The sequence below is a fragment of the Ahaetulla prasina genome, chromosome 2 (assembly GCF_028640845.1).
Source record: "Ahaetulla prasina isolate Xishuangbanna chromosome 2, ASM2864084v1, whole genome shotgun sequence".
NCBI lineage: Eukaryota > Metazoa > Chordata > Lepidosauria > Squamata > Colubridae > Ahaetulla > Ahaetulla prasina.
In genome coordinates this window covers 258,686,945-258,831,123 of record NC_080540.1, presented here as the reverse complement: position 1 = coordinate 258,831,123, position 144,179 = coordinate 258,686,945, and the positions used below count along the sequence as shown (strand labels likewise).

The 144,179-nt window shown below is 38.0% G+C and overlaps 2 protein-coding genes across 3 annotated transcripts; one reads left to right on the top strand and one right to left on the bottom strand.

The window, feature by feature from the left end:
* Positions 1–24,553: 24,553 nt before the first annotated feature.
* RGMB (repulsive guidance molecule BMP co-receptor b) lies at positions 24,554–54,212 on the top strand. Its single transcript, XM_058170138.1, has 4 exons — positions 24,554–24,649; positions 30,536–30,771; positions 36,943–37,451; positions 50,670–54,212. Exons 1-4 carry the CDS (start codon positions 24,642–24,644, stop codon positions 51,330–51,332), a joined length of 1,416 nt encoding a protein of 471 aa, XP_058026121.1. The 5' UTR covers positions 24,554–24,641; the 3' UTR covers positions 51,333–54,212.
* Positions 54,213–59,754: 5,542 nt separating this feature from the next.
* CHD1 (chromodomain helicase DNA binding protein 1) lies at positions 59,755–127,461 on the bottom strand. 2 transcript variants are annotated; one of them, XM_058169549.1, is made up of 37 exons: positions 127,076–127,461; positions 124,696–124,892; positions 106,011–106,212; positions 102,669–102,773; positions 102,160–102,227; positions 100,715–100,864; positions 99,350–99,618; positions 97,780–98,005; positions 94,271–94,371; positions 92,325–92,503; positions 88,209–88,336; positions 87,207–87,423; positions 85,105–85,194; positions 84,330–84,520; positions 83,238–83,426; positions 82,960–83,122; positions 80,835–80,987; positions 80,646–80,717; positions 79,019–79,168; positions 78,248–78,396; positions 76,564–76,660; positions 76,383–76,478; positions 75,172–75,348; positions 74,884–75,044; positions 74,338–74,379; positions 73,699–73,829; positions 71,296–71,434; positions 70,729–70,879; positions 69,760–69,882; positions 69,339–69,476; positions 66,935–67,189; positions 66,327–66,467; positions 64,353–64,531; positions 63,891–63,987; positions 63,608–63,665; positions 63,047–63,257; positions 59,755–60,715 (listed from the first exon to the last, which is right to left on the bottom strand). In XM_058169549.1, the coding sequence occupies exons 2-37, from the start codon at positions 124,746–124,748 to the stop codon at positions 60,370–60,372; spliced, it is 5,397 nt and encodes a 1,798-aa protein (XP_058025532.1). In that variant the 5' UTR covers positions 124,749–124,892; positions 127,076–127,461; the 3' UTR covers positions 59,755–60,369. The 2 variants fall into 2 exon arrangements, with proteins under 2 accessions (XP_058025532.1, XP_058025533.1); XM_058169550.1 differs by having other exon boundaries at positions 63,608–63,662.
* Between the last annotated feature and the right edge of the window lie 16,718 nt (positions 127,462–144,179).

Sequence of the window (144,179 nt, the reverse complement as noted above, 5' to 3'; positions counted from 1 at the left end):
TGCATTATTAGTTTCTTCTTAGTTTCATTGTTCTAGACTAAAGTCACTGTTGCGTTTCTGAGTTTGCAGAATACCGCCCCCACCCCCTCCAAAAAAATCTGGTCTTAATTCCACTGATTTACACAATAGGCTTCTCTGATTTTATTTGGAAAAAGGCCTTAAACTACAAAACTGTGGGGAAAGAATGTTTATATTCTTTGGAACTATGCTACATCATCATAATACAGGCAGAGAAATAGTCTTGATTTAAACAATCCTTCAAATTGTGGTTTCGTGATTCACAAATACATTTATGAATTTCCTAATCTTCTTCCTTTTAGTCCTTTAATATATCAAAATGTTGATTCTTTCCTCATTTCCTGCTTTTCGGTTTCAGTAAAATCCACTCTTATAAACTGCAGATTGTTTTTATAGCTATTGCAAGTGATGGGTTAAAAATTTGCACTAATAATAGTTTGTCTGTTATCAATTTTATATTATGATAAATTGTGGTTATCAAAAATAAAATGCAGCAGAAAAATCCTAGTTATTGGCCATGTAGGCTGGTAGGAGGCCCAAAACATCTGAAGATGATCAAATTTGGGGAGGGTATGTCAAATCCAGAAGCACACACAGATAATTGAATCAACTGGATTCATTAACTTCTTTATATTCATAATAACACATAAAATATATTTACAAAGCCAACAGTTGATTCTTCAGCTCAGATCAGCAGACATGTTCAGACACACAGAGTACAGCTCAGAGTTTAACACACAATGGTTTCAGATTCTCTTTACAGAATCAGAAGCTGCAGATTAAGACACGCCCTGGCTCCAGTTTGTCTCAGCTCCCAATTGGCTGATTTAGTTGCTATGCCTATTTATTGGCTGACCTTGTTACCATTTCTTCCCAGTCATGAATATTCTGAAAGGGTGTTATAATCAACTACTTCTTTGAAAAGTCTGGTGAAAGCTAAAGCCATCTTCTATAAATGACTTCTATAAATGAAATGCAAAATCTGAATTCTCTAAAACAGGGGTGCCAAACTCAAGGCCCGAGGGCTGGATCCAGCCTGTGGGGTACTTAGAACTGGCCCACAGGGCTGCCCTGGGAACAGCAAAGGACCAGCCTGCAATGCTGCCATTGAAAATGGGCTCCCGAGTTCCATTTTTGACTACCACGGCCTCCTGCAACCCTCTGCCTGTGAAAATGTTAACCGCTTTAATCTAGATTGCAGAAAATATGACTTCTGTAACAGAATCATCAGTGTTTGGAATACTTTACCTGACTGTGTGGTCTCTTCCCATAATCCCAAAAGCTTTAATCAAAAACTTTCTAATATTGACCTCACCCCATTCCTAAGAGGACCATAAGGGCGTGCATAAGAGCACAAACGTGCCTACTGTTCCTGTCCTATTGTTTTTCTTTTTCTCCTTCATATATATATATGCTTATTCCTCCTAATATTTACTCTTATATATGTTTATACACTATATAATCTTTTCTGTATGATACTTATATATATTTTTGTGACAAAATAAATAAATAAATAAATAAAATAAAATAAAATAAAATAAAATGGAGCTCAGAAGAGCTGCAAGCTAACCCTAACCCTAATCCTAACCCTAAAACCTTTTTTCCAATTTGAATTGAAATCTATGTCAGATTTACTTTTAAGCTAAGAAGTTGTTTGGGAAATTAAAGCATACTCTCAAAACTTGGTTAACCATTCTTTTGTTGAAAAGGCTCATACAACCTTTCCAGTAGTAAATATATGGTATGCTTAACTATTTGCAACTACTTAATGGTATGTCAGAAACGATTAACTTCCATGACATGTTTAAATTCCTGATTTATTCTTGTATATTATATTATTTTATTCTTTCTCATGTTACTTCTTATGCATATTTATATTTTCTTTTTAAAGTTTTCAGTTAAAAAGTGTATTTATAAACACACAAATTAGGCTAATGAAAGTATTAGAACAAGCACAGATTCAAAACAGTATCATCTTGGAATCTGATTTTAGTAGCAAATATACTTCTAGAAACTCTGAAAGCCAGGCCAATTTCTAATATCACCTTGCATCCTGATAATATTTTGTATCACTGATGGCCCACTTCATATAGTTGCACACTATATAGCTGCATCTTTAAATGATGACCTATATAATTACAGATCCATACAATCTCTTAGTTGCTGTGAGATAGCTATGGGTTGTTTCCAGGGGTGGGCTACTGGGCGTTCACAGGGGTTCAAGAGAACCTCTAGCTAAGATTCTATGCAGTTCAGAGAACCCTCAAATCCCTGGCTGGTCCCTTCCATCCAACCCCACCCCTCCCAGGAGTCCCCATGTGGCTTGTCTTGGATGTAGGTAAGTGCAGGGCATGTGCGGAGGCTTGGGGAGGGCAAAAAATGGGCCTACAGGAAGTTTGGAAAGGCTGGAAAGGGCCTCCAGAGCCTAAGGAGGCCGTTTCCACCCTCCTTGAAGCTCGAGGAACACTTCTGGAGCCCGGGAGGGCAAAAACACCTCCCCACCATGGTGCAGGAGGTCCACTGGTCACGCCCACCATGGCCACGCCCACCCAGCAACCGGGCAGAGAACCTCTTGCTAAAATTTTTGAAGCCCACCCTGGTTGTTTCTGAAACTTTCACTTTGATTGCAAATGAATTTGCCTTTGACATAAGAAACAAAATTTCATCTTCAAAAAACTGTTATTTAATGCAGGAACTTTTTCTGATTTCTATCCTAAAGAGTTATGGTAGCCTTCTTTCTCAGTGCTTCATAAGGTTTGGGATACTTTCAACTCATTTAATACGGCTATGATTTAAATTCCCCATTAAATTATATTATTCAAAACGAAAAACTTCAAAGAGCTTCTTTTAAGTAGTTGCTGGAAGGGATTTCAGAAAAGGAGAGGAAGGTTTGCTTTTCCCCTTCTAGTAATATGGTTAGCAAATGATAGCAACTGTATGTACTATATAGTTGAAGAAAAATAAACTAATTTCTTAGATACCTTAGAAACCTTTATTGTGTCACTGCATCAGGAGGCAAACTTATTCAATAAAAACAAAGCTGTCCAAATTGGAAAGTACATGTATTCTTCATATTGTTGCTATTGTTGTTATTTCTTCATCCTGCCTTTTCTGTGAAAGCTTATGAAGGGTTTCCTATAATTTTGTCTTCAGAAGAACAATCCTAAAAGATACATTTATTATTGGATTGTTTGCAAGAAACTGAAAGAAATTAAATGTAGATTTTGGGAATTGATGATTAGCAGTATATGGGATTATACAAATGATGTAGAAAATTAAAGTAAGAGTTTGGTGCATTTTTTATTCATATCTGTACCAAAGAAAGTCAAAAGTCATTTCTTTTTCTATTTTCTTTCTTTTTTCTTTTTGCACCTCTTTTTTAAAAACTTTTTTCTTTCTCAAACTTTTTCTTTCTTGTCTGTTTATTTTTTAACTGTTTTTGAAAATCAATAATTTTTTTTTAAATGTACATTAGTCTGAGAAAGAACTGGCCAAAAGTCATCCATGAGCTCAGTCATTCAAGTGGAAACTTAAATGTGAGTCTAATATACAGTAGCTAGAGGTCTCAAATAATAAGTCACCCAGTAAATTTCCATGACTGATGATGAGCTTGAACCCAAGACTCTTCAGCCTAGTCAATGTCCTGTTAAATATTGTTATGGAGAGTACATTTAGCCATGATATTTATATGTAATCTCCAGTTCAAAGACTATGTATATCATCTGCTAGGAGAAGACTAATATGTCCTATCTTTCCTTCGGGCTTCCTACAGAATGTGGAAAGTCTGAGATAAATGTCAGCATTCCGAGTAATGCAGCCGCCAAAAGCAGAACTTCATCAAAGAATGTGTTTATTGGATACATTATATTGGCAAAGCTAGTGAAAACCAACTCTAAATGTTCTTGCGGTTTTTAGCCTAATTAAAAGAACAAATGGTTCCTTCCCCAGATATCACTGGTCACATTGTCCAATATTCATAGCTGGCAGGCTGCTTGGTCACTCTTCTCTTCCTTCAACTGCCATTTTGTTATGGTTGGTTCCAACAAGAAAACTTTTTGTTTTGACTGTTAGCCCTTCTATCTACTCCCCACTTCCTTTCCTCTTTCAGAGCTTGTGGCAACTATGAGACAGCAAAAGATGGCTTCAGCCTGGTTCACTTCAGAGTTGACACAGAGTTGATGCAGCAGAATTTTCAATGTTATATTTTTGCCCCTAAGAAAGCTAAAAAAACTAACAAGTAATGCACAAAATTACAGTAAAGCAAGAAATAAAAAGAAATAATGGATCTACTAGTGAAGGATGACAAAATATCATTCAAGGACCGGATTCCACCACAGTTTGAGGTAAGAAGACACCTTTTTATTTCAACAGTGGAAGTATTATTATAAAAAGAAATATAGAATTTTAAACTCAAGTTGTCAAAATAGAAAATGGTTCATCCTCAACAGCTCTACATCTTACTTTGTAGTATATTGAATTATTGTTATTCTAGATCAACTATTTGTGCCTCTTGACTGAAGTGTCTTTTGTTTGATCAGCAGGAAAGATACCATGCTCCTTTTCTGACACAGTACTTGAAGCAAGAGCAGAAACCAAAGTGATCTTATTAAGTAGCTTGTTAAATATGGAGGAGCGTCAAGAATCAAATTAAAACGACTGAGCTACATACAATACCCCATCAGCCACGGACTGTCAATCTTTTCTTTTTATGCAGAATAGTCCTGATTTTATTCTACTGTTACCATTTTACTTTTTCATACACAAAAAAGCCTAAATAACAGATATGGTTCTATACCTGGAAAACCAGCCCACCAAGGAGACAATACTGAACTCTGTGGACAAATAAAGCTATTGGCATAAAGAGACTGAAACTCTATCCACTATTACCTGGAAGCAGGGGTGAAATTAAAAATTTTCCGCTACCAGTTCTGTGCACGTGGCTTGATGGGTATGGCAGGAGAAGGATATAGCAAAATCTCCATTCTCACCCGGGGGTGAAATCTACTTACCTTCCTTACCGGTTCAGAAATGCACATACCAAATGCATGTCACATGTGTACGCAGACCACCTGCGTATGTGGTAAAAAACACATTACTTTCTGGTTAAAACTGGGCAGGTGGACGGAGCTGCACTCCGCCATCGCTACCGGATCTCCAACCTACCAGCCATGATCGATACCGGATCGCGCGAAATGGTCCAATCCGAGAGCATTTCACCCCTGTTCTCACCCCACTCTGGAGTTAGCCAGAGGTGATATTTGCCAGTTTTCTGAACTATTCAAAATTTCCGCTACTGGTTCTCCAGCCATTATAAATATATGCTAGCTACAGAGCAGGAGTGAAATCCAGCAGGTTCTGACAGGTTCTGGAAAAAAACAGTAGTGGAATTTTTGAGCAGTTCGGAGAACCGGCAAATATCACCTCTGGCTGGCCCCAGAGTGGGGAGGGAATGTGGATTTTGAAATATCCTTCCCCCAGGAGTGGGGTGGGATTGGAGATTTTACAGTATCCTTCCCCTGCCATGCCTACCAAACCACACCCACCAAGCCACACCATGCCCACCAAGCCACGCCCACAGAACTGATAGTAAAAAAAATTGGATTTTGATCATATAGCTATAGGGATGCTGTGACAGTCATAACAAAGATCAGTTATAAGTCACTTTTTTTCAACACTATTGTAAATTGCAATGGTCATTAAACAAATGATCGTAAGTCGAGGACTACTTGTATCACAGATTTATACCACATCCCACGAAAGCCTTACATAACTTTCCCATAATTGGAAATTGGCTTTTCTCTGTTATTATTTATTTTTTTAGTGTATGGCATACATATGCATTGAATATGAAAAGGCCCCACATTCATGCCCCTGGGAACTGCAGGAAGGGATGGGAAAGAAAGCTTTCCAAAACTCTCTGTAGAGTGGTTGCTAGCATTCATGAGATTCATGCATCACAGTTTGCCTTGCTTTGTTTTAACTGGGTTTTTTTTTTAATATACTACAATGGATCCTGCAAAGGGAAAGTGTCAAATAAGGGAATTGCACTGCCTGTAGTCTGCATGGCATGAGTTGCCTTCTCCTAATCAATGCTGATAGTCTGAGGCTGAATGGGAATGAAGTGACACAAGGCAGCCTCCTATGCTGATACGTTAAAAAATACTGCACTTGTATTGAAAGGAATCCAAGTCTGAGGCTTAAGATTTGTTACCATCTTCTCTAAACAGTAATTTGTCTGTTGTTGTTTCATGACTGTTTTTTTCAAAATAAGGGAAGAGATAGGAAGATGCAAAATAATGACGACAAAACATAAAATTAGGGAAGTGGCTAGAGACTAGAAATATTAGATGATGGAAAAAGGCAAAAAGCTTATATATGCATGTATATGAAAGAAAATGAATAGTCAGAAGGATAATAGGATAGAAGATAAAACTAAATAAGAGAGAATGGGACAAAAAAAGAGTTTAATTAAATGAAAGAGGGAATATGGATGTAAACATGAGAGGAATAAGGAAACAAAGCTGATGTAAAGAAGGAACATAGCTTCTATGTTAATGTATGTTATGTCAATGTATGTTATGTATTGGTTTTTTTTGTTAAAAAATAAAAAAAAATATTAAATATAAAAAAATAATCACAACAATTATAAATTTGACGATAAAAACAAAGTTGCTTCAGGGTGAGAAATTCAGTTTCAGAGACCTGCCTACTCTTGGTCTTTCCAATTAGGGAAATCTTTTTTTTATCTTAACTCTTTTAGTCCTTCACTCAGTTTCAGATCATTCTGCCATAGGCAGACCCCAAAGACACATATCATTTTCTGTCTAAAGCTGTAGTAAGTAATTGGAGTAAGCTCTCTGCATTTAAATCAGCCTATCCTAGAGTCCCTGAACCCCAGCTGTTTTTAAAAGCAGCCATTTGAGCAATAGAAAAAAGAAAATTAGCTAACACTAACTGAAGTGAAGAAATATTTTAACCAGGTATAACATTAGATATAGTATTTCCATTGTTGTTATCAGCTCAGAAATAAATCCAGCTGTGCAGCATGAAGGAACACTGAAACAAAGCTTAAAATATAAACTGCTAAAAGTAGCATGAAAAGAGTTCTTAAAATAATCTTGTAGGATTTATATTCAGAATAAAACTATCAGTCACACTCATTTGTTTGGGCAAATGGGGATTGATTTTGTTACATGCACACAGGTAAATTTAACTTTTACCCATCATAAAGTTCTGAGGAAGCTGTTGAAGAACAATTATTATTGTCTAAGTGCAGGCTCAAGGTTGATCATAGTGTAATGTGAATGCCATTTGAATGGCTAGCCCCACAAAAATCATCAAGTATGAGCAATTCTTTGTATGTGTATAAGGAAAGTATCACTCCAGTTTTATCGGCAGTGTGTAAATTAACCACATTTCTCTTCAGTTATTGTTATTGCAGATTTTTCTGCATTTTCCAAACGGCTAAGTTTTATGATTGTTTTCATGTTTCATTACTGATTTGTGAAGCATTTGAAGAATAGCCCTGAAGCATTTACCCTATTATTCCCTAATAGGAACTTCAGTTATCTCCTGTAATTGTTTAACACCAGATTACTTATTGAGACTGCCAATCCAATATTAGAAAGGCTGCTGTATTAGCTACTTTATTTAAAAATACAATACTACTAGCATCTTGGGTTTTTTCCAAGAAGGTGTTGGTTATGTGGCAATACCTCTTCTTAATAAACAATATTTTTATGAAACTGTATGAAATCAGTCATTCCTAGCTATAACATAATGCAGATTAATGTTGAAATATCAAATTCCTTAAGCATGTTTTCCCACCCATCCTAAGTTAATGGGTGAATCAGGAATTGAACTCCGGACTTTCTAATTAATGGCTACTGATCTTAATGTTGTATGCATTTACTCATCTAACTCTTTTATAACTGTTATTAGAGCAGGAATAGGTGTATACACACACACACACACACACACACACACACACACACACACACACACACACACTATGACCCAGGACCACAGATACAAAATCATTACAAATACAATAAAATGACTAAAGATTTTAAAATTGAATTCTGCAGCAAAATTTGGCTCAAGCAATGAATCATCCTTTATATCATTCCAAAGAATTTTAGATAATATGCATGGTCTCAGACAGAAATGTTGCCACCTTATATGGATTTTGAATCAGATAAATGGAGAATGATCTAAATCATATCTGATCTATATCTGATGTACATCAGGCAATAACTTGGATGTTATTATTTATTAGTAGTATTGGAATATTACAAAAGATACAATACTATAAAATGATTCCCATTGACCTGACAGATTTCCAAGGACCATGGACGTAACTTTTCCAAATATAGACATCTGATAATCCAGAGATCCCCAATCCCTGATCCATGGATTAGCATCAGGCCACGGCATGCCAGAAATCAGGCTGTGCAACTAAGCAAAGACCCATCTGTGGGATGCAGGTAGCATATGAAATCACGCTCCCTCCAGTCCACAGAAAAACCTCTCTCCATAGAACTGGTCCCTGGTGCCCAGAGCATTGGGGGCTGCTGTGCTAATCTACCTTGGATAATTGAAGAAGGCCATGCATTTAGTTGGGCTGGGCTATTAAAAATATATGGTTCTCCTTGGAGGGAAGTCACTGAAAAAGTAGGAAACCAGGGCAGAGATGTTAATAAAGCTGTTGAAAGTGCAGCTTTGTGTTGTTCTGTTGAAATAGCCTACTTGTATCCAAAATACACAGTTTGATAGCTTCTTTGGATTTTAAGTATCTCATAGATATCATAAAAGTCTTCCAGAAAAATAAGTCGTGGGTAATGGATGTATATGAAAGCAACCATTACAATGCATTTATTGTTTGTTTATGAAGGTTATGTGAACCTTTGAAGGGGTGAGTTCGGTTCAAAGTAGATGTGATCAAAGTACCCTATCAAATCTTTGACTATCGGTTTGAGGCCTTGAATCAAACTGATGGTCCCAAGCTTTCCCCCTTCACAGATTTACAAACATTGTTTCAGCTTCTTTTCCATGAACAGACAAAACAGAACTGAGGGATCAGTTTTAGTATTGTTGCAATCCCTTCCCCCACATACACACTTATCAGAGTGCTTGGGGCGGGGAGTATATTGCACTGCTGTCTCACTATTCCTCTAGAATTGGATAGGCAATTTTATTTGGTGGGGGGAACAGAATTATCATACTGCTTGATGCATGTATCAAGCATTTGAAACATAACAAGGAGTCCCATAGATAAATTTACTTTATTTCTTCAACACTATAGAAATTTTTACAAACACTATGCTGTATCTTAAACAGAAGTGATGTAATTGTTTTCCCTGGAAATTCTCAAATGTCAAAAGGTATAAAATGGCCACCTAGTTTATAGAAAAAAACGTAAAGTAATAAATTATGACGCTGGATAGTTTTGTGACCTTGAAGTTTGAGGCTTTGCATTTGCATATAACATGAAATTCTATTTTGTATTTGTATTGAATTTCTTGTTCTATAGTGTAGTCACAAAGTCCCTAACTACAACTTTAGCATAATTTATCATAAGTCTGTCTTTCTTTCATCAAGATATTAAGAACTATAACAGTCTTCACACATACACAAACTTCCAAACAGAAAGAATAGCACAGAGTATGGCATAGAGTAAGAATTTGTCTAGTGGTCAGATGTGTGGGTGTAAATTTGAACTTAGAAATTTGATTGTACAATTTAAATAAAAATGAAATACAAAGAAAGTCATTAGGCAGTCCTATTTCATCCACTTATTTCTAGGGATATGTCCTTGGGCATTACAGTGGAGCTTCAGATAATTGTTCTAATGCAGATTTTGTATAAGACATATAGCTTGTAGGCTTTTGACGAGGCTCGCCATTTTTCCCAAAACTTATCTAGCAGAATTGAATCAAAATGAGATTTAAGGGCAATAAAATCAGGATTTAAAGTCCCACAGAGACTTGCAGCGTATTTTTCTGCCAGATGTTGGAATACTGAGTAATAGTCAATTGTTGACCTGCTAGTTCTAAAGCCAGATTGTTCATTTGCAATGGCCAATCCCAAAGTTTTAGGAAAAGGTGTCTCACATTTCGTTGCTGATTATACTCAACAACTGGATGGGTGATAGTTTTCTGGGTCTCTGTGGAACCTTTTTTATAAATAGAAGAAATAATTTCCAAAGACTGGAAGGCCAGCCTTTGGAAATTAACAAAGAAGAATCACTAACAGTAAAAAGTTTTGCAGGATTGGTGCCCAACAGAATAATACGAATTCAGTGATACACATATGTCTTTATCAGTATGATTTTCCCCCCTTTCTCTCTCTTTAGTCCATCCTCCAAATGGGGGAAAAATAGGCAGAAATTCAGATGCTAAAAAATTAGCAGCAGCATCTTGCAGATTGTAAAATATTATCTAAATTAAAAATTATATTAAAAATAAAATAAATGCCTCCATAAAAAAACTTTTTAGAACTAAAATGTAACACAGAAAATTGAAGATGATTGTTAGGATAATTAGGAATTGTTTTTCAACTGAGCAAAGACTACTGAGAGTAGCTATGGAATTGTTCCCAGTTTCTGTTTCAAGGTTACTCTTAACAGCCATCATTTTTTAAATATATAGCAATCAAAACTATTCTGCTGTAGGGGAAAGAGTAGATGACCCATAAGAGATCTCTCCCCTATCAAACAACATAATAGACTATTTGGGCTGAAATTAATGAAATGCTAACATCGTAGAATGAAAAGTTATTAATATTCATTGCTTATCTGACATTCATAAACTAGAAAGGAATGGGAAAGTATTATTTTGAGCACACTATCAGTCTTCCCATGTATCTCCAGAAATATATATATATATCTGCAGAATAATTTGAAGAGGAAAGGGAAAAAAATAAACATTGGAGATGCTGAATAGGAGTTATATAATCCATGTTTTAGTCTTCCAGGTAGGTCATCATGTAACAGTTTGTGAAATGGGTCTGATGTATTTGTCAACAGAAAACAAAATTATATGATCTTTGCAATAATCATTACCATTGTCTTCCTTGAATGTATTCGAATTACAAAGAATAGGCAAAGAGGGACTATATTTAGCAGGTGAGTTTCCAGGTAGCTATGCAGCTTGCACGTATATTCTCCTCAGACTCCAAAAGGCTACGAGTTCTACATATACTAAGAACTATTGGATTTCTAGCTATGTCCAAGTAACATGCCACACCATGCTTGAGGTTAAAATACACACATCTAGAACAGGGGTGGGCTTCAAAAATTTTAACAAGGGGTTCTTTGCCCAGTTGCTGGGGTAGGTGCGGCATGGTGGGTGTGGCCTAGTTGACCTCCTGCACCACAGCAGGGGGCCTTATTTTTGCCCTCCCTGGGCTCTGGAGGCTTTCCTTGAGCCTCCGGGAGGGCGAAAATGGCCTCTCCAGGCTCCGGAGGCCCTCTGGAGGCTGGAAATGGGCCCGTTTCTGGTCTTCCCAAACTTCCAGTAGGCCCATTTTTCACCCTCCCTGAGCCTCCACATATGCCCTGCACATATCTTACTCTACCCCCATGTAGGAATTCCTAGGAGGAGTGTGCGGGGCCAGCAAGGAGTTGGATTTGGGGGTTCTCTGAACTGCACAGCATCTTAGCTAGAGGTTCTCCCGAACCCCTGCAAACCCCCAGCAGCCCACCTCGATCTAAAGATTATCCATGTTGGAAAGTACTTGTATTGAGACTCCAACATTAGTTAGATTGCAGATGAGCTTATTTAGATGAGCAACAAAATATAGCTGTGAGTGCCAATGTCAACCATTATAACTTTCCAAAATGTCTCATTGCATTGATGTTACAGGATTCCGTAAAATATTAAAATGGAAGTTTCTCAGCCACTTCCAATTGCTTCATGTAAAACTGATTCTGGGAAATAGATCTGAATAAACACTGACATTCTCAAAGAGCCCCTAGCTGTGACTTAAGCATATTGGCTAAATCTGTAGTATCTAGTACAGTTGTTGCAGTGAAACCCCAATAGAATGGATTCTTCTTTGACATTCTGGCTGGATTCCTTATGAAAAACTTGCTTTGGTGTCATAGAATTTACAGAAAGTAGATTATATAGGTTCCAGGAATGAAGATGGATTAAATTATAGTGCTAATGAATCACTATATTTAATTAAATAGAGAAAGAAAATTCTTGAATGCAAGGACAGGTACTAATTAACTAAACTGCATATTTGATTAAAAACTGTCAGAAAACTTTAAAGAGTGGAATATGCATAAAATTGGATTGGGCAGAACTAAAAAAGGCACGCCTCCTAAAGCTACTGTTTAAAAGTAATTCAGATTTATCACTAAAATATCAAATCTTTCAAAAAAATATTTTTCTCTCTCTACTTATATGGTATCCCCAGAGTAGCTTTAATTAAACAACACAGATTTTGTCTTTTGTCAAACCTATAAAATAGTAATAACGTTCTTTGCAAGAATGATATAATTAGCATCCGTTCCAAAAACCAGTTTCAGTCTACCTTTGATTACCATCTAGTTTAGATGCATATCAAGTCAAGATGGACCTACAATTGTATGTATACTTAATTAACTTTTCAGTGCTATCCTCCCCATGAAGTTCATTAGTTTTGCAGAAAATGTATTTTCTTCTTTGAGGTGAGAGATTTAGAAATCTTTTTATAATATTGTGGTACCAGTGATGAACATTTAAGAACCTGAGCAGCAAAATCTACAGAAATTGTTAACAGGATCACTGCATTTTCATTATAAACCATAAAACTTTCTTCATGATGCAAGTCCATTTACAAGAGATTAGTGGGCTAGTCCAAGCTGTTTAACCATGCCAGGTCAAATATTCAGAAACATTCACTGAGTCAATGAAATTCACAAAGTGCTAGACTTGGTTCTCTTGTGGCAATGCAATGACTCCAAACTGTTGACATGTTTAATCCCCCCTTCCAGCTCAGCCTGCTCTTCTCAACTACATCTGTGCCCTTATAAGGAATACATTTGAACTGGGATGGGATAGAGTTGCTCTTACATGATATATTTTGCAAAGTGTTTCCTATCTTTGAAATCATCATCATCAACAACATCTTAAAGCTAAGTATGCTTGTAATCTGCTTACAATAAAGTTGAATTTTGAAGAGGTAATGTTTCTTTATTGGTACCTTCTGGAATAATCATATAAGCAGACCATGTAATATAGTCATAAAACCATCTCACACCCATTGGAGAGAGAAAAAGCTTTCCCCCCCCCCTTTTCACTATTCTAAACAAGTCTGCATTTTTAATTTTTTAATCTTTTTTTTTTTAAAAGACATTGGGTTTTCAATCACTTTGTGAAATTTGGACAATAAATGCAAGTTTGTTCATTCATGTCATGTGTGTACCTTGGTTTCATTGAAGCAGAATAACCAACCCCAGAATAACCAGGATTGATGATGGAATTTTTAAAAATGCCTACTGTCAAATGCGTTTATTGCTCTGCAACTGTAACTTTTGTCTTTTTTAAAAGTCAGGTTTCCATATAGAAGGGCACCTGAAATCTCCTATCCAATGTGTATTTTTTTTACTTGAACCTTCTAGTACTTTTTTACAGCTAAGTCTCCAGAAGTTGTCAGTACTCAATCATGGGAGGTTTTCAAGAAGAGATTAGAATAGAATAGAATAGAATAGAATAGAATAGAATAGAATAGAATAGAATAGAATAGAATAGAATAGAATAGAATAGAATTTTTATTGGCCAAGTGTGATTGGACACACAAGGAATTTGTCTTGGTGCATATGCTCTCAGTGTACATAAAAGAAAAGATACATTCATCAAGGTACAACATTTACAACACAATTGATGGTCAATATATCAATATAAATCATAAGGATTGCCAGCAACAAAGTTACAGTCATACAGTCATAAGTGGAAAGAGATTGGTGATGGAACTATGAGAAGATTAATAATAGTGCAGATTTAGTAAATAGTTTGACAGTGTTGAGGGAATTATTTGTTTAGCAGAGTGATGGCCTTCGGGAAAAAACTGTTCTTGTGTCTAGTTGTTCTGTTGTGCCGTGCTCTATAGTGTCGTTTTGAGGGTAGGAGTTGAAACAGTTTATGTCCTGGATGTGAGGGATCTGTAAATATTTTCACGGCCCTCTTCTTGATTCATGCAGTATACAGGTCCTCAATGGAAGGCAGGTTGGTAGCAATTATTTTTTCTGCAGTTCTAATTATCCTCTGAAGTCTGTGTCTTTCTTGTTGGGTTGCAGAACCGAACCAGACAGTTATAGAGGTGCAAATGACAGACTCAATAATTCCTCTGTAGAACTGAATCAGCAGCTCCTTGGGCAGTTTGAGCTTACTGAGTTGGCGCAGAAAGAACATTCTTTGTTGTCCTTTTTTGATGATGTTTTTGATGTTAGCTGTCCATTTTAGATCTTGCGATATGATAGAACCTAGAAATTTAAAGGTTTCTACTGTTGATACTGTGTTGTCTAGTATTGTGAGAGGTGGAAGTATGGAAGAGTTTCTCCTAAAGTCTACCACCATTTCTACGGTTTTGAGTGTGTTCCGTTCTAGATTATTTTGGTAGCACCACAAGGCTACTTGTTCGACCTCTCATCTATATGCGGATTTGTCATTGTCTCGAATGAGACCGATCACTGTTGTGTCATCTGCGAACTTCGGTAGCTTAACAGATGGATCCTTGGAGATGCAGTCATTGGTATACAGAGAGAAGAGAAGTGGGGAGAGCACACAGCCCTGGGGGGGCCCTGTGCTAATTGGATAACCATTTGTACAGAATGGGTGTAAGGTCTCCTGCTTGAGCAGGGAGTTGGAGTAGAAGATCATCAAGATCTCTTCCAACTCTTATTCTATGTTAGAAGCATCCCTAATATGTTTATTATCAGCCATCTTCTTAGTCTTGTTTCATTTCTGGTCATCCTAAGAAAGGTTGTTAAACTACACCCCAAGAACTCAAATCCTAGCCAACTGATCTTCATTCACATCCTCTTTCTCTTCATTGCCCTCTTATAAGGGCAATGTATACCATACATTTTATGCTATTTTATTCTACTTGTACATTGTATAAGAAAATGTTTTTGCTTTGAGAAATTTATCTGCTAATTCTTTTTTTGTTGTTGTTTACATTTATATCCCGCCCTTCTCCGAAGACTCAGGGCGGCTTACAGTGTGTAAGGCAATAGTCTCATTCTATTTGTATATTTACAAAGTCAACTTATTGCCCCCCCAACAATCTGGGTCCTCATTTTACCTAACTTATAAAGGATGGAAGGCTGAGTCAACCTTGGACCTGGTGGGGCTTGAACCTGCAGTAATTGCAGGCAGCTGTGTTTAATAACAGGCTTCTTACAGCCTGAGCCACACCGCGGCCCAACTAAATTCTCCCAGCTAACTCACTGGAATTCTAACTAATTCTCCCAACTAAATCACTGGAATATTTTGGTTTTTGTATGCTAATACTTTGTGTTCAACAACTTCCTTTTTTAACAACCTATTGTGTGGAGATGCAATACTAATCAGACAGAAGGGTCTGAACATGTTGTATTTAGATATACTGTAATTAAATTAGTGCTTAAATGAGTTCTCCCTAGCACATAGTCTGGTAAGGATAAAAAAAGGAGACCAGTTAATGATTGGATATCTACTGAAAACTAATTTACTTTTGAGAGCCACTTAGTGGTAATATATAAATTTGATTGATCAATCTATGATAAATAAGTTTATTCAAAAGCTGAATCCATGGTGGAACCATGGTAGTGCAGTGGTTGACTACATTTTTGCAGGCTGACTGTGCCCACTGCCAGGAGTTCAATCATGACAGGCTCAAGGTTGATTCAGCCTTCAATTTTTCTGAGGTCAATAAAATGAGGACCCAGATTGTTGGGGGACAATATGCTGACTCTGTTAGAGAGTGCTGTAAAGCACTATGAAGCAATGTATAATGTATAATATACATTATATATATATATATGCAGGTTTTGATATGTTCGGGTCTTTTCCCGTGTAAGATTGAAAGTATTTAGGCAACGTTTCGATGAGATCTCACTCATCATCTTCAGGCTGGAGTTTTTGGCTTTGTTCTTATGTGACAACTTAGACTGACCTGGGACTAATAGGAACTGGAGTCAAACATATCAAAAGTGCACTAATTTTAAATAAACATTTTGCCTGCTTTTAACAGATCATTGTCTGCCAAGCAACTCAAAGGAAGCCTGTTTAGCATTGTATAAAGATATGGTTAAACTTTTTTCTCCTTAAACTTTGAAGGATAGCCAAATGAGATGGACAGGTTTCTCTGCCTCTACCTTTTCAGTGCTTCCAGTTGCTGAAAGCCCAAAAGTAACCTCATAAGGGATCGTTCTTCTAAGTTATAAATCAGACAAGGATCAACTAACAAATGGCTGCCAAAGCAAAGGTCCCTTGTGATGATAATGACAACAAAGGGGGCAGCTCTGGCCTGAATTACAATGTGTTTATCTCATGTTTACTTTAATCCTAACAAGCTAAGTACTTAGGCATGCTGCTTAATCTTTCTGGAGAGAGGGACTCTACTAACCTCACTGAAATTCTCTTTCTTCCAGGCAAAAAACTCTTGACATGAGAAAGAGTCAGAAAGAGGCTGGAGCTGCATTGGTAAACAGGCTCAGAGGGGAGCTTTCTGAAATTGCTTTGAACTCTTCCTCATCATTATTTTATTATATGATCATTTTATGCTCATGGTAGTAGAGGGAGAAAGGAGGGAGAGATTGAAAGCTACAGCTTTCTTAATTGCCACTGTGAATTGTGAGAATGAAGGAGTAAAATCTCATTGTTACCTTTTCCAAGCAGTAGTCTCTCCACTCTATAAATAGATGGTGATGCTGTATGTACTGCCACTACCATTTTGTACAAGAAGCTTTTTGGGAACAGGAGTCTTTCTTACATATCTCAAAAGCCTCTAGAGAAATTGTGATTTGAAATAATTAGGCAGGAGCAGTGGTGGGCTGCTGCTGGTTTGGACCGGTTTGGGTAAACTGGTAGTTCTGACCAGGGCTGGCCCTGCCTACCCACCCTGGAGCTATCATGTCCTATTTAATTGCTGGGTTTTTGATGCTGCACGCATGCAAGTGCTCACATTTTCGATGCCTCACTTCGCTTGCACACGCTCACATTTTTGGTTCTGGGCAAACCAATTGTTACAACTGGCAGCAGCCCACCCCTGGGCAGGAGGGATGGGTATTCTGAGGTGCCACAGCTATATATGGTCCCCAAACATACATATACTTAAAATAGGATCATTGTTTTAAAAAGCAAAAAAAATATTCCCTGACTTACAACAGAAGTCATTGTTATATCTAAAGGAGCATGGTGATTCCATAAATGAATGAATGAATGAATGAATGAATATTCTAGGGGCTGCAATGAGTAAGACAAGTGACCAAGAGTGCACAACTGTCATCATGAACCATATTGTGCAAGGTCTGAATAAAGATAGTCCTTGACTTATACCATAATGGGACCAGAATTTCCATTGCTAAGCAAGGAAGTTTGTTAAGAGTTGCACACAATTTTACGATCTGTTTCGCCATGGTTGTTAAGCAAATCACTGCAGTTCTTGTGAATCTTGCAGTCGTTAAGTGAATCCAGCTTACCCCATCTTTGCTTGTCGAAAGCCAGCTGAGGTCATCACAAATGGTGAATGCATGACCCCGGGATGCTGTAACTGTTATAAATAGATGTCAAATGCCCAAATTTTGTTCATATAACTATGGGGCTGCTGCCACAGTCATGTAAGGACTGGATGTAAGTCACTTTTTTCAGTGCTGTTGTAACTTCAAACAGTTACTAAACAAATGGAAGTCAAGGACTACCTGTTGTTCTGGATTTTGAGATAAAGTTTGGATTTTGTACGCCTGCAGATTTAATTATTGTATATCAAGTCAATTTTAGAGATTACAGTACAATTTTATTGTAGGAGGAAAGCCCCATGACTCTATGGTAGCCAATAATCAGAAAAAGTATAGTAACACCTTTTCAGACTAATACTTTTTATTAAAAGGTATATGCTTGTTAATTACAACTCACTTCAGATGCATGGATTGGACTAACAGAGGCAAGATTTAAACTGGAATGAGATGCTTCACTTAAAGGAAGGAGAAAGCATAGTGAGTATGCAAAGGCAGGTTACATATGAAACAGATTATCAGCACCCTATCAATTAACAATTGTAGTGTTCTAAAAAAATCCATTGTGTTTGTTAAGAATTTCTGAAACAATCTGAAACCTTTTGATGTATCAGAGTTCAGCTGTTCTTCACTACATTGTACTGATAGTTCCTTTGTTCCAAACCAGCTATTTTGAAATCTGTTATGGAATATCCTGGCAGGCTAAACTGTTCTGGCATTTTTGTTGTTGTTGTTACTTGCGAAGTCGTGTCCGACCCATCGCAACCCCATGGACAACGTTCTGGTATTACTTTGTTCTCATTTTGAGTCATGATGTCAAACCTGTGGCCATTATTTCTTTCCTTCAAATGCAACTTGTTAATCCTAAGAAGAATCTTAGATAGGCACTGTTGGCAGAAGATGGTATAGACCAGGAGTCTTGTGACCCAGACTCGAGCAGGTAGCAACAAACGCAGTCCTTAATGAAAATAAACTTTATTCGAGCAGCTGGGAATTGACCCATTCCCAGCGTCGTGAAACTCAAAAGAAAGCAAAGGCTTCTCACACAAAACAGTCTGTCATTATTTCCAACCTGGTCCAGTTTAGATAATTGCCAAAGTCCTTTGCAGAAAAGCGTCTTGAGCAGAGAATGGAGAGCTGCCAAGGTCTTCTCAGAGAAACATCCAGAGCAGAGAATGGGACGAGCGCAGCTCCAACGTTGTTTTCCGGCAAACTGAGACACTGATGCCGGTCTCCTTTTAAACCTTATGGGAGGGGCCAATTATTTCTTGGCCCTACCCCCAATGACCTGTCTGATTGAGCTGCTCCTGCCTCTTGGCAGCTCTTCTCATTCGGGCATTAGGGACAGGCTCTCCCAGTTCCTCCTCCTCGTCGCTACTCTCGGCCTCTGGAGGCTCTGGAGTCCACACCTCACTCACTACTCTCAGGCCCTGGAGGCTCTGGAGTCCACACCCCATTTCTCGATGGCCCTGGTCTCGCCTCCGCCTCATCACTGTCCGATTCCGCCACCAGCACCATAGGCTGCTGACAGACCACAACAAGGGGTGAAATGCTCCCAGTTCGGACCGGATCGGGTGATCTGGTAGCGATGGGGGCGGGTAGTTCTGGTAGCAAAAATCCCTGCCCGCCCCTGCCCATGCCCACCCAATCGCCTGGACCCCACTTGCCTATTTGGCAGCTTCCTGCTTCTTTTGGTCTCGCTCGCTATTCCGGCCTTGCTTCAGCTGCTGCAATCAATTGCATCAGCTAGCAACTGAATCTGCCTGCCTGCAATCCATCTCATTGGTGAGCAACTCGATCTGCCTGCCTTTTCCCTTGAATTAGGTAAGTAAGGGTTGGGAGGAGCTTTAGAAAAATAGTTAATTGGGTTTTTTTTAAGGAGTTTTATATTTTTTTAGACATAGCAATTTAAAGTTAAGGAAGTTTTAAAGTTTTTAAAGTTTTAAAGTTTTTTTAAAGTTTTAAAGTTTTTAAAACTAGCCTAAATATTTATTTTAATTTAATATTTATTTTAATTTAATTTTAATTTAATTTTAATTGTACTAATCTATTTATAATTTTTAAATTCTAAGGGTTTTATATCAGTCTATGACCGTTTTAGTTTGGCCTGTTAAATATTTCATTTTAAATGTATTTTAAATTTGGGATTTGTATTGTGTATCTATGTGTTTTAAATAAGGCTGTACCCCACCCTGAGTCCTTCGGGAGAAGGGCGGTCTAGAAATCTAATAAATAAATAAATAAATAAATAAATAAATAAATAAATAAATAAAGTAAAGGAAGTTTTAAATTTAGCTGCTTTTATCTAAAAATATAAATAAAATAATAAAATAAAATATTTGTGCAGCTTTGTGAGATTTGGTGTGTTTCTGTAGTGTTTCACTCTAACTACACAAACACACAAAACCTCACAAAGCTGTATGTGGCATTTTGTGTGTGTGTGTGTGTGTGTGTCAGTTGTATTGTGTTGTGTGTATGAAGTGTGAAAGTTGGTTTTTGGGCTTTTTGTGGCTGTGTGAGGTTCCTGCTTGTTGCAGGGGCCATTTTGGGTAAAGTGCAGCTGCTTTTACATTGTGTGTGAGTCAGTTGTGTTGCGTTGTGTTGTGTGTGTGTAAAGTGTGAAAGTTGGTTTTTGGTACCTCTTATTGTTTTGTATACTTTATTATTTTTATTATTTATCGTTATTGGCCACGCCCACCCAGTCATCTGACCACCAAGCCAGTGATTTTCTGGTTTCCGGTGTGTGCATGTGTGCCAGCCACATGGTCTTCCAGAAGACCAGCTGGCTGGTCCACATGCGCGCACCAGAAACCAGAAGACTTGTCAATGAAGTGCTGCCTCCAGCCTGCCACCGAAAACAAGACAGTGCAGCCGTCCCTCCCATCACTTCTGCCAAGGGAGCACAACCACTTCCCAGCTGGCGTGCCTCTTACCCTGGAGTCCAGCCAGCAAACATTGCCCCCCTGCCCCATGCACCTAAGCCAGCCAGGAGCTCTGGACCGTGGATGCATGTCGATACCACAGGCTGGAGGGCTGGGGCCATGCAAGAAGCCCACTCCGGTGGGGAGGCAGTTGTGGAATTCAATTTTTTTTTACTACCGGTTCTGTGGGCGTGGCTTGGTGGGGGTGGTATGGCTTGGTGGGCGTGGCAGGGGAAGGATCCTGCAAAATCTCCTTTCCCATCTCACTCCAGGGGAAGGATACTGAAAAATTCCCATTCCCTCCCCACTCCTGGGGAAAGGATATTGCAAAATCTTCAATCCAACCTCTCTTTGGTGCCAGCCAGAGGTGGTATTTGCTGGTTCTCCAAACTACTCAAATTTTCCACTACCAGTTTTCCAGGACCTGTCAGAACCTGCTGAATTTCAGCCCTGAAGGGAAGCCCCAGCCTGCCCATCCTGCTCCCCTAGGAAGTGACCGCCGCAATCCCCTCTCCACATCTTTGAGCACATGAGCCGTTGCCTGTTGCTCTTCTGCATTCCGGTGTGCCGGCCAGCTGGTCTTCATGCATGCAGGAGTACCAGAAACTGGAAAAGCAGCCCAGAGAAATGGCTTTGCATGCCACTTCTGGCACGCATGCCATAGGTTCGCCATCACGGTTATAGAGTGAGAGGTACAATCTCTTGGATGCCTGGTTTAATTCCAACAAAAATCTCTGTCCAGTTGGCCAGAACTGTTATTTGGATTCACCTGTGTTCCCCTTTTGCTTGACTATCCAGGAAGTACATCCAGGAAGTTTAATAAAAAGAAGGACTAGGGGAGACATGATAGCAGTGTTCCAATATCTCAGGGGTTGCCACAAAGAAGAGGGAGTCGGGCCATTCTCCAAAGGTAGAACAAGAAGCAATGAATGGAAACTGATCAAAGAAAGAAGCAACTTAGAACTAAGGAGAAATTTCCTGACAGTTAGAACAATTAATAAGTGGAACGACTTGCCTGCAGAAGTTGTGAATGCTCCAACACTGGAAATTTTTAAGAAAATGTTGGATAACCTATCTGACTGAGGTGGTGTAGGGTTTCCTGCCTGGGCAGGGGGTTGGACTAGAAGGCCTCCAAGGTCCCTTCCAACCCTGTTGTTATATTATATTATATTATAAACACACAAGAATGACCACAGGCAAGCAAAAAGAAAAAAGAAAAAAAAAGCCAAACCAAACCAAACCTGGGAGCAGCAACAACCTGTGACTTTCTGGGGACTTCCCCATTGACTTTCCTTAATAGGAAGCCAAGGGGTACTTGAAATGATGATCATGTGGCCATGGCAACATAGCACACAACAGCACTGTGGCAGTCAAAACTTTTCCAGATTTTAATTCCATGTGAGTTATAGGTGGTGGTGGTAGATTTTGATGCATTCTGTAAGACCATTTGAGGTACGTTGGTTCAAAAATGGTGACCCTATGACCCATTTTCATCCAATTAAACCTTAAGAACATACCCAAGAGTAGTATAGAGATGCTTTTTTTTTGTTTTATAGAACCGATGAATTTTTAATTTTAAAAGATTGCTGTAATCCAGAAAGCATGCAGGTAGAAAGTACTGGGGTGGGGGTGGGGAGGAGTAAGATGAACTGCACCGTGAACTCGTGGGAAGTGAGGGCAGAGAGAAAGAAAAGAGAGCATGTTTGAAAAAGACGGCAGGGAAAAAAAACTTTTTTTCCCCCCTCCATCGGAAAGGATCACCTTTCAATGGTCCAGATGTGTGGGGTAATATTGTGGTGGTTTCGGTCGGGGAGGGGGGAAAGCGTTGGCGGGCAAGAAGGCGGAAGCGGCGGCGAGCCAGCTCGAGGTCTCCCAGCGCTCCAAAAGCAGCCCACGTGCGTTTCGCTCCCATTCCTAGTTTGCTTCCCGGAGACAGACTCGCCGAGACAACAGAGAAACCCCCCCCCCTCACAACACACACATCGCCCTCCCTCTCCTCCCCTTTTGTGTCAAAACTCAAACCAAGCGAAGAGGATCTGTCGCGCTTTGCGGCGACGGAGTCGCGGCCGTTCGCCGGCCACGCGGCGCAGGAGGCGCCCCTCCGGGCCTTGGGATCAGAGGGCGGGAGGAGGAGGCGCCATCAGCGCGGTGCGCTCCTGTTGTGGCGAGCGGCTCCGCTGGGGCGGGAAAGAGTAGAGGTGCGGGGGGGGGGGGAGAGACAACTTCGGCGAGAAACTAACGAGGCGATGCTTGCGGTGAGTGGTTTTGTTTGGTCGCCGCTGGGGTGGGGAGGAAGCGGCGGAGGAAAACCGCGGGTGGGGGGTGGAGGTTTGTTTTTGTTTTGCTTTTTTTTCACCGGCTTTTCCTTAACTTTGGAAGCGGGAGAGGGGATCGGGCTCCCGGGAAGGCGCAGTGGCGGGAATCCGCCTTGAGCAAACCCCAACACCTGGAGCTGGCGCGCCGGCGGGAAAAGCAGGGCATCCACAGCGCAAAGCTGAGCGCAGTTGCCTGGCTCAGCCCCGCACGTCCGCCGCCCGCGAATGAACGTAGCTGCGCGGAGGCCGCCGGAGATCCAAAGCGCGCTCCTGAAGCCTCACTTACGGAAGGGTGGCCGCTCTCACCTGAGGAAGGCGACCCTGAAGGACAAGGCGGGACCGATCTACTGGTCTGCCTCCTCTGCGGCGGTTTGTCCTCGAAGGAACGTAATGGTCTATTGAAACGACTTCGGTAAAGATAGCTACGTTTACGAAAAGGCGGGCCCGCTCCCCTTCTCGCAACAGTAGCAATACAAAGTAGCGGAAGACTTAATTTTTAATGAGAAATTGGAGGGTGGGGGAGCAATGAGAATTTACTTCGAAGCCAGCCGCTTTCCATTTCTTTGGATGTCATCTCCAAGAAACTGTGTGGCTCAGATGAACGAGTGTGGATTCCAGTTGGAAGAAGGCTGGTTGTTTTCGCGATTTTTTTCGTTCTCATGAGCGAAGCTTTTGCTTTGCCGGGAATGAAGTTGTGGGCAAAGTGCCTCGGATGCGATGTCCAAATCCCTTTTCCCGCAGCAAATCTTTAGGGAGAATACTGCAGAGTAATCTAATAGCACGATCTCAATGTATATTTTACATGGAAGTTGGAATTTCCAAAAATGTCACAGGAGGTTATTCGAAATAAAATGTGTGTAGGATTTGAATGGAATCGGTCAAGCAGGGCTGATTCTGTAGGCTGTTCTAAACAAAACAGATCAGAAACCAGACTGATCATACAGACTGTACAGTAAATAGATAAATACATGACTTTGTCTTGGAAGTAGAAAATAATATGAGATCTTTTTTGGGGGGTGAATACATGGTAATATAGTTTATTTTTGTCTGGCTTTTTATGCTGGAATTTAAAAAGCACCAAGTGAGCCTTCTCAAATTTTTACAGTTGATTGCAGTGACCCTTCTCCTTCAATTCTATTTAAGGCGTCATAAGGCTTGAAGTGTGGGTCTTTTTTGGTAAGATAAGCAGTGTGTGATGCCCTTGGCAATTTCAGAACTGATCTTCCAGTTTGGGCAGTCTCTGCATGGAGAGGCATTCATGTGTTGCCCACATTTTAAAGAAAAGGAAAGTCGGAATGAAAGAGAGCTGTCTTGAGATATATTAAGGACCCTGCAAATCTCTTAATGCTGCCTGGTTAGGGAGAGGTTAATTTTGTTTCAGCAAGACAAGGGTGCTGGTTTCCTGAGATAAATGGGCAGGAAGTGAATTGTTTCCCCTGCTGGCCAGCAGCTCCCAAATGCTTTTTGCACCTGCTACTCTGCATTTTTCCAGTTCCTGGCTGCAAGGCCCCCTCCCCTATTTTTCCCTTTGGCCGTGAAAAAGGACCTTATTGCTGCTGCATCTTAATTTTCATCTGTTTGTCTTTGTGATTGCGGATCAGGTCCTGACTTACCAAGTGTCCTGTCCTCTTCCATGCAAGTATAACACGCTCCACAATCTGCTCAGCACAGGAAGAGTTAAAGATGATGATGTAAGTAGCCAAGTATTTCAAGGCAGATTTATTCAGCACTTTTTATGTGTGTGCATGCACACTATTTTCTTAGTAGGGTGGAAGAGCAAAACAATGGCAATCGCAGGAACTATAAAGGGCAGCTAGCCTTTACCCTGAAGTAACCAGATTGGAGCTCCATTTCTCCAGTTGCCTTCCTTTCCCAAATACTAGCTCCTTAGTTAACTTTCAAAGATATTTATCTTGGCAAGAATTTCAGCACATGGGAATTAAATGGTGTGTCTGTTAAACTGATAATGGAGGGGGATGAGAAATGAAATCACAGATTGTTTTGAAATTCCTAATGTGCCTTGCATATGTAGTTAGCTATGTGCAGTGATGGTTCAATTCTGTTCTCTTTCTCACCTTATGTAGGATTTGTAGAGATCCCTTTTCTTAGAAGAAATTAACAAATTCTGTATATTTTTACTGGCAAGTCCAGTAGATCTTGTTCCTAAGGAAATATCCATAGAATCAAAACTAGCATGATCACTCCAGTCTGATTAAATCGGAAAACATTAGGTGTTTTTTTGGGGGGGGAGGGGGGAGATTATTAAGGAATGGGGAGTCAACTGGCTAACTTTGGATCAGATACTCTTTGAACCCAACCATCCAAGTTGTTGTATGGCAAACTAGGACTTGTATTGCACTTATATATAAGTGAATTACAATTATTTTAAATTTAAAAGGATCCCTTAAACAACTAAAGTACAAGTGAAACCCTTAACATTTCAGTATAATCTATTCACAATAAAAATACTAAAATTTATCCCACTTCTCAAAAACTTGAAATAGTATTTAAAAGTAAAGTTGCTGAAACAAACAGGATTTATTTCAAAATAAATTGTAACTGTGTTCTAGGCACCTGGAAGCTAATCTATAACAAATAATTGAATGTTGCCTAATGGATGATCCATTACTGAACAAAATAAGGTGTTATATAAGCATATTTGTAAGCAGAAAAAAATGTTTGTGACATGATTGTTTTTTCTCAAAATCTTGACCACACCCAAACAATGAAATGCATACATTTTAGTCATAGCTCACAGGACAGTTAACCACAGTTTTATTAAGACTTCATTCATTAGTTAGAATGTAAGTGCTAACAACATTTTCGTTCAACTAAGTTATGTAGAACATAATTGACTGTAGAATATAATTGGCACCTAATGGTCATCTTATTGCTAAACTGTTAGCATTATAAAAATATCCCTGCTGGTTCAGGGCAAACCTATCTTAATCTAGTATTTTGTTGCTCATAGTAATCATCTAAAAAACTTTAGGATGCGCACAAGCAGGAAATAGACATTCTTCTTTCCTGTTATTTTGTTTCTGCAACTTGTATTTAGAGCTATGCTGTCCGCAAACTGGAAGTAACATTATGTCTTCAGAAGTACTAACTTACTTTGAAGATCTGACTTGTACACCCCTCACAAAAACATCTAAGTTAGTATATGTTATAATAATTGTGGCAATTATGCATTAATAGTGAATAGAATAAAAGAAGAGCCTATGTTGGAACAAGAATAGACCCCAATAGTGACTTTTTACAGCTAATGTTTCTGTTGAATTTTTATACACTTCAAGATTTATCAATCACTTTCAATATGCTAGCATTTCAAAAATAAAATGCCATCTGTCAAACAGTAACAGTTCAACACATCAAAGTATTTCAATGGCAAAAAGCCGTATTGGATTAACATCAATATCAGAATATTATGGTCATATTCTGTAATTGCAAAATATGTAAATGAAATGTATCAAATTCAATATTTTCTGCATTTACAGTTGATCAATACTGTAAAGCCTTTTTGATGATAGGTAGTTTTTTTTAAGTGAAAGCAGTAATGTTTCACAATGTTTACAATAACTCAAGAATGCCCTCTACAGTATGAAGACTGTTGTGCAGTACAATGTAGCAGAGGAAATCTCAGTTCATACAAGTTTCTTCAAGTGGAATTTGCTTCCAGCAATAATATTTATATAATGCATTTACATTAATATATTAACTATACAAGGAACTCTATCTTATAAGCTAGTGTAAGCATTATCGCAGGATTCATACAAAAATGTTCATTGCTGAAACCATTGATAGAGGTTGGACTATTACCAGCACTGTCCTTGAACTGTTTGTCTATTGAATACTTGATTTACATATTGTAATATATGACTTTTCCCCAAAATCTTTTAAAGTATAAAATGTTATCTTGCTAATGATAAAAATAATATCCAATGAATAAGTAATAGATGGATTAACACACAAGGAAGAGGTACTCATTCTTTATTGCAACTAGAATCATCATAATACATAAACAGGATTCAGACATATATGAATAAAACCCAAATAGCTGTAATTGTATAATAAACTTTACTATTCTATACAGTGTACAGAAATTGATTTACAATTCAATGACTAAGATTACGCACATAGTAAAGCAAAATCAAATTATGTTCTACCTCAGCCTGCTGGGGAATGATAGGGATTTCCTAGGGACATTTCTAGTCTAGCCACACCCACTATGTTTTATTTTATTAGGTCTTTTTTAAATACTAGCCAATCCCAAGATTCTGAAGTGAGTACAAGCAGAAGTACAAGAGGCCTCCAATAAATACTTGCTGAACAAAAGCATCACTAACAAACTCGGCTGTGGTTGTGAAGTACCTGTTTAAAATGGAATATGTTTAGATTATCACCTTGAACACTAAAACTAACTTCAATGTGAGACACCAAAGTTTCTGCATGCATATTTGAATTGTTTCACATTCATGCATTCATATCCCTGTCTATTTATATAAAGCCAAGACTTTTTAACAAAAGGAATGGGTTCGTATCCTAAAATCACGAGTTTTGTTATGCATCTCCTCTTGCTCCCTAGCTTCTGTGTGTTGAAAGACAATTGCAAGAGCAAATATATTACTCTTCCTGATCTTATCTCTGTACTTTGAATGGACCAATCCATAAAAAGTTTAAAGTAAGTAGAGCTTTGTATTGAGATAAGCAGTGGCAAGAGTTGCTTTACCTGTGACCTTGCATAGAGAAAAGATACAGGATAAGGAGCCTTTTACAAGGATGCCAGTTGCAGGCAACAAATACAGTGAACTGGCTCTCTGGAATGTGTGACTGGACTGCTCATCCAGTCTTAAAGACTAGGTAGTTCAAGCAGTTTGATAAGAATTGATGTTTTTTCACATTAATTTTGATGTCAATGCAACATAAACTTTTTTTAAATTTGCATTTATATCCCGCCCTTCTCCGAAGACTCAGGGCGGCTTACACTATGTCAAGCAATAGTCTTCATCCATTTGTATATTATATACAAAGTCAACTTATTTCCCCCAACAATCTGGGTCCTCATTTTACCTACCTTATAAAGGATGGAAGGCTGAGTCAACCTTGGGCCTGGTGGGACTTGAACCTGCAGTAATTGCAAGCAGCTGCTGTTAATAACAGACTGCATTAGTCTGTTGAGCCACCAGAAAGTACATATTCACCAAAGCTACCATCTTATACCTTTATTATGGAATCAATTTCATTGGATTCAGTGGGGTGAAATTCTGAATAAACAAACTTTAGAAGAAGCTATTTTATGGCCAATGTACAAATAGTGATTCATATACTGTGGCTGCAGTTATAATTTAGAATAAATTATTTCAGAATTAAGCTAAAGTATGATTTTTTAAATTGCTCATTAACTTGGAGAAAAAATTGCCAGCTGTTGCACATAACTGTTTCATGCTTATACAATACTTCCCCCCCCAAGTGCTGAGATACAGCTCTTATAATTTTTACTCTAAATGGTTGCAAGTACTTTTTCTTACAATTGAGGCATTTAGGTGCAAATCCACTCCATTTTTTGCAAGCAAGTATCTCAGAAAAGATTCCACAACTTGAGGGGACTGGGTAAATTAATCCCCTGCTTATATGTCTTAAAAAATACATTGAGAGTTGATAAAAAGAAAGGTGCATGTAAGCATCAAGATGATTAATGATTAGATTCAATTTTACACTTACTGATAAGTGATAAATTGATTGTGTTTCTGACTAACATTAGTTTAATTACTGGTGAAAAAAAAAGTTGCTCTCAAAACTCTAAGCTTATTTCAGTAACTGCTTTCTTACTAGCCAACATTCTAATACCCCTAAGGAAATCACTTTTAAAATTCAGATTAGTTACTTCAATTTAACTTTTGGGTGCCCTGGGGTCAGTTGCTGGCTGTAGGCGAGTGCCTGTACTCAGTGCAGCTTTTCTTGGCAAGATTTCAGAAATAATTTGCCATTGCTTTTTCCCTGGAGCTGAAAGTGACTAGCCCAAGGGCACATGGCTGGCTTTTTAGGCCTCAGGCAGGACTAGAACTCCCAGTCACCAGCCTAGTGCCTTAACCACCACAGCAGACTGGTTCTCAATTAACTTGTTTAAGCCACTTTAAAGTTGGCGAACCTGCAAGGTTTACTATTTCCTGGGAATTATCATAAATTGAAAGTGGATATTTGGCTAATGATAAGCTGCATTATACAGGTCATATAATTTTTGTTACTCTCTGCGACTGATTAAAATGGGCTTGTTCTAATGGCTCAATTACATCCGCATAAAAAAATAGATCAACCCCACTTGTAGTGAGTTGTTGAACAATGGGATTGCTGCAATTTTAATTATGAACAAAAGAACTTGCATCATGCGGAATAATGGGAGTCACCTCTGTGCTCTTCTTAATTAAAGACCAGCACGTCAACTCATGGTTCATGAAGTAGTCACTGAATTAAAAAGAAAAACAAGCCTATTGCTCATAAATTAGGGGCGCCAAATTACTAGAAATTGCTCGTTTGTGTATTTGAAAGGCATCCGCTCCCTCCCACCCACCCAGGGCAACAATCCCACTACTTGCAACCAATCACAAGGCCTGCAGACTTGAGTATCCCGAATTGCAATGAAAGCTTTCCCAGCCTTCTGTTTAAGAGTTCTTTACTGAATGGTGCCGTTTAGTTACCGCGCGGGAAAAAAAAATGAGTTGAATCACATGATTCTCCCTAACCCCCTCCCCCCGGCTCCTCAGTTTGTCCGAAGCGAGCGCTTTATTGGCCGACTAGTCTATTTAGGAGCACTGCTCGCAACTATGTTCAGGGTCTTTTTCAGTACTGTCGGCCACGGGGGTTTTGACAGAAAGATCAATTTTAAGCTGTCCAGCGTCCTCCTCTATATACCGTCTATCTTTTTCCATGGTGGTGTGTTCCAAACCAGGGGTCTCCCACCTTGGCAACTTTAAGCCTGGCGGACTTCAACTCCCAGAACTCCCCTGCCAGCTTTGCTTCAGGCAACTTTAAGCCTGGAGCTGGCTGGGGAATTCTGGGAGTTGAAGTCCGCCAGGCTTAAAGCTGCCAAGGTGGGAGATGACCCTCCCCCCGTTCCAAACAACTTAAAAGAGGCGGAACACAACGGCTCCTCTCTCCAAACTGCCAGTTTAGGTGGCTTTGCAAGTTCCGGCCTCCTCCTAGGCCTGCCTTTGTTTTAATTGGACGGCCCCTCTGAGCCAATGAGAGCGTGGCGGGAGGAGTCCTGAGCTCGCAGGGGCGGGAGCGCGGAGCGTGTGAGGAGTCGAGATTGTTTCCAGTGGGCAGGACTCGTGGGGGGGTGCTGTGATCCGCGGCGGCTCCCGCTAATGGGGTAGTGGGGCGCTCTCGATCGACCGATCTCCGCGAATTTCCCCCCCCCTTTGCATCCGAATTTCTGCTCACCCGCTTTTGTGTGTGTGTGTCTCTCTCTCTCCGCTTTCTTCCCTTGTTGCCTCTCCGCGATGCCGCCGCCCCTTCTGGGCCCTTCTTCCCTGGCGTGGCCTGGCGGCCTCTTTCCACCGTGGGGTTAATCTGTAAAGGAGGAAAAAGAGGAAGCGCGGAGTCCCGTCCCCCGGCTCATGCTTCAGCCCCGCCGCCGCCCCGCCGCCGGAATCCCGAAGAGCTGCATGGACGGGCATGGGGACAGCGGCCCCTTTCTGCGCCATCGCCGCCGCCGAGGTTGAGGAGCAGCCAAGCCGCCCCGGTCGTCAACCGCGCCCCCCGCCTTCGACTGCCCTCGTCGTACTGTTCAGCCTCGGGCTGCTTCTACACGCAGGTAATAACCGCCGCTGTCCCTTTCCGGGGGGCGAGGAGAGGAGAAGGAAAGATTCGGGGTGGTCTTAATGGGGATTTGGAAGCAAATGAGGCACGAAGTGAGGCGGAGGCGGGGAGGGATGTCCCGGCGGTCACAGAAATGGTCCCAAGTATTTCGACTTTTTTTTATATATAAGGAAGAAAAATGGGTCTTTTGGTTCTTTTGGAGGGGGAAAAAAAAACACCCCGTGATTTGATTGGAAAATATTTTAAAAGTAAACTTTTTAGAAGAATGTCTGTCGCGGAATCCGCCTTGCTGAAGTTTGGAACAATTCACTTTTGGAAGAAGAAAAAGGAAAAAAAAAAGGGGGGGGGAAAGAGAGTTTGGATCATTCATGGCTTGTTGCGCCTGCTAGATTAAAAAAACAAAACAAAAAAAAAAGCGCCTTTGTTTTGATCTACAAATCCGGAGAATCTGACCCGCTCAAGGGGCCTCCCCGGCTGTGCAAAAAAACCTGCCCCCTTTGCCCGTCTTTTAAAAAAAAAAAAGGGCTTCGGCGGAACTATGCGGCGGGGAGTCGAGCTGGTTCTAGGGAGGGAGGAGGGGGGGGGCGGCCGGCTGCGTCGGGGTCTGATTGGCGCTGCCTTTGGTGTTTACTGAGTCGGAGCTGGGATCGGGTTTCTCTTCTCGCTGCCGCTCCCTCCGCTGGCAGGAAGAGAGGCTCGGCTCCCGTGATCTGCTGCTGCTGCCGCCAGTGGAGGATCTCGGGAGGGGAAAGCGAAGCAATCGCGGTGTTGAAAGGCGTCCTTCCAGTCTCTACGGGAGCTCTAACACCGATTGCTTCTCGCGGCTGAAAATATATGTATTTTCTAATATAGCCTGGGTTCTGAAAACGTTTTGATGAAGCTTGTCCGTCTGTTTCTACGAGGTAGCCTTGTGTGAGAGGACGAGCCAGTTTTTTCCCCAGGGATATTCGGAGAGTTAAGTTACAAAACAACTGGCAGCTACCAGGTTAAAGAAGGCTTATGGTAACCTTATTGGGTTAGTACAGATAGGGGTCTAAGAAGTGGTATGGTTTTTCTCTCTTGTTCTCTGTGAGTAAAGATTGATCAGTTTCAGGGTTTTAAAGACAAAATTGGTAGTTGTTCAGAACAAAATGGGGAAAAAATCAAAAGGTGCAAAGGTGCAAAAGATTTATCAACTAACTGTTGTACTTCAGCAAGATGAAGAACAAGAATCCTGCAGTAAAAAGTTGTTTCAAGATCTATGACTGTATTTAGCCATTCAGCCATATTAATATTTTCAAAATATTAACACTTAGTTTGGATGGATTAGTTTAGCCTTCCTTATTTTTTTTTCAGGAGGAAAGCAATGTTGGTTTATGACAGCCAAAAGTCAGGAAGAGTTTGGTAGCATTTTTTTCAGACCATAATACATTTTATTTAAATTAGCGTTATGAAAATGTTTTAATCAGAAACGGTGCTGTTCTGACATTTGTAATTTGCAACTCATGGCTTATATTTTAATTTATTGTAGGAATTCAGCCTACACCACCTCCCAGTATTTCCTACTCCAATAGGAAGTTTGGTATTTAGGTGTATATATTTAAAACATATAGCCACCCATCTTATAACAAACTGTGGGCAGATAAATGTTAGCTATGTTGGTGTTTCTAAAAAGCTGCCCAAGTGCTTTGGAGATTTTTACAGAGTAAGAGGAAACACTATTCAGCATACTGTACATCTGGATTGTGAAGGAGAAATTTAAACTTAAATAATATTGAACTAAAATATTTGAGGTCACATTTACACTACTACATTACATGCATATGTCTTTTTAATGACAGGCATTCTATCAATGTGCCTTGGCTTCTGAAAAGGTATAAAAGTCCCATCAAGTGAATTTGAACTTCATAAATACCCTTTCCATGACTTTCTTTGTGAACTGAGAAATTAAATCATGGTCAAATGAGCAGAATTAGGAATACAAATTAATCTTGCTGTGTTGATGAACATGAGTGTTGCTTTTGTGAAAGGTTGGTTATGAAATTGGATTTCTTAGTCTGTGATTTCAAGTGATGGACAAAAAATGCATATTGCCTATCATATTATTATAAAATGAAGGTGAAGAGTATGATGATCATGGATGCAGTTTGTTCTGAATAGAACTTTTCTTCTTGATATATTCTGTTGTACAGTTTGGTTAGAGAAAAGCAGTGAAATGCAGTTGTAGAAGCAAACAGAACAATTTATCTACAGTTGCAGGGTGGTTCAGTTATGGGATTGTAGGTGGTCTGAATAAAATACCGTATTTTTCGGAGTATAAGACGCACCTTAATTTTTGGGGAAGAAAATAAGAAAAAAGCTGATTGGCAAGTGAATTGGCCTCCCGGAATACCCCCAATCAGCTGTTCCCAGAGGTGAATTTTAGGAACAGGTTCTTTGGTTGTGAGCTCTGTGCCTTGCTTTTTGTTTTGTTTTGTTTTTTCTGCCTCTGAAAGTCCTGTTTCAGAAAAAACTTTTTTTTTACCTCTGAAAGCCTCCGAAACAGAGCTTCAGGGAAAAAAGCCCCTGAAGCTCTGTTTGGGGCTTTTTTTCTGAAGCTCCGTTTCTGATGCTTTTCTCAGCCTCTGAATCCTCTTCTTTAAAAACTGGGTGGGGTTACATTTGAAGTATAAGATGCACCCAGATTATGACCCTCTCTTTTGGGGGAAAAAGGTGCGCCTTATACTCTGAAAAATATGGTATTTCTCTACAGCATGGATGTCAAACTCACCACTTCACGTTGCTGTCACGTGACGTTTTGCAACATTTTTCACATTCATGGAGGCCAATTCACTTGCCAATCAGATTTTTTCTTATTTTCTTCCCCAAAATACATCACAATCTAAAGACTGTTTTTCAACCTTAATAACTTTTAGATGTATGGACTTCAACTCCCAGAATTCTACACCTAGCATGAAATTGATAGAATTGATGATCTCACTTGTAATTTACAGGTAGTCCTAAATTACTGGAAAAGTAGGTTTGCAATGGTCATAGCATTCCTATAGTTACATGATTGCAATTCAGGTGGTTTGAATTCATGGTCAAAATGATCACGACTTGTCATCTTTGCAGCCAGCTTGCAACAAGCAGAGTCAATGAAGAAAACAGTAGTAAGTCCCAAGTTGCAGTCATGTGACAACACACTTAAGGATGATTTATTTAACTTCTGCAATGGAACTGACATAGGTCATGATGGTCACATGATATTTCACTTAATGACTATTTGCCTAGCAGTGGGGTTGTCTGGCCCAATTGTGGTTGTTAAATGAGTTTACTTAAATAAACCTGAGCAACAATTCTCCCCAAAGCTATAAAATAACTTTATTAAGAATTCTATTCTGTAGTGCTGGTATAAATTATTGCTTATACATGGATAGCCAGAACAACCAAAATAGAGGTGCTGAATTGTGTAAAACCAGAAACAACGCTAGAAACCAAAATCACAACACGTATGTCTTGATTTACTTTGGTCATGTCATATATGGAAATTCACTGGTGAAGTCAAATTATATTAAGAATGGTTAATGGATCAAGGAGAAGGGGCAAGCAAAGAACTCACTGGCTTGAAAACATCAAAGCTGATACAAAGATGAACATCCAACAACTGAAAGAAGCTGTGCTTGACAGGGTAGCATGGAAAACACTTGCCTATAAAGTCACCAAGAGTTGGACATGACTGAACAGTGGAGAATAAATGAATAGTATCTGGTTCATAGATTCATAGTGATCCTTATTAGAGCAATTTACTGTAAAAATATGAGACTTAATAAGATCAACAAATTATGGGTTTTGTCACCTATATGCTTGGTTCTCATTCCATCATAAGCCTATTATGAATGAATGAATTAGACTTTACTGTCTATATAAAGATAAAAGTTTCCCCTGTCCAGTTATTTCTGACTCTAGGGGGTGATGTTCATCTCTGTTTCTTAGCCAAGGAAGCCAGCGATGTCCAAAGACATTTCCGTGATTATGTGGCCAGCATGACTATATGCCAAGGTGCACGGAACGCTGTTACCTTTCCGCTTTTTACTCGCTTTTGTATGTTTTCGAATTGCTAGATGGGCAGGAACTGGAGCAAGTAATGGGAGCTCACCACGTCCTGCAGCACTCAGATTTTGAACCAGGCTGTCAGTCTTTAACCACTGAGCCATTGAACCCCCATGCTGTCTATATAAAGATAAAAGTTTCTGTCCAGTTATTTCTGACTCTAGGGGGTGATGTTCATCTCTGTTTCTTAGCCAAGGAAGCCAGCGATGTCCAAAGACATTTCCGTGATTATGTGGCCAGCATGACTATATGCCAAGGCGCACGGAACGCTGTTACCTTTCCGCTGAAATGGTACCTATTTATTTACTCGCTTTTGTGTGTTTTCGAATTGCTAGATGGGCAGAAACTGGAGCAAGTAATGGGAGCTCACCATGTCCTGCAGCACTCAGATTTTGAACCAGGCTGTCAGTCTTTAACAACTGACCCATTAAACCCCCATGCTGTCTATATAGTGGATACCAAATGTGGACAATGCAAATAATATGGATAATAATTTTCATTATAATTGGACAAGGTTGGAATTTAGACAAAAAAATAGGTGAAAATGAACATTATTTTTCATTTTAAATATTGCAATGTAAATGTTATAAAGGTAATGTATTATAGGCGCTTACTGAAATATGAAGGGGTGATAGAAATCCTGTTGGTTTAAAATTAGCACTTAGGACAGGAACACCAACCAGCCAGAGTTGAGCACATTTTTAGTCTCTTTTTTCTTGGCAATGTTCTGAATTCTCTTCCACTGACTTTCTCAACATAAATCTCCCCTGACATTTGGGGATCAAACTGTATCCTCACTGTTTTTAGTATTGCTTTAAGAGATGTTTTTAACAAAACAATCTTGAGTGGATTTGATAAACACTTGTGCTGATTGAAAATTATTTTAATTATATTAAAATATTTATAGAGTTTGGAAACTGAACATATGTCTTTTAGAAGTCTGTTGTGCTAGTGCATTGCACAAATAGAAGGCTTCAGCTGAAAATGTGTGTATTAGTGAATTATGTACATAGAGATTGGAGTGATTTTTTTTAAAAAAAATTCTGTCACTGTTTGAATATTTCTGTAAGCCAAACAACTAGAAGTTAGTAATATCTTGCATTTTTAATTAATTTTTAAAATTGAATTGAATTGTAAATATGTAGCAGCAAATCCTAAAAAGTTCAATGTTTCAAAGAATAAAGTTGGTGTAGCTGTTAAAGGAACTACAAATAAAGATTGTGTGCTGATAAAACACTTTATGGTAAAGGTCTTTATACCTCTTCTAGGTTTACAATCATGTCCTACCCCAAATATTTGGGGACAGTTAGATGCTATATTAAAAGCTTTTTAAAAAACAATACTTTTGAATATATTGTTAAATTAAACTAAGAAACACCTGGTAGGAAACTGGTTCCAATTGGACATATTCAGGATCAGTCAAAAATCATTCTAGATCGGGGTGTCAAACTCAATTTCATTGAGGACTGCATCAGGGTTGTGGTTGACCTCGAGTGGGGGGGGAGAGGGCTGGTGGGTATGGCCGACTGGGTAGATGTGGATGGACTGGGTGGGTGTAGCCATCTTGACACCACTCCCCAAACTGCTGGTATGTTTCCTCTTTGCCCTGGGTAGCCCGGGCCAAAGCCACTCTGGCCCGATGTTTCCTCTTTGCATTGGGTAAACTGGGCTGAAGTGATGCAGGTTGGCCCCTTACATTTTCCAGGACAGCCCCACGGGCTGGATCCAGCCCGTGGGCCTTGTATTTGACCACCCCTGTTCTATATTATCTGATTATCCATCAGTTAGAAGGGGTATTGAACATAGATTAAGGATGTATTCCTACTTGTCCTTTATTAGGGATAATTTTTTCAGCAATTGGTAGGATTTATTTTTGAGTAACCATAAGAGGTTTAGGCTGCCTATTGTGGAAAACAAATGTCTATTGCTCCAATATCTATATGCACTTAGAGTCCTGCATAGATGGTGATAGTTTATTAAATTTGTATGTCACGACTTCTGTGACTCTTTATTGTGTTAAAGGGGTTTGGGATCTTTTCTCAAAAAAGTTAATTATATTAAATACTAATATTTCCCTGTTCAATCTTCTGCTCAGGTGATTGTCAGCTGCAGACACCATGTCGAATCCAGAAGTGCACTACAGACTTTGTATCCCTAACATCTCACCTGAACTCAGCCATTGATGGCTTTGATGTGGAGTTTTGCAAAGCCCTCAGAGCCTATTCTGCTTGTACCTATCGTAATTCCAAAGTCTGCCGCGGCAACCTGGTCTATCATTCTGCTGTGTTGGGGATTGGTGATCTCATGAGCCAGAGAAACTGTTCTAAAGATGGCCCAACGTCCTCTACTAATCCTGAAGTTGTTCATGATCCTTGCAATTACAGTGGCCGCCAGGCAACCAGAGATTATCGTGGAGGAGAGCAGATTCCCCCTACTTACTTTTTCTGTGGCTTGTTTGGAGATCCCCATCTACGGACCTTTAAGGATCATTTTCAGACATGTAAAGTGGAAGGGGCTTGGCCTCTCATAGACAACAACTATTTATCAGTGCAAGTGACAAATGTTCCTGTGGTCCCAGGATCCAGTGCTACTGCAACAAATAAGGTATGCTTTGTGTCAGATGTTATCCTTTATCGCCTAGCTTCAGAAGCTCAGAAATGTGAAGGTTAACGTTTTTTCCATAATACCTGAAACTGATAACTCTACAATCTATTGCCAGTGAGGAAAATGAGTTGATTCGTGGCAACTAAAGAATGCATAAGTTGGCCAGCCTTTCAACTACAATTTGCAACTGATCCAAAAAAGTTTGTTCGTGAGGTATTAGTGTCCATACAATTTTGGAGAAGAGAGTAAGAGTACTCGGATTTGAGTACTTGATGTTTTGTGTTTGTTTTCAGAATTTTCATGGACAGGATTTTGGTGGTCAACATCTGTTCACATTTTGGAGAAGGGTGTAATAGGCGGGAAAGGGTTATAGAGTTGCCTTGATCAATCATGTGGGTAGGACATGGAGAGGTAAGAGGGCTGGCCTTCAAAATAATTTTAAAGAGATGGCCTTCAAAGCAATTCCAGGCTCAATTGTGGTCAAGGGCTACTTTTAGGCAACATTTGCCTGGATTTTGGGTAACTAATATTGGACATACAACTGCTGGCTTGGTTTATTTTAATCTGGTTTAGTGTGGTAGTAGTTCCTCCGTGTGGAATTTTGGACATGCATTTGTGAAGTTCTTGGTGATTATTCAGATTTCAAGTCCCAGAATTTCATAGGTTGCCAGGCTGTGATCATGTGTTGGCAAAACACTTATGCTTCTTTCCTTGATAAATGAAGAAATATACATTTGCTGTAGAACTGCATAATGCTTTGTTGAAGAAAACTGCCCAATAGGAAATAGTGAAGAATATGAGGCACTAGAAATAAGGTATTAATATGAAGGGTGATGTATTACTTTCATACATGATAAGTCAGAAGGATCTTTTTACACAGGTATTGAGAAAATAAGTAATAAAAGGTCATCATAGATTGCTTGTTCCTTTAGTTGTTTATCTACGAGAACATTACTCATGCAGTGTTTGATATGTTATACATGTACCTGACTCTGAATATGTTTTAATCCAGTATATTTATTCAGCTGACATGCCTAAACAAGTCTGTAAAAGAGATACTCAAATGCCATGTTTTATGTGCAGATTTAACACTCAAAATATTTTAGAATTGTGTTCAATAGGTTTACCGCCACCCTTCTCCAAAGTGGGGCAGGGGCACAACAAAAGGCTAGACAGTCAAAAAAATAATTTTATCTTTAAAATGCTGGTTTCCTCCATTAAAAAAATACTAGCACCTTTTATTGTTTGGCTTCATATTTTGGGGGATTCCAGTAGATCCTACTAACATGAGGCAGTCAGTCCATTCAGAGTCAAAGTAATAACAAACTCCAAGTTCTCTATCTGATACAGTGAGTGTCCTAAAGTCCATTTGCAGCTACCATCGCAACAGTATCAACTTTGGGGAGATGGGAAAGAATGCTAAGCCTTAAACTTAGTTCAATAGTAGCCTTTTCAATCTGGCATTGTTTTAGATAGATTGGTTAGAAAACAATTCCCATTGTTCACAATCTTCCTTGAACTGCAAACCAAGGTTTGCATATTACTAATGTTTCAGTTGAAGTTGCCATTTCATCAAATAAAGTGTCTTTATTTATTGTTGGCTTCACTTTCTTGAAACTGCAACCAATAGGAATACTGCAAAGTGTATCTTTTAAATTGCTCTCTTTGTAACTGCTATTGGTAGAAACTTGTTCCTCTTCATATTTTCTCACTTTTTCTCATGGACCGAATCTTTCATCTCGGATATAATTGAATAAAGTAGTCATTTTCTGCAGTGGTGTTTGCCCTTTAGAAACACTTGGAAAGCCAGTATCTTTTACAAATCTCCTGTGGCAGAAAATGCAGGAAGTAAAAATAATGAGAGGCGTAACGTTCATGATCTGAAACTGCCTGTTCAGCAGTCTGCCTTGCTGTGTGTTGAGAGCATAGGCGGATATGCCGGCTAGACAGACCTGTTCCTGAAGTACCATCTATTGGCATGTCAGGTCAATTACAGAAGAAACTTGGAACAGTAAAATACACAGTATGTGATTGAACACAACAGGGAAAATGGTATGCATTAAAATGAACTGCATAAATTGTGCACCTGTTCTTTCTTTTGTCATTCCATTCTTTAGGGATGGCATAATCCTGTTTGCAGCTATATCTCTGTAGATCTAAAATGAAATCAGTCTATTTCCATATTTAACGATGAACACACATTGTGAATCTGTGATTTAAGGACATTCAAGCTAAAGCAGAAAATGAAACACCATTTGAAGCTCAAGAAGCTTCCAGAATGTCCTAGCCTCTAGTTGTGCATTACAATGAGACCATTGGAGCAAATGGAGTTCTGCTTGGAAACACCCTCCTCTGAGTGCACCTTAAATAGATAAGTTTTTTTTTTACTCAGAAAACTTGAAGAAGCAGTAATCTTAACTGCCTAGTCCAATGAGTCTTGTCCTTGGCAGTTTTAAAATTTATTTTATTTATTTATTTTATTTATTTTGTCACAACAATATATGTAAGTATCATACAAAAAGATTATATAGTATATAAACATATATGAGTAAATATAAGGAGGTATAAGCATATATATAGGAAGAAGAAAAGAAAAACAATAGGACAAGAACGGTAGGCACGTTTCTGCGCTTATGCATGCCCCTTATGGTCCTCTTAGAAATGGGGTGAGGTCAATAGTAGAAAGTTTTTGGATAAAACTTTTAGGATTATGGGAAGAGACCACAGAGTCAGGTAAAGTATTCCAAGCACTGATGATTCTGTTACAGAAGTCATATTTTCTGCAATCTAGATTAAAGCGGTTGACATTAAGTTTAAATCTATTAGTTGCTCTAGTATTATTGCAATTAAAGCTGAAGTAGTCTTTAACAAGAAGGACATTACAATAGATGATTCTGTGAGTTAAGCTTAGGTCTTGTCGAAGGCGACGGAGTTCCAAGTTTTCTAAGCCTAGGATTTCAAGTCTGGTGGGATAGGGTATTCTATTGTTTTCAGAGGAATGGAGAACTCTTCTTGTAAAATATTTCTGGATATTGTATTGATGTCAGAGATGTGGTGAGGGTTCCAAACAGGCGAGCTGTATTCTAGAATTGGTCTAGCAAATGTTTTATATGCTCTGGTTAGTAGTGTGGTGTTTTTGGAAAAGAAGCTATGCAAAATTAGGTTTACAACTCTTAGAGCTTTTTTGCTATGTAGTTGCAGTGGGCTTTGGCACTTAGATCATTTGACATGAAAACTCCAAGGTCTTTAACGGGATGGGGGTCATCTGTAAGGTAATGTCCATCTAGTATGTACTTAGTTTTTGGGTTCTTTTTTCCTATATGTAAGACTGAGCATTTGCTGGTTGAAATTTGGAGCTGCCAATTTTTAGACCAAGCGGTTAGATGATCAAGGTCGTTTTGAATGATAGAAGTATTGTCTGTGGTGTTAAATAGTTTGACATCGTCAGCAAAGAGAACACAATTACTTGAGATATGGTCACAAAGATCATTAATGTATAGTATGAAGAGTGTTGGTCCAAGGACGCTGCCTTGAGGAACGCCACTCTTGACAGGAACAGGATTTGATAAAGCATTGCCAATTTTGACCACTTGTCTGTTGGACAGAAAAGCAGATATCCATTTGTGGAGGGGTCCTGAGATGCCATAGGATATTAGTTTTAGGAGAAGTTTATCGTGTACTACTGAGTCAAAAGCTTTGCAGAAGTCTATGTAGATTGCATCTATTGATTTGCCTTGATCAAGATTTGAAGTCCATATGTTTTTGCAGTGGAGAAGTTGTAAAATAAATGTAAAATGGATAGACTTCAACTCCCATAATTCTGCAGTCACCATACTGGCTAGGGAATTCTGAGAATTGAAGTCCACATAACTTAAAAGTTGTCAAAGTTGAGAAATACTGCTCTAGTCCTTAGTATTTATCTGATTAATTTAAGTGGGCAGAATCAAAGCTTTTATTTGAAACAGTAAGCTACATTCTACAGGTAGTCCTCTACTTACATTCATTTGTTTAGTCACTGAAAAAATGACTTATGACAGTTTTCACACAACCATTGCAGTAGCGTGATCAAATGATTGATATTTGGACACTTGGCAACTGGAATGTTTTTATATTTATGTATTTATGATGGCTGCAGTGTCCCAGGGACATGTGACCACCTTTTGTATCCTTCTGACAAGCAACATCATTGGGGGAAGCCAGATTCACTCAACAACCATGTTACTAACTTAACATCTACAGTGGTTCACTTAACAACTGTGGCAAAAAAGGTCATAAAATGTGGCAAAATGTATTTAAAAACTGTCTCACTTAGCAACATAAATTTTGGTCTCAATTGTATTCATAAGTCGAGGATTACCTGTAGTAGAGTAGTTTTCTTTACAGAATGCCTTGTTTCTAAAATAAGTAACACAATTTAATAGAATACATTGAATATTATAAAATAGAATAGCTAGAATCTTAGATTAAATGCTTCAAGCAATTTTCCTAAAGAGATTTTGCTTAGAAACATAACTAATTACAATGTACTGCAAATGAAAACATGGAGAATTTTTTTCACATGTTAAAAGATTAGTATTTCCTATTTTTTTCTAGAATGTTTTAGAAATAAAAAAATATATTAAATCAATTAATAAATAATTTTAAATACAAAGGAAGCTCTTGTTATTGAGTTGATATATCTTTAAAAAGATTTTTTAAATCACATTTTGAATTTCAATAAAATATTAACATAGGGATGAATTAAATATTTTATTTTTTTTGTCCCCATTGTTGGAATATTTTACACATTTATACAGCAATATCGCAGTGGCTCAGTGGCTAAGATGCTGAGCTTGTTGATTGAAAGGTCGGCAGTTCAGCGGTTTGAATCCGTAGTGCTGCATAATGGGGTGAGCTCCCGTTACTTGTCCCAGTTTCTGCCAACCTAGCAGTTCGAAAGCATGTAAAAAATGCAAGTAGAAAAATACGGACCACTTTTGGTGGGAAGGTAACAGCGTTCCATGCACCTTTGGTGTTTAGTCATGCCGGTCACATGACCATGGAGACATCTTCAGACAGTGCTGGCTCTTGGGCTTTGAAGCGGAGATGAGCACCACCCCCTAGAGTTGAATATGATTAGCACATAAGTGCGAGGGGAACCTTTACCTTTATAATTAATATCTGTTAAATTCAGTTTTGTCAGTTTATAACTTTGGATATAATTCGTATCCACATTTTTCCAAATACGCACACACCAATTTTCAGTTGTTCTCAGGAATTAGAACTGTCATTATTTATATAATGACAGTATGCTAAAAGTTATTGTCTTGGTATTCTGAATTACCATGCTTGAATTTAATAAAGGAATAAAGATAGTCAGTGAAGGTTTGCAGGTGGTCATTGACTTGCTGAGTTGAGAATCTTGTCAAGAGGACAACTTGTACAAATTGGATGTTGGTTGATCACTTCAGGATTATATCTTGTAGCTCTACATATTACAGGGCTGATATTGATGGGTGCATAATTTCAACACAGAAAAACTTTAATAGAAAACCACCTTTTTTGAAGTTGGGAGCTGGCCACAATATCCTTTACAAATAATATATTGGAAGGTTTAAGATAATTGATTAGGCTAGCCTTAAACTGGATAAGTATGCAAGTTCAGCAGGATATATTTGCTTTCCCTAATCGCTGTACTGTGTCACATGTTCATAATTGTTGATATGCTGATAACCTAACTCTTAATATTAGCAATTGGCTAGTCTGCAGTGACATCACATTGACCTGCAAAGGTAGAGATAGACGTTGAAGCACTCTGGTTACTATAGGTAGTCAAGAGTTGAGCAGCTGGGAAGCAGGGGGAACTGTTATGTTGGTATTCTGAGTTTTATGAGCCATTTTTGTTAAATTGAATTGCTTAAATTGATGAATACTTGCAAACAACATTCTACTCTGCTTCAAGCATAGATTAGACATTTAGTGAAAGGGAAGTTGTGCTATATGCCCCGTCTTGCTTCTCACACAATACTTGCTGTATGTTTTTAGTTCAGTATCTGCAGGAACTGTCTTCATATGAATTTATTGTAGGCGTTGCACAAAATTAAGGCACTGCATGGTAACGAACCCACCAGATATTGCCCTGAATGAAAATACATCTAAAGGAAATTTTACATTACATTAAAAAGGATGTTTGTGCTGTGGTAATTTCTATTTTACGTATAAGTAAAATCATTTGAGGCATTTTCAGAAGATCGGTGAAGAATCTCCATTTATTAGTCAGAGAGTAAGATGCAGGTACATTCCTTGATGCCCCCTAGTGAGTTTGGACTTCAGCCTTATGCGTGAAGTGTAGAATGCAAACATTTCTATTGTGGATTATCCCTGAAGGCATAGAATTTAGCCAGGTATATGGTGAGCTGTAGAATCAATTGGAAGATGTATTAAAAATGAATGAATAAAAGCGAAGTAGTTTAGGAAGAGAGTTGGCAGGAGGGAAAGTGAAATGTTTTAACAAAAGCATTGATGTTTTAAATGCACAGCAATATCATCTATTAATAATAAATGGTGTGGTATAGAGCAAATGTGCCAGAGTAAGTTATTGCAGTTTATGGATTAGGTCAGAGAAACAAGTAAGCAATGCAGATGGTGTTTGGAGGTTCAGAGACTTTCAAAAAGCATTTTCATGATAATGCTCAGGGTGAGGGGGTATTACTGAAAGGTTTCATTTCAAGAAACCTTTAAAAGAGGAATAATTGACAGAGCAACCCAATATGCAGCTAGATGGGATCATTCTCTGGAGGGAAATCAGCCGAGTTCTGATAATATTAGTGTTCATGAAGAAATGCATTTGCTATTCTTCTGTAACACTTGCAGTGATGTGCAATATATGTGCATATGGAACTGTCTGTAGTTGGGTTGATTGAGAGTTAGCACTTTAAAAGGAACATTACAAACCTGTATGTATTTACTCATTGAATTCACTGATTGGATTCCCAGATAAATGAGTGTAAAATTGCAATGCAAGAGTAGTAATTTTTTTCTTTTCACAGCGAAAGACCAAATAGTAAGCTTGTAAAGCTTGGCCTACTTTAAATTTCTACAGGCGAAGAATGGCTTCTTGTCATGTACAGAGTGAGATTACTCTGTCTTCTCTCTGTTGTAATAATAATAATAATAAATTACAAAGACAGAGCAGAGTAGAACTCTGTGAAAAGAGACTGTGAAAAGAGCCTTATGTTGAAGATCTCCAAAATATTCAGATATCACAGTTGTCGAAAACCAAAACGTACAATTTATTGACATCGCGGTACCAGGAGATGCCAGAGTCGAAGAAAAAGAACTGGAAAAAATTCTGAAATATTGCGACCTGGCCATTGAAACTATGTGATTATGGATGAAACATGTAACAGTGATACCCATAGTCATTGGGGCACTTGGTACCATGTCCAAGAATACATCAACAAATTTCAGCTTCCTGCAACCACCAGCGGAACTGCAAAAAACTGTGCTACTTGGAACATTGTACATCTAAGAAGGTACTTGGTTGATACTTAGGACACTGGCAGCAACCCATATCAACCATTAATCCCAGTCAATGGTATTTGTGAAGCATTTTTGAATGTTCAGTTGACTGAGTTTCATGTTTAATGAATAAAATAAAAAAATTACAGAGACAAAGCAGATTAGAACTCTGTGAAAAGAGACTGTGAAGCAGCCTTATGTTGAAGATCTCCAAAACATTGGGGAAGCCCAGGGAATCAAAGCAAAGGATCATTTGCTCCAGAAAAATCTCTTTCTGTATGGATAAATACATATATTCAAGAATAATTGTTGACTTTTTATTAGTGTTTCTTGGATTGTGCTCCCAATTTCTGGGATAATTTAGATGACACTGTTTAAATTACCTCAGTTTTTACATTTTTATTTCTTCAGTATAGCGGTATATTGTTATACTGAAGAAATAGAGTATCAAGACGGTATAACATGTGAAGGTCCTATAGCTGTCACATATTGGTATTATGATGGCTACCATGTGAGACACTGTCTGAAAGATAGATGGTGCTCGTAGACACTACTAAGCTAGGTGTCCAAAGCAAGAGACGGGACTAAGGTGAGAAAACTGAGAGGATTTCTGGGGGAGGGGACTTAGGTCCTCCAAGCTTTTTTATCTTGCAGGATTCAGCAGCTGGGAGAAGCTCATGTTAATTTTGCAGCTGCTTGGGAGAGAATATGGTGGAGGATTTTTAACACATTTAGTAATAATGAGGTAGTTTTAAATTTTCCCTAGCATGATCATGGAAAAAAATCCAGAGAGAAAAAAAGGAAAGGTTAGTTGAGAAGAATAAAAGAATGCTATTTTCTTTTCTATGTCATCTAAGGCCTTCCAGATATCTTGCTATTAATTCTCACCATTCCAGGCACCAAAGGCAGATAGCTTTAAATGTGATGGATAGTCAGTGTTTACTTTGGGAATAGCATAATAATGAGTACTTGTTGGAACATTATCTTTGACATCAACAATACTTAACATGTTAATCATTCACCTTTCCCATATTATTGTTTCAAAAGTGTTTGTTTTTATTAAACACATTAATTTTGGAACCAATCTGTTGCAGGTAGAGAAATGTGCGTCTTGAAAGAAAGGTGGTCATATTACCTTTCATGCACATGTGTAGTTGGGGCTGCAGTTCATCAATGGATGTAATTTTGCACATATTATTTCTATGGCAGAGGTTCTCAATCTGCCATCTCTGGTAGATTTTTTTTGAATTCTTCCCATCCTCCTTCCCTCCCTTCCCACCTCTTGGCTTTAGGAGTACCCATTGAGAAGAAGTTTTATCATGCCTAAAATTCTTGAAGTATGGGAATTCTCACTGGCATGGAAACAAATTTCCTTGCAGTTCTGATGTAGTGAAAAAATTGTGACTCGGTTGTACTCATGATTGAAAACTTTCATTTAAATTAATTTATACTACCCTGTTTCCCCGAAAATAAGATAATAAGCCCAATTGCACTAAAATAATCCCTCCCGGAAAATATTTAAACACATGAATAGCCACTCCCCGCCATTTCCTTTGGTTAGGGTTAGGGAGACAATGCTGGAAATCAGGTAAGATGGCAAGAGGATCCCCATCTTGCACCATGCACCCCAAAATAATAAGACCTCCTCGAAAATAAGGCCAAGTGCTTATTTCGGAGTTCAAAAAAATATAAGACAGGCTCTTATTTTCGGGGAAACACGGTATGAAATGTAGCAGTTGATATTACAAATTCTATTTATGTGAAAAAAGTAAAAGTGAATGTACTGGTAGTAATAGGTCTTTGAACATGGGAATTACTGAAATCTTTGCTGAAACAGGCTCCAACAGAACATAAAAATGATATCTTTTGGACATTCATATCGATTTGGTAATAAGAGCAGAATTCAAAAAAGATCGGATGGTCTCTCCACATGGTATCCCTTTGATTGATTTTTTTTTTAGATCAGAGATTCGGGAACTATGAAAGAAAGTCAGAACAATTGTGTGCTGAATATGTGGGATCATGTCTTCTCTCAGAAACTCATAACATATACATAGTAAGGAAAGTGAGTTTTTTAGATGGCTTTCCCCACTGCCCTCAGAACATGGAGCATATTCCAAAGCTTGTCCTAGTAAGGGGAATCTGGGAATTACATTGCTAAGTTGTCGTGAAATTTGGCCCAATACTACAGGATTGCCCCTCCAATGTTAAATCATCATTGGAAGCAGCTATTCTTACTCTTTGGGGTTTTGCTTTAAATTTTTCATCTCGGGCCTCTAAATGCAATTGGTTAAAATATGGGAATCAACTGTTTTGCTAACAAAACTACCATCATTTTATGAAATTGAAGAGAACATAGTTCAAAGTGACGTTAATGGGGAGAATTATGGCAATTAGTCTTGTGGCAAGATGGCGAGGCTGAAGGGATCAGCAGAAGGAAAGGAGAGATCTAATTAATCACAATTTGTATAATTGATCTCTCACTTTAGGTATGAGTGAACTTGCTCAGGATTCTTATTTTCTTTTGGCCGATGGCTTTTTCTGCTAAGCAGCATTAGTTTAATTACAAAGTGGATCCCATGTCTATGCTGCTGGAGACTGGAGTTTTTCAGCCACTAAAAAGTAGCTGCTCATTCATAGCATGTTCTCATTCTCAGTTTTATTGTATAGCACAGTGTTGGCGAACCTATGGCATGTGTGCTGGAAGCATGCACGAGATGTTTGGGTGCTGGCTTGCGCATGCACAATAGGCCGCCATTTTTCCGGAGTCGCTGGCACCATGCGTGCGACAGCCAGCTGACCAGTGCGCATTTGAGCACAGGAATATAAGGAGGAGCCGGTGAGGCTGCACATTCATCACGGGATGGTTTCGTGTGCCACTTCCGGCACGCAGGCTGGCACACGGGAATGCCAAAGGTTCACCAACACTGGTATAGCATATTTTCATTCTCAGCTTTAGTGTATTACCTGATTCTCCCCTTCTCTTCCTCAGAGAAATCAAGAGAAGAAAGGCTTATGCAACCAATAACTAGTGAAATCTTCTCCAAAGTATGGTTCCCTGGGGGATTGTGAGCTGACACTTAACATTATTCAAAAAGAAATTGTGGTTTTCTCTGGTAGAATAGAGAGCACTCAATTCTTGCTCAGAACCAGACAGTGTAAGCACATGTTTCCTTTCAAAGTCGCACAATCCTGGTGATGACCTGTGGCTATGCATTTGAGAGACAAAACCAGCTGGGTAAAACAGCTAAACCTCATAAGTGATTTGGACTGAAGAAATTGCTGGAAAATTCCAAACTGGTGGCACAAGGATGAATATGTGGAGCTAAAACAAATATGGTGTAGGAAGAGGAGAATGACGAAGACAGGAGGGAGAAAATCCCGAATGTAGTAAAAGCTGAGGGATGCTTAAATGTTCTTGGTAGTATCTGATAAGAATATTGTGTGCTGCCCTTCCTAACATGAATATTTGACTCTTCTTTAATTGACAGCTTCTGTTAAAAATGAGAGAGAACAAATATGAATAGATCAAAGTTCAAATTCTAACATCTATGTGGAGTTCTTTGGTCAACTCTGGGAGGGGCAGTCACTCCCTTTTTTTTTAGGGGCAATTCTTTGTGAACCATCTCAAGGCTCCTGTGAAGATACGTGGAATATAAGAGACAGGTTATGAAAATAAAGTAATCTTTAAAAGATATGACTTCATAAACAGTAAGGTGGATATGTAGAGAGCATTTGCTTAAGTGTTTTTCCTTCCTGAAAATGGGACTTGCGGAGGCCAAAAATGGGGAGTGTGGAGGCCGCAATGGGTGGTGACGCAGCCTGGAACAGCTGATAGGTGGTATTCTGGGAGGCAGATCCAACCACCAATCAGCTACTTGTGCTAAATCAGGCTGTGCTGAAGCTGACCAGGCTGTTTGCTGTTCGATGCAAGGAGGCAAATTGCTGGGGATAGGGAAGGCTGAAGGGTGGGGGCCGGTGGGTGGGTGGGGGCCGGCAACATTCGCTATATAAAGCACACTGATATTTCCACCCACTTTGGGGGAGGGGAAGTGCATCTTATACACCGAATAATACAGTAACTCTCCAGCTGCTCCGAACTGTGTATCCATAAATATCCACTGTCTCATCTAATGAGTCCTTTGAAAATAAAACAAAATCCATTTTGATTCATTCTAAAATATTACTAAAGTTTTATGGATTTTAGTTTTTAGTATTAATTTTAAACGGGGTTTTAATTTCTATATATTTTAAATTTTTTAGGCAAATTATAATAAGTTTTTTAATCTCGCATTTTATAAAATATTGTCTTATCTGTTTTTATTTGCCTGTACACCGCCCTGAGTCCTTCGGGAGAAGTGCATCTTATACACCGAATAATACAGTAACTCTCCAGCTGCTCCGAACTGTGTATCCATAAATATCCACTGTCTCATCTAATGAGTCCTTTGAAAATAAAACAAAATCCATTTTGATTAATTCTAAAATATTACTAAAGTTTTATGGATGAATTTTATATAAATGCATACCATTCTGGATATTTTTCATTCTCAATTTTTCTTCAACTTGCTATTCTTTTAAATAATTGAAGACTTTGTACAGGAGATTTGCTGCTAAAGTTTGGTGACAAATGAGAGGACTCAGCCTTGCATAACCTATTTATTTGCCTGGAAAATGTGTATTATGTAGACAGCAACTCACCAATATAGTTGCTTAAGTCACTGATCAGGTGATAGGTACCCTAATAGTTATGATTTATACTACCCTGTTTTCCCCAAAACAAGACATCTGATAATAAGCCCAGTCAGGATTTTGAGTCCATGGCAATAAGGCCAAGCACTTATTTCAGGGTTCAAAAAAATATAAGACAGGGTCTTATTTTCTGGGAAACACAGTATGGATAATATAAATCATAAATATTAAGTCATATTTTTCTGTCACATCGGCTTGGGATAAGTCTGAAGAGATGTTTACAATCCACTGAGATAAGAGTGCTTGTTTCCATTAGATCTTATGAATGTGATATATTCTGAAATGGAGTAAATTTATCATTATGTACATTGAAGACACTTCTTTTGTGATTCTGCACAATGAATACCCTCATTATTGGTATTTGGCTATAAACGCCAGCACAGAATTAACCATCGTGTCCCCTACATTTACTCTTAAGGAGCCCTACTTTTTAAGTAGGAAAGTTCTCCCTAAGAAGTTTAGCTGTTTTAAATAGTGGCATGTTGGTCTTGTAACTTTGAGAATAAAATAGTTGTGCAATAATGATTTGGAAATGTTGCACTGTTTGAATTGACAAACTTGTTCCTGAAATTTGTATAATTATATTGCTCTATTTTTAAAAATCAGATGCTCCTTTTTAGGACTTAATAGCAATAGCACTTAGACTTATATACCGCTTCACAGTGCTTTACAGCCCTCTCTAAGCGGTTTACAAAGTCAGCCTATTGCCCCCAACAATCTGGATCCTCATTTTACCAACCTCGGAAGGATGGAAGGCTGAGTCAACCTTGAGTCTGGTGAGATTTGAACTGCCAATTTTCAGGCAGCCAACAGTCAGCAGAAGTAGCCTGCAGTACTGCATTCTAACCACTGCGCCACCGCCGCTCAGTTTAGTCTGTTGGAATTTATATATTCCATGATACATACCAATGAACTGTCACGTGATGTGTCCCGTTCTAACTCTCGTTTCTCTTGTTTTCTTCGCAGATTACCATTATCTTTAAATCCTACCAAGACTGTACAGACCAGAAGGTGTATCAGGCAGTAACTGATGATTTGCCAGCAGCTTTTGTAGATGGCACAACTAGTGGTGGAGATGGGGACCCCAAAAGCTTGCGTATTGTGGAAAGAGTGAGTGGCAAATACGTGGAAATGCATGCTAGGTACATTGGAACCACTGTGTTTGTGCGCCAGCTTGGCCGTTACTTAACACTATCCATTCGCATGCCAGAAGAGCTAGCCCTGGCTTATGAGGAGAGCCAGGACCTGCAGCTCTGTGTGAACGGCTGCCCTTCCAGTGAACGCATTGATGACAGCGGGCATCTTCCTTTACCAGTGATGGGGCAGCTCCTTCCTTCTGGTGCTTCAAGTCACACCCGTTCCATATATACACTGGAGAGTGCAACCACCAAGTGCCATGAGAAGATGCTGCTGAAGGACATCTATTTTCATTCTTGTGTGTTTGATTTACTCACCACCGGTGATGCCAATTTCACAGCTGCTGCACACAGTGCCTTGCAGGATGTTGAGGCGCTGCATCCGAGGAAGGAGAGATGGCACATCTTCCCCAATAATGAGGGCAGTGTTCAGGGGGGAGAATTTGGACTTGGACTTGGACTTGGAGGCTTTCTGCTTCTTGTGTTTTTGTAGGATCCTCCCCTCTTTGGTGATTGTTGTAGAGAACAAAGTTTTAAAATATATATTGTCATAATATATTAAGAACATATATGTATATACCGTGTATATGAAGGGATGCTTTTTTGTCCTGGGACATCCAGAGGATTGTATATAATTGTGTTATCCTTTTTATTATGTATGTTGGATGTAATATTCTTTTGATTGTAATATTTTTTTGCTTTGCAGTTGGTGAAACATTTTATAATGTCCTCTCATCAGGACCTAATAGAAAGCACTTTATTTTTTATATATTAACTATTTATGTGTATCTAGGTAATATGTAAAGCATATATCCATCTGTACATATATCATACCCAGTATGCCCTCTAAGTATTGCCTAGCTTAATTCGTACACTTATAAGTTTTATTTGATTACTTTTCTTTCTTTTTTGCCATTCCTTTGGCCAGTTACGGCACACAAGAATCTAGCTAGGTAGATAATGTAGACCTAGGTCTAAGACAAGCCTAGGACTTACATTGGACCCTGGGCCAGTAGCCTCCCATTTCATAGGAATGCAGCAATTATTGGCCATTAGCCCTCAGAATTAGTGCATTCACAACTGCATCTTATTGTTTATTGATGCAGCAAATCTGTTTCCTTCCAAGAATTGCTTTTTAGGATTAAAAATTGTACTTGGGTTCTAATATACAAGTACAAAATACAAGTTTTCTACGAATTTCACAAAGGACACGCATAGAAAGCTGTGTCTTTTTTCTTTCCAGATGTATATGAACGAGGCCTAAAGACTTTCCAAAACTTTTTGGGACGGGCTAGGACTCAAATCTCTTTCATATCTATATGGATGTCTTCAAGTAGTTTGTATTAAATGTTGTGCCCTAAGATAGTGGTAGGTCTTAGTTGCTTAATTTTACTCCTAAACATTTTTGCAACAACAAAAGACACCATAAAAATTGGTAATTAGCATAATTTTTGAATTTTCTGAAAAGGAAAATAGAAAATTAAGAAAATGGATATTGTTCAGAAGGTTAGGACTACTTAATTATCATTCCTTTGTCAATTTTAGCAAGTTGCTCAACTGCAAGACTTTCTGCATTGGTCTAAGTACAAACATACACATAAACATTATTTGGGAAGTGTAAAAGACTGGCAGATTTATTGTAACATCAGTTTTGATGGACTACAATCTATTATATGATGCATCTGTGATACAAGCTGCAGTCAGCAAGAACTTAATGACACAATTAAATTCTTTGGGTGCCCAAATGCCATTTTGGTTTTTTTTTTCCTTTTGTGTAATTGAGAAGACTGTAAGTGTTCCATACTTAGTGTTTTATTTCCTATGTGAACATAGCTCCTTCCAAAACTTGTTAAAATTGTTGCGCTTAGGTCCTTAAAATATACTCTAGGCACAGAGAAATCTATATAAAATATTCACTGCTAGCTGAACAAGCATTTTTTACTCTCTTATTAGCAAAATATTATTTATCATGCTAGCAACTAGGCTGACAACAAGCTTGCTTCAGACCATTTCAGGTTAAATGTGATTTAAGGATTGCTAGAGTTTCTGGTTACTAAAAACACTCAGCTTTAGCTACACTTAATGAGAAGCAATTGGCAAAACCAGGTGTTAGGAAGGCATGGTGGTTCCTTGGACTGTGTAATGATACATGCTCCTTTGGACTTTAGTGGTTGATCTGGGAACGGGTTGCTATGTTTCAAGCAGGGCTTTTACCCAGCATTTGAGACTGGAAGGCCCAAAGATTGAAGCTGCCACCATCATTCTGTCCCTGGATTTAGTTGCATTGTCCTTCCATGTGGTCAGTAACTTTCATTGAAGTGGAAAAACATTGTACTACTGATTGGAATTGAATCCTAGTTATGCATATACTTCTAGCTTGTTTGGCTTGGATTCATGACATGCAAATTCTTGTTGAGCTTGAGTAAATCTTCCCTGTCTGCTTTAAAGTGACAGCACCATAATTATATAAGCTTTTACTTAAAGTCACCAAATACAAGCAAAATTGCTTGCTAGTTTGTATATTCAAAATGTGCCTGATGTCAGAGTATTAGGATGAACTTGAGGTTCCGTTTTTGTGGCTGAAGTACACAACTTCGTTTTTGCAGCTACAAAATGTTTAAAATTCTGCCTTTGGTCAGTTGTTAAGGCAATAAGGCAACATAGAATATGAAGCCAACCTTACTGTATTTCTCCCCCTGTCCCCTTTCCAGTCTTGTATGGACAGAGACATGATGGTCTTAGAATAGTTGAATTTTTTCATATTTTTATGTGCCAAGTGAAAAGGTATTTGTGGAAGAAGTCTAGTTAGACAAGTCTAGAATTGTAGCTACAATGTAAGCCCATTGTAAACAACAGGTGTATGCTAATTTTCTGCATTCCCAATTGTGCATACATGCATGTGCTGACAAAAATACACAACAAATAACTCAAAATTATGAAATCCAGAGTGGAATCCTCTTTTGGAAAAGTTGGCATTGGGAATGCTTTTTGCTTCTTGTCGTACTGTGCGATTTCTTAGGAAAATGTTATTCGCACATGTTGGTTCTTTCAAGTCAACCATAGCCAAAAGAACTTTAGTTCATGCCAAACATATGAATAGTTTGAAGCTAGTGAGTGGTCTCTGGGAGAAAACATATACTTAGAGGGAACACTGGTTTTCACAGATACTCCAACTGTTTCTTTTAGAAGGCTTCAGACTTATGGCTTGAGAAAAAGAATACAAAACTAAAACCCACAGTATGCCCGATATTTTGCAAACCGTTTTAGATGTGCTTCATGGCTATACTATTAAGTATATGTTTGTGTGAAAAAGAAAAGTGACCGTGCAGTGTATACTTTAAATTATGATAGAATAATAAAGTTACATATCATGCTGTGGAATGTTTGTGCCATTACTGACCCCTGCTGGTTGCCAGTATATAATAGTTGACAACTAGTAATGTCACTAAAGGTGTGTTCCAATCAAATCCAACAAATCTCCAAATTTTGAGAGGAAAATACAGTGCCTTCAAACAAAGCAACAGCTTATCGAGGCGAGACTAAAGCCCCATAGAGTAATTAAGTGAACAGTGAAGCCTCATGAATAATGTAATGGTTTGGGGTGCTGCAGACATCCAGACGCTGTGTCTGCAAATATCAACTACCTTCTTCCATAAAAATAAGGGAGTGGGAGAGACGTGGATTCAACTGTGATTGACAAGTCCATTTGCTAATTGTAGAATTAATGCCAATGTTGGAAGAGTTCTGTAGAAGGTTTTTAGTTGGGGGTGGAGGGTGGAGAGTCTAATCAGAGAATCACTGTTGACTCCTTTGAAGAAATAAATCGCTGGGGTGTTAGGCAAGGATGGTGAGGAGCGCCCATTGCAATGAACTAGTTCTTTTCAAGGGGCTTTAGGGGATCACTGTCTCCCTTAGGACAAACTTTAACCATTGATGAACTTTAGCTAAATGATGCTTATAGAAACTGCTCAAAAAATCTGCTTGAATTGTGTCCTTGAAGCAAGTGTTGAAGGATATCACTTTCTTGTAGCACGTTAAAATATTCTACTGTTGGTTTTGTCCTAATGAAAATAGTCATGTTTTAAGCCAATAAGCAGTAAAGAGCCAATACTTCACTTTCTATTGGTATAACCATTTTTGAACAAAACAAAGCAAAATTTTACCTAGTTCACTTTTTATTGGTATGATAACCTTTTTTTAACAAAACAAAACTTTACCATAAGAATTTCCTTTATACAAAAATGCCTGAACCCATCTCTAATTTGACAGGACTGTCTGATTGTGATTTTCTTTTTAAGTTATTGGAACTTTTTCGAAGAAGGTTCTAAAACTTGCAGTTTCTCTTCCAAGGTAAGTAGGTAAATTTCATCCCTCTAAAGGTAAAGGTAAAGGTTCCCCTCGCATATATGTGGTAGTCGTTCCTGACTCTAGGGGGCAGTGCTCATCTCAGTTTCAAAGCTGAAGAGTAAGTGCTGTCTGAAAACGTCTCCGTGGTCATGTGGCTGGCATGGCTAAATGCCAAAGGCACACGGAACGCTGTTGCCTTCCCACCAAAGGTCCCTATTTTTCTACTTGCATTTTTTATATGCTTTCGAACTGCTAGGTTGGCAGAAGCTGAGATAAGGAACGGGAGCTCACCCGTTATGCGGCACTAGGGATTCGAACTGCTGACCTTTCGATTGACAAGCTCAGCGTCTCTTACCCCTAAGCCACCGTGTTCCTTTTTCATCCCTCTACAGGTGCTTAATGCTCATTCAAATGAGTATGTCCCCAAAATTGACCATTTTGGAGTTTTGCAACCTAATTAATGAGAGCTAAACTTCTTGCCTTGGATTGAGCAAGCACCCTCTGAATTGTTCCAAGCCCCCAAAAAAGCTCTTAGCCAAAGCCTAATTCAGTACCCAATGAAATTTTGCAACCAGCAGGCTTTCCTCATCAAAACAGTTGAATGAATATGATACTCAATAGTTCTGATATGTAGAAAATAACTTGTGGCTCTGCCCACAAGCATCAGCTCTGAAGGGCATGTGAGTGAATCTATTCTTGTCGGCAGATTCTTGTCGGCAGAGCCATGAATTGCTTTCTGCATATCAGAAATACTTTTTATTGTTGATATATATATCAACATTGTTATCAACATTGTTAATATTGATTAAAAAGAACAATCTTCTCTCAAGGAAATCTTTCTTCTCCAAGGCTAGAATTCCGCCTGACATTTTTTCTAGCTGCATAGAGTACTGTTTCAAAAGAAAATGGAAGGCATTACACACTTCTAGTAGCATTTCTTAATTGATTAAAATAAAGTATGATTTGGAAAGATCAAAACCAGAACTAAGATGTGTAATTCTGAGGTTGAGGTGGTAGCTCCTTCCCTTTTAGGAAAATCAATTTACCAAAATGATATCTGATTGGCTACTATTTGTCTCATCTTACAGGATCATCTGATGCATTAAACTCAAAAATCCCCCAGTTAATTTCTCTCTACCAATAGAGAACATTCTACAGAGATGTGTGGGTCTATGCATGGGCTGTAATGCAGCAATGAAAAGTTTATGAAGGCCCTTTAGGACCTTAGGAAAAATTGCAGGTGACCACAGATTCGTGAAGAATCTTTCGCTTTGTGGATCAAATTACCTTTGCCATTACAAAACTCATGGTGATTGATTATGTATTGTCAACACCAAAGCTGGGGTTGATGGCCATCTTTTGAATCAAAACACTTGTGTCCAAGACCAATTGCCTCATTATGAAGTAGTTGCTATCATATAGGATGAATTACTTCCAATGTTTATCTATTGCAATAAATGATGGGATCAAGGGGTTAATATTTGAAATTATTTGCAATACAATGTTTTTGTATTTATGTTGCAGGTCTGGCTTTGATATATCTATTATAAGCTCATTATTGTATTTAGAGGAGTCTGCACGCATTAAAAATGCCACATTTTTCTAAAAGTCCTCTAGTTTAATTCCTAAAAATATTGCTGTATTATGCAACCTATTTTGCCATCTCTTGTGGATGTTTTCTGCAAACTGCCCTGGTGTTTTATGACTGGTAGGATGCATAAAGGTTCATGCATTATCTCTTTTCCAAAAATAGAGTATTTTCAATGCCTATATCTGGCAACATTAACCAAAATAACATTTAAACAGCCCAGCAATGTTTAAAGCAGTCCAGCAACAGCAAGTAGCATTGAAGCACTTTATAAAATTTCAATCCCTTGGGAGTCATGGACCCAGGACTTTGGATGCATTCTGTAAATTAGCCATTTTAGGTACCTTGGTTCAAAAATTGTTGCCCTATGATGCCCCATTCTGGCCAAGTAATGGAATGACAAATGTTAGTGGTATATAGATAGCAATAGCACTTAGGCTTATATACCGGTTCAGTGCTTTTACAGCCCTGAGTGGTTTACAGAGTCAGCATATGGTCCCCAACAATTTGGGTCCTCATTTTACCGACCTTGGAAAGATGGAAGGCTGAGTCAACCTAAGCGGGTGAGATTTGAACTGCAAAACTGCAGGTAGCAGTCAGCTGAAGTAGCCTGCAGTGCTGCACTCTAAACACTGTCACCTCGGCTCTTAGATATTCATCAATCAGTAAACTCAGTATTCAGTTTCACTTGAAGTCCGTCAGTTGCCTTCAGCATGGTTCAACAACATTGCAGGCATAAAAAACCGACATTACCAGAGGATGGACAGTCATAAAAATGTCTGAATAGGGTGATTTGAAGTTACAGTATTCATTTTACTGAAGAAACTGCTGGATTTCTCATGACAAGGCTGGTTTAACATTGTTAATAAATTGGGAATTTCTAACATAGGAATACAGCTTTATCTAGAATAAAGCAAGTCCATTCCCAAATTACAGTACCAAGATTTACCTAGATACAACATAATTCTGTTGGTCATCACTTTGGATGCTTCATAAATTGTAGAACCAAGTAGCACACCTTGAAAAATGACAGGATATTTATGCATATAAAGATTAATTAGGATTCCCATCCACAGTATCCTTCTCTGATTTCAACATTATTTAAATTTTACTCATTAGCATATCAAGTTTTCACTTTTTGCTCCACATATTGAAATTTAGTACGAGCCCTGTATTTTTTCCAAAAACTTTGCAAGTAACTGTTAATATAGGCTATCACATAACCGAAATACAAATGACATCTATTAAGCTGTTTATAATTTACAATATTTTTATAGCAAACATTAGTAGCATTTTAAAATAACTGTTCAATAAGGTATTCTGAGAATGCATTGCCTTATGCAAATTAATTTATTCGGTTTCCTTAAATCTGCTAGACCTAGTCTATAATTATATCTTCTATAAAAATATATTTAAATTGTATCGTTTGTGGAAAGCTATTGTGCTCAGAAGTATTGTTCAAAAATTCTTTGTGAAGAAGGCAAGAAAACAGCATTTTTTGAATTCCAGTTCCTTTGAGGACTTCTTTTATGAAGATATAAACCAGCTGAAAGAATGCAGAAATGAGTGAGAATAGTTTTGCTCTGCTTGATGATACTCCAACACAAGAACGTTACCATCACGCAACGTATACGCAACGTATATACGCCTGGTTTCATTGAAGGCAGATTTTACAAGAGTAATCAGAAGTTCCATCCACATGTCCTAAGCCTGTAAATTGGCCTTCGACAGACTGAAATAGACAATGTATCACCTCCATGTATATTATGTTAAGGGAAAATAGGTTATCTCTAAATAAATGTTTGCAAGTTTATCAGATGAGTGGAAGAAAACTTGTTTTTTAGTGTCACGAATTCACAGAATATGAGAATTTATGTTTATTGCCCCATTGTAAAAATACTTGCAGCCATCAACTTTGCACTCTATAAACTTTCCTCTTCTACCACAACCTCCCCCATAGCTGTAAAGAAATCTCCAAACATCTTAATGAAATGGGCTGTAATGTGATAAAAGCTCATGTCATAATAGATATTTTGGTAACTTTAGTTTTGTACATGACCACGTGTAAGCAGAAACATAATTTCATAATGAAAAATCAATAGTTTAGCAAGGACAACTTTGCTTTCTTAGCTATATTTGCACAATTAAACAAAGGATATGAATTTGAGCTGGCATTGATTTAAAGCAATGTTTTTACCTAGGGATCTGCTGGGAGGGATAAAAGAAGAGTAGAAGCCACATAAAAATGTCAACATCAGGTGCTGTTTGTTACAAGAAGAAAAAAGAAGAAGAAAATCTGGCATCACTTTGCTGTGCCATGGAAACAGTTCTATGCAGTTTAAACAATAAACTTTGTTAAACTGAAATAAAGATTACAAGTTCCCCAAAGAATCTTGGTAACAGCTTTTATATTTTTTTAATCCAGATCTTCCTTATAAATAAACAACTGTGAATTGAAGCAGCCAAGTCTATCCTTTTGCCAAACTAATAATTGAGGATATGAATATAAGCCTCTGAGATCCAATGTTAGAACCTAACTGCTTATTTCTAGACCTAAAAAGTTTTTTAAATAATTACCCAAGTAAATTGGTAACAGGGACTTTACACTTTTAGAGTGTAGCTTTTATTTGCTGAAATGCAAAATTACATAAGATAAATAAAATTGAATCAATAAATTTATTCTGATAAACATGCATGTTTTAGATTCAGAATAGCTTTGAATATGCTTTAAGACAATCCATCTTGGGGGCATATAAACATAAAAGAGATAATGGACATAATTGTCCAACCTGAGTCAAATGTCAGCAGATAAAAATTCATTTGCATGTAATCCAATCTGTAGGATTGAATTTTCTTTTTATAAAAGCAGACAGGTTTTTTTTTGTTTTCCTTTTTAGATTTTAATTATTTCATCTGAACTTTATTTTAAAAACTTTTTTTTAAAGGAAATGATCAGCCAAACCAATTTAGAAAGAAAAAGTCAGGGGAGGGGAAGCTCATTTAATTAATTTACAATAATTTACAGTCATTTTGTAAAAAGGCATTACAACTGATCAAACTGGAGAACGCCTGACTATTTTACAATTATAGGTACAGAATTTAAATATTCAAGCTTGTGATGAAAAAGCGGCAAGGTGGTTGCAGCGTATAACGTAAACAAGTAGCTTTGGAAAGTGAATTAGATCATTACATCCTTTGAAAAAATCCCCTTTCCTGAAATACTATCACAGATTATCATGTGAATACTTATCTAAAAGCATAATTTAAACTGTATTCAGGATAAAACTATTGACAAGGAATTCAGATTAAGATCCAGTCTAAGTTGGGCAGTGTTGAGGTCCCTGTAAAAAGTAAACATTTCCTATTTCTTTAAAAAAATGTGCCACAACATTTGCAGCACAGTGCAGCATTAAAACTTTAAATACAAAAATATTTCTTCTTCTGTGGGGATAATATAACTAGCATACTGGAAAGTAGTAACAATACTGCTACTCAGAGCACATCCGGTCCACATCTTTCAAGTCATGTAAGGCAATTACTGTGTTAGTTTTATTGTGTATGGCTAAAAAGAAGTCCATGAAATGTTAAGTCTTTGCTATGTTTTCCGATTACTCCACATATGTTCCGGTGTACTTTTATGATCTGTTGAATGATCAAAAGGAGATCTATGTCCTAAAGGAGATCGAGAATCATAAGGTGACCGTTGATCTAATGGTGACCTGGGCCCACTACTGGAAGCTCTGTGGTCCATTTGCCAGTCTGAGTGATACCTATAATCCCTTGAAGATTTATGATGACTGTAATCTGAACTGGATCGATGATCTAAATGTATCCGGTGATCTAAATGTGATCGACTGTCTTTAAAACTTCCTTCCAGATTCAACCTGTGATCTCTATTTCTGTGATCATCTAACTTTCTATGTTTACTATCATTGTAGTATCTGAAAATCAAGAAAAATAATTATTATAGTAGAACTTAACTTTGCACCCCAAATTTCTTTATAAATGTTTCTCAAATTTCTAAAAGTAAAGCTGCGTTCTTGGAAATGTGGCATTTATCTATTTATCAAATTTAGAAGCACCCATTCACAGAAAGGAAGATTTGTTACCCCTCCCCCCCTTTTTTTTGGTATGAAAAGTCTTAGGACATAGAAGTTGAAAAGCAACCTTATTCAAGATATCTGCTATAACGGCACAGGATTAATTTTTTCTGTCCTTCAGTGATTATGGAACTCAGGATTTTTAAAACAGAGTATGCAAATACTATTTTCAAGGGGAAAACCCGTTTCTTGACTGCAGTAGAAAAGAATATAATTTTCTCTTTACATGCCGATTCCTTTTATAATTAGCCTTTCAAAACAGATGCCTTTAATATTATCATATGCATATATTTAATACCACACCTAATCAGCCACCTGAACTGACAAAAATCACAAAAAGAAAATGAGGAAACTAAGTGGGATATGCTGGATCAATTACTTAGAACATGTGGAGATAAATTTGGACAAAAAAGGCAGATTTTACAAGAACAGGTAAAATGTGCAACAGAGATTTCTTTCAGGCACCAGTACAAAATCTCTGTACACAAGTACTCATTAGCCTTTTCCACCTAAACTGTCGGAAATTTGTTTTTGAACAGGGAATACTGCTGGCTTATAACCAATATACTTGATATAGTCCCTATGGAGCCACCACAAAGCTTCTGCACTGATACAGAGGCCACAACCAATTTTTACTTGTTAAAAAGTAGTGACCTGTAGCCTGACTTGCCCACTTTCCTCTATTCATTTCCACCAACTGCTCCTTCCGAAATTGTGAGACAACATGTATCAACTGCAGGCTCTAGTCTCTGAACCCTGTTCAATGCTAGGGTTAAAGCAATTTGAGTTCCTTCAGCTAAACAAAGTTCTCTATCGGGACTCCAGAAGTGTGCCTTCTCTGCAGACGCACCTGCCCTCTGGAATGAGAATCCCCCTAGATGTGGATATCTTGTGGTGTTTTGAAGGGACTTGACCTGGGTTTTCTTCTAGAACTTTGATGAGTGAACTTCCCTTGCTTTGTGTGGGTTTCTATCTTTTTTTCATTCCTGCCTATTTTTAGCATTTTTGCTGTTTTTCATTTTCTTACACTTATCAGTCAGTAACATTGGGAATTGAATAACATATAAATTTAATAAATACATGAATAAAATAAGCACTGGAAGTCTATTGTTATGCAGGAAGTCCTCAAGTTTTCACAGCAATTGGGTCCATAATTTCCATTGCTAAGTGATATAATAGTAAAGAGAGACCCCAGATGATTGCATTGCTTAGCAAAGGCAGTACCTGCATCCCACCTTCCAACAAGCAAAGTCAGTGAGAAAGCCAGCAGGAAGTTGCAAATCCCAGGTGGATTGCAAGCAGGCTGGCAAGCAGGTAAGCAGCCATTCCTGGGTGGGAGAGAGTGAGATGGGGAGTGAAGATGTCAAGATCGCTGTGGAGGCAAGGTACAAGTCCGGTGAGGCTTGGGCTGGCTGCTGCTGGATGGGAGAAGGTGTGCAAGTGGAAGGGATTGGGGTGACTACTTCTGGGTGGGGGAGTGGCTATGTAGGGTGTGGGTGGCTGGCGAGGTGCAAGTGTCCAAGGGGCTGATGGAGGGTGTGTGGATGGGAAAGGCATATCTGTGTGGATGGGAAAGGCTTATCTGAGCAACTTGTGACCTTCTTTACTGGCTTCCCCATTGATTTTGCTTGTGTGAAGCTGGTAGAGAAGATCATAAATGCAATCACATGAACATAGGACACTGTGACTGTCATAACTACAAACTGGCTACCTAGTGTCTAGATCACAACCATATGACCATGGTAGGTGCTGGAATGGTTGGAACTTCAAGTACCGGTAATAACCGGTACTCATTCAGCAGAAATTGTAACTGAATGATCTGTGAACAAGTGGTTGTTAACTCAGGAATACATGCCAAGTATAAGAACAGAAACTAATAGTCGCCGCATATTGTCTTCAGCTGGCATCTTATCTGCTCTCCTCCCAGGGTGTGCGTGTTTGTGAGAAGAGAATCAACTTCTCATGTAGATTCATGGAGTCTGATGCATAGTCCTGATCCTTTTCATGCTGTCTTTCCCTACTACAATATAGTTTTTGCTCAAGGTGTATTAAGTATATTATGAATTTAAAATTATATCAATAAATGTTATTATTTTCTGAACTCAGTATATACTTATCTCATTAATGATAATGTCTGGGAGCACTGGACTCAAGAAACATCACAGGACTTACCTATTATCCTGTTTATAATGATCCCAATCTCTGTGATCTTTCCCATTGCTGAAAGTGGAATAAGGCCTTTTTCTTGAATCACTTTTTTTGTAAGAATCTCCATGAAGTCTGTCTTTGTGATGATCATGATACTGTGATAAGTATCTGTCAGAGGAGTAACTGTCCCTACTACTGTCATCGTGATTTGTGTTCTCTTTTAACCGTTCCACATCTGCTTAAATGGAAATAGAGGTGCATCAGCAATTTATATATTTGCAAATGCTTACAATTATTTTTAACATAAGGTATTTTATATTATTTCTAGCAATATACACACATCTCTATGCAAATTACACTTTTTTAAAAAATTGGAGAACTGTGAAATTCAGGGCAGTATATATATACTGATTGATATGCCATTTGGTTTGTGGAAAATATAAATTAAATAGGTTTATACTAAACTGGAAATGGAAATATTTTCCCATTTCACAGAGATAATTAAAATTGGAATATGAAAACAGTATGAAGAGTATGTCCTTATAATACAATATTGTATAACAAATAGCATAATTAATAGCTTACCTGGATTTCTAATCAAATTTGTGTTCCCACTGCTATTGATATTCTGTTCATTATACTGCTGAAAAAAATTAAATAAAATATTATCTAGGTTTCATTTGATAACTTTCAACAAGATCAGGGATCCCCAACCCTCAGTTTGTGGGCTGGCACTGGGCAGCAGCATGCCAAAAACTAGGCCACACAAGCAAAGCCCCATCCATGGGCTACATTTTTTATATTTTGTTTTCATAACAAAACAGCATGCAGCATTATCTGCAAGTATTTAATAACCATCCCCCGTTACCTGTGTTTCCTGGCGCTTTTTAATTGCATGTTTGTACAATTTGTGTAGTTTTCTGGCATCAAATTCAGTAAATTTGGAAACAAAAATCCACAAATTCCTAAAATTGAAAAAAAAAAAGGAAGAAAAAGATTTAGTCTTAATTTTATGAAACCCCTTTAACAGATTACATTGCTCAACTATCAGTAAATTACTGCTATGATTCAACACTGCCTTATTTATTGGATGTTCTTATTCAAAGGCAAATTAGACCATGTTCCAGATAAAAAATGAATTAGGTGGCTAACTATGGAATAATTTGCACAAAAATACAAGTCTTAAACTGGGCAGAGAATACTTCGTTCCAATGTATTACTTTAACACAGTAGCAGCTGTAACAGAGATCAACTTCCACCTAGTGGTAAACCTATAAACTGTTTAATGATAAAGCAACAAAAAGCTCAGTAGATCTGTGTATATACTTACTTTCTCCACTGTTTAATTTGTTCAGGATTTGTGTATTCTTTTAGACATTCAGTTATATGGTCTCCAATTTTTATGAGACACTGTCTAGTATGTTCTAGTTGTTCCCTTTCTGAAAGACCTTTCTCTGGTCTATCCAGCTGTTTCAATGCCGCTTTGACAGGCCTCATTCTTTCTTTGCACTGTAAAACAACAACAACAATATTCATATATTCACAAACAATATTCAGAGTTCTGTTAAACAAGTTTATACTTATGTACACACTAAAATTTACAGCAGAGTGATTCAACTTACCCTTGTTTTCTTATATTTAAAGCTTTCTATTACAAATTAATTTAACTTTCAATTTTATATTAAACACCAGATTAAAATAATCAATATTTACAAGTAACTTTATGCACAAGTAGATCAGCATTACTGAAATGGAAAAAGCAAACAAATATCAGAGGTATCTAAGTTACCTATTTAAACTTGTATCAACTTTTCCCAATTATTTCAGGCTCATGGGCACATTTTGAACATGGAAAGTGTCATGGCATCATTAACTTTGTTCTTAAGTGCAACTCCCTTTCTATTCTTTAGAAATAGCAATGGATAAATAGTTATAACTTTCCTATGGTTTGAATTCTGAACTAGGCCCCAAGCTGACAGTTTCTACAGGTATGGTTAATCTTCAAAAAAGCCCTTTTAATAATTTTTAGTAAGTGGGATGGTCCTTTGTTACTGGAACTCTGATTCATACGTTCCGTGCTTCTGTTCAGCTACCTAGTCAAGATAATCCACAGTCTTGTTGTAAAAACTAGTCACTATAGTTAACTATAATTACACAAAAATGGCTCTGTTCTGATAAGACTGAAAATATTTTTTTTTGCCACATGCTGTTATTTTCTATTTTTCATTATTTATCCAACACAAAGGCTAGGCCATGTATATCTGACATAGTATATAGATTGTCATAAACAGGACAATAAGAAGGAACTCAGTAAAATTATGCTTTGCTTTTCTATCACGTTGACCTGTGTGATTCCTTTTCCTCATCTAATTTTGCTCTTTCCAGCAACGCAAATTAGAAATCAAATGACCTTCCCCCATGAATAAAACAAAAAGAATCTCAACCCATCTATAAAGCCCACTTTGCGATTATTTAGAATTTATGACGAACAAAATGAAAATTCAAGGTTGTTCAATATGTGTAGTACCAGAAGATGGCAAAGGATATTGTAATAATATAATTGTTCCATAGATCTAAAGAAATATGGAGTCATGTATGTTCAATGCGTTTTTGTAATTTTAGTTAAAAATCAACTGTATGCAATTCACACAGCATATAATTCACATTGGGCCAAATCCCAGGCAAATATATAAAGAGTTAAATTCTCTCAGGCAGCTAATTAAAGTGCAGTCGAATAATCTAACATTCAACGCTGCAATAGTTATCCTCTTAAAAGAAATCTAACGGGTTAAGGTGATAGGTCAGGAGTAGGAAGATCAAGTTTGTAGTCTAACTTCAGTCATGGAAGCTCACTGGGTGACTTTAGATCAGTCAATCTCTTTGAGCTCAGCACAGTTCATGAAGTAATTCTTGTACAAAAAAATAAAAGCGCTAACTCTAATATGAAAAGCAGGATATACATTTGTTAAATAACAACAGATAGTCTGTCACAGTCACTCAACATCTTGACCAACAATGCCATTTTGCAGGAGGAGATTTTGAGGAGTTGGCTATAGTGCATCAGAGCCCAACTAAACACTACAAAGTTCTTTTGCTGAGAAAATTCTACCTCTCAATACTCCTTTGCTCCCATACTAGTTGATGTTGCCTGTGATAAAACATCACTTTTCTAGAAATCAACCAGAACCCCAAATCCATTAGTTATTTAACTCTATATGGATTTTTTCCCCTGACAACAGATTGTACATATGCAATTTACAAGATCAAATAACAATACATTTTCTAGTACGAAATATAATCTTACTATACTGAACGTTTTCTGATCCAACTCTTCTGAATCTTCTGATATAGGAACAGGTTCACCACTTGCTGTTATATGAACAGGTGTGTCTGCTGAAGGAGTTTTCTTTATTTTGTCTTTGCTGTCAGATTTATAATCATTTGTCTACAAAAAAAATTAAGAGTCTAAAATGCTGCCAATAATGAAATATATTAGACAGGCAACACTTTACATATGCTTTGGATTCCATAGCACCCTAAACTGCCTAGATTTCATTCAAAGACTGAAGGGGAACACACACATACCCCACACACAAATGAAGCATATTATAGAACGAAGGCACAGAACCTCAGTCGGAGATTTGAATGTTCTACTCACTCAACATGGGATAGGTTTGCCAAAAGATTTCAAAAGCTGTAACTAAACTACAATATTTTATGCAAGGAAAAGAAAAAACAAAATTTAGCATTATTTAATTTTGATTAAATTTTGCTCTTTTTCCTGCCTCGTGTACATTTGGAGTGAAGCTCCTGACATACATGTGAATGCCTGGAAAAGACTGGCCCGCTCTTGAACACTAGAATACAGCCCTGTTATAAAAGAGATCAAGCAATCTAATAGGGCTTAATTACCTTTTCTTCTTTAACTTCTTTTTCTTTGTGGGTGTATTCTTTTCCTTTGCTTTCCCTCTTTTCTTTCATATCTTTTTCTTTCATCTCCTTCTTGTCCTCTTTTTCTTTTTTCTCCCTTTTTAGTTCCTTTTTATTTTCCTTAGTTTCTCTTTTTTCATCAGCCTGTTTTTTCAAAGCAATATCTGCATCAAGATTTTCTTCATTTTCTTTTTCCATTTTTATCTTACTTGGATTTTTCAATGAAACCATTTCATCCTATAACATATAACATATCTGCTGAAATGAAAAATCTAAACATTTGATTGGCATAAAAATGGACAAGTGATATGCATCAGAAACAACAGGAAACAGTGATATTATTTAGCAATTTTGTCATTTGTTCTGACACATTCTTCTATTTTATTCCACTTGTCAATTATTGGCTTTTTAAAAGTATCTTATTACTCAATGAAACACAGGTGGATTGGATTTGGAGTGTTAAAATGACTGGACATTCTTTGCTATGTAAATCTAATTTTCAAATTGTTTCTATTTATAATCAGTGATGAAGGAAACAATGTTATTCCAGTGATGAAGGAAACAATGCTTGTGATGAAGTGATGAAGGAAACAGCAACTTAGGCGTTCTCCTGGATGATCGGCTGTCTTTAGAAGAACATATGACGGCCGTCGCCAGGGGAGCTTTTTATCAGGTGCGCCTGATATGCCAGTTGCGTCCCTTCCTAGACCGGGATTCCCTATGCATGGTCACTCATGCCCTTGTCACTTCCCGCCTGGACTACTGCAATGCTCTCTACATGGGACTCCCCTTGAAGAGCACCAGAGGCTCCAGCTGGTCCAGAATGTGGCTGCGCAGGTAATAGGGCACGTTGCTCCCATGTAACACCTCTCCTGCGCAAGCTGCCGGTGATCTTCCGGGTGCAATTCAAGGTGTTGGTTATCACCTTTAAAGCGCTCCATGGCATAGGACCGGGTTACTTACGGGACAGCCTACTGCCTACTGCCACCAATAGCCTCCCATTGACATGTGCGCTCCCATAGGGAGGGCCTCCTAAGGATGCCGTCAGCAAAACAATGCCGACTGGCGGCCCCCAGGGGGAGGGCCTTCTCTGTGGGGGCTCCTGCCCTTTGGAATGAGCTGCCTCCGGGGTTGCGTCAACTCCCCGACCTCCGGACCTTCAAATGCGAGCTCAAGACCTTTTTATTCCACCGTGCGGGGCTGGCCTAACGAAATTTTAATGGGTTTTTTTACGAAAGTTTAAGATAGTTTTAACTTATTTGGCCAATTTTAGAATCAGTTTTTTAATATGTTTTTAATTTTTGTTTATGTCTATGTTGTTTTTATTCTGGCTGTTAACCGCCCTGAGTCCTTCGGGAGAAGGGTGGTATAGAAATCGAATAAATAAATAAATAAATAAATAAATAAAATGCTTAAAGTATCTACCATTTCCCCTTTTCTTGTATTATTTCCCATTAATGTATTTTATTAAAACAAAAATCATTTCAAGCAACAGTTGATTTTACAATTTTAAACAATTGTTTAAACACTACTTATTTTTTCTTCAGCCTAGCAATCACAGGAAAAATCCTAAACCTAACCTAAAAATAAACATAAAACAAATAAAAACATTTGGTAGAGTCTGCCTAATTTTTCATTCTACTTTTCATCTTAATACTATAATTAAGTTTATTCTTCCATTCTTTTAATGTTTTAATATTTTATTAGAATGTTGTGTTCTAGACAACGTTAAGAGGCCCTTCTTCAGTCAGAATCCCAGCCATATTTGTAAGACTTTAAGAAACAAATAAATTTCAATCTTATTTTGCAATTTGCAAATGTACGAATGAAAACAAGCAGGCAACTGGAGATTGCAATTTCTGATTCTTAGTTCAGGAAACCATAAATAATGTTACTTTTTTGAGGTAAAAAAACATTTTAAAAGCCTACCTACTGTTCTTTGCTCTTTCTTGAATAAAGAAAACATCTTCTTAAAATCTATATTTTAAATTATTTTAATTTGAGGTTCATAAGCACGTTCAAAAACACAGGAATATCCTAAATATATGCAATGTTCCACTGCCACTTAACAATAACTTTTAATAAGAAACATTTATTGTATAATACAATAAAACAGGTTTAAGAAAAAAATCTTATTTCACTTTTATGCCTACTCCATTCTTCAAGTTGTTGCCTTAAATTAGAGAGCTAGTTTACCATGGTGTCTAAAACACAAATACACCAGAAATCACCTTAGAAATTCATTTCATTTCATTCAATTTCATTTAGATCCTGAACCTGTGATCTTGATATCAGTTTTATACAATTTTTCCCAGTGTGAAGACTGAATAAACTGATAATAAAACAGTTAAATAAATTTAGTAGGTAACATTTTCAATATATTCACCTTGCTATCTTCTTCTTCCTCTTCATCAGACTTATCTGAAGGTGGTGGTGACGTGTCACTCTTTAACTCCTCTTTCATTTTTATTGCTTTTATAATCTTGTTCTTTTTCATTCTTAACTTTCTTCTTTTTGAACCTCCCTAAATATCAGAAAAGCATTGTGAGTATCAGAAAGATACCAAGGCTTATTTTTAGTGTCTTATTGTTTCTAAAAATCAATGAGTTGTATTTTTTAAATTTTAGAAATAACAAGAATCATACCCAGAACTAGTTAGTAAACAAGCATGAACAATTTGTTCAGGGTGAATCCTGATTTAACCTATCTGTATATGGACAGACATAGAGATAATTTCAAAATGTAAACAATGTAAGCAGATATATTACATATCTATAAGATGAATGTTGCTACACCAAGTTACTTACTATTCCAGAAAGTCTTTGTGCTTCTTTTCTTGCAAGGTCCTTATTCAGTAATTTTATGAGGTAGTCTGCACGGGTCTGCAACTGCTTGGCTTGGGGTTTCTTATCTGGATCATCTGGTAGAATCTGAAAGCACAATTTCATATATTTTCTTCAGAATATATCAGTAGCAATATGGATAGGGACAGAAAAGCTAAAATTGAAAATATATTATGGATCTATGTATTTATTTATTTGATTCAAATCTGATGCTCCCCATTCCAAATTGATTCTGGGAGACTCACAATATATGCTGCTAACCAGTAAATGTTCACATTAAAGTATAATATTTGATCTATTTAACTTCCTACCATCCCTATATCTATCAGTATAGTGCAATACATAGAAACACTGAGACATAATAGGAGAATAACACAATAGAAATAGGAGGAGGAAGGAACATTATGTATGTTCATCACTTTGAGTTATAAAGTAATAAATATGGGATAAAATGAACAATAAACTAATACTCCAGATGACCAAGAAAGAAAACTTACATATACGGATGAAATGAATAATATGAAATTAAATATTAAGCCCTATTCATTCTTGTAATATATTACCCTGCTGCTATACAGCAAAATGTACATTCAATTTGTGGCACTTTCTCTTATGGACATGTACTGAATCAAATAGATGGCATTATTGAGGACAGGATATTTACATTTTGATGGTTTTGAAATATTTTGCTGATTAAAATACAGTAAAAAAGTAAGGAGAAGCCACAGAATTTTTTTTCTTATTTTTCTGTAGACATCATGGAAATAGTAAAAATATAAAATCCCAACTGAATTAATTAAGATAGTATGGCATCAGCTAATCTCTCACTGCAGAGTTCCCAAAAAAAAAAAAAAGTCACTATGAACACTCCACTAAGAAACAGCTTTAATCTTTCAAGCAACATTATATTCAATGAATAGAAAAAGGACTTACCTTGTGTGTCAAGCTGAGATCTGGGTCCATTTTTATCATTTCCCAGCTACCATATCCATACTCATAAATGCCTATTAGAAGGTTGGAATCATCTTCCTTACCCCAATCCATATCAAAATGAGCAGCCTTAGTGTGACAAGGAATGGTGTATCTAAACACAAAGTGAATATGCTTCAGAAGTAATGTCTAAGAATAGAACGCAAGCAATAAAAAAACAGAAAGAACACATGTTTAACTAAATATTTATTACCATTGTAAACTTATTTCTCCACTGTATATATTAACAGTTCTGTGAAAACTGTTAAGATGATGAATGATCTGTGATTATTTGGGGATCATTAAAATGTTTAACATTCGTTAAACATTTAAGTGCAGTGATATACATTGATCATTATACCACAGTCAGTTTAATCGTGTGACCAAATTGGCAGTAGGATTACAAGCTCAGGAGCTAGTTCAGAATTCATCCATTATAAAATAGCAACTCCTGTGTGAATAAAATCATTTGTCAGCATGATTATGATTGTCAGAATTCCTACTTAAGGAAACAAATACGGACATACAAACCTCTTCCTTTCCTCTGGATCTGAAGGAATGGATTTATGCAATGGTTCCAGCTCTTCTTCATGTGAGATGACCAATTTTGCATTTACTTGTACCCCTGATATTCGGAATGTTGGACCTTTAACTTTTCCAAGTCTACCTCCTTAAATTTAGAATGCAACAAAGAAAAAGTATTAGACTTTCTTACTCTCTTTATATAAACACTCCAAAATGGAAAAAAAACCCAAAAGGCTCTACAGTTCAATATAAAACCACCCAAAGTAGTACAGCCAATTAAAAAAAAAATGTCTCAAAAAAATAATGCATAAGATGTGAACAAAGTGATTAGGAATGCCGACTTTTGAAAATATGAGGTTTTGAACCCAATTGAGCCCAACATTTCTGTTGGCAAGGCAGTTGTTAATTAAGCTTTGCCTCATTTTACTACCTTTTTTGCCACAGTTGTTAAGCAAATCACTCTAGTTGTTAAATGAATTATGTAGCTGTTAAGCAAATTGGCTTCCTCATTGACTTTGCTTATTGGAAGCCAGCTGAGAAGCTTACAAATCTTGATCACATGACCCTAAACCAGTGCATCTGTCATAAATGCATGCCAGTTGTCTAGTGCTTGAATTTTGATTGTGTGACCATGAGGATCCTACAAGAGTTATAAATGTGAAAAACTGCCGTAAGTCACTTTATTTCAGTGCTGGTGTAACTTTGTACAGTCACTACCCTTGTTTTCCTGAAAATAAGACCTCTCTGGATAATAAGCCCAATCCAGCTTTTGAGCACATGCGCTAAAATAAGCCGTCCCCGAAAATATTTAAATGCATGCGCAGCTGGTCCCCACTATTTCCTCTGGTTAGGATTAGAAAGACAGAGCTGGAAATCAGATAAGATGGCAAGAGGAACTACCATGTGCTCCATGTGCCCCAAAATAATAAGACCTCCTCAAAAATAAGGTAAAGTGCTTATTTCGGCGTTCAAAAAATATAAGACAGGGTCTTATTTTCAGGAAAATACTCTAAATTAGTTGTTACAAGTCAATAACTACCTATATAAAATCTTACCACAGTATTACCTAATACTGGTAATATTAACTGCGTAGGTAGTCCTTGAGCTATGACTTATTTGTTCAGTGACTGTCCGAATTTACCACAGTGTAAAACAAATAATTCTGAAATTACAGTGATCTGGCATGACCCAAAATTTGGGTGCCTGGCAGACCAGCCCGAGTTATGACTGCAAAGATGCTTCAATTCCCCCACCCCCCAGTCACATACCACATCAACTCTGTCTTTTTGATTCCCTGCTCTCAACACCCAGCTGATCTCTGCTGTCTTCATGCTCCTGATGCTGACCAAACGTGCCCACACTAGTCCTTCAAAAGGCAGCTGTTGACTGCACATGGCCTTCTTTTTGAGGTAGCAAGTAGTTTCCTCAAAGATCTGGGGAAGATCTCATGCAGGCAGCAGCTGCCTTGCAAAGGGCCATACCTCAGCAGCAGCAGGAACAAGAACATAGCAAAAGTCGGTGGAGCACTGGGTGGCAGAAGCCTTGTAGTACAGGTTGGTGAGGGAGTCTGGGCGTTTCTGAGTAGCTGAGGCTTTCATGCCATGGGTGCTAAGGCTTCACTGGGCTGGGGTGGCTGCATGTTGCAGCTCAGAGACTTCTTGCAGGCCGAGAAGCATTGCATACCAAAAAACCCAATCTGAAGCATGGCAAACAGCCATTGGACCGCACAGCCCTGAAAGGCAGCTGCAAGAAAGCCAAAATGGCAGAGATGATGAAGAATAGACCGGGGGGGGGGGGCGCTGAAGGGGAAAACACTTTATGTGGTCACACTTTATGGGGTCACTTAAGGGGACACACTTTATAACCATATTGCTTAATGACAGAAATTCTGATTCCTATTGCTAGTGTAACTTGTTAACTACCTATATGACACTATTTTTCTTGTTCTTCAAATTTAATATAGGAAGAACCATTCTTAGGTTCTTAAAACAGTAAGGTTTTACATGATGAGAAATTAGCCCAATAGATAGGAACAGTTAATATAGGATTGGCGAAATACATCAATGGGCATATTTAGCATTAGTCAAAATGGGCAAAGAAATGGGAGTTACTGAAAATAATCTACTATGTCTCCTATTCACTTAACAATTATTTTTTCACTTTTTAATTTTTGTGATTGTTGCCAATAATGTTCTAAGGTAACAAACATGCTATACTGGATATATCTGGAAACAGGAGGAGAAAACACATCAACAAACAGGAAACTGCTGTCAGCCATATCAGTAATAATCTGTTCATAAACTCAAGGGCACGACCAAAGGATGTTATGATTTTTTATGGAGCAAAAAGGTATAATCTGAACTCTTTGCTTAGGTTCATACCACATAGCTGTTGTTAAGCTCTCTGTACCTGCTCTTTCTTGTCCAGATGAGTTGTCTTTCAAAGCTTTGAAGCATCCATTGTGTACAAGGTCACCAAGCCGTCGGAGATCTATCTCAGATTTATCCACCAATTCAGCATCTCTAGCTATGGCATCTAATCTGCAACAGGTTAACATTACAGTTCCAGTTTCAATAGTACCAAACTTTTTACATCATAAAAAAACTAGAAAACAATTAATGCTAGACATTTCAATAGAGTTCTTAATAAGGAAGAAAAGACAATCAATCCATCTCCTTGTAATAGTAATTGATATTTTCAGTAATTCATTTGAGTGTTTTTTCCTTATTTCTAAAGATTTTCATTAAAGGGGAAGAATAGGAAAAATATCTCTATTTTTTCTATGAAAGAAGGTGACTTATTATTTTCTAAGTTTTTACATCTCTAGTTTTTTAATTTGCCTTTTTCTTCTTCTTATTTTCTTATAATCTAAACTTGACATTTCTATTTAGTGACTTTAAAATAAAAAGAATCCTTGTTGCAGGAGTACATAAATGCTACTAGAATTCTGGTTTTCATGCACAGAACTGTATATATTTTCCTTTCGTTTGTCTTTTAGCATTGGAACACTTCACTATAAAAGAGAAATTCCACTTATTAGTTATTTACCTTTCAAGAGGCCCCCCAAATTTCTTGTAACTCTTGATAAACCTAAGAAAAACAGTTTAATAAATTAAGTGAAAAATTATTCTTGTTTTAAAATAAATTACTATAAGCAGAAGAAAAATATTTATTAATCTTAGTGAATAATGACAAATTAGAAATGATTCACACAGAAAGAGTTCATATAAAGACTATTAGAAAAGCTGATGTCTGATGTAAATACCAGTTACTTTATATTACCTGCATTGTATAACAGTATAAATTAACAAGGCACATGTGATCGTTTCTTGATTATCAATTTGAAAAATGTTAGATATTTACTTAAACTATAACCCAAATCTAATTAATTTCTACTGCTATTTGAATTTACAGAAGTATTCAACTATGCCTTCCAACTTAATAAAAATGTATTTTAATATATCAGAATTTTTCACCTTCACAAATAAAAAAAATACCATTTTGACACATATTTAAAACACACTATGGGAGCATTTTTACTTTCTAAATTGAAATAGATTAGGATAATACACATTATGATGATGTGTTCCTTACCTCCGAATCTCTGCATCACTAAATCCTTTAATGTTTTCCCGGGGAATGGTCCGTGGTCTTCCACGTTTTTTTGGTCGTTTTCTTTCTGAAACAGAGTCACTGTCTGATCCAGAATATCTTCTGTTTCTACAACGTCTTCCTTCATTTCCATTAAAACTTATCTATTTTTTTTAAAAAAAGAGTGCAGAGGTGCTCAAATTCAATCTTAACATTTAGCATTTCAAATAAACAATTGTTCTAAAACAAAAGACAATAAAGAGGTGAACCCTTTTCAAAGGTCAAGCTTACTTGTTTTGCACAATTTCTCATTCTTGGAAGCATATAAATTTCTTCCAATTCCTTTTGTCTTTCTTCTTCTTCTAATCTTCGTCTCTGGACCTCTGGAATTATTTCTTCCCAATTCCTTGAATTTTGTTCAGGCTCCAATTCAATATCATCTTCATCCATATTAGAAAAGTTGGCCACCTGTAAAAATATTGTTTTATCAGACACAATATAAATGCACACATTATACAGTGTACATATTGTGACAAAATATATAAATTACCAAACCCTTACTTAAAATATTATCTAGATCTTTATAGATGACAAATCAAGGTTTTTGTTCCAAATCCCCAAAACCAGAATTAGCAAGAACACAAGTAACTCATAATAAAAGTTAATCTAATTCTCCCATAGTTTTTTTCTTTTGCCCTGATGGCCAAATATCTTCATTTGTAATTTAACAAAGAATTGCAAGAAAAGAAAAGGGAAAATATTATTTTTTTATTTTGTTGCAGGTTCCATATAACTTCAAAATCTATAAAGCTGTAGGAACTATATAAAATGGATTATATATCTATTTGGATAACTATGAAGCAGAGAAAAATCTGGATTTTTCATGTCAACAATTTGGATTGACAACTCTAAAGAATAAAGATGTTTATATGACTAGTATAGATATCCTCACTTACCAACGACAACTGTCACTAGGTAACAAGGTCATAAAGTGAAATATGTGACCACACCCCTTTTATGACATCAGTTCTGTGCAGTCATTAAGTGAAAACCCATGGTTTTTAAGCATCATGTGACTTCAACATGTGACTTCTTGCCAGCTTCCCAATTTACTTTGCTTGCTGGAAGCCAAATGTAAAGGTTGTAAATAGTGATCATGTGACCCTTATAAATGCACACCAGATTCACAATCACATGATCACATGTTCAAGGAGTGGTTATGAACCTTTTTTCAGTGCCACTGAAAAACGGCAAGAACACAGAACTGTATCTGTGTTGTACAAAGCCCAAGCCAATAAAATACTGAAAAGAAACTAATTCATTTAATTGTAATACTTGCACATTTGACCAAACGTGCTTCAATTATTTATATTTCTCTGCATTAAAAGCTCTGATGTAATGGAAATAAAATAATTTAAACTAGAGTCTATCTATGCTTATGTAGAAATAAATACCATCACATTTAGAAATGCTCATTTACAAGTAAATATGCATGTTAATACCTTAAACTGAGAGAGCAATTCATCTCCCACACTTAATGGTCCAGTTTCATTTTCCCGTGTTTCAGCTCTCTTCAATATTTCATCTATGTCCATTTCCTAAGAATATGAAATAAAATTATAAATTGAATTTTGGTTTTGAATTACAGATAAATAAAATGCAAGGAAGTTAATTTGCTTGTACCTGCGGTTCCTGTTCTTCCCCTTCTGGTTCTTTGAAAAGTTCCTCAGCACCAAACTTTAGAATAGCTGAAAGTTCCTCTTTGTTAAAAGGAGTAGAGCTGAAAATGAAGAATAATTTTAAGGGATGCTGAGGATACTCAACTGTGTATTTCAACCCAGGCCATTCATGTGATATTGTTGATGCTGCATCCTGGTATCTGGAGAGTGTGCAAGTCTGGATGAGGATGAGGAATGCAGATGATTTTTTCTTCTGCATGCATATTTATGTTTTGTAGTCTCTTTCTGTCATTTCTTGAGATTCAGGCTCAATTCTGACAAAACCGAGTGGTTCTTATAATCTGGGCCCCTTGGCTCTGTGGATATTACATCCTTAGTTCTGCATAGGGCAGCAATCTGGGGGCCATCGTGGACTTATAGGTTCTCCTCAAAAACCAGGTGGTGGTGATGGTCCAGACAGACTTCATATATATAATGCATAATGCCCATAATTCAGGATGTCATTCAGATGGCAATTCACACCATAGTCATTTCACAAACAGCCTCCTAGATCAGTCTACATGGAGCTGATGGTGAAGCCATTCCGAAGTGCTAGTAGCACAGGCATGGCAGCACAAGCAGTAATAAGTATGCACACTATAACAATCGTAACATCACTGCTCTGAAAGCTGCATTGGTTATCATTTGGTTCCAGTGTTATTCCAAATGTTGACCATTCATACAACCCTTCATAGCTCAAATATTGGTTTACTGGAAGAATTGTCTATCTACAATATTTCTGCCTGTTCAGTAAGTTCAGGAAAATTAGGTGAGGTCTAGGACTTCTCAAATAAACGATGTCACCTCTTGGGATCTAGATCTGCTTTTTCAGTCACAGTACCTAAATTCTGAAATACTAGAGATCCATATTGCTCCTCCTCCCACATTCAAAAAGTCACTAAAGATCTGGCTACTCCCTTAGACCTTGGGACAGAGTGGTTGTTGAGCCCATATAGTTTTTAAATTGTTTTTATGTATTTTTTTTTCTTCTGCATGCATATTTATGTTTTGTACTCTCTTTCTGTCATTTCTAGGTTTTAATGTGTAAGTTGCCCAGATTTGTCTGGAGTTAAATAATCGTAATAACTAAATATTAAAAAAAATACATTCAGATATAATTGACTTTTTGAACACCTGGATCAGGGGTTCCCCAATCCCTGGGCTGCAGCCCACTACTGGGCCATTGCCTGTTCAGAACCGGGCCACGCAAGCAGCGTGCACGTGCTTGCAGCTCATGCACGTGCCTGATGCTCACATGGAGCCATCCCCCCTTTCCCACACAGGTCCACCAAGCTGGAAAGGTTGGGGACCGCTGCTCTGGATTCTTCTCTCTAATAGTCTATAACAAAACAAAACAAAATTCTTATTTTGCTTACATCCTTTTCTTCTTCAATATCCATCTCTACTTGTTTTGACCATCCTCCTCACCATTTTCCTCCCCTTTTTTTGAGAAACTTCAACTTGGTCTCTACAGAATAGTTGCCGTAGAAGAATGAAGCAACAGATAGGTATCTTCTTCCATATCCCAATAATTCAGGAATGAAGAGAAATGAGGATTCTCAGTAATATATATGTATACTTGTCAAAAGAACTACACCTCACATTACTTTTGTACTTTAGGGAGGTCTATAACACACACACAGCCCTACCTAGAGGGTGCAGAACCTGTATGTAATACAGTTTTTCCTGTAGTGTCCATTCTCTGAATGACTAGATGATCTAAAACCATTTTCTTCTTGGCTCTCTCCAAAATATCTTCCTCTACTGATCCTTTGGTCACTAAACGATAAATGTTAACCTATGGGTAAAATAAAGAAACATTTAGAAGTTACATAGAAAAACAGAAGTTACTATTTGGAGCAATATGCATTTTGAAATGAAATAATATGTATGTTATTATTTACAAACATGTATTATATTTGAATCATACAGGTAGCACTTCTGTCTCTCATGAAATGTCATGCCCTTCCTCCCCTCGTATCTTTTCAGACATTTGGCAACTGGTGACCACAATTTGGAACTTTTTTTAAGCTGGTTTCCAGCAAAAAATGTCCACTCAGGAGAATGGAATTACTTAATGATCACATGATTTGGACTTACAACCACATGATTTACTTAATGATCACTGTAAAAATGGTTGAAAAAATCAGGTCTGGTCTCGTGATGCCATTCAGGTACCAATGGGGATTGTCAGTCGAAGTTTACTTGTCTCTAAACCATTCAATATATGTACTTAAATGAACCAGATGACCTATCTATTTTCAAGGAGTAAAATTCTGCAGCAACAAACCACAGGAATAGGGCATCTTTAACTACCTTGATTAACCATTCATTGAATCCAAATAGAGATAAAATGCAGGAAAATTTAAATGTTTGTGCTCTGATATACCAAACATTAAATTAGAATTTAAATTTCAAACCTGTTTTTTTTGTCCGATTCTGTGTGCTCTAGCCTGAGCTTGCAGATCATTTTGAGGGTTCCAGTCAGAATCAAATATAACAACAGTATCAGCAGATGCCAAATTTATACCTAGACCTCCAGCTCTTGTAGACAGTAAAAAGCAAAAATCCTGAAATTAAGAGAAGAATTAAATATTGGTAAATGCATATGATACCATACAATACATATTTGTGAGCTAAGCTGTCTAAGTTAAATGAAAGGAAAATTTTCAGTTTTCTGCATCTTTTTGCTGCAACCTCATAGATTTTTGGATTTTTGCAGCTCTATCTGATAGCCCTATCACATCAATGTCATAATTTAGTACAGTAAACTTCTAAGTTAACTTATTAATCTTTGTTTAGTGGACTTTCACAAAATGCAAATAAATAAATATATGCTGCATTGGGTCAGTGGCAGAGGTGGCTGATGAAAGAAAGATGCTGGGAAGATTGGGGCTTGAGATCTACAACAGTGGCAGCTACTAAAGAGAAAAGAGGAGATCGGATGATGCATGAAAGCTTTGTTTTGTTTACCTATACTACCTGTTCATTGTTTTTACCATTACAAGAAACTATTAATTTGATAGGCATTCATCTTTTAACAGGTACTCTTTTTTCAATTAGCCTGTTAAATCATGATGACACATTTTTAACCCTGTTGTGTTTGGTGAATCTCTAAACACACCATTTGTTTCTTCATATATACAAGAAAAAAAACACAGCATATTAAGATTTTTTTTTATTAGTCTCATACTTGTTATGGTAAGCTTAGACTTGAACAAGGAATTAAATAGTTAGCAGCCTGTTTCAGAGTTAATAGATGAATCACCATCTAAGGACCTGCAGGAAGTTATGATGGGATTTCTGGTAATCTACAGGAGCATTACCACTGGCTTCCAGAGATAGAACTTTGGACTGCCATTTCCCCCTATTGCAAGGGTACACCACCAAAAAAAAAAAAAAAAAAAAGCAAAGGCGCTCTACAAAGCTCTTCCTAAGACAGGATCTGTGCTATAATGGTATGCAGAAATGACTTTGGGAGGCAGCGCAACGAGATACAAACAAGAACAATCAGATAAAAGACCGTTTAGCCCACAATAAGAATGTGGATGGGACATGAGGCTTCCTAGCTTTTGGACTATAAAGGGCATGAAGAGGGAGTATTTTCATACTTGCAAAATTTGTTAATGTAACATAAAATAGAATTAATTCATCTGGTCATGTTTACTGTTAGGTCTGCTTCATAAGGCTAATATGTGCCCTCCCATAATGAGCAGTATCAACAGACTCTATTTAAGTAAAGCAGCAAAGCAAAGCCTCTCTGTTGGGCACAACCATTCACTAACCCAGAATATGTATACTTTGAATCTTGACTTTTGAATCCCATGACTTTGATTTTAGACCCCCAATTGGCTGACAAATTTTCTATTACACTCTGACTCTTGGATCCTACTTTATCTTTTTTTTGTCTGCTACTTTGCACTTGGAAATTTAACGCATACTTACTTGATTTTTGAAACTTACTTCTTGCTTTTGTCTGTTTGTGTATATTTAGTCTGGGACCTAACACTTATCTTAAAAAAAAGAATAAGAGAAGTAACTGCCTACCTCAGAGGCTTCTGCATTAAAATGATCCAGTGCTTGTTTCCTCAGTTCTCCTTTTATTGATCCATCTAGTCTCTGTGGGAGAGGGTGGAGAGAGAAAACAATTATGTAAGTATTTAAACAAGCATGAATAATGAATAATTCAATAATGGAAACAAATGCAGTCATGTAGCTAAAGAATAACATTCTTACTTGAAAGGGAAACTGACGATATTTCAAATATTCAGCTAAGATGTCCAGCATCCGCACCATCTGAGAGAATATAAGTACTCTACTGCCACGCTCTCGTAAACGAATCAGCAGCTTGTCTAAAAGAATTAGCTTCCCACTACTCCGGATCAAGTTCTTTAAATGAAAAATAAAGTATTACACTTTCAAAGAGTTTTCTGTTTTTGTTTCTTTAAAAAAAATGTTTGACAGGAAGATTATATTTACAAGACAACATTAATGCATTTCTATGAGAATTGCTAGAACCAGTGGTGGGAGTCAGCCAGTTTGCACCACTTCAGGAGAACTGGTTGTTAACTTTCTGAGCAGTTTGTTGAACTGGTTGTTGGAAGAAATCATTAGGGCAGAGAACTGGTTGTTAAATTATTTGAATCCCACCAGTGGCTAGAACCCCAATGTCTAATTTTTTTAAAAAAAAACACAAAGTGAAGTAAAAAAATTAATCTTGATTTTACATATATTAATCCATACAAGTGCACCATAAACTAAAGTTGCATAAAGTAAGACAATTACTAAAGAAATCTCTTAAAAAGCCTCTTATTATTCTACATAACGAGCACTTTGGACTAGTATTGGTACTACCTAGCAATGTTTTTTATACAACTTTATGAGACAAATCACTCATATTTTGCTGTTGCACGTAAGATGAGAGAAATGGGTCTAAGCCAAAAGGGCAAAATGCCTAAGAACCCCTAGTAAAATAGAATTCTCATCAAGAATTTTCCAGTTTGCATCTTGGTCCCTCAGCGTAAGGAGGACAATCTCTAAAGATCTCAAAGTCAATAAAGACATAGATTGAAATAGAAAAGATACAATAGCATACCAGATTCTGGTATCTAGTCCTTATTACCAGTCTTGCAAATTAAATTAGTCATCCATTTTTAAGGGCAGTCAGATATAGAATGCATCCCAGTTTTATTAAGTGTTATTAAGTATAACAGGCTTTTCTAATACACATTTTTTGCTGGAAACTGACATAAAAGGTTGCAAATTGTGATCGAGTGATATAGGACACTGCAACCAATCATGAATGTGAGTCAGTTGCCAAGTGCCTGAATTAGATAATGTGACTATAGGGAAGGTACAACAGTTATAAGCGTGAGTAAAAGTCTTTAATTACTTTTTCTAAGACTTTCATAACTTTGAGCTGTCATTATATGAATGGTTGTATCAAGGACTACTAGTATCCTGTATGTATAAATTTACATATATAATTTCACATATTGTCCCCAATTCAACCTTACCTATAGCTATCATGAGAAAGTTATTATAAAAGGTACGCCTTCCCAAGTCTCTTTTTTTCAGACCTGTTGCTTATTTGCTTGATTTCTAATGGTTGCCATAAAATAAATTTACAAATAATTTCAGCTGCTTAATATAATTATAAATAATAGTCAGTTTTCATTTTTACAAAAATAATGTTGAGATAAATTTGTGTGATCAAAATGTAAGACTTTGCAGGCAAATAATTTTAAAAGGAACCCCATAGAGAATGCATTACAGTAATCCAACTGAGAAATGACTAGATGAGTGACTATGAGCAAAGCACCCCATCCAGGAATAGGCACAACTGGTGCAAGACACAAAGCTGTGCAAACAGCCTTTTAGCCACAACTACCCCCTGCTTTTTGAGTCAAGAAGGACCCCCAGATTGCACAGTGGATCTGTCTGGCCTCATAAATCTCCCTCCAGCACCAAAGACCTGAAATTGGCAGTACCCAAATCCCAGAGCCACTCATTCTTGCTAGAGTTCAGCTTAAGTGAAATGAGTATCATTAATTCACTTATTTTCCTTTGCTTAGAACATAGAATAACAGAATTGGAAATGACCTTGGCCTTACTGAAATCTAAGTAAACCATATCCACAGTATTTCCCTGATCCACTAATTTGGTCACTTTGTTGAAGAATGCAGTGAGGCTTGATTCTTGTGTTTATTTTTCTGTTTTGTAAACTGTATAAGTGAAAGAAGATATACATAACTGTAAAAGTATAATAAAACCAGCATCTTGAGTGACAAACCACTAAATCTCACTCAAAATAATGTGTGACTCTTGGAGTACATAATACAACAATTTAATGTATGTTTACCTGTAAGGCCTCCTGTTTGTTATAGAATTCATTATCATCTGGTGGCTTAATGAGGTAGCAATGATTACAACACTTTTTGAGTTCCATCATGATATTCAGAAAGCCTGAGGTACTGCCTTTTGATCCCTTACTTAGGGCTTTGTAATTCCTTGTTAAAATCCACCTATGACATTAAAAACATTGTTGATAACATGACTGTAGAAAACAAAACATAAAAGAGACACATGGCAATTTGCATATATTTTGTATCATTCTAATAAACATAATAAATGACTTACTTGTAATACTGCTTTTGCAATGCACTCATTTCCATCCTTAAAATTTGTTCAACCTTGGCAGGTAGAGATTTTTCTACATCTTTCTTAACTCTCCTCAACAGAAATGGTTCAAGTTCTTTGTGAAGACTTGCATAACCAAATTCCCTTCCTTTCCCATGTTCTTCTTCAAAATCTTCCCACGAAGAGAATCTTCCAATAAAAAAATCCCCACATTGTTAATTTCAATACATTCAAAGAGATTAAATTAATTTAAATATTAATTTCACTAAGTATTATATATTCAGAACACAAAATAATACTTAAGAATTACAGTTGATCCTTGTGTAATGATCACTCAACTGTAGCTATGTGTTATCTCCAGTATTACAAACAGTACATCTTTAAATAATTATGAGTTAGAGAGGGGAACATGACATTTACATTGATATCTTGTTGTTTCTATAAGCATCTAGTTGATCATCAAAGACACAAGTAGGTATTTGGACTAAACCATCAGGACCATTCATATATTCTTACCTTACAGTAAGCAAGAAAATAAGCACCGAGATTCATTCTATTTATGTTAAAAAGAAACCCTAAATCAGTTCACTGATACTGGATTTTACAGTCTACACCAGGTCTGTCAACTCACGGCTCATGGGCTGAATGCGCCATGCGCTGGCCACACCCACGCACGGTTTAGCAAAGGGGAAAAAAGTCATGATATGTCAGGTGATGACACAAGCTTGACACTCCTAGTCTGCAATATTTCAGATGTATTTTTTCCCTTTAAAGTCATGAAAATTAATTCTGAAAAAATTCTTCCATACAGCCATATATGTAATAGGTGGCCTTCCTGAGAATTTGTAATTGACCTCCAAACCAGCCAGTTTAAATTTCTTGATGTAATTGTTAGTGATTTTCTTTAAATTTAAAGTCTAAATATAATAAAGTAGCAAAGTTATCAAGTTTTATCTGAAACCAAAATACAACAAAACTGAAAGATAAGTTCAGAAAGATAAGTTTTTATCCATTAAAACAAGATGAATATAAACCAAATTGCAGCCTTACTATATATGTTTGTCAAAAAGGTGATGCAATATGATTACCTACTTTTCTGGCATGATGAAATGAAGCAGGGACCACAGCTCTTTCAGGGAGTTTTGCAGAGGTGTTCCAGTGATAAGAAGGCGATGATTAGATTTGAAGTCTATTAATGTCTTATATAAGAGGGAGTCATCATTTTTTAATCGATGGGCTTCATCTACTCCTATAAAGGCCCAATTTAAGCCTCCAAGGAACGACTTTTTAGAAGGAAAAAAACCCCACAATAAGTATGCTTTCTTTTAAAAGAAAAATATATTTAACATAGCAATTTAAAATAAATTATGGGCAATAAAAATTACACAGGTAAATAAATAATAATAATATAAGAAGGCAGATAAACCATTTTATCCAAAGCCCTGGAAGGATAGTGTTGATGAGTTTTCTTTTTCTTCTTTTCCAACAGGTTGGAAATTATTTCTACCAGCCTTGAGAAAATCATACATTTTTCCATAATTCTGATGGAAAGGAAGGAATGGATCCTATAGGTACACAAGGTTTTCTTTCAATCTCATAAAGAATGTCCATTTTCAGTTTGCTGAAGGAGGAGGTAGTTATAAAAGGCATTCTGAAACATTCAGTCTTCTTTTTTGATGTTAGGCCTCGTTTTTTCCATCTTTGAAATGGAAAGAAATATCCAAAACATCCAAGCTATATTTGGTAGTTATTGGTATGTATCGTAACAATCAATCTAGTTTCTTATTTGTAACCGAAAAAATAACGTATTTTGAACATTCAGTTTTAATCTTTAGAAATTATTAAATTAATCAGTCTAATTACTAACCTTATCTTTCAGCAGAATTTCATAGGTTGTCAACAAGATGTTAAATTTTAATCGTTTGGTCTGTGGATGCATCCATTCATGAGTTCTTATCTATAGAAAAAATCAGTAAAATACAAGGCCACAGTTTTTTTTAAAAAAATCTATGAAACAGCTAAACAATTTTATTAATTTTAAAACACACCAATCCAAACACAAATTGCATATAAACATATGATAATGAAAGAATAGGAAAGGAGCACAAAATAGAAATGCGATTAATAAACAGTTCTGTTTAACTTCTCTATAAGAAAGAAGGATAGTACAGATCCCATTGATAACCCATTATCCATCTGGTGAAGAGATTGGAGTGCAATTCAATCAAAAGACTTAAAAAGCAGCAGTTTCAGTTTTTAAAGCTTTTCTCATTAACTTAAATAACTGATCAAGTCAAAAGTTGATCAGAAATTAGTAAATGCAATGAAAATAAACAAAACTGTATTTCTCTACAAACATAATAAAAAGTGATAAAATATGTTGTAATTAGTTTTGAAAACCTGCCAGCTTTGTGTTAAAGATTTTGTATTCTCTATTCATCCATTTTCTTCAAGAGATGGCATACATAATATTTAAAAATAATATGCAAAATGCTGACCAGGTGATAATTTGAGGGTTCTTGCCTCCTTATGTAACATACTTCCAACTGGAGTGGTTGATTTCAGAGAAAAGACTAATTATTAATAGGTGTTTACCTGGAACATTTTGGAAGCCTCTTACCTAGAGACTTTCTTATTTGGGGGGGGGGTTCTCATTATGTAACTATTTAATTTATGATTTTGAAATTATAGGTGAGGATATCATTTAGAAAGGGAATAATACTTGCCTAAATTATCCTGGAAATCATCATAGATTGCTGAAAATTATCAAATCCGGGATTCTACCAAAATATTGGCATCAAGGATAACATTACTGTACTGCAAACCAGATGCCGTCAATTCCCCAAACTTGCTTGGGGAGCAAGTTTGCCATGTTTTTGATTTTTTGCAATTATTTAGTGTTATAAGGAATTTACTTTTCAGAATTCCTGACATTAGAATCAAAACTTACTAATGAATAAATTGAAACCTCTTTCCTGACATTAGATTTGCCTTTTGGCATAAGTAAATATATGTAGAATTCACTGCAGAGTAATTCTTGTGTTACAATTCTTTCTTGAAACTCAGATCTAAACTCTCGTGTAGGAAAGAACATTGTTTGGATAGGACTAACTTTTTACTGTAGACTACTATCACACTCTTTCTAGACATTTTTTCTAGCACTTAATGACTCAATACTGACTCTTTTAGAATGCAAAACTATATAATGACTTCATTAAATAATTATGACAAGGGTTCCAAGGAGGTTTCCGACCCAATATCTGTAGCAAGAGACAATATGCCCAGAGACATATCTTTTGATATCCTTTATATTTTCTTCCATTTTGGTTTGACTATGCCATATACATGACAATTATTTTGTTAGCAGTCAGCCATGTCTCTTTTGAAAGCCTGCCCCCGCCCCAGATTATAATTTGTTCTCCAATTTTTCATATGTCCCTGCTTGCCAAAAAAGTTGTGGATCAAGGGATTACCTTGGGGGGAAAAAAAACAGCTGAAAAATTATTATTCCTAGGAAAGCCAGCTTCTTAAACAATTTCAAAGAAACATTTACATTATATCATTAAAACATTAAACACTTTAAAATATATTAGCTGAAAAATAATAGTGGGTAAAGTGGCTAATGAATTCTGCTAATGTTTTGCTTGTGATAAAACATTTCATTAAGTATCAAATGAAAAAACAAAATTCAGACTATTCAACTATGCTATCAGTTTTTAATTCTATCTGTAGCCAATTAAAGAGATGTGATAAATATAAATTTCACATGAGATCTACTTCCTATTTTAGTCTGTTTTCTCTTGTTCAACCGAATATCAACTACTAAATAATGTCACTATATTTTAATTAATATTTATCTAAAACAAAAAATATAAAAAAATCTTTAGTATAGCTGTAGATTAAAATCACACCACTATCCAAATAATACTTCCAGATCTCTGTTTCCCATTAACCTACAATTGCACTTACCACATTTCTACTAGTAATATCTCCCAAATAAACTACGGCATTCATCTGCGGAGCCCATGTCTGGATTTCTCTTTGCCAAGATGTCAGGGTGGAAAGAGGTACTACGAGCAGGAAAGGTCCATACAACTGATGCTCATGAAATAAGTAATTCAAAAAGGAGATGGTTTGTATTGTTTTGCCTAAACCCATTTCATCAGCAAGAATACAGCTGTTTCCCCTGTAAAGTGGTATGAACAAAATAAGTTAAACATCACATACAGATTCATTAATTCCTACATTACATTGATGTATTGTCTTCTAATATTTTTGAGTTTTTCTGCGTAACCACCATTTGTGATATATTTTCCCTTTTGGCGTAGTCTATTGCTATATAACGGCTGGCAAGATTTTGATCTTCATCGTTTATTAAGAGAACAGTACTTTTCTCCCACTTTGCTAAATTAGATTATTAAATACATTTTAAAATTCCAAAACTGTACTTTGTGTTAAACATTCAGAAGGCAAGATTCTTACTTCTAATGGCACTAAGGCCCCAATACGCTTCAATTTTGCAAAGTGCCTATGTTAAGCCTGAAATATCTTTAGAATATAATTATTATTTTTGCACTTTCAAGTCTGAATGGAACACATTTATGCTGATAAGAAAACCTGTTTAGTATAGTGATTAGGTCACTGGGCTAGAAACTATTTGACTAACTCTAGTCCTGCCTTAAGCACAAAACCAGCTGGGTGACCTTGGGCAAGTCATTCTCTCAGTCCTAGGCAATGGTGAAAGAGTTCCAAAACTCTGCAGCAAGAAGTTCAGCCAGTTAAAGGCCAAAATAACTAACTAACTAACTAAATAAATAAAATACATACATACATATATACATACATACATTACATAAATAGTCAGCTAAATGAAAATGTATATGACACTTATTTTCAGTTAGTAAAACTGAACAGAGCAAATATATATATGCACTTTAATATACAGTTGTACGATTTTAAGTATGTACATACTTGCACCATGAATGGGCTAACCAATTTAGTCCATTTAATTGATAATCTCTTAACTCTAGGTTTTCATGACCTCCAATGTAATTAGGTTGCTTCTTTAAAGCCACAAATCTTGGTCTTTGCTTCAAAACCTACCAAAGTAAAAGAGAAACATTTTTATTCCTAATTTCACTTTCAATTGAAAACCTTGAATTCTATACTATCTGACATTCAAAGACAACAGAGATAATATAAAAATGATGAAGTGGGAGAGGAGAGATGATGTGATCTGGGACCAGAGTACTAGAGGTAAATAACAGGTTGGTATTTAAACACATGACACAATGAAAAAATATCTTAGATCCGATTATACTTTGCTGAGAAATTAAGACCAGGACTGCTACAAAGGATCTGAAACTAGATTATGATTTACAGCTGCTAATCTTTTAAAATTATCTGGTTCTTAGGCAGGCAACAGACCCAATTAATTCAAGTATGCAGCTCTTCAGTTTTCTTTTTTAATTTTCAAGCCAAAGTAATGGGGACCTGTTAAAGGAAGACAAATCTCATCTTCCTATTATTTTGCTTTTCAATTTAACCTCTTTAAGACCTATCTCTTCAAGCTCCTTCCCCAGGAAGACTACTTTTTGGCTTGGGGGAATTGGAAGTTGCACATATGATAGGTGATAGTACTGCTGTGTTTATTGCTGTATACCACACACATAATTCAGGTTTTTCTTTTAAATGCAGGATAACTCCACTCCCCCACATTAATTTAGGACTAGTACAGTCAATCTACTCTATTTTCCCCAATACAAATGCCAATTCAAAAACACCTATGAGTGGCAGAAATAATAAAGCAGTTAAGAGGATGAAAGATAATGAGACAGTGAATTAAATCAAGTTCTAATGGTTATAGGAGATGGAAAATGACTAATGTAAAAAGAAAGATTTTTTAAAAACGTATCACTATCTTGTGGCAGTAATTGTACAGATACATGACAGTGTTGGGAGTCTCTGGCCGCAGCCAAAGGTTCTTCCATCTATAAGAGTAAAGTCTCTTTTCGTCTGTCAGAAACCAATTGGCTGAGGCTAAAGATCGTCAGGGAGAGCAATTTCCTATTCCTGAATTCTAGGCCACAGCTAAGATTACACAGCCAGTTTATTATTTGAGAATATCACAGGCAGGCTGTAAGCCAAAAGATACCTTGTCATTGTTCACAAATTGCACCTGATTGTGCAGAAGGAGCCTTAGTATGAAAAGAATAAAGATCTTTTCACCAGGCACTGAAATTGGCCATCAGTACCTTACAGATACCATAAAAGTGTTAAATCATTTCCACACGCATAAAGGAGGGACAGTTCAATGTTAAATCAACCTCCCACTATTGTTACAGTTTACACTTCGGAAATAATCCATTTAACTGAATGACATTTACAGTACTTGCTCTTCATACTGCTGAAAACATAGCAGCTGACTGCGTATGACACAACATGCCATGTGACTATATCTTGAGACCCTCAAATAGAATCGGAATAGGAATCGGAATAGAATAGAATTCTTTATTGGCCAAGAGTGATTGGACAAACAAGGAATTTGTCTTTGCTGCATATGTTCTCAGTGTACATAAAGAAAAATAAAATACATTCATCAAGAATCATAAGATACAACACTTAATGATAGTCATAGGTTACTAATAAGCAATCAAATTGTACTAGGAAACAAATAAAACAATATAAATTGTAAAGATACAAGCAACAAGGTTATAGTCATAAGTGGGAGGAGATAGGTAAAAGGAAGGATAAGAAGAATAAACTTTGGTCATGAACACTTCTGACCACGACCAAATCAGGTTCCGACCAAAAAATTCATGAAAGTTTTCAATCTGGTCGCGAACACATACTCAGGTGGCAATCAAATGCGCTGCGGCCGATTTCCCCTTCCCCACATTTTATTTTTTTTTGCAAGTGCATGCTCATCTCACTTCCGGTCATGACCAAATCGGGTTGTGACCAAAGTTATGGAACGAATTACGGTCACGACCAGAGGTTCTACTGTACAGTCTTAGTAAATAATTTGACAGTGTTGTGGGAATTAGTTGTTTAGCAGTGATGGCATTCAGGAAAAAACTGTTCTTGTGTTTAGTTGTTCTGGTGTGCAGTGCCCTATAGCATCGTTTTGAATGTAGAAGTTTAAACAATTTATGTCCAGGATGTGAGGGGTCTGTAGATATTTTCATACTCTTTTTGACTCATGCAGTATACAGGTCCTCAATGGAGGAAGGTTGGTAGCAATTGTTTTTTCTGCAGTTCTAATTATCCTCTGAAGTCTGTGTTTGCAGAGCCAAACCAGACAGTTATAGAGATACAGATGACATACTCAATAATTTCTCTGTAGAACTGTATCAGCAGCTCCTTGGGCAGTTTGAGTTTTCTGAGTTGGCACAAAAAGAACACTCTCTGTTGTGCTTTTTTTATGACGTTTTTAATGTTAGGTGTCCATTTTAAGTCTTGAGATATGATAGAACCTAGAAACTTGAAGGCCTTACCGTTGATATTGTGTTGTCTAGTATTGTAAGAGGTGGTAGTATAATTCTTGTAAAATCTACCACCATTTCTACTGTTTTGAGTGTGTTTAGTTCACGATTGTTCCAGTTGCACCACAAGGTTAGTTGTTCAACCTCCTGTCTGTATGCAGATTTGTCATCTCGAATGAGACCAATCACTGTTGCAATCTGCAAACTTCAATACTTTGAGGGATCTTTTGAGATGCACTCATTGGTGTACAGACAGAAGAAAAGTGGAGAGAGCACCCAGCCCGGGGGGTGGGGGGTGCTCCTGTATTAATTGTACATGTATCAAATGTGATTTTGTCTAGATTCACCTGCTGCTTCCTGTCTGTTAGAAAGCTTATGATCCATTTACAAGTGTGGTCTGGTACAGGTGGCTGATTTAGTTTAGTTAGAAGAATAGCTGGAATTATGGTATTGAATGCTTAGCTGACATCTGCAAAGAGGATCCTTAAAAATGGAGACTTGGTAGCTGAAACAATTTAATACTAATACCTAATATTTCGTCTTATTTTTCCCTATTTATTTTCCTATTTAACTGATTGCTTGGTTAAATAAATTAACCTGCCTATTGAAGGTACAAACAAAGATAATATTGATGAAACATGTCATTTTTCAAGTTTTCTTCACAAAATTTAAATGATTCCGTTGTTACTTATGATTATATTTTTTATGTTTTCAAAAATATTTTAAACAGCCTCTCTCTTGCTAGTTTTTGCATAAGTTGGTTAACCAGAAGCTGTCATCATGGAATGCCAATCTTGTGATCCATGACTGAAAACAAGGGTCCAGGGGCTTGTTCTGAGTTGCCATAGTTTACTGTGGGTTGAATAGCTATCCCAATTTGGAACACTCTCAGGAGGAAAGTTTTGTTTCATATTTGAAATAAATGGCAGTTTCTGTATTGGCATATTCCTAGATGTTTCAGAGACAACCTTGACTGAATCACCACTTATGATGTGATATAGGGCCGGGCTACTTACGGGACCGCCTGCTGCTACCGAATACCTCTCACCGACCCGTGCGCCCTCACAGAGAGGGACTCCTCAGGGTGCCGTCAGCCAGGCAGTGCCGTTTGGCGACACCCAGGGGAAGGGCCTTCTCTGTGGGGGCTCCCACCCTCTGGAATGAACTCCCCCCAGGACTTCGTCAACTTCCGGACCTCCGAACCTTCCGCCGCGAGCTTAAAACACATCTATTCATATGCGCAGGACTGGACTAGATTTTAAATTTATATTGTTTTTAATGGGTTTTATTATTTATATTGTTTTTTAATTATTTGGCTATGTGGAATAAGTTTTTTAATTGATATTTTATTCTGTATTTATATGTACCTTTTTATTTGCCTGTGAACCGCCCTGAGTCCCTAGGGACATAGGGCGGTATACAAATGTGATAAATAAATAAATAAAATAAATAAATATGTTTGTTTATCCTGAGGACCATTCAACTCAGATTTATTTGGTTTATACCTGCCTTTATTTATGGATTCCCATCTGTACAATGAAAACACCTATATTTAAAATGCTGAATATGATACATTTACTAAAATAATTTAAATTTTACCTACCTTACAATCTTTAAATGGCGTAGTCTTCGACTGATTTCTACTAAAATACTCATCAATGCGTGACTGGAACTTTTTTGCAATGAGAGCTCCATCTTCCCAGCTGCACTCTGAGTAAGGGAGACCTTGCCATTTACAATAATAATCTGGATAACCAGCTGCTGACTTTTGATTAGAATGGGCTATAGAAAGTAAGCATAAAAATGAAAAGCAAGATTTTCACTTAAATAATGAATCATGAAGAACAGATCGTACACAAAACCTGATTAAAATACAATATTCATTAATAATGTCTGAGTTTGAGTGGATGTAATTGTTTAACTAGGAAAGATTTGCAAGAAAAAAGAAAATGGAAAAAGTGACAAATGTTTTGAGAGAATGATTAATTGGTTGGAGATCTGTGAATGGGATTTCAAAAGGTGAAATGGCATCAGAGTAGAAACTGGACTGAATGAAAAAGGAACAAAGCAAGAATGCAAGCTGAGGAGGCAGCCAGAGAATTAAGCCTGGGAAAGCCAGAGACAACTTAAGTGGAAGGTAAGTGGGAAAGGAAATTGTTGGATGACCTCACCCAGTGGTTTCATGTGGATGCTAAATAAATGGGGAGAGAGAGTTCAACCCTATAGTAGCTCACAAAAAAGGGGTCTATAGAGTGTCTTCTTTTCCTCGAAATCAACACTAAAAGTAAAGTGCATGTAGGCTCCTAAGGGAAAGGTAAAAAAAACCTGAATAGTTTGAATTAATTCAGAAGTAGGAAAACATTGGGTGACCAGACTTATGTCAGTTGTAGAAACAATACAGTGCAAATTACTATCCCAAGAGGTGGGGGGACAACAAGGATGGTGGAATGCTCTCCAGAAAGGGGGGCACTCTATTTAGAGAGGAGAAGGAAAAGCCACAGGGAGAAAGGGTTGATTGAAGCTGGAAGAATATAAGGAAGTAAGTAAATTGGTCAACTCCATTAATTATCAGAATGGGGAGTGGAAGAGAGTAGTGAGGAAAGGATAGTAACAAAATAGTAATATATGAGAGGAGATTGGAGATGAGCTACCCTACTTTAATTCCTCCTCTCTCCACCTCATTTTGGTAACCAAGTGTGGGACAGGGCTTAAACTGTTGCTATTGAATGCCAGGTTTCTCCATAATATAACTTTTCTCATTCAAATTCTGATCTTGGATCAGCAGATGGATTAGGCAAGTATTACTGAAACACATATAGAAGAGAAAGGGAGTGAGTTTCTCTTGGAGATATGCCCATCAGGGTATCAATGATGCATTAAAATCAGAATCAGAATAGGGCTGGAAGGGACCTTGGAGGTCTTCTAGTCCAGCCCCTGCTCAAGCAGGAAATCCTGTACCATTTCAGACATTAGATGTAATCCATATTAGAGAGGGAGAAGATGAAGAGTTATTGTCTAAAAGATTACATATGATCAAATCTAGTCTTCCACAGATAATGTGAGAATTTCATAGCACTTCTTGAAGATTTTCCCAAAGGTCTGAAATGCATTCTGTAGGATACTTGGTCTGCCTATGGAATAAGGGGTTGATATTGGCAATTGACAGGATTGTTCCTGCATTGCCTCCTCCTGGTCACCAATCCAGTAAAGTTTTGATTTGGCAAAAGCTAAAGATGAGTGCAATCAAATACAAGTTATCAAAATGGATAGGAACTTAAGTTTAAGCTTACACTATGACACAAAAGAGTGGTGAAGTAATTATATTTCTCTACTATTACTGCATTTACAAATTCAACAGTATTGCTTAAAATTAATTTATCTATTTTCAGCAAAACCCAGGCTGTAAGTAATTTTTAATTACCGTGATTATAACGGCTTTAAACTAAAGCAAATAAATAAAATGATTTTAAAATAATATTTTATATAAATATTATGAATTTAAATATATTTGAATCATGTATATTTCAAGTTTCAAGTTATATCACCTACCAATAATTCTCTCTACAATTTGATACTGCTTATGCAAGTCATCTGTAAGCTCTTGCTGACAGTTGTAATATTCTACATCTTCTGGAGAAGCATTTTTCAGCCTGGAAAGAAAATATGCATAATGTTAGTGACATCATTAAAAAAATATTGATACTGATTTCAAGATATAAAAATACTATTTCTAATGAGATGACAACCACCCCATATATGACTTTTACAGAGTTGTGACTTTCAATGGTTGGGTCCTAAAGGGTAATATGAATAGTGTGGCTTCTTGACTTCCTAATGCTATCCTGCACAACCCCAAAAATTCTTTTTAAATATTTAGATAAAGATTTGGGATAATACGGATTATCTAATGCATTTAGGTATTATCTTTCTGACAAGATACTAAAAATAGTTTATAATTATATGGAGGGTCTGTAAAACACATGGTTTTAAGAAAATCTTGAAAGTGTCGTGTCCCACTCCTCCGCTGACGGCCGGGTCAGGGAAATCCGAATCAGGCGTGCCTCTGCAGCTCTGCCAAAGTCCTAGCAAAGTCCTCAGGGCAGGCAGGAGACCAGAAAGTGACTTCAGCAAGATATGTTTAGACTTTGCCTGACTCAGAGAATGCCAGAAAGCAGGTCCTTTATATAGGCCATGGGGTGTGGCTCCATGACTCAGCACTTATCCAGGCCTGCCCCTCCCTTCCTTCTGTTGCCTCCGTCTATCAAGTCTTCTGACATGAGGGTCACTCCAGTCTGCAGCTGTTGGCAATTGACCTCCCTCAGGCTCACATGCTGTGGAGGAGGGGGAGGGGTCTAGTTGCTCCGTTTGCCTGGGCATGGAGCCAGAGCTGGGGGCTGGAGATACTTCCTCCTCTTCAGCCTGTCTGGGCATGGAGCCAGGGCTGGGGCCGGGAGGCATACTAGGACATTCCTCCGTGTTCGGAAGCAGATAAGAAGGCCCCGGCTGTGGTGAGATCGGACGAGACAGAAAGACAGTTTGATTTCACAAATCTTCAAACCTAGTTTGACCTCCCAGCATCCATTTTCAGGGAAGGTTGATTTTTACTAGTTGATCGCTATTATTTTTTAAAAAATATTTTCACTGTATCTTTTACACATTAATATATAACCCATCAGGGACATTTGGTTCGGATTAGCTATGAAAATTCATTAGCTACAAAATATAAATGGAGATTATATTAGATAATCAATTATATCATTAGATATAAATAATAAAAGAGAGACGGCTAGCTAACAGTCACTTCAGGACCTGATGACATGTACTTCATGGCCTAAAATCTAATCTTTTCCTTATATCACATGAACCTTAGTCTCAGGAAAGTGAGGACATAGGAAGAACTTTCTGCTGATACCAACGTATTTAGATCCTAGCTAGGGTTATGAAAAACACTAGACACAAATTGTTCTGTGCATGGAACAGCTACCCTATGCCTTGTTTGGAATGAGAATGAAATAGGATTGTATGGGTCTAGATATGGACCAAAACACCACAATATATCAAGCAGAATGTGTGGATAAGAATATGAAAATATCACAGCTAAGGATTTTCTTTGAAAACAGCATGGATGGAGATTAGCAACCATGGCTAAGAGAAAGGATGGGCTATGAAGATTATAGAACAGAAGCCATTGGAACAGTCATGCTGAGAACCTATCACTTATCGCTAGTAATCAGTTTCATAATTAAAAATATGCACACAGGCTAATACACTGGCAGGGGTAGTTAAATTGGGGCAGGGGAAAAGTGAAAGGCAAAGTTCTATGAAATGGGTGGTCAGATTGGTCAAACATGGATTGACAGTGGCTGAAAGGGGAGAGCAGGTGCTGGGAAGATAAGTTGGGTCGGCTCCACTTGGAAGAAGATGGGCAACATGCACAAGTCTTGACTTACTTGCCCTATAAAATAACTCCAAAATCCTTCTGGATTTTGTTTCAGCTAAAACTTTTTGGTATAGACCAGTTTAGTTGAGTTGTTATGGCACCAAGCTATAAACCAGGAGCCTGTGAGTTCTACTCCAATCTCAGGAGTGAAAGCTGGCTGGGTGACTTTGGACTAGTCACTGTGTCTCAGACCAACTCATCTCACAGGGTTGTTCTAGAGTAAATAGACCCTGAGTTATTTATAAAACTAATGAAGATGGGATTTAAAAAAATCTAAAAAACCCTAAAACAACTAAAATGTTTGAAGTTTTGTTTCTGCTGAATTCAGGCTGATCCAACAATGCTTCAAGCAGAATTTCTGGAATCCATGGTTTGCTGTCAGTGTTTTTAAAAAGGATTTTATATTTCATGTACACCCATAATTGGAACTTTAGTCAGATTTTAATTGAGCCAGAACTAATATTGAACTATATTGAACTATATTGAATATCCATATATTTTTCCATACAGTTAAAAAGCAAGGCACCGTATTGTTATAGACTGAAGTCATCTCATTTTTATAAAATTAATCTTTTAACCAATATATAACTTAGCCAACAAAGTTTAGTAAATAGTAAAATAGTAAAGTTTACTATTGCTAAAAAACCAATGCATTTTTGAATAATATTGCATAACTAACATTTGATCTGTACATTTCTGAGCATAAAATTTTCAATATGAATTTTTACATATTCTGTGCAACATGAATCAATGTAAAGAATAATTCTCTTATTATTTTCTAATGCAGACTATGGTAGGAGATATACTGTGCACCCCTATATGTTCATAACTTCAGCAGAATTGTCTTCTTTTTAACTGAAGATTCCATTTTAAATCACACTGGTTTAAAGGCAAACATTAGATAGCTTTTTAAAATAAAAACATCTTCCTAAGTGTTTAGCAATGATTATGGATATTTATTTTCATCCAATGTTTTTTAAAATCTAGTAAACCTGTATCCTGCATAGTAAATATCTGGATTTATAGGGATTCCTTGATTTACAACCATTTATTTAGCAACTATTTGAAGTTACAATAGATACTAACAAAATTTCTTATGACTGGTCCTTGCATTTAGGATCATCACAGCATCTTCAGAGTCAGATGACAAAATATTGGCAGTCAGCCTGCATTTATGACAGTTGCAGTGTATCATGGCCATATATATATATAATCACTGTTTAGGAAGTGATTTTATATATATGGCCAAGTCGGCTTTCAAAACATAAAATCAATTGGGGGAAACCAGATTCAGTTAATATTGTGTAATTCACTTAACAAATTGACAAAAATTCATAAATTCAGGGGCAACTCATTTAACAACTGCCTTGCTTAGCAACAAAAATTCTGGTTTCAATTGGGGTTGTAAGTTGAGGACTATCTGTATTATTAAATATTTTACATTCAAATAAAATCTATTCATTCTTCTGCTAAACCAATTATCCTGAATTTGGCGATCAGGAGTACTGACATACCTTGAATTCAAAAATATAAATTATTTAATGTCACTTGTCTTATATATCATGCAAATATTATACATAATGTTAAGAATATGTTATTATAATTTGCAAACACTCACCAACGCTTAGTTTCCTGATCCTTTTTCTTATAGTTGTCCAGTTTCTTCATTCCTCTAACATTCTGCTGCTTTAGAGTTTCTTCAGTTTCCCAGGTATTATGAATATGGGACCAACCTTTCCATTTAATCAAATACTGCATATCACCAGATTCTTTTGATTTATCATATCCTGCATTTGGATCTCCATCAGCTTCAACTGCATAGATAGTGGTTGTAGCACCAGTTGCTGAGAAAAATAGTCATAGTTTAAAAAAACTTCAATCGTATACAATTCTTAGATCGAATATAAAATATCAGATGGTTTTAAGATAAAAACTTCTGTAGGCATTTAATGCAAAAATGAGATGCAGTGTTGTCAAGTTAAAAGTTTCAGAGAAAAAATATTCTGCCAAAGAATTGACTATTGTGATTTCAACCAATGTAAAACAAAGTGATTGCCGTTAGACTAGTGATACCAAGTTAGACTCAGGAACTTTGGCTAGAGATGCCGATTAGCTGAAGTTTCCTCTTCATGTTGGGCAATCACTAGCATATAGGTAGATGTCACTTACTGACTGTCTTGTTCAGCAACTGTTCAAAGTTATAATATGGCTGAGAAAAATAATTTTATGACCAATGCCCAAGTTTACACCTTTGCACTGTCAGAGTCACATGATCACTGTTACAGTTAATACACAATATCTATGCCTATTATTTCCTCTCTTGCAGAACTGAAATATTGCAGAGGAAGGGGTTACAAGAAAGTAAACAGGCACACAACAACAAAAATACACTCTGTAAGGCAGCAGCCATGAGTAGGCTCAGGGTTTAGAACAGCAAGTGCAGTACTCAAACTGCCAATTGTATTCCTCATTGCATGCTTGCTTACCTACCTGAGATCCCTTCTTCCCAAATCTCTCCACTCTGCAAAGCAGGGGGTGGGGTGGGAGGGGGAGGAAGCCAAAAAAACAAGAACAAAAACAGGAGAGATTTCTTAGAAATCATTTGGGTTCTTCTTTTCCTCCCTTGTACAGAGGAGAAAATGTTTAAAGAAGGGGGGGGGGGACAAGTAATCATGTGTCCTGTACTTGACCTGGTTTTTTTAAAAAATTCCTCTCCCCTCCCCTCCAAAGAGTGAAAAGAGTAAAAACGAAGATTTTGCTTGTCAGGAAGTTGCAAAAGGTGATCAAATGACCCTGGGACACTGTAACTATCATAAATACACATCAGTTGCCAAGTGTCCAAATCTGATCATATGACCATGGGATGCTGCAATAATTATAAGTGTGAAAAACAGTAAAAAAAAATTTTAGTGACATTGTAACTTTGAAGTCACTAAACGAATAGTTGAAAGTTGAGGACTACTTGTATACCATGTAGTATAAAAATAATATCTAAGTGAACTAAAGAGAATAAGTACTTTTATCAGTAAAATGAGTAAACCATCAAATATGTATTTAATGATATTTTAAGATACTGCAAACCATATAGCCCTGAGGTAGCCTAAAGCCATTCAATGTACACTGCAATAAAAACAAAACAAAACTATAACTATTATGAATATATTTTTCTAATGTAAATCAAAGATTACCTCCTTTTCGTCCAACGCGACTATCCATAAATTTTTCAATTGTTTCAAATTCATCTTCTTCAGGCTGTGGAACATCCTCTCCACAGACTTCTAGGAGATCATCAGAATCCGTCTTTGCTTCTTCAGCTTCTTTATAACTAACATTTACTGTTGCCTGGCGGCGAGAACCTCTTTTATCATAATCATCATCATCATCTGATGATGATGATGATGAATCAAGTTGTCTTTTTTTCTGCACTGCAGTTTTCTTTCCACTTTTTTGTTTTATTCTTAATAAATAATAGAAAAATAAGTCTTTCAAAACATTATTGAGTCAATGCCTGGAAAAAATGACTGATGAGTATTCTTAGAAAACTGGGCTATACAAATACTGAGATTTTTTATAAACTTCCTGAATAAAAGGTTGAAAACCGTAAAGTATTAAAACAAAGCAACTTCCCTGCTCTAGTATTTGCTCATTTTTTCTTCTTCTTGTAAAATAATTTCAGCTCATTCTTTTGCATATGGAACAGGACATAGTACACTACTGAAATAAATGAGGAATGCAGTTTGAATGCTGAATAATGGACAACCTACCTATCAAAGTGATCCAAACACTGGATTTCTCTATAGCATTTATTATGAAAAAAAGCAGCTGGAATCTCAACTATGATGTTCCATGTGCTCCCTGGAATGTTAGATTAATATATCAACTATCATTTGGAACCAAAAACATTATCCTGACTTTTTAAAAAAATACACTATGATGTACAAAAGCAAATTCAATTAAGAAAATGTCATATAAGCATTTTGGCTGGCTACTCAGTGGTAGCATCTAGAAAATCATCAGAATTGCATGCCCAAAAGTTCATTAAACAAAAGCCTAGATTCACAGCATTGCTGGGTTGTGAAAACTAAGGGAACACAAGGAGACTTGTGTCTCCTTTTATGACAGATGAACAGGATGAAGTAACAGCTCATGGTCTTCTGATTTAGCAATGAGCACAAAAGTTAATCCCCTTTAACACAAATTAAACTATCCATAAAATCTCTGACATATCCATTTGAGGTAACCAGTTGAAAATTTGACTAATGCAGGTGACATGTACTCATTTCTATTACAGCACATGTTTTGTTCAATTTGTTATTAACCCAAAATTGTACTTTGGTTCTTCTGAAAACTGAGATTTTCATTTGACATTACAGCTTTGCTCATCTAAGGCCATCAATTAAATGTTTCTTTTCAAAATTCAGCTTCCTAGCACATGGAGAAATAAATTACTGAATGAATATTTATATGGCAATTTATCAAATTTGTACCTCAAAAGGTTCTTTAAAGGGAAGATATGCATATTAACTTTTATTTTCTAAAATGGTATTACATACCTGCTTGGAGGCTTCCTGCTTTTGACTTTATTTTTCGGTTCATAATCAGATTCACTCTCTTCACAACTACTTTTATCTCTGCTTCCTTCTATATCAGAATCTGAAGCTGTTCCCGAAATAGAGCCCGATCCAGACATTTGCCAATCTTCACTATTCAGGTTAAAATTACAGAAAAAATATTTAACAAATTTTGAACAGAATGAGAATATATAAATAAAAACATTAAACACTATTGTGTTTCACAAAAAGAATATTACTATCCACCATATTTTGGAGCAATAGTGAACCTAGCAGAAAATTTATTATAAAAGATGTACAGAAAAAGTATGCAAAAAGTTTTAAATATCAAAATATTGCTTTTGAATTTAGTAAACTGAAATGAACAATTAAAATAGTTGTGTAGCTATTTCTATAACTTTTATAACTTTATAAGTTATAGAACTTATAGAACTTTTCAAATTTTCACATGATAATATTTAATCATGAATAACTTAAAATCATTAACATAAAGCATTAATTCTTTACATTGATAACTGCCAAATTTACAATGATAAGTCTAGGGAAAAGTGGCATTTACCTAATATATACTGTTGAGAGGTTGTTTTATATTTCTGAGATTATGGTGTGTGTATGAGGAAAAATAAAAAAAAAATGAAAATGAAAGAAGTTTCTTTGCAAGCTCTTTGCCCTACTTTAAAGTTAAAAAATACAGTAGATTTTTTAAAAATAAAACCAAAAAAGACAAGTTGCTTAACAAAATAGCTATATTCTTCTATAATTCTTACCCATATTAATGATTTTTTAAGGAGCCAAACATATACAAGATATTAACTACAATAAATATTTTTTCTATCTCCAGCAAGCATCACTACCATCAGCATTTGTCCTGAATTTGAATCTGAGGCAGTGGTTCATTCCTGCATTTATAATGGTTTCTACTATTACTATTCTGCTATTACATTTCAGAAATAAAGCAGTTTTGGTATAATTTAAAATGTATTTCTTATATTAAGGGCCTTCAAACTAAAGCCCAGTTTAGAATAAACAGTGTAACAAGTTTCGTCTTACGTTCTCAAACTGTGAGAGGTAGAGCTCCTCCATATTGCATGATGCATCAAGTATTTCTCAACATTTCTTAATAATGACAGTAAGAAAATCTATACTTTCTAGATTTAAAATCAAGAGGTTGGAGGGACAGCACTGCTCTAATTTATTGAAAAGGAACATAAACTAGGCAATAATACGTTAGTTCTGCTGTAGTTGCCTGAGCTTCTCTCATTAGAATGTTTACAAATTCTGACATGATTATAAGATACAACACCAATGAAGAAGTATAAGAATATTATTCCTTGGATAAGAAACAAATATCCCTGAAAATAAACTTGTACTAGTAGGCATGGAGTAAATGAAATAACTTTTATGAAGCAATTTTTTTAATTTCCTACTCTTTATGTTTCTTCCTCTTGATTTCATTGGATGAGTCATCTCCAGAATCCTCACTACTTGATGATTCCTAAACAGTAAGAAATATGTATGAACTTTATTATCACCTTATTAATTTATTAATAATTCATTACATGTATGTTCTGCATGACAAATTTAATATAGTTACTCCAACTACCAAGGAACTGTAGGCTGCAATCAGAAATTAAGAAAACCAACTATAAAGATCCATTAAAAGGCAACTGGATCAAAGCCCCTAAAAATTATGCTGTCAATGACTTTAACTTTAACTTTAATGATTGAAGCATATTAATCAGAATCATGAATAAATAGATTTGCTAAGCAATTTTAAAGATGCATTGCCATTCCAAGTTAAGGAAATAATTATTATCTACACAGCTTCTAGTCATAAATCTGAAATGTAACTTTTCTTTGATGAGAATCATTCCATTTTTTTTCTTTAATGTATTAAACTGTGTAAAAAAAATGAAATTCCATCATGATTATTTACCTCTTCTGAGTCACTATTTATGGATGCTGCTTTTGACTGCTGTTGCTGTTTCCTGAGCATTGCAGACCTCTGTACAGCAAGAATGCTTGGATTTGATTTCCAAAACTGAAGTGGGATACATATAAAAACATTACAGAATGGTAAGACAATGGCAGCAGTTACTAATATTATTTCTTAATGAATTTTTTAGTTAGATAAGAGTCCAGATTATTTCTTATTTTACTGAAGAGCATTAGGCAATGAAGTAAATCAGCAAATAGCTGGAATGTAGGTAGAAATATCATTCCTACAGTGAAAATAACCTAACAGAAATAATAAAGGACAAACATGTTTACCACATGGAGGACCCATTTCTCCACTATCTTCAATAAACAGTGCTTTCTGAGTAGCGAGTGAGTTGCTTTGGGGCTAATCCTAAAATTTAGGTTGGCCCACAAATTAGTTATTATTGTAAAACGTTACTTGCCTCCACTCCAAAATGTGTACCACAATTATAGGAGATCTACTGAATTTAAAAGGGCATTATCTAATCAGAGTTTATGGAATCTATTTAAGTTACCGCAATCTGCAGAATTGGGAAAATATTTATGGGATATTAATAGTTAGTGACCTTTTAAGTATATAAATCTAAGTGTGTTTAACCAAATGGTTCAAGGGAGTGGTTAATACCTTTTTATGGAAGAGAATTATTTCTACTTCTTTGAAAGATCCCATTTTCAAGTTACTATCCTTTTTTAGACAAATAGAGTGTAGCCAGCAGCTACAAGAATGCTTATAAAAATACATTTATCTACGATCAATGTCAATCTGACTTCAGCCTAGATGCAACAATGAAACATTTGTAGCTGCTATAACTAATAATTTTGCACTAGAAAGTGCTACATATAAATGATTACGTATGAATTACTATTACAATTATCAATATCCAAACACTCATCCTCAGTGGCACACAAAATTGCATGCTAAATTTATATGGAAACATCCTACTTCTGGTCCCAATTCATAGTTTAGTAATTAGGATTAGAATCTTTTTAGCAAATGATCTTTATGAAAATGATCACTCCTCTGACCTTTACGTTATCTTGTTCTAAAATCTACTTCAAGACATAATTATTTAACTGGACATTTACTGAGTAAATGAGTGCCCTAGAACCAGACTGCTTTCCCATGCCCACTGTTTTATTATATACAATTTTAATATAAACAAACAACATTTGGACTTTTTTTAGGTATGAATTCATTTGGAAAAAAGGAATATAAGAATAAATTCAGTAAGACAGCAACATATGAGCTTCTGAACATAAGCAAATAGAAATCTTATTGTATTACAGTAAACAATTACCATAACAACACTCACCTGGTTCAAATATTTCTTCAATATTTATTTTAAACAGTTATCTACTTTAAAAAAACAAAACTCCCATAGTATCATCAGGTATGCTCAACTAAAGTATCTATTGCAAAATAATTTCCAAAGCTCAATTTTTATTACTTTTGTCAGTAATCTATATACAAAAAAATCTATATAAGATTTTTGAAGCTTATAAGGAATGTTAAAATTGATGCTGTGTTTGTTTAAAAGGAAATAAAGTTTTATGCTGTAACTTCAAACAGCTACTAAGCATTGAAACAAAATCAAATCACTCTTAAAAATACTTCCACTAGGCCACCTTTCTTGTGCCACATTTAGTACGTCTATCTTTTAAACAAAATTTCACAAAAGCTATTTTCAACAGAAACTTTTAATCACGGGCTTGTTAAATGCAAGTAAACAAATTAGATAATTCTACATCAACTTTTTTTCTCTTACTTGTATAGGAACAAAGAATATTAAATAGGGCTCATTCAACACATTATACTATAACAGTATTTCAAGTGATAAAATCTCTCCTCGGGAAGGAGGGATTGGAGATATCTTGCAAGGTAACTTTAAGAACTATTTTAAGCATCAGTCAAAGTTGCTCAGATCCTTCTCCATTTGGCATTAGATGGGTAGGTTTTATAGAAGTATCTGAGGCATGGTCTTTGCAGCTTATCTGGGAAGCGATTCACCCAGTTAGCCCAGAGGAAGTACACAGGGTCCTTGGAGCTATAAGCTCTATCATCTGTTGTTAAGATTCTTGTCCTTCATGTCCCCCAAGGTTCATTAAGACCAGCCAGGCGATGGCATGTAGTTGTGTTCTTGTTTAGTGAATGCTTCTTTTAGAGAGGCATGTTCTGCCTGCTTTTGAAGCAATGGTTCATTAGCTTCTTAAAAAACTATCTTTCAATCAAATTGTATTGGACAATTTTTGTCCAGTTTCTAAGCTTCTCTTTTAGGAAAATTTGGGAATGAAGGTAATATATTATGGGTACTCTAGAGGAAGTGGACCTGGACCATTTTCAGTCGGGATTCAGGCCAGGTTATAATATCAAGAAAGCATTGGCTGTACTTGTGGATGACCTCAAGAAGGCTTGAGATGGATTACTTTGTGGGGTGTTTTAAGGTTCCCTCTACTTCTATTTAAAATCTACATAAAACCCCTGGATGAAGTTAGCCCTCAGAGGAAAAACCATCAATTGTCAGCTTTATATTCATTTTTGTCACAAGTGACATTGTCAAGTAGTTTGAGGCTTTGAGTGTACAATGGGAGGGAACAAGTTAACCTTAGTTCATTCAAGTTCAACCTGAGTTAAAACAAAACCTGGTGATTCTTCATCTTTAACACTTGATAGGTAACCTTCCCCCAGAATTGGTGTGCAACTTGGGGGTCCTTCTGGAGCTCTCCAGCTCTTCCTGGAGAGGTTTTTTATAGATTGGTTTTATAAATATATTGCACCCTTTACTAGACTGGAAGGCTCTGCTCACTGTCATTCATACCTTAATCACTTCACGGTTGCATTACTAAAATGCATTTTACCATAGGGTTGTTCTTGAAGCGCACTCAGAAGTTTCAATTAGTGCAGAATGCAGTAACACATGGGCACTTAGAAGCTGCAAAATTTGCCAGTAAAAGCACCAATGTGTGATCCAACACGTTTCTGGGTATAATTCAATTTGCTCATTATTACTATTATCTTTAAAGGCCTATTTGGCACAGCCAGGTATTTGTGGGACTGTCCATCTTTTAGGGTTTATATCCATTTCACCAGATGCTACAGGTGGTTGGGACATCTCAGGTTTTTGTCCCCTCATACTGTATTATTTTAATTGATTCTGAGTTGTTATATTGTTTTTATATATTTTATATATTTATTTATGTATTTTAAAGCAAAGTAACTATTAAATTCCCAGTTTTGTTTCATATGCTCAGTTAATACAGTATCAATTTAAAATAGTGTCAAATAATTCATTCATTATACCTCAGCTCCATCAACCTTTGGATGTTTAGCTTGGACTTTCTTTTCCTTGGATGTGTCAGACTCTGATTCTGATTGACTGCCAGACTCTGAACCAGAATCTGAATCACTGCTTCCCGACCGGCTGCTACTTCCATTGCTACTGCTTCCAGAACTTGAACCAGATCCAGATCCAGATGCTGACCCAGAATCATCATCTGATTGGCTGCAATTATAAGTTTAGAATTAGGAAAGCTAGGAAAAGGCAATAAACAAATGTTTATTTGTAATTTTAAAACTTCTCAAATAGAGTTAAAACAGAACATATAGATCTTAAGTGAGTTACATCTTAGATTGGGACTTCCATGAAATCGATGTCAATCTATTCAAACATTCCAATTCAAATAGTAAATTAAGTGTTTGAATAGTTGTTCTAGAAAATGGAGAAGACACAGCACTGAATGATTTCAGGCATCATGTTGCTAAGCAACTGAGCACTTCATTCTGAACATAGTAATATTAATAGCAGCAAAGGGAACATTGGCTTAATTTTTCCTCCCATAATCTGGTTACCATGCTACTCATGAAATAATTCTCTTCCTCTAGAATTAGCATGGAAGCACAGTGATCCTCTGCCAGCCTTCATTTGAAGCTTGTTTTTATGGTAATCATTGGGAGGTTAAAGTGTTTTTGCAAGTCAGTAATTTGGGGAAGCTTATTTATAGTTGCTTTATATTTCAGTTTCTTATATGCAGCTTTGTAACACAAACATACCAGTAAATAAAAGCAACTGAGTGACTGGCTGTATTGATTTGTGTCAAGTTTGATCAAATCTATCCCAAGAAATTTTCACAACACAGCAACTAAAAACACTATTTTGCAAAAATGCACTATTATCTTTCCAATATAAAGCAGACATATTCAGAATATTCAACAGAATGTATGCTTATATATAAGGGAGATTTGTCTGTCCATCTGTCCCCATCCATGAAAAAAAAATAGTAAAGCAGAAATAAACAACATGATGCTCAACGGTAATACACTATGTCCCTAAGCACTTCCCTTGATGCTAGCCATGCTCCTTATCTTATTAAACTTATAAAAAATATTTGCAAACATTAAACACGATGTCAGAATGTTATAAAATAAAGTATTAGCATCTAATTCCAATATTCATTTGCAGGAACGTGTTTGGCTCTGATACCCTCATGCTGGTATAATAGAGAAGAACCCAAAGAGTCAGAATAGAAGAGAAAGAACTGGAAAAAATTGCAAAGTACAAAGAGTTGCAAATAGAAATAGAACTACTGTGACAAAAAGAAAGCAAAGATAATACCAATAGTAATAGTTGTCTTGGGGACAATTCCCAAAAAAACTAGAGCATCACTTGAACACCATCAGCAAACAAAAGCACCATCAATCAACAAAAGCACCATCAACCAACTGCAAAAAGACAGTTTTACTTGGAACAGCTTATATATTGTGATGATACATTTAACACCATCAAACAACATAGCATTTGTCTATCTTTGTGAAGAGATATGTCTTCAAGGATCTCCAAAATACCAACAATTCTAAACTTTTTTAGACTTCTGTTTTTATGAGTGCCAGTTGCCATGGCAAATACAGTGATTTGGAAACCACATCTAAAACATTTAGAGTAGAAGTATACAATGTGAGGCTTATGGAAACTTGCGGTCTCCAAAAGCCTAAAATTCAGCTCCAGCAACCTCAAATATTATTACAATGCTTAAAGTGATTGAAAGAAGAAAGAATTAAATACACAGCCAACAAATAATCAGAGTAGGTACCGTATATACTCGAGTATAAGCCGATCCGAATATAAGCCGAGGCACCTAATTTTACCACAAAAACTGGGAAAAACTATTGACTCGAGTATAAGCCGAGGGTGGGAAATGAGGCAGCTACTGGTCAATGTAAAAAATAAAGATAGAGCCAAGTAAAATAACATGAATATTTATTTGAACGAAAAACAATAAAAGTGCAAAAGGGGGAAGGAGGATTCCCAGCTTTAGAAAATTTAGAACTACGCCGCCTTTGGTATGACCTGAGCATAGCTCATAAAATTATCTGCTACAATGTACTTCCTATCAATGACTACTTCAGCTTCAACCACAACAATACACGAGAACACAATAGATTCAAACTTAAAAGTGAACCTCTCCAATCTAGATTGCAGAAAATGTGACTTCAGTAACAGAGTTGTTAATGCCTGGAATGTGCTACCTGACTCTGGTCTCTTCCCAAAATCCCCAAAGCCTTAACCAAAGACTATCTAGTATTGACCTCACCCCATTCCTAAGAGGTCTGTAAGGCGTGCATAAGAGCACCAGCGTGCCTACCGTCCCTGTCCTAATGTTCCTTTAGTTGTATTCCTTTTATGTATTCAATTCATGCTTATATTTATATAATTATTTAATATGTATTTGACAAAATAAAATGAATGAATGAATGAATAGAATAGAATAGAATAGAATTTTTATTGGCTAAGTGTGATTGGACACACAAGGAATGAATGAATGAATGAATGAGTGAGTGAGTTACTTCAACAACATTGTCTCACAGAAATTGACAATACAACTGCAAGCATGAAAATGAGTCCTCCTTTAGCTTCCAAGGGACCAGGGTGCCTCTGAAGGTCAGTGCTCTAAGCACTAAGAACCCAGCACAAATCTAAGCCTGTATGCACACCAATAGTGAAAATACCCTGCACAGTGTCTCTTGGCAGAGAAGGTTAATTTTCATAGGCGTTGGGGTGGCTCTTTTTTTTTTTTTTGGCAGGGCAATAAGGATCTCTAATATCATTAAACCCAAGTGTGAGGAAAAGACAGCAGCTAAAATGTTAAGGCCAGTTGTGTGACCTTCTCCAATACAGTTGGCCTGGCTGTTTGCCAAAACTTAAAACACCCTCCATCCCCCTCCTGCTAAAGCTTCTTTCTTAAAACAATTGTGGTCTTTGCCTTTCATGTCGCTCAACCTTTCACCTGCCAGGTTCCTAGCCCTTCACCCTTGACCCACTGCTGTGTTTGCTTAGCATTGTGCCAATCGACTTTAGAAGTCTGTGTGTGTGTGTGTGTGTGAGAGAGAGAGAGAGAGGAGGGAGGAGGGAGTGCAAAGGGGAAGGAGGATTCCCAGCTCTAAACAAAGGAAATCCCGGAATGCCAGCGAAAGGCGGTGCTCGCGTTCCTCCTCCCTTGCTCAAAAGCCCCAATAACCTTCACCAGCAAGGCAGACCCCCACGGGAAGGAAGGGGCAGGCTGACTCACGAGCATCTGGCTGAAGAGCAGCTGCTCCAGGTCGCCCAACACGGTGAAGCACGGAGGAGAAGAAAGAATGAAAGAAGGGAGGCGGCCCTCCTTTCTCTCTCTCTCTCTTCCAGCGCCATGGAACAGAAGGGGACTAGGGCGCGCACACACACGCCCAGCTTCTGAAGCACGGAGGGAGAAGAAAGAATGAAAGAAGGGGAGGAACGGCCCCTCCTTTCTCTCTCTCTCTCTCTCTTCCAACGGGAAAACGCTCTTTCGCTTGCGGGGGAGAGGAGGGAGGGAGGGAGGGAGGTTGGCTTGCTTATTCAACCCTTCCTGGCTAGCCATCCAGCCCTTCCCAGGAGAAGGCGAGGAGTTTTGGGCGAGCGACCTTTTTGCTAGAAAGCGGCAGCTGCTGCCCCAACACCACCAGTTGGGGCGGGAGCCGGGTGAGCTGCAGTAACTCCCGCCAGGCTATGCATTGGCGCGGGGAAGCCCTGGCGGTGCAGTCCTTCTCGGCTGAGGGAGGGAGGGTTTTCCCCCCCTCTTCTCTCTCCCGTTGCGCCTGAACATCTGCCTAGCAACAATGACGACACGGGGAGAACCTTTTTTTCTACTGGTTGAGCTTGGCCAATCGCCGGCTTGCTCTGAGTTGCTGCATTGTTTGTTCACCCGGGGCGTCTCCAATTTACCAGAAAGCGGAACGCGAGTTTGAGGGTCGCGGGCGGGATGGCGCTGCGCTCTGCGCCGCCGCGAGAGCCACCCCAAAGGCCAGAAGAAAAGGTCATTCCATCGAGTAATGGGCGGCTCCTTCCTCTCCGCCACCCATGCTGTGCGAGCCCGGCTGGGCTGCAACCCCGCCGCCGCTCCTTCCTCAGCCTCCGGGGCTCGCGCTCTAGCAGCCGCCAGCTCAGGCGGACTCGGCAGCTCCCCATCAGCACTCGCCGCGGCGCGATTCGGGCAGGAGGTCGGGCTCGCTCCGTGGCGGTGGTGGCGGCGGCGGCAGCGGCGCCACCGCCACGGAGCAAGCCCGACTCCTCCTGCCCGAATCGCGCCGTGCGAGTGCTGATGGGGAGCTGCCGAGTCCGGCCTGAGCTTGGCGGCTGCTAGAGCGCGAGCCCCGGGAGGCTGAGGAAGGAGCGGCGGCGGCGGGGTTGCAGCCCAGCCGGGCTCGCACAGCATGGGTAAGGCGGGGGAGGAAGGGGCCGCTCCATTACTCGATGGAATGACCTTTCTTCTGGCCTTTGGGTGGCCCTCGCGGCGGCGAGCTCGCACGGTCGGGAAACCCTCCCTCCCTCAGCCGAGAAGGCTGGCGGCTCCCCTGCCCAGCCCTCTCACTGCACCACCAGGGCTTCCCCGCGCCAATGCACAGTCCGCCAAGTTTGCGCCGTCCGCCCACCAGACACGGGAATGGGGGCCGGCCTGGGGGCGACAAATCCCGAGACCTCGGCGGGCCGCTCCCGTCCCTCCATGGGAGTCCGTTCGGTACCCCTCCTGTGCGGGGTTCCCGAGCGTGAACTCGAGTATAAGCCGAGGGGACGTTTTTCAGCACAAAAAACGTGCTGAAAAACTCGGCTTATACTCGAGTATATACGGTACATTTAATTATATGTAAATGAAAATTATAGTATATTTATTTCTAAATGGTGTTATTAACAAGATATAGTTGTCTTCAGGTTATTTCTAGAAAAATGAGAAAAGAGTAATCTAAAATATCTTTGATTTCTGTGAATTATTTGAATATTGTTTTACAAGTTAGGTTTCACAAAGAGAAAACAGGATACAGGGACGCCAAGTTGATCTGAAGCAATAAGAAAGACAAAGTCCAGACAGCAAAAACCAGGTAAAGGTGAGAGGTTGCTTTCCACACATCTGTTCACTCTGAAGGACTAAGTCAAAAGTGGGAAGCCCCTAGCAACAAGGGTGGGACTCAACAATTATGACAGACTCAGTCCTCCAATCTGAACGGATGAGTACAACCCATGCCTGGCTGCTGTCTCCACCATTATGAAGAAAACAGGATACAGGGATACCGGTCCTTACTATTTCATGCATTTTCACAATGGCAAGCTATGATGGGAAACTATTATTATTGGGACATGTAACTTCAAAGTATACAATAACGATAGCCAAAAATAAGATACAGATGAGAACAGTTTAGCTCCTTTCATCCCTTTCACTCCTAAAACTGCTCCACTGAGAGGATTCCTCCTTTCCACCACCAAAAATATACCTTAAAGATATGTATCTTAAAAATATATATATATGTGTGTGTGTGTGTGTGTGTGTGTGTGTGTGTGTGTGTGTGTGTGTGTGTGTGTTTTCCTGTTGGTGGAGGATGGCACTCAAAATTCCATGAAAACAAGAAATCTAGTGAGATTATGATATGAAGAACACATCTTTCAAAAGGAGCTTTAGAAGAAGCAAAATGTTAAGCTTACATGATAAATGAAGAAACAGGACCAGACAGCCATTCTGCCCAATGGGCACCTGCTATCAAAGACAGGTATTATATGTTCCTGGCTAATATACCACAATTAGGGGCCTCTGGTGGCTCAGCAGACTAAGTCTGTCTGTTATTAACACAGCTGCTTGCAATTACTGCAAGTTCAAGTCCCACCAGGCCCAAGGTTGACTCAGCCTTCCATCCTTTATAAGGTAGGTAAAATGAGGACCCAGATTGTTGGGGGCAATAAAAGTTGACTTTGTATCTAATATACAAATGGATGAAGACTATTCCTTATTCCAGTGTAAGCCGACAATAGTCTTCGGAGAAGGGCGGGATATAAATTCAAATAAAAAAAAATCTTTCAGGAAAAAATAAGAATTATGCACACTTGAATCCATGTAGAAAACATTGCCACCTAAATCTCATGTCCTAATATAGCCCACTTGAAAGTATATGTTTATAGAAAAAAATCCCAAAATCTAATTTGTGCAATTCATGTCAGACATATTCTGAGTGATCTACCAACATACCTAAACCATGCTTGTGCCATTCTTCTTCCAAAGAACTGGAATAAACATTGGAATCAGTACATTCATTCCAGTCACTGCAACTGAATTTCATGTTCCAGTTGAATATAAAGTTAATATTTGTAATGAACATTGCATACACATATAACTATAGACTCCTCTGTATAATCCCCATTTCCAAAATCCTCCTAACAAGAGGTAAAGATTATCTCCCATAAAAAATGTTTAATGTTAAGAAATACAATCTGCAAAGATTGAAATGGAACACATAGCATAGCTTTCAAAATAATCAATCAATAAATTTGAATGTATTCAAAATAAAAATGTAGAAAATTAGTGTATTTTTTTTTACAAAAAGAATATCTTTATTTCTGAGAAACTTGAATGGACGAGAACTTAGTGGTGGCCCAATTCAGATGTTAGAATAGATGAAAGAATATATCTTTGTAGCATATTAGATTTTAAGCTTCCATTCAAACCAGAAATACAGGAAAGTCAAAACTTATGACACAGATGCCTAAATTAAGAAAAATCCTTTCCTCTTACTTCTACCTGCAGAAGGTTCTGCTGAGGTGATTTCACAGATGTAAATATTAGAGGCTTCTGTAGACATACGAATGGCAGAAACTAAGTTTTGATCACCAACTGATTCTCTTTTGATCAGAATTTTGCTAAAGACCTTCCTTAACACTCTTTAAGCTATATTGTGCCCTTGTTTTATCTTTGTATAAAGAATACAAAGAATACAATAATGAAATTCTTCCCAAGATCAGATACAGATGTAGCCTTCACACCTTGAACTAGCTGCAAGATGCTGTATAAGTCAGAAATTATGTTTTAATATTTCTTTAGTTACACTACTTCAATCTGATTTACCTCCTTTCAATATTTTGATTTTATAACTTTATTTTCAACCATTTCTCTTGGATATGGATATGGATACGCGTCGGCGACGGGCACTGCTCTTTTCTCCCTTTGATGGAACCTCCGTGAGAACCTGGGGGGTGGACCATCTTAGTTCCACCCAGGATTACGCTATTTAAATCATGCACTTTTTAAGACCTCTCCGTTTTCCAGCTGGAGGTTTCTGTCCAATGACTGTCGTTTGAGACCTCGACAAACCAGGATACCACCATTCTCTTTAATCTCTGATGACTTTCTCACATAATCAGCTTCTTGCACTGCGAGATGCCCCCCTCTCGTGGGTATGGCCCTCCTCTTTATCGAGGGCCTACCTCGATGATGGATTTTGGAATCCCGAGAGGTGGCATGCTTCTAAGAGAGGGTTAAGGAGGTTTTTAAATTCATGTTTTTGTAAACTTTTAGCCAATTCAAATAAGGGGTTAGGGGGTGGGGTGGGGGGCATGCCCACAGGGGATTAGGCTAGTCCCTTCTAAGGTTCACAATCTGGAGGTTTGTAAATTGGAGGTCTTAGAGGAGGTTAAGGCTCAACCATGTATGGGTACTTCCATCTGCACGGTTCAAGGGAGGGGTAGGTATGGCGGAAGCAGGGGCTCGTATCAGGTTCGGGGAGTGCGTCCTCGCTGTTTAAAAGCGATACCGCACTCCGGGTCCCTAGGCTTCACTCGGGTCCCGAGTGGTTATATCCCCCGGAACCTGGACCTTCGGCTGATGTTATGTAATGCCAGGTCCGTCATGAATAAGGCCCCCCTCATATTCGATCTTATTCAAGAGGGGGGAGCGGACCTAATGGGCATTACGGAGACCTGGCTGGGCACGGGGGGGGGGGTTTCCCCTCATTGAGATGTGCCCGCCGGGTTTTTGTGCATTTCATCAGCCGAGGGCCCAGGGTAGGGGTGGGGGAGTAGCGGTTGTTATTAACGAGAGTCTGGCTCCGAGGGAGGTCGCTGTCCCGCAGATAAACGGTTGTGAAACCCTCTTCGTGAGGTGGGGCCAGGGGGTGCAGGTGGGCTTGCTGATCACGTACCTGGCTCCTTGCTACGTGACGGCAGCCCTGCCCGAGCTGCTGGAGATGATAGCCGGGACGGCGGTTGAGACCCCCAGGCTTATGGTCATGGGGGATTTCAACTTGCCGTCGGCGGGCAACTCGTCAATGGCAGCTCGGGAGTTCATGGCTTCCATGACGGCCTTGGACCTGACCCAGGTAGTTGCGGTCCCCACCCACGTCGGGGGTAACACACTGGACTTGATTTTCGCCTCGGACAGTGGCTAAATGATCTGGAGTTAGGGGAATTAATATCTCAACCCTTGTCATGGTCTGATCATTTACTCCTTCAGCTAGACTTTCGGACCGCTGCACCTCACCGCAGGGAGACGGAACCGGTTCAATGGTTCCGTCCCAGGCGCCTGATGGACCCTGAGAGGTTTTACAAAAGAATATCTTTATTTCTGAGAAACTTGAATGGACGAGAACTTAGTGGTGGCCCAATTCAGATGTTAGAATAGATGAAAGAATATATCTTTGTAGCATATTAGATTTTAAGCTTGCATTCAAACCAGAAATACAGGAAAGTCAAAACTTATGACACAGATGCCTAAATTAAGAAAAATCCTTTCCTCTTACTTCTACCTGCAGAAGGTTCTGCTGAGGTGATTTCACAGATGTAAATATTAGAGGCTTCTGTAGACATACGAATGGAGAAACTAAGTTTTGATCACAAACTGATTCTCTTTTGATCAGAATTTTGCTAAAGACCTTCCTTAACACTCTTTAAGCTATATTGTGCCCTTGTTTTATCTTTGTATAAAGAATACAATAATGAAATTCTTCCCAAGATCAGACACAGATGTAGCCTTCACACCTTGAACTAGCTGCAAGATGCTGTATAAGTCAGAAATTATGTTTTAATATTTCTTTAGTTACACTACTTCAATCTGATTTACCTCCTTTCAATATTTTGATTTTATAACTTTATTTTCAACCATTTCTCTTGGATATGGATATGGATATGGATATGGATATGGATATGGATATGGATATGGATATGGATATGGATATGGATATGGATACAGCGTCGACGGGCACTGCTCTTTTCTCCCTTTGATGGAACCTCCGTGAGAACCTGGGGGGTGGACCATCTTAGTTCCACCCAGGATTACGCTATTTAAATCATGCACTTTTTAAGACCTCTCCGTTTTCCAGCTGGAGGTTTCTGTCCAATGACTGTCGTTTGAGACCTCGACAAACCAGGATACCACCATTCTCTTTAATCTCTGATGACTTTCTCACATAATCAGCTTCTTGCACTGCGAGATGCCCCCCTCGAGGGCCTACCTCGATAACGGATTTTGGAATCCCGAGAGGTGGCATGCTTCTAAGAGAGGGTTAAGGAGGTTTTTAAATTCATGTTTTTGTAAACTTTTAGCCAATTCAAATAAGGGGTTAGGGGGTGGGGTGGGTGGTGGGGCATGCCCACAGGGGATTAGGCTAGTCCCTTCTAAGGTTCACGATCTGGAGGTTTGTAAATTGGAGGTCTTAGAGGAGGTTAAGGCTCGACCATGTATGGGTACTTCCATCTGCACGGTTCAAGGGAGGGGCAGGTATGGCGGAAGCAGGGGCTCGTATCAGGTTCGGGGAGTGCGTCCTCGCTGTTTAAAAGCGATACCGCACTCCGGGCCCCTAGGCTTCACTCGGGTCCCGAGTGGTTATATCCCCCGGAACCTGGACCTTCGGCTGATGTTATGTAATGCGGCTTCTGACCCGGCGACGAACTCGACCAGCTCCTTGGTATAACGAGGAGCTGAGAGAGATGAAGCGCCGAAAAAGAAGCCTAGAGAGCGCCTGGAGGTCCAGCCGCTCCGAACCAGACCGAACACTAGTGAGGTCATATATTCAGACCTACCTAGTGGCAATCAGGGTGGCGAAACTTAACTATTTCTCCGCACTCATCGCATCGGCAGATAATCGCCCAGCCACCCTGTTTAGGGTGACCCGCTCCCTGCTCAGGCAGGAGGCTCGGGAGGATCCCTTACAGGGACGTGCTGAGGACTTTGTGCAGTATCTGTCTGATAAAATCGCTCAGATTCGGGACGGCTTGGACACTGATTGGATAGATTCAGGTGGGATGGCGGAGACGAGTCTTGAGAATGTTATCTGGGCTGAGTTCGATCCTGTGACTCCTGAGGACATGGACAGGTTGTTGGGTAGGTTGAATTCCACTACATGTTTATTGGACCCGTGCCCCTCCTGGATGGTGCTGGCCACCCGGGAGGTTACACGAGGCTGGCTCCAGGAAGTTACCAACGCTTCTTTGTTGGAGGGTGTTTTCCCTGCCGCTTTGAAAGAGGCGGTGGTGAGGCCCCTCCTTAAGAAGCCCTCCCTGGACCCGGCTATTTTAGCGAACTATCATCCAGTTTCCAACCTTCCCCTTTTAGCCAAGGTTGTTGAGAGTGGGGTGGCATATCAGCATCCTCCGCCCCTGGGGGAATCTGTCTATCTGGACCCGTTCCAGTCCGGTTTCAGGCCCGGTTACAGCACCGAGACGGCTTTGGTCGCGTTGGTGGATGACCTCTGGAGAGCCCGGGACAGGGGTTGTTCCTCTGTCCTGGTTCTTTTAGATCTCTCAGCGGCTTTTGATACCATCGACCATGGTATCCTGCTGCGACGGTTGGAGGGATTGGGGGTGGGAGGCACCGTTTATCGGTGGTTCTCCTCCTATCTCTCTGACCGCTCGCAGACGGTGTTAGCAGGGGGGCAGAGATCGGCCCCGAGGCGCCTCACTTGTGGGGTGCCCCAGGGGTCTGTTCTCTCGCCCCTCCTGTCCAACATCTACATGAAGCCGCTGGGTGAGGTTATCCGTGGTTTCGGGGTGGATTATCATCTGTACGCTGATGATACGCAGCTGTACATTTCCACCCCGAGCCACCCCAATGAAGCCGTTGAGGTGATGGGCCGGTGTCTTGAGGCCGTGCGGGTCTGGATGGGGAGGAACAGGCTCCAACTCAACCCTTCCAAGACAGAGTGGCTGTGGGTACGGCGTCCCGGTACAGTCAGCTTACACCATCGCTGACTGTGGGGGAGGAAGTACTGACCCCAGGAGGGAGTGCGCAACTTAGGCGTCCTCCTGGACGATCGGCTGTCCTTAGAGAATCATTTGACAGCCGTCGCCAGGGGAGCATTTTATCAGGTCCACCTGATCCGCCAGTTGCGCCCCTTCCTTGACCGGGACGCCTTATACACAGTCACTCATGCCCTCGTCACTTCCCGCCTGGACTATTGCAATGCTCTCTACATGGGGCTCCCCTTGAAGAGCACCCGGAGGCTCCAGTTAGTCCAGAATGCGGCCGCGCGGGTGGTAGGGGGAGCACCGCTGCTGTTCCCATATAACACCTATCCTGCGCGGCCTACACTGGCTACCGGTAGTCTTTCGGGTGCAATTCAAGGTCTTGGTTACCACCTTTAAAGCGCTCCATGGCTTAGGACCGGGATACCTTCGAGACCGCCTTCTGCCGCCGATTGCCTCCCAACGACCTGTGCGCTCCCCCAGAGTGGGCCTCCTCAAAGTGCCGTCGACCAAACAATGTAGGTTGGCGGCCCCCAGGGGGAGGGCCTTCTCTGTGGCGGCACCAGCCCTGTGGAACGAGCTTCCTCCAGGATTACGACAACTACCCGACCTCCGGACCTTCAGACGTGAACTGAAGACTCTATTATTTCAGCGTGCGGGACTAGCCTAAGATAAAATGTTTTAGCATATTTTAATGGGGTTTTTATTGGTTTCTATTGTTTTAGTGATCAGGCCATGATAATATTTAGTTTTAACTGGGTCTTAATGTTTATTTATTATATTGTTTTAATATGCCTGTGAACCGCCCTGAGTCCTACGGGAGATGGTGCGGTATATAAGTTTGATTAATAAATAAATAAATAAATAAATAAATATCATCAATAATCACATTGTATCAATTCCACTGTTGAGTACAGTATATCACTATCATTCCTATACAAATCTTTCAAATACTCCTTCCATTATTTCTCGCAGAAATTTAATTCTAAATCATTTTATTCCATTTAATTCCATTCTCACAAATGCAAATTTTTCTAGCCCTCTTCTCTGGTTTCCCCCCACAAAATTATTTCTATCCCATTTTCTCTATATCTTTTCATTTAATCATTCCTCAACTGGCCCATTTTATTACTTCTGCAGCAATAGTTAAGCAAACCCATTGTTCGGCATGGCATGTTTTTATCAAAACTGAAATAATGTCCACCCTTCAGCAAAATAATTTTAATACAGAGTCATATGAATATCTGAAGTGCAGTCACCTGACTAGCGGACAACTATTAAATCTGAATCATAATTCCCTTTTTCCAGGTAGGTTGTAACTCTGAAGCATCACTTACCGTATTTTTCAGACTATAAGACACAACAGTGTATAAGACACACCAAGATTTCAAAGAGGTAAGCAAGAAAAAAACATTTTTGCCCTCCTCGGCCCCCAGGAGCACTTTGCAGGCCTACCAAAGCCTCTGTGTGCCCCGTTTTTGCGAAAAACAGGCTTGTTTTTTGCAAAAACAGGGGCATTTTTGCCCTCCCCAGCCCACAGGAGCACTCTGCAGGCCTCCCAAAGCCTCTGCGTGCTCTGTTTTTGCAAAAAAATGAGCTCATTTTTTGCAAAAAAAGGCTGTGTGGCTTTGGGAGGCCAGAAATGGCTGTGTTCAGTGCATAAGACACACCAACATTTCCACCCTCTTTTGAGGGGGGGGGGAAAGTGCGTTTCATACTCCAAAAAGTATGGTAAATTAAATTTTTTTGGCTGTTTTTCCATCAATCATTTTTTTCTTCCACCACAATTTATTTCATTCCATCATTCCTCAACCATCCTTTTCATATTTTTATTTAACATAACACCAAAGGAAATTGTATATTCCATAACATAATTATTTCACTGTGTTCCAAATATATTTTCCTCTTCATTCTGTATATTGATTTCACCTTAATGATGTTGGGAGATTAATTTTTAGTACTTTTTCATATGGTACTAAAATGCACATTCTTGCAGTGATTTCATTCTCAGATTATATTCTATCACTATTTTTCCTTCTATGCCCATTTCCTAATCCACACAACACTAAATAGTCTGTTTTGCATTCAGAAAATATCTCAATATCTTTTTATTCGTCAGTAATTCTTTTATTTTTTTTCACCCTTAAACAGTCAGATAATTCATGATTTCAAATTCATTCCTTAGGTTACATTTGTGATACTGATCAAAATGCTAAAACTGGACCAATATTGTCCTTAGCAGAAATGCTATCTGGCATGGATACAAGAACGATTTCTAACAGCCTCTACTTTTTATCTTCCCCAAACACTTAAAATCTTAACTGACCAAAGCCAAGAGGGGAGTTCCATACTCAAGAATCTACCATTTAATGAGGATTGGAAAACTGCAACCTGGAATATAAGAAATATCTGATAAAAAGCATGAGTTAATGAATAAATTAAATTAATAAAAGAAAGAAGTTGTACATGTGAAAATATATAACAAATCTAAATTAAAGTGATCTGGATTTAATAAGATCTTCAAAATTAAGAATATCAACAAGTTGAAATTTTTAGAATAGAAAAACAAACCAGCTCAATCAAATGGATATAAAATAAGCTCATCAGAGATTAAGATTAATAAATTACTGTTCTTCGTTTTAAATTTATTTCTTACTGATTTTCCCATAATCCTCACTACAGAATTTATAACTGTAATATACACATTAAATACAAAATCCACAATTAGAATTTTTTTGTGCCACATAATACCTCTGTAATCTGATTTAATTATCATGGGCCTAAATTTTATGTTTGATATCTAACATTATTATACTGGTTGAAAATAACTAGCGCTACACTATGCTAATAATAAAGGTTGTTCAGTGCAAAAATAGTGAGCAAACTCACTGACAGCTTCAGGTGAAAACAGTAGATTTAAAAAAAACATTTGAAACTAGAAAGATCATTAATAATTTGTATTATAAGCAATGTAAAGGCAGAAAGAACTACTCAGTATTATATATTAAAGTTTGTAAAACAATTAAGTTATTAGATTTTTATTGCACTTATTTACAGTCAAATGATAGTGGCAAATATATTCCAGCCTATTTTCCCCACAATTACTATACCCTGTGAGGTGGTTTGGGTAGACACACACACACACACACAAACTGTTTTCATGTCAAAGGAAGGCATAGAACTTGCAATCTCTTGGTTTCTAGGCCAGCAATTTAACCACTACACCAAACTGGATCTTAATTAGTTACTTAATTCCAGGATAAATGTACAGTATTAAACATACTTTTAAAAAAGTATATCTTTTAAAATATTTACTCAATAATTACTAAAACAGTAACTGATCTCACTGATAAATCAATTAAAGGCTGTACTTCTCTCTATTGGAATGAAATAAAATTCTGCTGAAACTGAATGGCAATTTTTGTATGAAATGATAAAAGATAAATATATATATAAATTAGTATGCCAGTATTAACACTAACATGACAACTAGCATTATTGTAAAGATCTGTATCAAATATTAGTGCTCACAGATTATTACATACAATTAATAACTTCCCCAAATTGGGTATCCTCTAAGGCAGTATTTCTCAATCTTAGCAACTTTGAGATGTGTGGATTTCAACTCCCAGAATTCCCCTGACAGAATAGTAATCCTAAAGTTATCAAGGCTGAGAAATGCTGTTCGATATCATCTCTCAAAATCTCCTAGCCAGTGTGGCCAATGCTGAAATCTGTGTAACTGAAGCCCATCCTCATTCAGTTTGGGAAGATTTTACCAGATCATTTCCTGTTCTTATATCATACATGGGTACTGAGAACAAATGACATATTTCTGGAAAAAAAATGCATAAAAAATGTAGATGAGTAATAGACAAGCTTAATTTTACATTGCTTTTCACAATTATTTTGCAACAGCTAGCTTTGCCTTTGTGCCTGCTCATTCTTCCTTTCAGTTCTTGTTCTACTTTGCTCTACAGCTTCTTCTTTAGTTTGGTTTCCTACTGATAGCTCTCGATCTATGACAATTGAGTTCAAAATTTCTGTTGCTAAGCAAGACAGTTAAGTGAATTTTGCCCCATCTTACAACATTTTTTGCCACAGTTGTTAAGTTAGTAACATGGTGTTAAGTAAATCTGGCTTCCGCACTGATTTTGCTTGTCAGAAAGTTGCATGATCCCAGGACACCTTCATAAATAGTTGCCAAGCATCTGAATTTTGATCACATGACCATGGGGATGCTACAATGGTCGTAAGTGTGAAAAACAGTTATAAATCACTTTTTCCAGTGCCATTGTAACTTAGATGGTTGCTAAATGAACGGTTGTTAAGTCAAGAATTACTTGTATTCATTCATACTTGAATACAAATAATTATGTGAAGAAGACTAAGGGCAATATTTGGGATGATGATGCCAAGAAACTGAAAATTTCCTTCTCTGCTAACATTTTTCTAACTTCCTCAAGGAAATGGGATGTTTTCAAAAGTACACTCTCTAGCATACAGGTGTCAAACTCGCCACGTCACTTTTCGTGACATTTTTCCCATCCGCGGAGCTGGGGTGGGCGTGGCCTGCGCATGATACATCCAGCCCACAGGCCGCCAGTTTCACATCTCTGCTCTAGCAGGTAAGAAATAATAGACAGATGGGAAATCACAGATGCCATAAGCAATGCCTTCATTCAATTTCCTGCCAATTTTCTACCTTTTCTGTTTAAACCAGCAAAGCAACTGAGACAAATCAATTAAACAGCCAGTCTTAATAAATATGCAAATATATTAACAGATATATCAACACTAAAGATGTATTGACTAAAACTTCAGAAATTTCTTGTCATTTCTTGATAATCTAGAGTTAAAAGAAAATCCTATTTGAAGATACAATTGGAGGAAGAAGTTTCCATTATTCATAAATGCTTACAAATTTAGAAAATTGATCCCCAGTAGTAATTTCCATTATTATGGTTCTATTACACTAATAATATAAAAGTTACATCATTTGTGTAACATTATTATGCAAATGAAATTAATCAGCGTAAAAAGTGATCCATTCTATACAAAGTCCATTGTGTCATGGTCTACTAAATCAAGGATTTATTGTATTTTCAACAAACAGGGCCTATTCAGAATTCTATAGCACATATAGTCATGTTTATGAATTATCTTGTCATATGCGTAGCTGCAAACTATATCCTTTAACTCAGCAGTCCCCAACCTTTCTGCCTCTGCGGACTACTGATTGTGGCAGTGGAAAGAGAGAGGAGATGGGATTTTGGGCACATGTGCACTTCTTGCACAAATGTAACTTTGTGTGCGTGCTCACCCACCACTTGTGTGGCCTGGTTCTCAACTGGCTGCAGCCTGGCACCAGGCCTTGGACCGTGGTGTTGGGGACTGCTGCTTTAACTGGTTTTATCAAAAATTTAGCACCATCTATATTCTTTACTTATAACCTCAATTCTATTTAAGGAAATTTATTGCCCTTCTTGGTCCCTCCTAAGAATTCACAGTGACAATTAAGTGATTTCCAATAATACATCTGAAAGTTCTTAATTGTTATAGGTGATCAATATGCTGTCACATCTCATGATATATGGCACTTAAAGCAGTGGTGGGATTCAAATAATTTAACAACCGGTTCTCTGCCCTAATGATTTCTTCCAACAACCAGTTCACCAAACTGCTGAGAAAGTTAACAACCGGTTCTCCCGAACTGGTGCGAACTGGCTGAATCCCACCACTGACTTAAAGCCTCCAGAAGAACAAGACTAAGAAGGGGGAAGGAATCTAGACAACATTCACACCCTCCCTACCACAATTATGACATAGTTATGTATGTCTGAACAGCTAAGGATCAAGTCACAATTGATCTTGGAAGTGTTTCAAATAAAAAACATCTTTTTACTGTCAAATTCTTAAAAACAATATATAACGTATATTGTGATTCAGTTAATTTTTTACTGCAAGATGCATAGTTAATAGCTGCAAATTTTATGAATGACTGAAATGACCAACAAGTAACTTATGCAAACAATAACGTCTCCAATTGTATGATATTATAATACAGTGGTACCTTGGTACTCAACAGCTTTGAAACATATTGAATTTGGTACTCAATGCATTTTTGACACAAAAATTTTGTCCCATACTCATTGTTTGTTTGGTACTCAACACACAAGCTAGAACTTGTTGGTGTCAGCCGTCTTGTGACTCACTACATTACTCCTTATGGGGAAAAAATGGTATTCATCACGCCTTCTCCTGTAACCTATTAACAATGAGTACCAAGGTACTACTGTACTTTATATTCCATACAAATAACTGGACAACCAATACAAAGATGGATTATATTAAACTACTTATATCTAACTTTTAAGAGCCCTGCTCAAAGTAATCCATATCACTGGCAAAGGTCAGTAAAATTATGTGAGGCATCTAGGACAATGAATCTAATGCACTTTATTGAGTAATAAATCTAACAGCTGGGTTCATACAGTACATTGTACTAAGTCAAGAATTCCTTAATCATTGTTTGTTGAATAAGTTACAAATGATTGTGTTCACAGACTTGCCTAGCTTTTAATCACATTTGAAATCTATAGTTTAATATGTTAGGTTAAAAAACAAATGTTTGTTTTCAGATCATATGTTAACATGATCGAGTTAAAACTGGATTTATCTAAAGTATAAAACAATCGCTTAAATTTGACTTTTGCCCAAGACCCGTTAATCTACATGTATAAATTGTTCCTAATTTATTATACATTTCATATTTATAACTGTACTTATGAAAACATTGCAAGTATTATATTAGTAAAGCTATCTCTTAAAACAATCTTCATTTTCAGCAGTAAATCTTCTCAATTCAATAGGTTTTACTCCTAGGTAAGTGTATACAGAATTGCAGCTTCAATGTGTATTGGTGTTTTTTGTATTTTTGTAACACATGCACTAAAGCATTTTCAACATATTTGTGAACTTACTATCTGTTTAACAAGTATAACAAACAGGATGGTTCAGATTTCTTTTTTATTTAGTGTCCAGGCCCATGGTCATAACTGAAAGTTCTCTTAGCATTCAACTATTGCTTCCTCCTTATATATTTGAGTGAAAGACAATTTGTTCCCATTCTTAATCAGGATTATAACATTTACACTACTGAAATGTTACTGAAACAGAACTCACTGTCAGAAACAAAGGACATGACATAGATACAGCTTTATATAGCAAGACCAAAAATGTCTCCCATATTGATTATTTAGCACAACCAGATGTGTAGATAATTTAGCAAATACTGTACTGGACAAACAATCTATCTGGAGTATGTATAAAGGGGATGTAAAGACAGTCTTATTAGTAATTTCAAATAGTTTTACCAGCATTAAGCTTTATATAAAGCTTGAAATCTCAAAACATGTAAATTTTCGAAGCTTAGTTATACAAAAATATTAAGATTATATCAAACTGAATCCCAGTGCGTACCTTGATTCTCCGCTAGTGTTCCTTGTGCTTTCTTCATCACTGTGACCATTCATTGTAAATATTCACCAAGATAAAAATATAAATAAAAGTTATCCCAGCCTGTAACCAGGATATAAAATGTCTTTTTAGAAGGCTCTCTTCTTTGTGCTTCAGATATTTCACTGTATTCAGCAGTTCATGATTCTTGCATAAGTTACCTTTAAAAAATGAAGAACTATTTTAAATGTTTATATAATCAACTTTGTAGATATTGTAGTAGTATTATCTATTTATTTAACAAACTGAATGTGCACTCCTTCCTATTCTGTAACAGTTCTATAATATTAATTATGTAAAAAGACCAAACTGGTTCAATGGTTTCAACAATTTTCTGAAATAGGATTTTAATCCATCAATTAATTAATTCAGAACACCCAATCCCACTCTGACAATAGAGTCATATTCATACAACACAATCGTATTTTGCTCAACTCAATTTTCTGGTTTCCCACAATATTATGAACATAGGTTGAGTTATACAAAATACAGTGTCTTACAATTATAAGCTGTATATAAAAAAAATCATTTTTACAAAAACCCACAAAAGTATCATCAATACTGTTCAGAGATAGACTAGCTTTTGGTAATTTAATTCTATAGCACTTCTATAGTACCTGAAAATTAGATTTGATTCAAGTAACTATGACACAGGAAAAAGAACGTATTCTTTTTTCCTATACCAGTTTCTACAAAAGTTATATATATATTTGGGTAGACCAGGTTGCTTTGATAGGAAAAAAAACGTGTGTGTGTATCAAAATTAAAATTCAGTTACTTGGCAACTGGTTCGTATTTATGAGAGGTGCAGTGTCCTGGAGTTATGTGATCACTTTTTGAGACCTTCTGACAAGCAATCAATGGGCAATTCAGATTCACTTAAGAGCAGTGTTACCAACTAAACAACTGCAGTGATTCGCTTAAAATTGTGGGAACAAAGGTCATAAAATGAGGCCAAATTCACTTAACAACCATTTCATTTGGCAAAATAAATTTTGGGCTCAATTGTGGTTGTAAATCAAGGACTACCTATAGTCCTAAATACATTTACCAGGACATATATGCCGGTATGTCAAAACATGACAAAACTACATAGAATTGTATTGTGAACTCTCATATATATGTGGTGTGGTGTGGTGTGGTGTGGTGTGTGTGTATAGTATATGTATTCAATTATTTTATAAATTGACACTTGAATATAGAACAAGGGGGCAAAATCACATCTTTTTAACCCACTCATACATGAGATGAAAAGACAGTTTTAGGATAACAAAAAGTGTGCATATGTATTATTACAGTACAACACAATACAGTGTTAGCCTGTTTTTAAGACTACAATAAGGCCCACTTAAATTAAAAATCCCAAGCTCCTGCACAACTACAGGGAGAGAGACCGGGCACATCGTTGGAACCGACGGGAAACTAACACCAGAGCCCAAAGCCCATTATTGGCACGCCTCAGTCCAGCTGAGTTTCGTGCGGGGTTCTCTCTCCCGCGCTCTCCTCTTTTTAGGAAACCCAGGCAAAGGCGGGGCCACAGTTTAGAGCAGTAGGAAGGCAGCGCATAGACACCCGCACCGCCAGCCTGTCAGCCAATGAGGAGCGGGCCTCGTGGATTTAGTGGGTGCCAAAACAAATGGGCTTTCTCCCCTCCCTCCGGTTCCCCCGTAGCGTCGTGGGTGTCTCACGACTCCGCACACGGCGCCTTCTCCCCCCCTCCACTCTTTTAACTATCACCGTCACCAAGGTTTCTTTTTCCCCCTCCTCTCAAAGCTGCCTGCGGCCCGCCCGCCCTTCCCTCGCCGCTTGCGAAACCCTCTTTTGACTCTCTCACAACCGCCTCTCTCTATTCGCAGCCGCAGCCTGGTAAACAAAGGGAGATGGCGGGGGAAGATGAAAAAAGCCGGACTCGAGGCCAGGGCAGCAGCGTGGTCGCTTCGTCCGAGCCGCTGTGGGAGGGGAGGGACAAAGCGAGAGCCGCGGTGCCGCATCTGGCGGGGGTGGCTAATAAAAGTGACAATTTTTCTGCCCAGCGCTGGCCCCCTGCAGGCGCCTCCCCGAATGCTCACCTGAAGGCCGGCCTTCTCCCGAAAGCACGACTGGGCCCTGTCTCTCCCTCTCCCTCCCTCTCTCCCTCGCCCATTCCAGGCCCAAGGCCGCAAATCGGCTCCCAGCTCACTCAGACCGGTGCCTGATTGCCGCCTTCCCTGATACTTTTTCCTTCCCTTTCCCAACCTCCAAGGCAACCTCCCAGGCAAGTAAGTCGGCCTGCGATCTTCCCTCCCTACCGGTCAGCCCGACGCTGCCCAGTCTCCTGCTTCTTCCTTCAGTGGGCCGCTCTTACCTGAGCGTCGCTAGGCCTGCCTGGGCCTCTCGGGAAGAACAGCGTGGCGAAGAAGCGGCGGAAAGCCCTGCAGCCGGGCCCTTTAAAAAAGGGGCTGAGGCGGCGGAGAAAGAGGCGCTCCCGGGCCGGCCTGGATCTCCTCACTCTCTCCTTGCCTCTTCCCGGCCCTTTCGCTTGGTTTGCCCCCCAAAAAAGGGGGAGGGAGCGCGACTCCTGCCGAAAGAGAGGCGGGGGAGGAGAGGAAGGAATGGGTTAAAAAAAAAATGCCTGAGGTAAGCAGGCGTGCGTCGCCGTTGCTTTAAGTCCTCCCGGCCGCCGCCGCCATCACGCTGCCGCCGTAGCAGTTCAACGCAGCCTCCTCCCCCTCCCTCATCCGATGGAAACCCCGGGCGTGATGTCAGCCGTGGGACAGAGCGGGAAGGGGAGGGAGGAGCCAGCGCGGGAAGGAAGCTGGCGGAGAGGCTCGCGAGCGCCGGGCTTGGAAGCTGAGGGCGCGCAGGGAAAAGGTGCGGGGGGGGGGGTGGCGGCGTGGGCGGCGGAGAGCGGAATGAGCGCGCGCTTCGAGAGCTTTGCCTTTCGGTCTCCACACATACACACACACACAAAAAAGGGTCAGGATCTCACGTGAGAGGGATTCCGGATGGGATGGTTAGTTCCCCCATTCGGGCAGCTTCTAACCGGGTTCGAGTTTCGATCCGGTCTGAATCCCGAAAAATTTCTCTCCGTTCTTCCGCGTACGCAGTCTGAGTATTATTATTCCATTGAATCTGAAGGGATTTGCTGATCCATGGAGTATTTGGTAAACGTACGAGCCGTGTTCGCGGGGACAACAGCCTCCTTTGCCTTCCTATTACGATTAAGATTAATTAAAACACGTTTTTCCCCGGTGTACGTTTGTGTACATCACATACGTGCATATTGGATTTTTTGGAGGGAGGGAGCGGCAGAGATCGAATTATGCGTTGATGTCTGAGGGACACTTTAACATAATTTGTAATTTGTCTTATCCTGACCAATGAATAAAGACTCCGGTTTTCACTCTTCTAGCTGGAAAACTATATATAGTAATTGTCACTGCTTCAAAATTCATCCATTCAAAAACCTGGTTGTCAAAAAGTTTAGGAATACGTTATGTTAGGTAAGGTAAAATTATAGAGTGGTGGATATTTCGTGGAAACTTTGCTTTATACTTAGGAAGTATTGGGAAAGGTTGCTCTTGGTTGAGAATTCTAATTCCAGGACTGGGGAAAAAATTACACCCACATTAATGCACCCAGCAGGAATTTATGATTCAGAAAGTAAATTTGAAGCCATTTCCTCATATCCTTATTTAGTCTTTTAATGTACTTAATCTTCAAAAAAGGATAAGATCACTTAAATATATTAACAGTTTCTTCTGTTTAATCAAAATGGAAAATAGAAGAAAAATGAAATAGTCTCATGTCTATCCCAATCTCTTCCATTTCTTCCTATCATTTTTGCTGTACAGTAATTCTACATTCACTCACCATATCCAATCTCAAAAAAACATACATTTATTAATAGCATACAGTACAGTTTCACCTATTTCCAATTATATTGGAGCTATGCAATTTTTGAAGAGTTCTGAACCCTTTAAGAATTCTGCCATAAATAATGCTTGACTTTCCTATATTTCTTTTTTTCCTCAAAAGGATTTAGATTTCAAAGAACACTTAAAAAGGAACCTGCATATTCTGTTTTTATTTGTATATTAATCCTTAAAGAGTTTGATCACTGTTGTAAATTAGAATAGGTTTGCTAGATCCACAAGAGTTAGGAAAATAATTATATTGTCCCAGATGCAAATTATGCTTTCTCTAATTAAAAAATAAAGCAGCAAAAGTGACAACTGTGCTTGATAGAAGACTACATAAAAAAGAAGTCTCCATTTGTTGTTGAAGGAAAAATAAGTATTGCGTACCAAAAGGCTGCATAAAAGCACTTTTGTAGCCAAAATGACGTGTATTATTCCATTTCAAGAATTGATTCTCTTGAGTTAAAGCAGCTATGAAACTGCCAGCAGAAGTGGAGGTATGTCTGAAGGATTATTTATTGCTGGCATTTATACAATATGCTATGCTAAGCTAGTTTATAGCATTAATTGTTTCATTTTACTGTTTGAACAAATTTGTGATTAATTTAATTATGATTAATCATAATGGAATGATGAAAATGAAGCAAACAGTCAAAGGAATAGTGGTTGTAATAATGGGTAGCTTCATTAGACTATCATTAGGTAACATTAAGATTAGTTGGTAACAGAAATCTCTTAAAGCAATAATACTTTTTATGCCTCATCCAGGGACTACTTTAGCAGCACCAGCTCAGAATTCCATGACTTCCAAAATAGGCATTGTGGAAGAGCCATGTTACTCAATAATGGTCAAATAATTAGGAAGTGTAGTGTCACTTTTCATGATGAATAGATTTTATCATAAGGCATAAGCTTTCATGAGATGTAGCTCACTTTGTTTGACACATCTGTTGAAGTGAGCTGCCACTGCCCAAAACCTACGCTTTATAATAAAATGCCAAGTTTCAAAGAAAGATAGCTTGAGAAGGGGGTACATTTCCCTCTCTGTAATGGTCAGAAGCTCATGAATTTTGGTTTTATGGCATCATGCCATCCCCTAGGACAATGATGGCTAACTTTTTCCCAACCAAGTGCCCAAAGCGTGCGTGCACAAACGCGCCCGAACCCCCAAAATACAATACACACATGGCCCCTATGCACGTGCTCCACCCTCGGCAAATGCATGCACGGCCCCACTGCACAACCCCACCCCCATGCATGTGTGTGCACCCCTGCATGTGCCCACCCCCTGCGCATGTGTGGCAGAAACCCAAAGCCCAGCTGACCGGTGGGAGGCGCACATGCATGCACAGCAGAGCTTAACTGGGCAATGGCTTGCGTGCCATCAGGGCGTTGCATGCCACCTCTGGCCTATGTGCCATAGGTTCACCATCACGGCCCTAGGAGAACCAGTAAGATGATCCATCCCTAGATAACTATGGAACATCATGGAGTCTTGAATGCTTAGAAGGAATCTTGTTAAGGCCTTCTTGACCTGAGACACAAAAACCGAATGGAATACTGGCTCAATTGCTGCTGAGTGCCCTCTGTGTGACTCTGGCTGTCCCCTGGTTTTCTAAAGAGTTCCATGCAATGAAGTACTCTAGAAAACAGCAAAAGCACAAGTATGACTGTATTGTACTTAATGAGTACCATTGAAAGTTCAAAAAAGGCTTTTTTTTTTTTACTTTATTTCCTCTGGGAGACTGAGCATCCTAGATCAAGCTAAGTCCAAAAACACTAAAGAATTCCTAGAATCCATCAGGTATCAATAGGTACATAGAGATAAACATCTACATACCATTAAAGAGAGACAATAAAAAAGTGAAGAAACTACAACATCTGGCTACAATCATCATCCAGATAAGCAGAGATTAACACCAAGCAGTAAACAATACCCAATCAAGGAACAACCAACTCTGTAAATAACATTCTAATCAAGAAACCACCAAGAATACCCCCACCAATACTGATAAGACAGGACAGTTGTCTATACACAGAGAGCAAACCACTCCTTATAATACTGATGATATTACCGAGTTAATGAAATAGGTAAAGGAAACATCTGCAAGAAAACAACCAAGCTCAGAGAGCACCAAGAACGCCCCCATCCCCGGCTTACTTAGTTGTCCTGTCAACACTCTAGCCAGGGTGGTTTAGGATAAGAAAAGACTTATAGGTAGCCCTCACTTAGTGACTACTGGCAAAATGGTAACTAAGTGAAACATCATGGATTACAACAAATTTAGATGTCACTTCCATTGCAGTTAAGTGAGTCATTGGGCTATTAAATGAGACATCATGTGATCACAAGTTGAAATTTTACTGTTGACTTTTCCATTGAGTCAGCTTGTTGTAAGACTCACTGGCTGGTAAGAGCACAAATGGCAATTGGTCAGAATCCTCTGCTGATTGTGAAGTGTCTAAATGTCAGTCACTTGACTATGGGATGCTAAATGGTCATAAATGTGAGGACTGGTTATAAAATTATTTTCTCAGCACAATCGTAACTTTGAATAGTTGCTAAGCATGGCAGTCATTAAGTAAGGTCTATATGTACTGCTATCTGCCCTAGAAAACTCAATATCCACGTCATACATTTATAAGGCCCTTTGGGAATAAAATTGCTTCAACCAACTTGAACATTGCTTTTGATACAGTATCTGATTGAATTGAATAGATGAGTCTTAGTTTGTACCTGTTGTCTGGTCAACTACTTTGAGCTAACTGAACGTAGTTAACTAGGGCTAGGGAATGATGTATGCATTTTTACCTATGAAGTAGTGGCACTGATCTTAATGGAAGAAATGGTTTGCTATCCAGAAGAAACCTTGAATCCAAAGGATTTTATCAGTCTGTCCTGAATAAAATTGCATCCCCTCAGAAAGAGCTGTATGTAATTTAGGATAGTCCTATTGTCTACTGTTGTTCTAATGGTCAGGAAATTTTTCCTTCTCTCCTTGATTAGTTTCCACCAGTAGTGGGTTTCAATTCCCTACCAGTAGCGCACAGGAGTGTGCGCGTGCTTTGCACGCGTGCGGTGCTTCTGCATATGCGCAGAGCACTTTTGATGACATCTGGGCGGATGGGCGCAGCCTCCCAACACTGCCGCTACTGGTTCACGTGAATCGGGGCGAACCGGTAGCAACCCATCACTGGTTTCCACCTATTGCTTCTTGTCCTGCCTTCTGGTGCTTTGGAGAATAGGTTGACTCCCTCTTCTTTATGGAAACCCCTTAGATATTGGAACACTGCTACCAAGTCATCCCTAGTCCTTCTTCTCAGTAAACTAGACATCAACCATTCTTTATATGTACTTCTGTTGATAATACAATTATATCCTTTCCTAGGCAGGCATAGCCCAGGTACAGTTGTGCATATGCTGGAAACATATGTTAACTTAGATTTAGTTATGCACTTTAGGTAGCTTGAGCTTGTTCTGGAAACTACAGCTAGTACAGAATGTGATGGGGCAGTTACCTGTGCATGTGTCACACCTTTGTTGATGCAACTTTATTTATTGCCAGTTTGCTATTAAATGAGCTTTGTTTTGGTTATGACATACAAAAACCTAAATAATTTGGGTACTAGCGTATACATGTCAGATTGCCTTTTCTTTTTAGACCAGAGGTCTGCAACCTTAAACACTCAAAGAGCCATTTGGAGCTGTTTCACAGAAAAGAAAATTGCAACAACACACGAGCACACAGTAGATTTAAACTTAAAGTGAACCGCTCCAATCTTGATTGTAGAAAATATGACTTCAGTAACAGAGTTATTAATGCCTGGAACGCACTACCTGACTCTGTGGTCTCTTCCCTAAATCCCCAAATCTTTAACCAAAGACTATCTACTATTGACCTCACCCCATTCCTAAGAGGTCTGTAAGGGACGTGCATAAGAGCACTAGCATGCCTACCGTTCTTGTCTTAATGTTCCCTTTGATTGTATCCAATTTGTATAGTTATTTCATGCTTATACTTATATATACTGTTGTGACAAATAAATAAATAAATAAACAAATAAAAAAACACTGGGAGCCACAAAACCTGGATGGGCATGTCCAACTCATTGTCACTCCCACCCGGTCAGATGACTTGCCCCAGCCACACCTACCTGGATTTTGTGGCTCCAGGTGTTTCCTGTGGGAAATGGGTCTCTCTCTCTCTCCCAATCTCTCTCTTCTATTTTTCTATTTTTCTTCTCCCTCTCCCTTCCTCTTTCTTTCTTTCCTTTCTTTCTTTCCCCTTCTCTCATTTGCTTCCCTCTTTTCCCTCTCTCTCATTCTCTCCTTCCAACTCTCTCTCATTTCTCTCTCCCTCTCCCTTCTCTCCTCATGTTTCTTTTTTTCTCTGTCTCATACTCTCCCTCCATCATTTTCTCATTTCTCTTTCTTTTTTCTCCCTTTTTTTCTCTCTCTCTCTCTCACCCTTTCATTTCTGTTTTTCTCTTTTTCCTCCCTCCCTCCCTCCTCCTTTCTTTTTTCTTCTTTTTCTTTCTTTCTCTCCCCCTTTTCTCTCTCATTTGTTTCTCTCTTTTCTTTTTTCTTCTTTTTCTTTCTTTCTCTCCCCCTTTTCTCTCTCATTTGTTTCTCTCTTTTTTCTCTCTCTCATTCTCTCCCTCCATCATTTTCTCATTTTCTCATTTCTCTCTTTTTCTCCCCCTTTCTCTCTCTTATTTCTCTCTTTCTCTCTTTCATTTCTGTTTTCTCTTTTCTCTTTTCTTTCTTTCTTTCTTTCTTTCTTTCTTTCTTTCTCTCTCTCTCTCTCTCTCCCATTCTGTTTCCTCTTTTCCTCTCTCTCATTCTCTCCTCCAGTTTCTCTCCCTCTCCTCTCTCCTTCTCTCTCTCATTTGTTTCTCTCTTTTCTCTCATTCTCTCCATTTTCTCATTTCTCTCTCTTTCTCTTTCTCTCCCCTTTTCTCTCTCTCTTTCTCTCTTTCATTTCTGTTTTTCTCTTTTTCCTCTCTCCCTCTCCCTCTCTTTTCTTTCTCTGTCCCCCTCTCTGTTTCCCTCTTTTTCCTCTCTCTCACTCTCTCCCTCCATCATTTTCACATTTCTGTCTCTTTTTCTCCTCTTTTCTCTCTCTCTCATCTCTATCTTTCTTCCCCCCTTCTCTCTCTTCCCCCTCCTCTCTCTCTCTCTCTCGTGTGCGTGTATGTGTGTGTGTGCTTCCACTTGAACCATTTCCAAAAACAGGAGAGGGTTGGTTCTTTTTTTTTTTGGGGGCTGATGTTCTTTCTTCTTCTTTGTGTGTTTTTTACCATATGATTTAAATCAAGAGACATTTCAGGTTCCCAGATAAACAAAGCTCTTTTGTCTCCCTGCTGTAGCTCCCTGTCAGCTTGCTGGCCAGCCCAGCCCCGCCCCTCGCCATCCACTCCCAGTCACTCCTCACATACCCTGAGAAGGTAAGGGCCACGGCGGGAATGGAGACTCGTTCTGAACGAGAGGGAAGCACCCCTGTACTTTCCTCTCATCTCGTGGAGGCTTCTTCTGGCGCTTCTTAGTGCTGCATGCATCTGGGTCGCCTGGGGGAAACGTGCAACTTCTTCTCTTCCTCGAGATGCTGGCCTGGGCCAGCTGTGGCCAATGCTCCGCATTGTAAATAGCGTCCCCTCCTCTTCCTGAAGCCCATTACGACATGGAGCATCGGCTGCAGCTGACTTGGGCCAGTGTTTCAGGACGGAGAGCAAGTCCGCACCCCAAACAACCAAGGTGCCTGCAGCACTAAGCCTCCACGAGAAGAGAGGCAAGTACAGGGGCACTTCCCTCTTGTTTGGAGTCTCCATCCCCGCCATTGCCCTTATCTTCTCAGGCTATGTGAGGAGTGACTGGGAAGGGAGGCCGAGGGGCGGAGAGAGAGAGAGCCACAGCAGGGGGATGGAAGAGCTGCATGTGGCTCTGGGGCCACAGGTTGCCAACACCTGTTTTAGACCATTGAGGAAATTACATTGTATATATGAAGACTTTCCAACTGTCATCTGGTCGTAATTCATGGGCTGGCCTCTACAGTGCTTCTGAATTCTCTCTTATTTATTCTACACCTAAATAAATACACCTATTTATTCAAGTGGGACTGGATTGAAATTTTATTGGGGTATTTATGTTTTAAGGTTTTAAATGGTTTTAAAATTTCGGCCACATTATAATATTTCTTTTTAACTTCTTTTTAATGTTTATATATTGAATTTTTACTTGGCTGTACACCGCCCTGAGTCCTCCGGGAGAAGGGCGGTATAAAAATCGAAATAAATAAATAAATAAATTCTGAAATGCTGTCTCACCTGTTTTTCTTCCTCTTCTAAAACTGTAGGATAGGAATAATCTAATTTAATTGATTGTACAGTAATTTAGAACAGGTAAAAGAAACTACTTCTTTTACTTAATACATTCCGCATGGAATTCATTCCTACAGGCCATGAAGATGGTTTCACTATTAAAAAAACCTAGATAAATGGAAGACAAGTTTAGAGAGCTATTTGTTTAGCAAAATTAGGAGCAGCAAGCCTTCATGTCTCACTTGTTGGCTCAGCCAGGATCTTTTCCTTTTCAACACCAATGCTGTTTAATTGGCCAGCCACTATGACAAAAGACTGGTCAAAGTTGGACCATAGCCTTATTAACCAGATAGCTCCTACGTTATATACAATTATTAAGGCAAAGTCAGGTTTCTGACACAATTCTTGCTTTAATAGCAATACAAAGACATCACCCTATATTTTGTTTGCGGTTCTCTTAGATTTAACAAATAACTACTATTCTCTAATAAGCATAATCACTTAAATGATCCATTTACCTCTAAAATCTGAGCGGAGAATTTGGCAGATGTATAGAAGGTATTGTGGAATATCAATCACTGAGATAGGTTTTCACTTGTGCAGAGGAACATTTTTCTCCCCAAGCTGTTCTGAAGGGTTCCCATCCTTCTGATGCAGAATTGGGAGGAGAGATTGCACTGGGAAACTAAATTCATTCTAATGGCTGGCAAATTCATCTAAGTACAACTACATCCGGATGCCTTTGGAATGGATGAAAGTTGAGTCAGAATAAGGTGATGTGCTTCCAGGTGCAATTCAGGATACCAGTTACTTATTAAAAGCCCTTTATGGCTTAGGACCAGATTAATGTCTCTTCCCAATGGTTTCTACCAATCCTACCAGATCTGGCTGGAATCAGTTTGGTAACGATTGGCCCTGAAATCAAATATAGATAAGTATATAAGTATACTTATATAAGTAAAAAACTAAGTATTTCTTGAATAAGTCCAGAACTTGTTGGCCCATACCAATAAGACTTAATTGTACATGTGCTTGAAAGTGTTACTGTTGATTAGAATTGTTCCTTGAAAAGTTTTGAAAGTCACCCACTTCTACAATGCCTCCAAGTCCAGTATTTTTTCATTTATAAAGTTACACTCCTGTGGTTAATTGCAAGATCATAAATCATATTATTAAGATTTAATTTTATTCATTTTCATTTCATTAAGTTGATGAATGTTACTTTATAATTTTGAGTAAAAGATTCTGGCTCCCTCTAATGGAGAAATGCCATAGATTTTTCTGCCTGAAAATCATACTTTATGTGAATAAAAACCCAACATTGAAAGTTTTCTGGTATTGTAGTTATATGTTCACATATAAGTATAAATGAGAAATTAAATAAAATTTGATTTTAGTTAGTGTAAAGATGACTCTTATTTTTATTTTCATCAATATTACATAGCTGTAAGAAACGAGAAACATGAGTTTTAAATCCTAAACGTGTTCTATTAGGATTTGTACGAAATTCCCTAAATGCTGTGCCTTTATTCCAACACCATGGCTCACCATGATTTGCTTAATCACCAATTCTTGAATAAATCAAGATAGCTTGATTGGCTTTATATCATATGCAAAGCTTTAAGAATTGCCTTACAAACAGCAGAGGTTGGATTTATACAATCTGCTCAGCCATGAATAGAATAGAATAGAATAGAATAGAATAGAATAGAATAGAATAGAATAGAATAGAATAGAATAGAAAAGAATTTTTATTGGCCAAGTGTGATTGGACACACAAGGAATTTTTCTTGGTGCATATGCTCTCAGTGTACATAAAAGAAAAGATACCTTCATTGAGGTACAACATTTACAACACAAATGATGGTCATAGGGTTCAATAACACTTAATGATACACTTAATGATAATCATAGGATACAAATAAGCAATCAGAAACAATCAATATAAATCATAAGGATTACCAGAAACAAAGTTACAGTCACAGTCATAAGTGGAAAGAGATTGGTGATGGGAACGATGAGAAGATTAATAGTAGTGCAGATTTAGTAAATAGTTTGACAGTGTTGAGGGAATTATTTGTTTAGCAGTGTGAGGGCCTTCGGGAAAAAACTGTTCTTGTGTCTAGTTGTTCTGGTGTGCAGTGCTCTATAGCGTTGTTTTGAGAGTAGGAGTTGAAACAATTTATGTCCAGGATGTGAGGGATCTGTAAATATTTTCACGGCCCTCTTCTTGATTCATGCAGTATACAGGTCCTCAATGGAAGGCAGGTTGGTAGCAATTGTTTTTTCTGCAGTTCTAATTATCCTCTGAAGTCTGTGTCTTTCTTGTTGGGTTGCAGAACCAAACCAAACAATTATAGAGGTGCAAATGACAGACTCAATAATTCCTCTGTAGAACTAGATCAGCAGCACCTTGGGCAGTTTGAGCTTTCTGAGTTGGCGCAGAAAAACATTCTTTGTTGTCCTTTTTGATGATGTTTTTGATGTTAGCTGTCCATTTTAGATCTTGCGATATGATAGAACCTAGAAATTTGAAGGTTTCTACTGTTGATACTGTGTTGTCTAGTATTGTGAGAGGTGGAAGTATGGGAGGGTGTCTCCTAAAGTCTACCACCATTTCTACGGTTTTGAGTGTGTTCAGTTCCAGATTGTTTCGGTCGCACCACAAGGCTAGTCGTTCGACCTCTCATCTATATGCGGATTCGTCATTGTCTCGAATGAGACCAATCACTGTTGTGTCATCTGCGAACTTCAGTAGTTTAACAGATGGATCGTTGGAGATGCAGTCATTGGTATACAGAGAGAAGAGAAGTGGGGAGAGCACACAGCCTTGGGGGGCTCCTGTGCTAATTGTACAGGTATCTGATGTGATCCTGCTTAGCTTCACCTGCTGCTTCCTGTTTGTTAGCAAGCTTGTGATCCACTTACAAGTTTGTTCAGGTACCTGTAGCTGGTTTAGCTTAGTTAGAAGAGTGTCTGGAATGATGGCATTGAATGCTGAACTAAAGTCTACAAAGGTCTTTGGAGATTCAAGATGTTGTAGAATGTAGTGCAGAGCCATATTAACAGCATCATCTGTTGATCTATTTGCTCGGTATGCAAATTGCAAGGGGTCTAACAGCGGATCCGTGATGGTTTTCAAGTAGGAAAGCACTAACCTTTCAAAGGTTTCCATGACTACAGATATTAAAGCAACTGGTTTGTAGTTATTCAGTTCCCTGATGGTGGGCTTTTTTGGCACTGGGATGATGGTAGAACGTTTGAAGCAAGAAGGAACATAGCACATCTCTAGTGATTTATTGAAGATATGGGTGAAGATGGGGGCCAATTGGTCAGCACAGACTTTTAAGCAAGAAGGAGTTATCTTGTCTGGGCCTGGAGCTTTTCCTGGCTTTTCTCTGTGAAATAGGTCCTGCACTTCCTTTTCTGTGATCACTAGGGGTTTTGAACCCAATGGGATGGGATCAGTTGTAGGAGGCTTGGCTGTTGTTGGTGTGTCTGAGATGGGGGTAGTGGAGATAGGTGGTTTCCTTTCAAACCTGCAGTAAAACTCATTCAGGTCATCTGCCAGATGTTGATTACCTTCAGCCTGGGAAGGAGGTTTGCCATAGCCGGTGACATTTTTAAGAGTTTTCCACATGTTTGCTGGTTCATTTGCTGAAAACTGATTCTTTAGCTTTTCAGAGTAGCTTCTTTTTGCTGCTCTGATCTCCCTTGTTAGTATATTTCTGGCCTGATTGTACAGCATTTTATCACCTTTTCTGTAGGCTTACTCTTTGGAATGACGTAGCTGCTTAAGTTTAGGTGTGGACCAAGGTTTGTTGTTACTGTATATTGCAAGTTCCTTGTCGATACACATAGGTTTTCACAGAAGCTGATATATGATGTTACAGTATCTGTGAGTTCATCCAGGTCTGCAGAGGTATCTTCAAAAATATTCCAATCAGTGCAGTCAAAGCAGGCCTGTAGCTTTAATTTTGCCTCTTCCGTCCAGATCTTCACTGATTTAATTGTTGGTTTTGTGGTTTTAAGTTTTTGCCTGTAAGCAGGTACAAGGTGAATCATGCAATGATTATGCTCTGTCCTCCTCTGCTTCCGTCCGAATGTTGGCTTAATTAGCCGGCACTATCAGCTCTGGCGGCAAAAGAGCCAGCGTCTGCCAAGAGCCCTCTTTATTTTCCATGACGCTGTTGAGTCACAAACTTCAGCTCTAGTCAATCAGTGGATTTGCCTGTTACAAAGAGACACACCAGCTCTCGCTGCCTTTTATATCCTGTGGGGTGTGGCTCCAGGACTCAGCACCTCCTAGGCTCATTATTTATTCCATCTGGCCTGCTTCTGGCTCCTGGAGCTGAGCCAGGGAAGCCGGTGCTCCTGAGGTAAGTCCTGACGGCCCTTCCCCCTCACTGTCCAAGTCACTTTCTGGCAGCAGGCCTGGCTCCAAGTCACTTCCGGGCATGGGTCCAGGTTCGGGGGCTTGAGTCACAACAGATCAGCATGTCCTACAGCTGCTCGTGGTAAAGACCGATAAGCATCTTTTAGTGTTGTGTAGCAATGGTCTAAGGTATTCTTGCCTCTAGTGGGACAATTGACATGCTGAAAGTATTTTAGTAGCTCTTTCCTTAAGTTTGCCTTGTTTAGATCTCCCAAAATAATGGCCAGTGAATCAAGGTATTTGGCTTCAGCTTCCATGATTTGGTCAGTTAGACTTCGTAATGCCTTGTTTACACAGGCTTGAGGTGGGAAATAAACAGCAATTAGAAGAATTGAGGAAAATTCATGAGGCGAATAGTATGGTTTGCAATTGATAATTAAAGTCTCTAAATTGTTGTCGCAGAATTTGTAAATTACTGTGAAATCTTGACATCAGTTGCTGTTAATACATAGGGATAAGCCTCCTCCCTTCTTTTTACCAGATGTTTCTGTAATTCTGTCTGATCGTTCAATCTGAAACCCTGGAATTTGCAGGCTGCTATCTTCAATTGATTCATTTAACCAGGTTTCAGAGAAGCATAGGACTGCTGAATTGTGAAAATCAGAATTGTATTTGTTTAAGAGGAGTATTTCATCCATCTTATTTGCAAGTGAATGTACATTTGTTAGGAAAATTGAAGGCAGAGGAGTTTTATTGCTACTCTCTCTTAATCTGTTTAAGATCCCAGCCCGTTTACCTCTCTTTCGCTGCTTTCATCGTTTGGTTTTTTTGGTAATTCATGGCTCCGGAGGAATTGCCTCTTCCTGTGTTAGAATCTTCTCCGCGTTTGTAAAGACAGGGGAGGGGTGAGATCACAGAAAGCTGCTCCTTAAAGAAATGTTGCTTAATTTTTAGCAGATGGTCTCTTGAGTAGGAAATCCGTAGTGAGTCGCAGAGAACAATTAGAAATAAAGAAACCATTAGAGAGCATTTCACCGAGGCAGCCTTCGTTGGCGCCATCTTGAGGAAGCAAACTGTACTTTAGTTTAAGCACAGTATGTAAACCCATATTCTTCTTTGCCCTGGATCAATTAGCTCCATTTTACTTGGTATACCTGTATTTATTGGAACAAAAGCAAGCATTATGTCAGATTAGAAAAAGAACCAATTGAATCTGAGGATTGAGACACTTTGAAGAAACAATGAGAAATTGTTGAATGACAAAAAGTTTCCAGGTATTTTTGTAGCAGCCTCCCCAGCCCTACCCATTTCAAGTAGGAAAGGATCACTTCACCATTCTGCTTTGGCATAAAAATATCATGCCAATAAGTATTTATTTAAATATCTATTTGCAAATATTAGTTGAAGATTTATTATTAGTATCAGGATTGTGTCAAAAGCTTTTCACTCACTGGAATGTTTAAGAGAGTCTTTTTACATTATTGACTTAAAATACAGTTGAGTCTATAAAGTCCCATCCATTCTTGCAATGCCAGCATGTAAAATTTACTGTCCACACCACCAATCCCTATCTTGTGCTACAGTATTTTATCAGTTCCAATCACTGCCAAGTCCTATTGCAATTATAAAAATCTATGCCTGCTCTGGCTTTGTTGCTTTCTCTCTTCCTCCCTGTAGTTGTCTCCCCAACTACAACATCACCCAATGTAGAAGACTACTACCATTTCCTGTGCCTCAGGACTCTGTCTGTATGCTCTTGTCTGTTCCTCCTCCTATATCCCAACTTCCAAGTTAAAGTGCTATAAAAATACAAATAGGAAGACACAAAGTCAGAGCCAAAACTGAGGGGGGAAAAACAGCCTTGTGATGGTGTATCACAGCTTCTGTAGATTCAGACAAACTAAACAGAATAGCTCTTAGACAAGAAGCTATTGCAAGGGGAGGAAGTGAAGCAATAATGATACATATAGGAAGACTGGCAGATAGAGTGAAACATGTCTCCTCTGATTACCAAAATAATAGTGGAGTGGAATTCTGCTTTTCTCCAACTTGATGAAAAGCTGGAGAGAAGCTACTGTCAAAAATAGAGTGGGATAAGATGAATGTGATGGTAAGAAAGGAACTCAAAAAATCAAATACTAATGGGAACACAAAGGCTGGGAGAGACAAGGATGGAAATGGGATCATCACTAGACTTTACCTTCAAGATGTGAAACAACAGATTTTATACACTATGAAGCTCCCATTAAATTGTATTGGAATAAAGGGAACAATACTCTCTAATTCTATAATTGCTATAATTGCTACCAACTTGCCTTCCATTGAGGACCTGTATACTGCACGAATCAAGAAGAGGGCCGTGAAAATATTTGCAGATCCCTCACATCCTGGACATAAACTGTTTCAACTCCTACCCTCAAAACGACGCTATAGAGCACTGCACACCAGAACAACTAGACACAAGAACAGTTTTTTCCCGAAGGCCATCACTCTGCTAAACAAATAATTCCCTCAACACTGTCAGACTATTTACTGAATCTGCACTACTATTAATCTTCTCATCGTTCCCATCACCAGTCTCTTTCAACTTATGACTGTATGACTATAACTTGTTGCTGGCAATCCTTATGATTTATATTGATATATTGATCATCAATTGTGTTGTAAATGTTGTACCTTGATGAACGTATCTTTTCTTTTATGTACACTGAGAGCATATGCACCAAGACAAATTCCTTGTGTGTCCAATCACACTTGGCCAATAAAATTCTATTCTATTCTATTCTATTCTATTCTATTCTATTCTATTCTATTCTATTCTAATTCTACCAGTTCATGAGTGATTAATTATATTTGTCTGGAAACAATATCAAAGCAAAATCAAAGAAAAACAGAGGAAATATTTATTGTTGTAGCATGATTGTGCTGTGGTGAAGGAGAAGATATGTCCTAAAATAGTACAATAGAAGTGGAGACTTCTTATTGTTAAAGCCAGCCTTCCTTCCTTCCTTCCTTCCTTCCTTCCTTCCTTCCTTCCTTCCTTCCTTCCTTCCTTCCTTCCTTCCTTTTTGGTGGCAAGTAGAAATGGCCAATAGGAAATTATTTAACAATATTTATAGGTTTCCCAGAATCATAAATGGGATTAGTGGCTATATAAATTGTAATAATAAATAAACAAATAAGATAATGTGAAATATTTGCGGAACAATGACTCTATAGTGAAGATTCAGGTTAGTCTGGTTTTCTTCTTTAATCTCAGGTAGGCAGAAAGGGTTGTTTCCTGTGTTGTTCCCATGGTGTGGTTTCTTTCAGGAGTTGCAAGCAGCCTCCAAGTCTTCCTCTTCCTCTCATCAGGGAAGAGGTCAGGCAACTTCCTGTACAGTGCAATGGAGTTGGATTATTAATTATTACAATTTTTATTCATGTTTTGTTTTGCACTGGTAATTGCCTTGAGCATCCTGTGGGCTGAAAGACAGAGTAGGAATTGAAATTGAAATAATAAATGTTCATGCTTCAGTTGCTATCTTGTCTGATTTAAAAAGAAAAAGGAACTAGCTTGGGATAGTTTGTTGAATGTTTCACTGGCAGTTTCTGTTAGTGCTATTCCCAGCTCTAAACATCAGGGGAGGAATATTGCTGTAGTCAGGGCTTTTTCTCCAATTAGTCATGGAGTTTCTTATTACAAACGAATTCTGCAAAGATGTTTGGCTGACTTTCTTCCATCTCTACGCTGCTCATTTCAACAGCCTCTTTTAAATGCATCATCATTTGCACATTTGAATGCATCAGATTTGCATTTTCATTAGAAATTGGAACATTTCAGTCGCCCGCCCCCCCATTGGTACAAGTGTTCTGCTAAAAAGACAGAGTAGAATAATGATAAAGATGTTAAACTCAGAGCATGGAGCCTCGTTCAGATGGATGAGTTTAGGTCTCCCACAATCTCTCCTTTAACTTCATTTTTATAGGGTTGTGTAAAAAGGGGAGACTTTGATGTATATTTTCTTCTGCTCTAAGTTAAAAAGTAGACACAGCAACTGTTGCTTCAAAATGAGATTGGCAGCAAATAAATTTAATAAACTAAATAAATGGTTCTTTGGATGTTTCATCAAGAGAATCTTGAATACACTAAAAAGAGAATCCTTTATAATTTTGGCCAGTAACACGAGTGAAGCTGTTCCATCAGCTCTGCTACCCAAGTCTATAACCCAACATTTCTCCAACTGAGTGGGACATAATAATCATTATCCAGTTATTTATATTCTAGGATAGTAGATAGTATGAACCCAGCCTAGGTAATTAGTTTAGAATTATGCAAATCCAGGCAGTTTTATATGGTTAAATTAATCATAGATAAGTATGTCACACAAACCCAGTGTTTACTGGCTTCCTGCTTAAATAAGTAAAGATATCAGTAATCATTCTATCTAGAGGATAATGGAATATATTTCTTAATAGCAACTTGCAGTTGATGTTAAAATAATTTCATCCTGATCCTTCCATGACTTCTTCGTCCACTCTTGCCCTTGCCTGAAACATGTAATGGAAAGCAAATGAACCATCCCTGAGGCAAATTTTAACCAAAGATCACATGGGTAATTCTTTCTGGCCTCGCTTAGTTTTTTGAAGTAATATGCATATGTCATTCAGTTGGTGGATTGCAGTACTAAATATTAATAAAATGTTTATAGGTTGAAATAGAACCATTAGAATTAGTTTTTCAGCTCTTCTTCTCCCCACTAATATAGATGAAAAGGCCAAGTTATCATTCTCTTGGGAGGCTAACAACTATGGCCCCTAGCAGCGACTTCTTCAAAGACTAGTCTGTTCAGAGGAGTATTGCTGACCTGAGGTGA

Excerpts from the sequence above, each read along its gene's own strand:
- RGMB (XM_058170138.1), top strand. Across the intron at positions 30,772-36,942 it reads CGGGCTGCTTCTACACGCAG|GTGATTGTCAGCTGCAGACA; the intron begins GTAATAACCGCC and ends TCTTCTGCTCAG. Across the intron at positions 37,452-50,669 it reads GTGCTACTGCAACAAATAAG|ATTACCATTATCTTTAAATC; the intron begins GTATGCTTTGTG and ends TTTTCTTCGCAG.
- CHD1 (XM_058169549.1), bottom strand. The coding sequence starts at position 124,748 with ATGAATGGTCACAGTGATGAAGAAAGCACAAGGAACACTAGCGGAGAA. Across the intron at positions 84,521-85,104 it reads AAATTCTGCTGAAAGATAAG|TCGTTCCTTGGAGGCTTAAA; the intron begins GTTAGTAATTAG and ends CCTTCTAAAAAG. Across the intron at positions 69,477-69,759 it reads CACAAAGACTTTCTGGAATA|GGAGGTTCAAAAAGAAGAAA; the intron begins GTAAGTAACTTG and ends TCTGATATTTAG.